At 49.2% G+C, this 121,896-nt stretch overlaps 1 protein-coding gene and 1 long non-coding RNA gene across 3 annotated transcripts; one reads left to right on the top strand and one right to left on the bottom strand.

Annotated features, from left to right (window-relative positions):
- Positions 1–7,680: 7,680 nt before the first annotated feature.
- Positions 7,681–59,996, bottom strand: KY (kyphoscoliosis peptidase). 2 transcript variants are annotated; one of them, XR_008198966.1, is made up of 12 exons: positions 59,861–59,996; positions 56,538–56,600; positions 52,777–52,839; positions 41,439–41,513; positions 39,413–39,475; positions 35,889–35,971; positions 32,029–32,137; positions 27,138–27,255; positions 17,665–17,853; positions 15,902–16,092; positions 10,953–12,030; positions 7,681–8,581 (listed from the first exon to the last, which is right to left on the bottom strand). XR_008198966.1 is itself a non-coding variant. In XM_052636018.1 (11 exons), exons 1-11 carry the CDS (start codon positions 59,994–59,996, stop codon positions 11,135–11,137), a joined length of 1,986 nt encoding a protein of 661 aa, XP_052491978.1. In that variant the 3' UTR covers positions 8,907–11,134. The 2 variants fall into 2 exon arrangements, 1 of the variants encoding a protein (XP_052491978.1); XM_052636018.1 differs by lacking the exon at positions 7,681–8,581 and having other exon boundaries at positions 8,907–12,030.
- Positions 59,997–91,116: 31,120 nt separating this feature from the next.
- Positions 91,117–93,156, top strand: LOC128048284 (uncharacterized). Its single transcript, XR_008199386.1, has 3 exons — positions 91,117–91,253; positions 92,466–92,611; positions 93,077–93,156. It is a non-coding gene; the product is annotated as an uncharacterized LOC128048284 (long non-coding RNA).
- The last annotated feature ends 28,740 nt before the right edge of the window (positions 93,157–121,896 follow it).

The following is a 121,896-nucleotide window of genomic DNA, read 5'->3' as shown; positions in this document are numbered from 1 at the left end:
CCCAAGCCAGCAGCAAGATGACTGCTCCAACAAGAAACAGAAGTTCCCGAAATTAGTGTTTCTCATAAATTAACAGTTGCTCTAAAACGTTTGATTGGATTCAAAATCTCTCCATAATATTACTAGAAACTTCAACAATAAATCTGTCAGTTAAAGAAGAGGAATTGCAATTAGTTTTTAAATACATTTTGTGGTGTTGTAATCTTCAAATTAATGTTGTAAAGAAAATTATCACTACTTTATAGTGAAAATAATAAGTTTCTCGTAAGTTTCCCATCAAAGTAGACTAGAAAGAATTTAAAGACACTGTTAGCTAAAAACATCTTAGGAATTGTTTTTAACAAATTCCAGCATAAATCCTGATATAAAAAGTTAAGGTCATTAATCAACAAAAGTTTTTGCACAGCAAAGGAAACCATCAACCGACTGAAAAGTCGACTTACAAAAAGGGAGAAAATACTTTTAAATGATGTGACCAACAAGGAGTTAACTTCCAAAATATACAAATAGCTCATACAATTCAAAAAAAACAAACAACTCAATCAAAAAGTGGGCAAAGACCAAAAGAAACATTTCTCTTAAGACATACAGATGGCCAGCAGGCATGTGAAAAGATGCTCAACATTGCCAATCATTAGAGAAATGAAAATCAAAACCACAACATCCCATTTTGGTCAGATGGCTATGATCGAAAAGAATACAAATAATAAATACTGAAGAGGGCGTGGAGAAAAGGGATTCCCTCATATACTGCTGGTGGGAATGTAAGCTGAGTTGACCACTGTGGAGAATGTCTGAAGGTTCCTTAAAAACTAAAATTAGAAGTACCGTATGTTCCAGCAGTCCTACTCTTGGGCACATATCTGGAAGAAACAAAAACTCTAGCTCCGAAAGACCAATGCACCCCAATGCTCATCGCAGCACTATTTACAATTGCCAGGACATGGAGGCAACCTAAGTGTCCATCGACAGAGGAATGGGTAAAGAAGAGGTGGTACATACACACAGTGGAATGCTACTCAGCCATTAAAAATGAAACATTGCCATTTGTAGTAACATGGATGGACCTGAGATTATCATACAAAGTGAAGCAAGTCAGACAAAGGGAGGCAAATATCATACAATATCACTTATATGTGGGATCTAAACAATGAATTTATCTACAAAACAGAAACAGACTCAAAGAGATAGAAAGCAAACTTATAGGAGGAATAAATTAAGAGTATAGAATTAACAGATACAAACTATTACATGTAAAATAGATAAGAAACAAGAACTTACTGTGTAATACAGGGACCAGTATGCAATATTTTATATTAACATAATGAAACATAATCTGTAAAATTTATAACTGAATTACTTTGCTTACACCTGAAACTAATACAATATTGTAAATCAACTATATTTCAATAAAAATGTTAAGATCATGAAAGAGAGCTCAGGGCTTTCATCAAAATTTTTGAAATGATCGTATTGAAAGTTTTATATAAGTTCAATATCTTTCCTAATACTTGCATTTAATTTTTATCATCTTAATTACATATTGGAGAGAAAATCTAATGAGTTTTGTCTCAAACAGACACCCTTAAATCCTTTCCAGTTTACCCCAGAGGGTTGTGCACATATTATTGTCTATGCTTTTCCTGGAAAGTCCTCCCTTAAATGAGCAGAAAGGACCTCGGTGGTGAGGGAGGGTCTGGAGCTGGTATACAACCCTCTCTTCCCTTCCTTTATGCCTGAGCTAAAATATTTCTGCAGCTAAAATGTGTTTTGATTAATGGTTAAATGTATGTGGGCTACTCAGATGACAGTTCATCCATTTATTAATTCATTCATCAAATATTTAATCAAGCAAACTTCTCATCTTTGCAGCGTGAGCTCCTGCAATTCCCTGAGGATGCTGGTGACACAGACCCCAGCTCCCTTCTTGCTCCCAGAACCTCTGACAAGTGTGCTCAGAGGGTCTAGTAACACACCTGCGCCCTTAGCAATTTGCATCATCAATGCGTAAAGACGGCCCCAGTGCCCAGGGCAATGGGCTGAGTGAAATGAGTCTGGGCACGAGGGAAGCCTCAAAGCCAGCTCTCCACTTAGCAGCTGTACACCCTTGGGCAGTTTCTTCATATGCAGAATGTAGGCTCTGATACTCACTCAGCAAGGCTGTCGTGAGGCCAGGTGAGATGCTGAATAGGGAAGAGAATCAAAAAGCTGTAGATGGGACCTCACAGGTAATACCCACCACTGTAGAGGGCAGCTGTAGGAAAGCATCCCTTCAGGGGTGGGTAGCCTTAGGGTCTGGGAGACAGTCAGAGGGAGAGGCGTGGGGGCACCTGGGCAGCTGCCCTGTCCAAAAGGGGACACAGCAGCTCTCTTCCTTGTGGAGGTTTTCACAGGCTTCTCGGGAAAGGTTGTCAATCAGATTTTGATAGAATTTTCACTTTTATTTATTTATTTAAAATACTATCTTATTTATAAATATTTATTTATTTGGCTGTGCTGAATCTTAGCAGTGGGAGTCAGGATCTTTGCTGTGGCATGCAGGGTCTCTAGTTGCAGCATGTGGGATCTAGTTCCCTGACCAGGAATCAAACCTGGGTCCCTGCATTGGGAGCTCTGGACCACCAGAGAAGTCCTTTAAATGCTATTTTATTTTTTAAAAATTTAAAAGATTTTTTTGCTGTGGACCATTTTGAAGTCTTTACTGAATTTTGTAACAATATTGCTTCTGTTTTATGTTTTGATTTTTTGGTCATGAGGCATGTGGGATCCTAGCTCCTTGACCAGGGATGGGTCTGGCACCCCCCGGAACTGGAAAGTGAAGTCTTAACCACTGGACCCCCCCCCCCCCCCCAGAGAAGTCCATTAATTTTTAAATGTTCACATCAACTAACACTGTACAGGCTGATCAGTAAGATTTGCAAACTCTGCCCACACCAGTATGGGGGTGATAAGGCTGACCTGGGGCCAGGGTCCGTCACCACAGCCAAGGCCCCCAGGACAGGGGGTGGATACGACCACAGGAGGACTAGCCATCTTCCTTTGTCTGCAGGGCTCCGAGGGACACTGACGCTGCGGCAGCTGGCTGGCTGCCACATGCTCCTTCCATCCCCCTGAGAGAACAGAGATCATAGAACAGAGTGACTTCCATTAAGAGATAAAACCTCTAGAAGAAAACAGGAGAAAATCTTCATGATCTCAGTTTGGCAATGATTCTTTTTCTTAGATGGTGATATGGATGGTTCATTTCCCCCTGTATTTAACAAATGCCAGCATTTCATCATATACGCTTTAAAACTTACTTAACATAACAGATTGCTGAAAACTTCTGTGGCCCTTCTAATTTCATGATGGTGTTAACATTTCACAACCGTATCTGTATTTGTACGCATCCACAAAGAACACACTGCATGATTTCAGGTGTTTCTATGCACTAGGGAAAAAAAGCAGAAAATGAACTTAAAAATTGATACCATTTACTGCATCATGAAAAATACATCCATGCATATCTAGAAATACAGTTGATAAAAGATACTCAAGGGTCTACAAAAGTTTACTAAATGTTACTGAGAGAAAGTAAGAATTCCCACCCTTTTGTCTGAAGCAGGAGGTGGGGAAGGGCTAGTGGGGCTGGGTGCCTCAGATGGGTCTTGCGCTGGGGGCTCAGAGCTGCTGCCACACGGTGGCCCTGGAATGTAACAGATATGTTCCCCAGCCAGTGTGCAGACTGGCTGACTCTTCTCAATTAAGGCTCCTTTCCAAGAGGTGCCAAAAATGTAACAGTTGCCTAGCTGAACTCCTGGTCTCTGGAAGATTCTAGGAGAGGCAGGGTGGCCAACAGTTGGAGACAGGATTTCTTCTAATTAGGTCAGGGGCTGGTATGATTTTATGAGGGGCCTACGACCTTCAGATTATTCAGGGAACAACAGGCAACACTTCAATATCTTCGCACGGGCTGGGAAAGACTGACGCGGTGGTGACTGCTGAGCCTCACTCAGCGCCCCCTAGTGCTGGGACTTTGGTTTACTGCGCCCTTGTTCACTCATTCAAACCCCGTAAGAAGCTTCCATGGTGGGTGCCATGATTACCCTCGTTTTACTGCTGAGGACACTGAGATGGGAGGCTCGCTAACTTGCCAACAGCAGCGGTAGGGGGCCGAGCAGGGATGGAAGCCCGGTGGCTGACTGCAGAGTTGGTGCCTTTAACTCTTGTACCATCCAGATGTCATCCAGGGGTTTGGGCTGCAGGCCTCCCCCAGCCTTGGGAGCTCTGCTGGAAGAGGTGTCTGGGGAGCCCCCAGTCAAGCCAGGGTTGACAGAGAGAAACAAAGGCTTCAATCCTACATTTGTGGCTCTTGACCCCACATGACAGCTTTCAGTCATCAGCAACCGGCGGCTAAGAGGTCACCTTTCCAGGAAGAAGCCCATTGGCTTCTTTTGAAAATGGACTTTGAACACTATTGCTGAGCTCGATTGAGCGACTTCCCTTTCACTTTTCACTTTCATGCATTGGAGAAGGAAATGGCAACACACTCCAGTGTTCTTGCCTGGAGAATCCCAGGGACGGGGGAGCCTGGTGGGCTGCCGTCTATGGGGTCACACAGAGTCGGACATGACTGAAGTGACTTAGCAGCAGCAGCTGAGGTCTAAAAACGTCAAGTGAAGCTTTAACAGAGGCGATTTCCTCATGGGATCAGGTTCTCTCTGTTGTTTCTCCTGGGAGGTGGGGAAGGGGTCTGGTGCGGATGCAACGGACATGAAAAGTTCATGGTATCCACATTCACCCCAGTCCTGAGGGCGGGATGACCACACAGGATGGAGTCGGGCCTCCAAACACCTGTGGTATCTTGGCTACATTTAATTTTTTGTAATATGATGAAATGATCAATGTTAACTTTCAGATTCTGCTTGGTGTTCACATACACACTAATACATATATTAATACATGTTGGCAGAGTGTTCACTGGACAATTTGTCATCCTGCAGTCATTTCTTCCATATACAGTTTCCTCCTCCATCACCACTCTGTCCATATGGGAGCTGCCAGGGGCCCCTCACTGCTGACATCTGTTCTCCATTAATCACGTGCACCAGTTCTTCTTGGCCATTCACGGTGTGGCTGCCCCTCTGCCCTCATGGCACAAACCTCCCCACCATCCTCCCCACCAGTCTGGAATGGGATGTCCCTAACTGGTCCCTGCACAGCCAGGGTGAAATGATGGCTGATTCCTTGTGTCGTGGAGGCAGTCAGCCATCCCGCTGATGGAAACAAAGCAATCCCAGTGCAAGCTGAGGGCGGCAGGCCCCCAGGAAGCAGGGCACTCCTCAGATCAATCGGTTCCCTGATTGCTTCCTGGAGGTGAACACCAGGAGTTCGCACAGCCAGGTGGCAATCTCTGTCTTCCTGTAAACCCACATTTCCCACAGAGGCGAAGGCGCTCATTGCACATGCTTTTTAGTTAGTTGGGAAAAAAATCTCTTGGGTCAACAATGCTGTAAATAAAGCCAATGGTCTAGAATTTTGTTTTTGAAAGAACAACTGATGTTCACTTTGAATACATAGTGATTGTTTAGTCTAAATGTAAGGTACCATTTCATCATGAGATGAAAAAGTGCACAAGTTCAGGGTGCCTCATTCTTCCTGGAGTGCTATGCATTTGGGTGTTCCATGCGGTGGATTGGGTGGGCTCCTCTTGGAGCCCAGAGGCTGTCAGGATACCTCCAGAGCATCCTTGCGCCTATCGTGGGAGTTGACTGGTTGTCTGTCAGTGGGTGAGTTTGCTGGGAAGCCAGCACTCACCCACTGGTCTGAATAATCTCCTGTGTCATTTGATCTTAGCTGGGGTTTGCCTTCCTTTTAGTCAGACTCAGCAAATCCATGGCACACCTCACTCTTCAATCCAGTGTCTAAGGATCACCTGCTAATCACAGTCCTCTTTCCTACTGAGCCCACTGTGACCTCAGAATCCTTAACCCGGTGCGCAGGTAGCAATGACCAAGCATCGGGAGAGCTGTTTTAAGCCCAGGTTTCCTTCTCATCCATTCTCAAAACCTCATGTCTCAGTTTTGCCACTGGATACACAAGGACCTTGAGGGCATTTTGTCTCTTTTATGTCTCATCCTGCAAGCACTTCTCTTGAGAGGATTAGCCTTGGGGACAATGATGCTTAAAGAACCAGGAGCTCTGATGTTCACTGGACCATTGTTTTCTGAGACATTAACCCTCCTGAAGGCAGCCCTGAAAATATTGAGACTTTGCCAGTAAAAGTGTTTATGCTTTTTGACATTATAGGAAGCAATCACATGTACCCCTGGGAGGTGAGGAGGGCCTGAACGATGGCAAAGGCTTTGGAGTGGAGTGGACACGGAGTTGAAGGAGCAGGTCAAATATGGAACACGGTGGCATGGAGCAGATTTCTCACTGAAAGGGATCAGGAGTCAGCAGTGGCCCCCATGAGTCTGACTTTGGGCATGGGGATACATTTACTGTGTTGGCAGTCCAGGAGGAGGCAGAGGTAATCTGGGGGAGAGAAGTGACCTGGGTTCAGAGTCTTTTGACTCAGGGAGGCTGGCAGGACATCCAAGAGGGGGCATCCCAGTTGCTGCCTGACTTTTGGTTTTCTTTAGTTCTGTTCGCAAAATCAGAGAGAAGCAACATCCTGTCAGAGGCTGCGGCTTCCCCTTTGGTCCCTCTGCTGGGTTTTCTCCAGCCCCTTGCCCTCGGGCAAGAAAAGAGCCAGCAGCGCAGTCTGGTGGGGGCTGCAAGGCAGGCTCTTAACACAGCAGGGCCCTTCAGATGCTCCGCCACTGACAATCTCAGGCCTACCGCCTGCCAGCATCTGTTCACGGAGACGCAGCATCACAAACTCTCCGGACTGGAAGGGACTTTAGAGGTCATCCACGGCAGCCTCAGGGCTGGCACTTTCAAACTGTTCTAACAATTTGAGAGCTCTTCCTTCTATTATTCAAAGACTGTTTCTTCAGACGTTCCTTTAACATGCTGTTAAAGATATGGGTCACTCGTGGAAGCCTTGGTAAGGAGAAGCATGCGCGGGCTCGTGTTTGTGGGTCTAGCAGTGAGGAGCGCAACAAGGCCAAATTTGGGAACACGAATTCTTTTTGTCCTTCACATGACAGCTACAAGAATGGTTTCCATGGTTACAGCAGCTTCTCAGAGGTGTCTAGATTTTCACTTGCTGTATTTCCCTAAATGTCTAATTTATGAATAATCTGTTTAGGTAACCTGCTGGAAAGTTTCTACAAGTATATGAATATCAAGGAATATATATTTATATATATTCACAACAACAAAAAGTAGGCTGATGGGCATTTTGGGAACATTTTTTTTTCTCCCATTAAAAACAGAAATTAGGATCAACTTAAAAAATTTCAAGTTAAACAAGATTCACTGCCTTCATGTTCTTCAAAGGCATGTGAGCTGGAGAAGGGCTGGAGCTAACCTAATTATGTTTCCTTTAATGTGAAATAGCTATTTGCCTGACATTCTATTTGCATCTCACCATCACATCCAAATAGCTGGGACATTGATTTTTTTCCTAACGTTCCCTTTGAACATGAAAGTGTTTTTTTTTTCTCCTGCTTGTGAGAACAGTGATAAGAACGGATCGATAATTACATTGTTGGGTAAAAATGAATATAAATTTTATTGAAAAACAACACCAGCAACAATGAGGGGAAAGCATACCTAACAGCCAGTGGGCCCACACAACTCAATGCACACGTTATGAAAAGTAATCACCTCTTCAAAGCTCCAACTATGCTTCCAAATGAAAAGAAATGATCGACCTCAGATAAACTGACGGGGGACGCAGATGCTCACCACCTCTCACCTCTGAAAGCTTTGCCAACAGCAAAGGACGCTACCACGCTATTCGGTCCCCCGTTTGCTGTGGGTAATCCAGTGAATTTCAAGAATTAAACTGGTTTGGAAAGAACTGGTTAGCATGGCAGCAAAGACCCAAGACCACTGAGAAATTTTTTCTACTTTTCCAGTCCTTTGAGAAGAGGATTTCACAAACTTTCTTGGCAACTTGTCCCTCCTGCTTAACAACAGGAAATACTTCTTTATGTCTAGCCCCAATCCTTCATGCTTCAGTTAATCTATTTATTTCCTCTTAATCTCAGCAGGCTGTCAGGGGTTTGTCCTAGTGGGACAATGTAACATATGGGGAACACACAATGATCACAATCAGATTGGAGGCAGAGTCCAGCTGCGCTGGTGGCGCTTCCAAAACAGGTTGAACAGAAGTTAATTGCAGTTGTGGTTTTCGCCCGTTTGCCTCGTCCCACTCTCCCACCCTACCCGACCCTCTGTGCCCTTCTGTAGCTTCAGGGCTGCCATCCTAGGCCTTGCAGCAAAAGCTTTCTGAGTTCGGTCAGTTCCAGTTTTTCACTGACTTACTAATGAATGTGGTCAAACTGTCCCATCCACTTCTACCCGATTTCCGGGTAAAATATTCCCAAACCGTTATCACGTTCTCGTCTTCGCACCATGCCAGGAAGTTCCTTGCCTCGCCTCACAGCTTGTGTGGGAACGACGTGCTCCACGTATACGTGAGAAAACTCTGAGAAGCCACGAGAAGGCACTCGGTGAATTTAATATAAACATCCCGGCCGCATTTTTTTCAAATGCTGCGTAAAAACCCCAGCCTCACGGGAGTTTGCAGCACCTGCAGCTCTGCATATCGGACTGCAGGGGACGCCCGTGCCATTCCACTGGCCGCTAGAACGCCTCGATCGGGAAACAAAGATGGGGATTTGAATAAAAGACTTCAACATACAACCCCGAATTCTACCCTGAGCAGCATGCGTGTAAAAATTCATGAAGATTGGATTTCATTTCATGTATTTTTACTTCAGTGGAAAGAAATGCAGGTGTTGTCTGTGCCTACAGCTGTCTTTACAAGGGGCCGGGGCTGGGGGGGGGGGGGGGAGGGGGGCGCCTGCAGGGAGGGGTTGCTGATGCTCCCAGGCTCTTGGAGAGGCTGGGCCACCGTCTCCTGCTTGGGACAGCTCCTATTTTGCTGGGTGGCATCCTTTGTGTGCTCCAGAATGTATAGACTAATTATATTGTTTTGTAGAGGATGCAAGTTGTTCCCAGCAGGACTAGCAAGCCAGCTCTGGGTCCAGTGAGTGACATGAGTCACAGAAGGCACTTATTATTTTGATGAAACACAGCACATTTCTTTCAGCCCATAAAATCAAAGGGGTGAGAAAAGGCTGTTTCCAGGGTGTAAAAACCCCTCTTGTTTCCCTGTTGTGGTGCACAGCAGTTCCGCCTCTGCAGCCTTTGTGCATTTTCCAGGCGTGAGTGACACAGTGCTGAATGCCTGGGTGGCAGAGCCTGCCAGAGGACGCTGGACACAGGCCAGGGCAGCTCAGCCCACCGTGGTGTACTGCCCTCGTGTTCCAGGACCCCCGGCCTGGTGGAGGATGGGCCCCCTGAGACATTCCTCTGGACCGGGTTCATGCTGGGGGTGGTGGGGATCTTTGTGAGGTGGGACCTTAGGGAGAAGATGGACTGGAGAGTTGGGAGCCTGGAACTTGAAACAGGCTTGGGCAAGGGCAGCAGCTGCCACCCTTGCTCTGGGATGGCTGGGGCAGGGCTGCAGCCCCAGAACGAAGGATCAGCTGATACAGTACCTGGTTAAGTGCTCCACAAACATTTGTGGAATACACAAATGTGAGGATGAAGGCAAGGACGCCGTGAGGATCCCCAGCAGCTTTGTCTGTAGCCAGCCCAGGGCATCGGAGCGGCAGTGCAGGGAGGGGAGTACTGGGCAGCGCTGGCCCTTCCAGGCCCAGGCCCTGGTGGGCAGGGCTGCAGAGCCGAAGCAGTCAGGAGGGCAGGTGAGGCCACCTCCAACCTCTGCACGTGCGGGGATGGCGCTGCAGCGGCCATGCAGGGCCTCTCAGGGCCTCTCCATCCTTCCCTCCTGCTGCCCTCACTGGAGCCAGTCTTTCTGCTGTTGCCATGGCAACACTGGCCTGAGGTGCTGCTAAGGGCCGGCTGGGCAGGCGAGACTTCTCCGGCCTGAGCAAACAAGGAGCTCTGGACGGTCCCTACCAAAGGTCGACCCTGGGGGTCTCTCTTGAGAGGAAGGAAGGGACATGGGATAGAAACTGCTCCCAGGGCAGGTCGAGGTCCCCCAGGTGTGACCTTGGTAGTAGAGATTTTGGGGCTGGTGGGACCCTGCTATTGTGGGGGCCCCCAGCACTGCAGTGTTCTTACTGCTTTACCTGAAGTCTTTATTGAGGGTTATTGCCAGGGGTCTCTAAGGGCCCAGAAGCCTCCTGGGGTTCCCAGTGTGGGTTTCAGGTTGGGGCCTGAGGCACAGGCTCTGAGAGGGCTTGCAGGAGCTGAGTGAACTGCTAATAGACCAAGTAGACGGAATTAATCTCTCTGAGAGCAGAGTCGGGGTCTTACATCCTGAGACTAGGGTGGCTGGACTGCCATACGTCCCTGTCTCTCTGGCCCCCACCCAGAAAAAGAGCAGGCACTGGCTGCTCTCGGCCCTGAAGTCTCCCATGATCTTTCTGGTGCCACATTTCAGGCACATACAGGGATTGTGGAGGCCCTCAGGCCCCGGGCTAGTTGGGGGGCAGTTAGCTTCCTCTCTGCACCTTCCTTCTCAGGACCTGGAAGAATAAGAAGCAGCATCGGGAATGCAGGAGATGGTCAGGTCTGGAAAGAAGATGACAGTCTGACCTCCCCTGGGGTCCGAGAGTTGGTGAGAAGCTCTGTGCAGCTCCTGGGAAGGGGCTTGAGAATTACAGGATGACTCAGCCTCATGGATCACGCCCGCTTCTCTCTCCCCATCACGGGAAATGTGTTTGGCCCCGGGCAGCAGTCCTGCTTCCCCACACCAGCCTGAGAACAAGGACAGCGTTAGCATGAGAAGGCGGGTGTCTGGGCAGTGAATACAGTTACAATACCTTGGATTTACATAGCACCTTTGTCGTCTAAAGGGCCTTTGCCTCTGTCCCCTTGGCCACTGACATCGCAGCCTCCGGCAGAGCAGGAACACGAGGCAGAGGTCCAGAAGGGATTCCATGCAGACTCAGTGGTGTCCGGGCTCTGGGCGTGGCCCGGCAGGGGTGGGGGTGGCAGGTGGCCCTCACTGGGCGTTGACCTGGTACTTGAGGATGTAGGAGTAGAAGCTGTGGTTAGCATTCTCCAGCACCATGACATACACCTCCTGGCAGCCTGCGGTGCTGCAGCTGCCCTCCCAGTAGCCCTCAGGGCTCAGGGTCAGCGGCCACGTGTCCTGCCCCTTCACCAGGGCTTTGGCGATGCCGTGCAGCTTCAGTTTGAACGGGACATTGCGGTTGGCGGGCAGCACGCCCGACAGTGGCTCCAGCAGCTCATTGTCCACCCCCCAGTTGCCAAAGCTCTCGGGGAACACGGGCCAGTTCACCTTGGTGTTGGTACAGCAGATGAGGTAATTGAAGACGAAGAGGTAGTTGCCTGGTTCCTGCCTCTTCTTGACGAAGATCTTGAGTGCAAACTTGCCGGCGTGGGGCAGCTGCACCTTCAGCTCCGTCCGCTTCTCCCGGTGCAGCTGGAAGATGTAGCGTCGCTGGGTCTCCTCGGTGACGGGGCCATCGTCTCCGTGCAGCGAAGCCAGGACGCTGATGCCCTCCTCCACACCGAAGCTGACGGAGCAGCGCCCGTCGCTGGTGTAAATGACGGGCTCGGGGTGGGACGGCTTGGTGATGCCCATCTGCTCCGAGAACCAGCTGGGGCCCACGGGCTGGTGCAGCTCAGCTGGCAGCCGGACGTCCACGTCTGCACAGTGGCACTTGAGCGTGTACTCCAGCACGGAGCTGTAGATCTCCGAGTTGCCCTTGGCAAAGATCTGCAGCTTGTGGGTGCCCGTGGTCGGGGGGTACACATCCAGCTTCATCCCGTTCTTCCGGAGGCTCAGCAGCCCGTGCTCCTGCTTGCCATTGAGCATGAACATGAACAGCGTCGGAGCACAGCTCTCGATGGTGACCGTGGCCTTTCCATTCACTGTGGGGAGAGCCAGGATCAGGTGAGAGGAGCCTGACCTGTGCTGACATGCTGGTAACCGTGTAACAACAGGATCTCTGGGTGGGGAGCCCTGACTTACAGCGTCTGCCCATTTCCCTGGTGGGAATACCTTCACCCAATAATTTTAAGCCACCAGCATGACCTCACTGAACATCATATAAGCCGGTGGCAGCACGCCTCTGGAGGGGTTCTCACCCCTCTGGGCAGTTCTCTTCGAGAACTGCAGGCTGGGGGTGGTGGGTCTCAAGAAAAATCTGCCCCCAGTCGTATGTGTTGCCTTGCCCATTTGATTCACATCAGGTGAATGTTGCCAGGGGGCTTAACCTGATTCCAGGGCAGGGGAGAGGGCTGAGGGGCACGGAGGGCCAAGACCGTGGTTGGAGAGCCATCTCTGACTCTGCCTCCAGTCTCAAGGCCTGCTTCATCCTGCTCCCTTCACAGCTGGCATGTCAACAATCACCTTAACTCGTTGGATGCTTCCCTCCTGGAGACTGTGCTCCAGGGACAGAACCGCTTCCTTGCTGGTCCTCCCTGCACCCCCACCTCCACCCTTCACTCCAGGCCATGCTTCCTGAATGGAGTGGAGTGCACAAGAGGATCGTGTGCATCCCACACGCGCCTCGCCCCTTGCCCTCCAGTGCTGTCTTCCTCTGTCCTGGTCATTGCTGTGGGGTACGGTGGGGGTTAGTTCTCTGTCTTTACAGCCCACGGGCACTCCCCTCCCTGGTCCCTGCTGCTTTGCAGGACCACAGGGAGGGGCAGGGCTTCTCTGAGAGCCTTGCCTTCCCCTCCCTCAGAAGCTGATCACCTGCCCCTCCTCCCAGCCACCTCCGACTAGTCTCATTCACACTCGCTAGTAGCCTCTCCCCCATCGGTGTCCAGAATTCCTGCTCTGGAGGCAGAAAGCAATACTCAAGGATGCTGTAGGGTGAGTATCTGTGAGACTTCCCATCTAATCAGCCACGAGGTCCAGCTCCAGGCTGCTCAGTTGCTGCATTCAATGCTACCTCCTACCTTGGGAGTGAGAATCCCCACACGGGGAAGGGGGCTCCTCTGGCCTCCCCCACCTCCCCACCACCTTCTTTGTGGCTCCTCCAACCAGAAGACGTTCCCTGCTTTCTCAGGCGCTGCCAGCGCCTCACCTGCCTCTCCTCCCACGCCCCTCCCTCCTGCAGCTCCCTCCCACTCACTCAGCTCTCTGAAATCTGGCTTCGGCCCCATCCTCCAGGTCTTCAGTGCCTTCCTTGGAGGATCTGGGCCGCCGATCGTACATCCACCTTGCTGCTCATCTTGCACCTGCCCCCCTCCCCAGCCCAGCCTCCCCACCGCCTCTGACTCCTTTCCTTTCTGTTACATGAACGGTGGTATTCTTTGTGCTTTTGTGCTGTTTTCTTTGTGTATGCTCCTTCTCCATGGCTGTCAGCCACCATGAGACACGGTGACCTCCAGAGGAAAGCGACCAAGAACAGCAGATTACTGTCAGCTTCTCCCAGTTGAATCCCTCTTCAGGGGCAGAAGCTGCCTCAACACTCATGGACCCTGTCCTGCTCCATGTCGTGCCCCAGCTAGTGGTGAGGTCCCTGTGCAATTCAGCTTTGATGGATGGAGGGCTCCTGGCATTTCCATGTGGCAGCTCGAGGGCTCCTGAAAATATTTACCCAGTCACCCTGGGGCTCCCTTCCGTGTGTCACCATCAAACTGGAGGCCAGTGGAGAGGTCTGTCCCCTCCTGCCTTGCCCGAGTCAGGCCCATCCTCAGGCCCACATGGTATCCCTGTACCTCCTCCACGGGGACACCCCTTCATGTTCCAGGGCCCTCACATATGCTCAGTGTCCCCCAAACCTGGCTAAGACCTCAAGGCAGTGTTCTGACCACAGAGAAGGCTTTTCTGATGCCCTGAGGTAGGGCAGGCGGCTGAGTGACCTGGAAGCTGCTCCCCGGCCCTCCCTCTCCTCCAGGGAACTTAGCAGCATAGTAATGTATCAGTGATGGGTAATGCAGATCCTCCCTGCTGGGTGTGGGCACCACAGGGAAGGGCCCACCTATCTCCTTTCTTGCCATGTCCTGGGCCTGGCTGGGGTGCCCACCTCAGGGGGTTCCTGGTGATGGTGAGTTGAATGGCTGGGAAGGCTGGAAATAAAGGATCGGAGACCGCTGGGACTCTGTTAGAGCCTGTGACCTCCTCCTCCCCTCACCCCTCCGTCACCCTCTCACTATCCCCTCCTTGCATTTAGCCTACGTGTTTCCCTCTCTGCTTTCTTTTCATCTCCACTCTTAACAAAACTAGCTCCGGCAAAGAACTATTCTTTAAATATGCTTCATGAATATGCAATCAAATTTTAGGTTTACTGTATATTCAGAAACCCAGTGTTTACATTTCTCTGTCTCTTAAAGAGGCGAGCTCCTTGGTGGCACTGTTTTGGCATCTGTGTGGCCTGGCGCACTCTTCCCTGTGGCCCCTGCTGGCTGGAGCAGCCCCTGTCTGACAAGCGTGCCGGGGGCACGGGCACGCTCTCTGAGACAGAAGCCTCATGCTGTTATTTTAGCAGCAGGAGGCATTCATCGTTCTAAAAATTATCCCAGAGCTCGGCAGCCTGGTTATGGAGACCGTCGTGAGGTTGAAGGGAAGAATTGGCTGGGACTAACATGGGGGCCCCGTCACCTGAGTGTGGGCATGCGTTGGCCAAGCTGGGCCGGGTTCTGCATGCCAGCGGCCTAAGGAGCTAGTGGGGGAGCAGTGGGGGTCTCCCAGGGGAGAGTGCTGGGGGCTTTATAAGGAAGGTGGCTGCTGAGCAGCAGTGTTGGGAACTGGAGGAGAGCAGGCATCACGGGAGACAGGGACGGACATGTTTCAGAAAGGACCCAGCAGGCCTCCCACATCTGAGCTCAGGTGCCCCAGATGAAGGCTGGGCTCCAGGGACACAGCTCGGCCTCTGAGGGCTCCCCTCACCACCTGGATGACTGTTCATCTGCCTCCTTCCTGCCTGCAGGCAGAGCCAGCCTTTTCCAGGCAACGTCCCCTGGGCTGGGTGTACAGGACCCCTAGCTGTCCCCAAGGCTGGCCTGGACTGGCATTTGCTCCCCATCTCTCCACAGGGGCCACAGGCAGCTGGATGTGGACTGGGAGGCATTTGGGAGCTGGGTCCCAAGGCGGGGCAGCACCACAGTTAGGGCTCAGCCGAGTGGGGTTAGTGCACCCCCACACTCCCACCAAGGGCTGCCTGTGTGCTCCAGGAGAGAAGGCCAGAGCTCACCTGGGTCTGTTGGGAGGCCTTTGGAGCCTGTTGGGAGGAGTTTGGGGCCTCCCAAATGGCATTAGTAGTAAAGGACCCGCCTGCAATGGAGGAGACACGGGTTCCATCCCTGGGTCAGGAAGATACCCTGGAGGAGGGCACAGTAACCACAGCAATATTCTTGCCTGGAGAGCCCCATGGACAGAGAAGCCTGGAGGGCTACAGTCCACGGGGTCTCAGAGTCAGAAATGACTGAAACAACTTGGCATGCACACACCAGGAGTTGAGGAGCTTCTGTCGCGCACCTGAGCTGGCAGGTGGCAGAAGCCAGGCTGAAGCAGTCCTTTCCCTGCTGTGTGAGCTGAGAGAGGGTCTCCACTAGCCCTGGCTCCCCAGCATGCCTGGCCCAAAGCTCAGCCCTCCAGAGCTGCACGCCCTGTCTTGGTTTATGCTGGTGGGAGGGGCTTCTGTCCTTGCAAATGTGACCTGCGGCTGCGTCTTGCCCTGATGGCCCAATGGCCTAGGAGGCCTCAGTCGCCCCTGCACAGCCCCCACATACCGCTTCCACTGAGCTGGGCACTGGCAGGGCAGCCCATGAACCCACCGGCGCCGGTTACCTGTTTTGATGATGGAAGTCTGCGGCTGGGCGCTCAGCATCCCCTTGTTGTAGAACTCACTCTTGTGATACATGTTGTTCTCAAACTGCCTCAGGGATTGAGGGGGTTTGAGCAGTTGCCAGTTCTTGTTGTCTGGGAAATGGTCCTCGATGAACAGTGCAGGGTGGGTGAGGAAGTAGAATTCGTTGTAGCTGGAGAGGGGACGGCTGGTCAGAAGCCATGCTGGAGGCACAGGCGCCAGCCGTGCAGAGGGGCAGGCGGGGTCCACAGAGGGTCTTTGGGGCCTTCTTGAAGGTAACACATGGGGGGTCCTACCCACAACCCAAAGGGAAGAGGCACCATCTCCAACCCTGACATGGGCATGGCAGATGCCCCCTCAGTAAGTGCTTCCAGAAATAGAAGACAAAGCAGGATCTGAGGCCCCCTTTTAAGAGAAGGCCACCACCCTGGCAGTGTGTGTCCAGGCAGAGAATGGGTTCCCCCTGCTCTCAAACACAAAGGGATCTGAAGGGAGCAAAGCCAGAACCCAGGGACCAGGTGCCAGTGGCGTGGAGGGAGGGCAGGCAGGGAGACTGGGGAGCCAGCTCCATGCACTCTGTGACCTGTTGTGGGCAGCTGTGCAGCGGGGAGGCCCTGATGTGGTCCCCGGGGCTGGCTAGACGCAGCTCTCTAGAGGTCAGTGATGGGGCTCAGGAGAAGAAGGGGGGACCCCTCCGAGATGGGAGAGCCTTCACTCAGCCCAAGGCGGGCAGCACTCAGAGCCGACGGAGCAAAGGCGGGTGTGACTGACACCTGCCCCCAGTACGGGCGTGTGTACCCACCGCGTCTGCCCCACACGCAGAGCTGTCAGGATTTAAGCTGCACAAGCGGGGCGGCACTCTCATTTTTCTGGACGAAAAGGCATTTGAGCTGCTGATGGACATCAAGCTTTGCGTGAATGTCATGGCCTAGGCTGAGGCCAGCGCCTTGGAGGACAGATGTGCTCCAGACCTGCCTCCCAGCCACCCTGCCCCGCAGTACCCACAGGGATACTGAGCACCCTGACACCCCTTCCCACAAGCCAGACCCCCTCCCTCAGAGGTGGGATATGGCTGCATTTACACCGGAGAGGAGGAGGAGAAGCCCTGGGATCTGGGGAGAAGCAGTAGGAGAGAATTCTAGCATCTCAAATAATAACATAGTCAATGGCCAAAGGCCCGACTATGAGACTCTGCTGGCTCAGAAGGTAAAGAATCTGCCTGCAATGTAGGAGATCCTGGTTTGATCCCTGGGTCGGGAAGATCCCCTAGAGAAGGAAATGGCAACCTACTCCAGTATTCTTGCCTGGAGAATTCTACGGACAGAGGAGCCTGGCGGGCTACAGTCTGTGGGGTGGCAAAAAGTCGGACACGACTGAGCGACTAGGCCTTTCTAAAAGCCTGATGGGAACCTCCAGACACTTAAAGGAGCTTCTCAGCCCTGCCTTTCTTGGCACTTGGCCTGTGGGCAGACACTGTGCTTTTAGCCCTTGTGTGGAAGAGGAGTGCTGGGGAGCCAGAGGGGGGACTGAGACAGTGAAGGGTGAGGTGACAGAAAGGTCTGGGCTCTTGTCACCAGCCTGGAGCTAGCTCACCCCTGAAGCCAGAGGAAGGGGGTGAGGGCCCACAGCACACAGAGGCCCCCAGCTCTCCTTCCCCTTCCACTTGTCTTCTCCACTGCCGCCTCCTTCAGGCTCCTGCCTCCCGTCTCCACTGACCAGACCCCCGTAGAGCTGAAGTACTCACAGGAAGGTGAATTTGGACGTGGAGGAATCCACCAGGCCACTGCCCCAGGTGCTGTCCACCAGGTGCCATCTCCCCTCCAGGAACACGGCATTCCAGGCGTGGTCAAACTCCCCAGAGAAGCTCTGCCCCAGCTGGTAGCCAAAGCCCTTGGAGTAGCCAGGCACGGTCACGCACTGCACTCCAGCGATCCTGGGGCGGGACACGGCTCTGAGAGGCGGCTCCTGCCTGGGTCCCTCCGCCCCGCATGGCTGTCTGTCTGTGGCCCTGCCTCAGGCCTGTCTGCTGTCAGCCCCTCCATACCTCTCCTATTCCCTGCCTTTCACACAGTCACACACACACAGCCTGAGGGCTTTTATCTGCAGAGGTGGGGGCAGGAGGCGACACGGGCTGGCTGGTCCCCGCCACCTCCGGCACAGACAGACTGGCTGCAGGCTCCTCCAGCCTGCACACAGCCCTTGGGGCTGTCCCCTGAGTTGACCTGGGGGCTCTGCTGGCAGCTGCAGGACGCTGGTGCAACAGAGAGTTCTGCCTGGTGAACATGGAAACCAGGGGCAGGACAATGTGCTGGAAAAACCAGAGTGACTCTAGACACAGGGCTGGGGAGCTGGGCCTAGGTGACACCTAGGTGTCAGGGAGGGGTGCTGGATATGAGGGTGCAGGAGGAAGCTGAGGCCACCTCCCCTCCACGTCCAGCCCACAGACAGCTGTGGGAGGACCCCTGGGGCAGGCTAGCTGGGGTCCCTGCCTGGACCTGGAGAGGACTGGCTCACTGCCAGGACCACCATGGTGCATTAAGGCTATTTTCTGACTAAATGGCCTGGCCATGATTTCAGAGTTCCTGATGGCTGTCATTCCTGGAGCGGAAGTGATGACCGGTCAGCCAAGCTTTTATCAAGACCCCTTTGACAATGCATTCCCCCAGTGCTCGCAACAAGCTGGCCTGGACAGTGGCGGGTGGGCGCTGGTCACCTCTGGAGACAACATGGGCAAATTATACCCCTCATGGCAGTCGAGGGGTGGGCTGCTCTTCTGACCCAGGGGACCCTCTGTGCTAACCTTTCTGGGGCATTTGTATGAGTTAGAACAAGGGACTCCTTTTTCAAGACCCCTTTCCTTTCACTGTGGAACCTTGGTGTAATCAACACCCAAACGGGTGATACCCAGGATGCTTGCACCAGCCCATCAGATGGGGCTCAGCACGAGCTGTCTACCGACTCCGCCCTCCCTTCACATGAACTGGGGCTGCGCTCCTAGTGTGGCTGGGCCTCTATCCGGGAAGTGCTTGGTGGGGGTCCCTCCAGGAGCAGGTCTACAGCCTCAGTTGCTCTAAACAAGAGGTCACGGAGCCTCAGGGTAATTGGGTGAAATGGCCATAGGATAGGCATGGGGACAGAAATTGGACATTATCCATATAAAAATGAATGTTTAACGAACAGTTAGCAGAATATTGGATTAAATATGCCTTATTTGCATTTACATATCACTTGTTGAGAGAGCGAGTGGGGCAAGATGTGGAGCCTGCAAATTACCAGATTCCACCCTGCCAAGGGCGCCACTCACGTCTCCACATGGCCTGAGCTCCCGTCTTCTGCCCAGCGGCAGGCCTGCCCTGCCGAGGCTCCTTATGGGCTGAGAAGTTTCACAGCCACCCCATGCCCCCCACCTCCCCGTCCCTTCTGCCTGCCGCTTCACAAAAGGAGGTTCAGGCTCCCCAGACTGTCAAAGAAATTCCATGAGAACAGACCAGCTGGGCCCGTGGGAAGGATTTCGGAAGCACTTGGGAGTGCGAGCAGAGAGCAAGAGAAAGTAGATCCCATGTCAGGATTCTGCTGGCGCAAGCCAACACTGACTCCAGGAGCAGAAGGGCCCCCCAGAGGCAGGAGGCCCAGCAGGGGTAGGTCCAGAAGGCCGGAGCGGGGGCAGGGGGAAGAAGCAGGCATACCGGGACAGCCCCCTCCTCATAGCTACAATGGGACGCGAGGCCCAGGGGGTTTGTTCTCAGGAGGTGTGATCTGAATGAGTTTGCAGTCTTAGAGAAAAAAGGCCTCTAATACTTAGAGGTCTTTTAGACCCTCCCCTTAGAGAGGGGAGAAAGCGAAAGAAAGTGAAAATGCAGTGAAAGTGCAGTTGCTCAGCCATGTCCGACTCTTTGCGATGCTATGGACCGTAGACTCCTCCGTCCATGGGATTTTCTAGGCAAGGATACTGGAGTGGGTTGCCATTTCTTTCTCCAGGGGATCTTCCAGACCCAGGGATTGAACTCCAGCCTCCAGCACTGCAGAGCCACCAGGGAATCCCTGAGAAGGGAGAGGTGCATGCAAGGCCAGAGGGGTGCGATGAAGATACTGGGATAGGCGGGGCCTTCCATTGGAGGTAGGGCTCCACATACTCAGAGAGTGGATAAGGAGAAGGAATGTGGTGAAAAATATTTAGCGAGATAAGAGATGCTCCTGACACATTTACTGTTAATTGACAACCTTCTACAAAACCCCATCATCAGCACAATCCCTGAGTGTGTGTGTGTGTGTGCGCGCACGTGCGTGTGCATGCGTGCGTGTGTGTGCATGGAGAACCAGAAACTGCGGGGGAGGGCAGAGTGCGAGAGACAGCACCAAAGTCATCCGGTCTCTTAGTGATGGGATTTGGGATGATTTTAATTTTCTTCTTTGAACTTCTCTCTATTTTTAAAATGTTCAATGATGATTATGTGTTGCTTTTCGAATTGGAAGAAAAAATCATAAGTGCTACTTGAAAATGACACTTTTAGTGAGTTATTTTCCTTTCTTGGCCAGAATGTTGGTGCCCATGAATTTCTAGGACTGGAGGAGGGAGAAATGAGTGGCCGGCACGTGGAGGATGGGAAGGGGTCGCTTCGCAGGGAAGGCAAGGGAGCTATGGTCCTCAGGAGCACGCTTGTCCTCCGCTCAGAGCCACCCAACATCAGGGGAGGCAGGAGAGGCACTGAGTTCCCACGTGGCCTCTGGGTGCTATGATAAAGATGGGCTGGTGCTGATGCGGGTAGAGGGCTGGCTTGAGCTAAGTGTCCTCCTGGGAGAAGCCGTGGCCCTGGGCAGAGGTATCCTCCCACCCAGGGCCAAACTGGAGGTCAGATTTGAGCACCAAGTCGGGGAGTAAGCGTGAACACCCCACCCTGTGCCTGGGAAGGGCTGCAAGAGGGAGAAGGGAGTGTCTGGATGTCCTCCCTGAGGGCTTGGGGCTGGAGGGGGTGAGACTGGCCTGGGTTGAGCCTGGAGAACCCGTTCACTCCATTGTGACCTTGCCAGGCTCATCACGGGCAAAACGAAAGGTTGGTGTTAAATGATCTCTAGGGGTTGATTCTCCACTGACAGGCTGAGGAGAAGCTGGGAGGGCTGTGGGGAATGCCTGGAGCAGAATAAAGATGAAAAAATCCCCTCAGCGGTAAGCTTCTGCCATGCTTGACTGTGATATGAGGATATTTTATTACCAGGCAGCAGTGTGCAAGATGAGTTGGACAAAGCAGTCATAATGTAGAGTATTATTGTTAATAATCCAAAACTCTCACGCAAAAATGTGGAACTAGTCATTCCAGCTGCTAGTTGCTGGTCAGGTGACCCACAACCACCTCAGGCCTCCAAAGATTGCTGACTGTACACACTCTGCAAAGCACTGTACAGGGGATCATATCCCCTGTATGATATAATATCCCATATCATATCATTTAGAAATATAATAAATACTCTAACATAATAAATGATGATGCTCTAAAAATAAAGCTCACTGGCCACCCTGGATGTTCTCATAGTAGGAAGAAAATGTGAACCATGACAAAAATGCTAGTGATAAGCATAGCTCTTGGGCTTCCCTGGTGGCTCAGACGGTAAAGAACCTGCCTGCAATGCGGGAGACCTGGGTTTGATCCCTGGGTTGGCAAGATCCCTTGGAGTAGGGCATGGCAACCCACTCCAGTATTCTTGCCTGGAGAATCCCCATGTACAGAGGAACCTGGCGGGCTACATCCATGGGGTCGCAAAGAGCTGGACACAACTGAGCAACTAAGCATAGCTCTTTCAGGAAACCCAAAGGGGGAGGAATTTGCTGGAAAGATCTGAGAGAGCACTGAAGAACAGGCAGAGGATGAGAAACACTTCCATCTCTTAAAGAACCCTGACCAGCCATCCCAAAATAGAGCCCAAAATATCAGCCAAGGAGATGTGTCTAATAACCTCAGGCTGCAGAGTCTTGGTTTTTACTTTTGACAGTTTGGAAAACTTCAGCGCCGGGGGTAATACTGAGGAGACAATGGATCCAGACTGTGACTGTCACTTTAAACAGCAGGGGGCTCAGGGCTGGTGCACTGGGATGACCCTGAGGGATGGGATGGGGAGGTGGGGTGGGGGGGTTCAGGATGGGGAACACATGTACACCCATGGCTGATTCATGTGAATGTATGGCAAAAACCACTACAATATTGTAAAGTAATTAGCCTCCGATTAGAAAAAAAAACAAAAACCAGCGATGATCCAGGCCCCAGCAGCAGGATGGCTGAGTGGCCTGGGGTGGACGGTGCACCCCGCACACATCAGCCTCTGACCACAGTGGGCTTCCTTAGCTCTGATCACTTTTCCCTGGATGTCGGGGCCACATGGGAAAGAGGGAGGGTGGAAAGGAGCTGTAGGAGAGGTAGCGAAGCATGCTGTTTTCCTGTCTTGAGGAAAACACTGCGATTTCTAATAGTAAAATTAGGAAACACGGTTTCAATACCTTTAAGCCCAATGGCCAGTTTAACCGGGAAAACACATGAATTAGAATTTTTAGGGCCTGCAGTTCCCAAAATGGTCCTCAAGAAGGTCACAGAAAACAAATTTATGGTTCCCAAAGGGGAGGCGGGGTAGGAGATCAAGTAGGAGTTTGGGATTAAACATACACACTACTATATGTAAAGCAGATAACCAACGAGGTCCTACCATATAGCACAGGGAATTATATTCAATATCTTAAAAGAATCTATAATGGAAGAGAATGTAAAAATGAATATATATATATGTATAACTGAATCATTTTGCTGTACACCTGAAACTAACACCACATTGCAAACCAACTATATTTCAATAAAAACTAAGTATGTATATAATTCCAAAACGAAAGTGAAAACAAAAGTTGCTCAGTCGTGTCCGACTCTTTGCAACCCCATGGACTGTAGAGTCCACGGAATTCTCCAGGCCAGAATACTGGAGTGGGTAGCCTTTCCTTCTCCAGGGGATCATCCCAACCCAGGGACTGAATCTGGGTCTCCCGCATTGCAGGCGGCTTCTTTACCAGCTGAGCCACCAGGGAGCCCAGTTTGTGGTTTCTACACTGCAGCATGACATGCATAACCATGACTTATGTTTCACAGTTTATGTAGCTGATTTGTTATAAAGTTGGCAGTGTTTATATTTCTGTATATGGTCCTCTTCTCCTTTCCTTATGCCACTCCCCCGCTTACAGTGAGGTCAGTAACTGTAATCATGGTAATAATTCTCACTCCACAGGCCTGTTAGAGCCTTTGGAGGTTGACTTCAGGGTCTCCTCTGTGATGAGTGAAGAGTCAGCAGTTCAGAGAGGGAAGCTGACTTGCCTGGGGACACATAGAAGGCTTGGGGGCAAGGCAGTGCCAGGACTCGTGGGTCCCGATGCCCAGTTCAGGAGGATCTGCATTGCACCAGACTTTTTGTACAGCAAGATTTGTTTCAATCCAAGGAAATGGCAACCCACTCCAGCGTTCTTGCCTGGAGAATCCCAGGGACGGGGGAGCCTGATGGGCTGCCATCTATGGGGTCACACAAAGTCAGACATGACTGAAGTGACTTAGCAGCAGCAGCAGCAGCAGCGGCATAAAGTTCCAGGTGGTATACAAAGTAAAAGTAAAGATTGGTTTACTATAGTGATGCAATTCATCTTCATGAGCACTGTCCTTCGCTGTATCTAAAAGGGTGGTGGGGTTCAGATGTTCCTTTCAGAGGCCATATAGGATGGAGATAATTTAAGGTTATCCTGTATATTCAGCCTTCGGGGCCTCTGGAACCAAGTGATGTTCTGGGATCGTCTGGGACATGATGCGGAGCAGCAGCACACTGCTGTGACAGCTGGAAGATGCATGGGAAACAGACTGACATCTGATTGGTGACAGCCAGTCTCCTCCACATCAAAGCCTGAAACTGGTAATAAGCTCTTGGCTTTCTCAAAAGTCCCTGGAAAATCTGCTAGCTGGTGGTGTTAGCGCCGTGGTAACAGGGGAAGAAATTGCACTGGAGGCTGACTTGCTGGCAGAATTCCGGGGAATCAAGCATGACCCTTGCAAAGCAATGAAGCGGAATTCGTGAAGGCTGTTGGGGAACTGAGGCAAAAGGAGAGACGTGAATGCTGGACGAGAGAAAGTCAGAAAGAAACTGGACCAGCAGTTACAAGCAGCAGCGCTAACAAAAAAGGCACACTGGTTACTTGAGAAAGACGATGAGGAAATGAATGATGTTGCAAAAATATCTGAATTCCCCACCAAATTACTTTATTAAATCAGTCTTTAATGAGGCCATTGCAAGGAGGCAGACTGGACTGGTAGAAGTAATGCCAGCTATGTGGACACAACTCTTGCTAAGAGGCCACTCTGACAACTAAGCAAGGATAAATCAGCAAGTGTGGATTACACGTCCTTGGTTATTAAGGGATCTGCTAATGAATTTACCAAACCTTCAGCAGTTATTTTAAAGAGAAGAGGATGTAGGAAAGACGCATGGCTGAGGTTACTGATCTTTAAAGCCAAAGTTAAAGGAATTCAGAGAACTGTGAGCTATTGTTAAATATCTCAGGCTATGTGGAGAGTATTTCACAGGGTAACTGCCAGGTGGGAACATAACTTTAAATGATGCAAAACGTTGGTCTTTTAATGATCAGCTTCAAGCCAGAAAATGGCCATTGTTAAGCCTCTGTACCAGGCCAAAGAGTTGTAGTTCCACTCAAGGCCAATGTCAATTTTCTGAGCCTATGTGAGTCTATGTGGTCTGTAGGAAAGTTCTACACAGCAAAGACACTCCAATACTGACAGGACAGGGAGGGTTAAAAATAACAGCCCCCAAGTTCTCCTTTAGTCCTGCCAGTAGGCAATGGAGCCCCCAGTGTACAGATGAGAAAACCGAGGCTCCCAGAAGCTTCAGTTCAGTTCAGTTCAGTTCAGTCACTCAGTCGTGTCCGACTGAGACCCCATGAATCGCAGCACGCCAGGCCTCCCTGTCCATCACCAGCTCCCGGAGTTCACTCAGACTCACGTCCATTGAGTCGGTGATGCCATCCAGCCATCTCCTCCTCTATTGTCCCCTTCTCCTCCTGCCCCCAATCCCTCCCAGCACCCAGAAGCTTAGTGCCTTCCAAAGGGAGCAAAGCTAATGAGTGGGACGTTAAGGACTGGGAATCAAGGACTGGTAAACTAACTGAGGCCTGGAAGAGTCTTTCTGGCTGTGAACCTGGGACTCCTTCCATACCATGCTAGGAAGACTTCTATTGGATAAAAAAATATACTCTGTGACTTAAAACCCCAAGTGTTTTCAAATTTGCAAATTAAGATGAAAATAATTACACTCTGAAAGATGCTAGGTTCAAATAGAGCTGAGCATAGATGGAGGGCTATTCCCTTATTTTAAAAAAGAAGGTCCAACTCATACAAGTCTGCGAGGAATATCTTGTCATTTCCTGTCACTGAGGGCCTACCTGTGTATAGGATTCTGAGATGGATGTTCAAAGGGAAGGTGGGGGGAGACATGAAGACATGTAAAACCTATAAGAAGAAATGAGCACAGGCAAAGGCTATATGAGAGAACAAAGTCCAGAAAGCAATAGGACACAATGTTAAGTGTTCTCTAACTGGTAGGATTTAGGGTAGCTTAATTTTCTTCTGTTTTCTTCTATGCACTTCATAAATCACATATAGTTAAGTTTTATTTTTAATTTAGAAAAGTGATTAAATAAAAGCCTAAGCAAGACCTGAGCTGGTGTATAGGTATGTTGATGGCATCTGGAGAGGGAGGGGAGGGGCCTGAAGAGCACTGAGAGGCAAAGCGAGCAGATGGAGCAGGATTAGCCAAAGTGTGAAGTGCGGGCAGTGGCAGAGGGGGCAGGGCTGGAAGGGAGGCGAGGCTGCAGATTGGAGGACGTCATGGGGACAGTGTGAGCTTTTAGTCTTGTTCGGAACCTAGGGCCCGGGAGCCAGGGCAGGGGGCTGCTGAGGACCTGGGTTCCTGGAAGCCCTGAATGTATGGGGGGTGCCTGGGTCTGGGGTAGCGTGGGAATGTGTCGGGGGGTGGGTGGGTTGCAGAGGGCTTGGCATCCTCTGCCCGCTGACCCTCGGGTCCCCTCTGGGGCTGTGGTCTCAGGGGTGGGCTTGGAGGTAGGGGATGGAAGAGCAGAGAGAGAACAGAAGGGGTGGAGCAGCATGTCTGTGCTGGGTGGTGGTGATGCGGATGGGAGCCTGGAGGGCTGGGGGTCAGGCCCGGAGTGGGTGGTGTGTCCCCCTGGGAGCAGGACATCGTATGGCCGTGGTACAACAGTGTCACTCTATTACCTCCTGTGGACACTTAGTTATCATCGTCTCTGCTCTTGGTTTGATAAATTGCCCCCTGCAGTTCTGGTCGGCTGACGTTTGGGAGCCTGAGAAGACTCGTTCCCAGAGGTCCACGCAGGCAGTGGGTGCAGTCTGTCTACCCCCCTGGGGAGGGGCTTTGCAGTGGCCCCCAGGGCTGGCTGATTGTTACTGGGGGAACACAGCAGAATTTAGACAGTGGGCAGAGGAAACTGTGGGGTCAGCAGGGTTCCCCCAGCCTGGAGTCCGTCTCCAGGTCACACAGAACCAGCAGCGAGGTCTCCAAACAGCAACGCCTTCCCTACCAGCCTCGCGCCTGCTCTCACCACCTCTGCGTTGCCCCTCCTCCTCCCCCCACCCAGCCTCAGGCATCCTGGCCAGGTGCTGGCTCCCAGAGCAATGGAAACAGACCCCAAAGGCTCCAAGAGAGGAGCTGCTGCCTAGTGATTCAGCTTTTCCAACGGACAAATTTTTTTCAGGTGGGGGGGCTTTTGTTCCCCCAAGAGGCCCCTGCGCCAGCCCCGAGGACAGCCTTTCATAGTCCGCCTGGCGCCTGCAGCCATGGTCCTGGCATTCCCACATCTGCCATTCTTCTAACCTTCAGCTGCACAGAGATGGGAGAAGGTGGAAAAAGGGCCTTTTATAACCAAATTATCTCTGTGCATTCATCTGCCATTATGTTAATGTATCGCGAAGCCCGGCAGATGGTACAAACTCAATTATGCTGGTGTTAAAAAGGGAGAAATTGACCTTTTCCAGACTCACTTGGATTCAGAGTAGAGTTTGCAAACTCCCATTTCGGCCCAGTGCATGGGTGAAGGCACAGGGCAGGTGGCAAGGGGAAGCGCTGGGTCAGGGTGGTCAGCCTGGGAGCCCTTTGTACCTGCACATTCTCTCAAAGAGCCCAGCATAGCCATCACAGTTGGTCTTCTGGGTCTGCAGGATGGCGGTGGGTTTGAAGGCCTGGCGGTCCTTCTCCTGGGCAGCCTCGATGTCGTATTCTGGAGAGCAGAGGAGGAGGCTGTGAGGAACCAGGTCCTTGGAGATGAGCAGGCTGGGACAGAGGAGAGAGGGGTCCACCCCACTGCCCCCGCCCTCTGCTCTGCTTCCAGCATCACTTGGGGTGGCCTCCCTTGGGCCCAGGAGAGGCTGCTGTGGACTGAAGGGAACAGGGCCCCAGGCTGGGTGATATCTGGGAAATGTACCCTTGGGTGGTGGGAGGAAGAGCACGGCATTGGCAGAAGGGACCACCTGGCTCTTTAGGTCTCTGAGGAGGGGCTGGGAGGGGAGGGACCAACACATCACCTGGGCAGTTGGGAGCTCTGCCCACATGTCCCCATGAGCACGCAGCTCTGTAAGCAGAGCCAGTGAGGCTGCCCCCCTGCTGCAGCCCCAAGGCCAAGGCCTCACACTACCCACATGGAGCATGCTGAGTTACTGTTAACACTCGTCCCCGAAAGTGAAGACAGGCCACTTTACTTAGCTAATGAGAGAGCCTAAGACCTGTGTGAGGCCTTGAGGCAGGTATTGTGGCCTTTGAGGGCACAAAGGGTGTGTGTGTGCCCACGTGTGCCCATGGGGTGTGTGTGTGTGGGGGCTGTGTGTGTGTGAAGGTGTGTGTGAGGGTGCGTGTGTGTGTGTGAGGGTGTGAGGGTGTGTATGTGTGAGGGTGTGTGTGTGTGAGAGAGAGGGTGTGTGTGTGAGAGGGTGTGTGTGAGGGTGTGTGGAGGGTGTGTGTGAGGGTGTGTGTGTGAGGGTGTGTGTGAGGGTGTGTGTGTGAGGGTGTGTGTGAGGGTGTGTGTGTGTGAGGGTGTGTCTCTGTGTGAGGGTGTGTATGAGGGTGTGTGTGTGTGTGTTTGGGTGTGAGGGTGTGTGTGAGGGTGCAAGGGTGTGTGTGTGAGGATGTGTGTGAGGGTGTGTGCGAGGGTGTGTGTGTGTGTGTGTGAGGGTGTGTGTGTGTTTGGGTGTGAGGGTGTGTGTGAGGGTGCAAGGGTGTGTGTGTGAGGATGTGTGTGAGGGTGTGTGCGAGGGTGTGTGTGTGTGTGAGGGTGTGTGTGTGTTTGGGTGTGAGGGTGTGTGTGAGGGTGCAAGGGTGTGTGTGTGAGTGAGGATGTGTGTGAGGGTGTGTGTGTGTTTGGGTGTGAGGGTGTGTGTGAGGGTGCAAGGGTGTGTATGAGGGTATGTGTGTGTGTGAGACAGGGTGTGTGTGTGTAAGGGTGTGTAGAGGGTATGTGTGAGGGTGTATGTGTGTGTGTGAGGGTGTATGTGTGCGTGTGAGGGTGTGTGTGTGTGAGGGTGTTTGTGTGTGTGTGTGAGGATGTGAATGTGTTTGTGTGTGTGAGGGTGAGCGTTTGTGTTTGTGAGAGTGAGTGTGTGTGTCAGGGTGTGTGCCAGGGTGTGCATGTGTGAGGGTGTGTATGATGGTGTGTGTGTGTGTGAGGGTGTGTGTATGGGAGGGTGTGTGTGAGGGTGTGAGGGTTTTTCTGTGTGTGTTTGGGTGTGTGTGTGTGAGGGTGTGTGGAGGGTATGTGTGAGGGTGTATGTGTGTGTGTGAGGGTGTGTGTGTGTGTAAGGGTGTGTGTGAGGGCATGTGTGTGTGTGTTTGGGTGTGTGTGTGTGTGTAAGGGTGTGTGTGTGTGTGAGGATATGTGTGTGTGTGTGAGGGTGTGTGTGTGAGGGCATGTGTGTGTGTGTTTGGATGTGTGTGTGTGTTTGGGTGTGTGTGTGTGTGAGGGTGTGTGTGTGTGTAAGGGTGTGTGTGAGGGCATGTGTGTGTGTGTGTTTGGGTGTGTGTGTGTGAGGGTGTGTGTGTGAGGGTGTGTGTGTGTGTGAGGGTGTGTGTGAGGGCATGTGTGTGTGTGTGGGGGTGTGTGTGTGAGGGTGTGTGTGTAAGGGTGTGTGTGTGTGTAAGGGTGTGTGTGAGGGCATGTGTGTGTGTGTGTTTGGGTGTGTGTGTGTGAGGGTGTGTGTGTAAGGGTGTGTGTGTGTGAGGGTGTGTGTGTGTAAGGGTGTGTGTGAGGGCATGTGTGTGTGTGTGAGGGTGTGCGTGAGGGCATGTGTGTGTGTGTTTGGGTGTGTGTGTGTGTGTAAGGGTGTGTGTGTGTGTGAGGATATGTGTGTGTGTGAGGGTGTGTGTGTGAGGGCATGTGTGTGTGTGTTTGGATGTGTGTGTGTGTTTGGGTGTGTGTGTGTGTGAGGGTGTGTGTGTGTGTGAGGGTGTGTGTGTGTGTAAGGGTGTGTGTGAGGGCATGTGTGTGTGTGAGGGTTTTTTGGTGTGTGTTTGGGTGTGTGTGTGTGAGGGTGTGTGTGTAAGGGTGTGTGTGTGTGTGAGGATATGTGTGTGTGAGGGTGTGTGTAAGGGTGTGTGCGAGGGCATGTGTGTGTGTGTTTGTGTGTGTGTGAGGGTGTGTGTGTAAGGGTGTGTGTTTGTGAGAGGATGTGTGTGTGTGTGAGGGTGTGTGTTTGGGTGTGTGTGTGTGTAAGGGTGTGTGTGTGTGAGAGGATGTGTGTGTGTGAGGGTGTGTGTTTGGGTGTGTGTGTGTGTGAGGGTGTGTGTGTGTGAGGGTGTGTGTGTGTGTGAGGATGAGTGTTTGTGTGTGTGAGGATGAGTGTGTTTTGTGTGTGTGAGGGTGAGCGTGTGTGTTTGTGAGAGTGAGTGGGTGTGTCAGGGTGTGTGTCAGGGTGTGCATGTGTGAGGGTGTGTATGACGGAGTGTGTGTGCGTGTGAGGGTGTGTGCGTGTGAGGGTGTGTGTGAGGGTGTGTGTGTAAGGGTGTGTGTGTGTGTGAGGATGTGTGTGTGTGAGGGTGTGTGTGTGTGTAAGGGTGTGTGTGAGGGCATGTGTGTGTGTGTTTGGGTATGTGTGTGTGAGGGTGTGTGTGTGTGTGTGAGGGTAAGGGTGTGTGTGTGTGTGAGGATGTGTGTGTGTGGGAGGGTGTGTGTGTGTGAGGGTGTGTGTTTGGGTGTGTGTGTGTGAGGGTGTGTGTGTGTGAGGATGTGAGTGTGTTTGTGTGTGTGAGGGTGAGCGTGTGTGTTTGTGAGAGTGAGTGTGGGTGTGTGTGTGTCAGGGTGTGTGTCAGGGTGTGCATGTGTGAGGGTGTGTATGACGGTGTGTGAGGGTGTGTGTGAGGGTGTGTGTGAGGGCATGTGTGCGTGTGTGTTTGGGTGTGTGTGTGTGTTTGGGTGTGTGTGTAAGGGTGTGTGTGTGTGAGGGCGTGTGTGAGGGCGTGTGTGTGTTTGGGTGTGTGTGTAAGGGTGTGTGTGTGTGAGGGTGTGTGTGAGGGCGTGTGTGTGTGTTTGGGTGTGTGTGTGTGAGAGTGTGTGTGTAAGGGTGTGTGTGTAAGGGTGTGTGTGAGGGCATGTGTGTGTGTGTTTGGGTATGTGTGTGTGTTTGGGTGTGTGTGTAAGGGTGTGTGTGTGTGTGAGGATGTGTGTGTGTGTGAGGATATGTGTGTGTGAGGGTGTGTGTGTAAGGGTGTGTGTGAGGGCATGTGTGTGTGTGTTTGGGTGTGTGTGTGTGTTTGGGTGTGTGTGTAAGGGTGTGTGTGTGTGAGGATGTGTGTGTGTGAGGATGTGTGTGTGTGTGAGGATATGTGTGTGTGAGGGTGTGTGTGTAAGGGTGTGTGTGAGGGCATGTGTGTGTGTGTGTGAGGGTGTGTGTAAGGGTGTGTGTGAGGGCATGTGTGTGTGTGTTTGGGTGTGTGTGTGTGTGAGGGTGTGTGTGTGAGGGTGTGTGTGAGGGCATGTGTGTGTGTGTTTGGGTGTGTGTGTGTATGAGGGTGTGTGTAAGGGTGTGTGTGAGGGCATGTGTGTGTGTGTTTGGGTGTGTGCGTGTGTGAGGGTGTGTGTGTATGTGTGTGTGAGGGTGGGGGCCACACACAATGTCATATCAGATGTTCCGATTCCCATCCTGCCCCCTTATTAGGCCCAGGCTGAACAGCTGAGGTTGACGTGGCAGAAGCTGGCCCTTCAGGTCCTGTGGCCAGATGGCCTACCTGAGTCAGGTGAGTTCATCCTCTAAGCTGCATCCCTAACTGCCGCTCTGGGAGGACAAAAGGAAAGCCCAGTGACAGCAGGTAGGGGATCTCTGCTGGTCACTATGTCGCAGGGAAGTCACTAGAAGTCCATCCTGCCACTTGGCTTCTCCATGGACTGTAGGAGGCAGCAGCCAGCTTCCCCTTAGCAACCTCCTGGGGCTTGGCCTGAGCTGGTCAGACAGCTGAGGGGGTCCTGTGCAGAGCTGGGGGCAGCTGCGTGGCCCCTGGCTCTCAGAACTTGGAGACCAGGCTGAGTGGCAGCGAGGTCACTGGTGTGGGAGTAAGGAACAAGCAGAGGGGTGCCCACCCTTCCTGGCATGGATGCTTTGAGAAACCTCTGGTGCTGCAGTAACTTTTCAAACAACTTTGACTCGTCCCCAGCCACCTGCTTCCTTGAAACAACCTTCTGCTCTGGGTTCTCATCTCTGTGGAGCAGGTCGACCAGGAAGGCAGGACTGAGGGAAGGTTGTGGCTGGGTGAGGGGCCTCAGCTCTGGCTGTGGGCAAAGGGCCAGGTGGGATCCCTACCCCTGGCGCTTCACAGAGTGCACAGACTTGGGGGAGTAAACATGGGCAGCTGGTGCATATGAGTTAACCTTCCTTGGTCTGGTTATTGAACCCTGGGAGTCCTTCTCCTTCACCTTCCATCTTACTGCACAGACACTGGTGATGGAATTAAGCCCAGAGATGCTCCTCTGGGAACAGTGTCCCAGAGCCAGTGGCTCCACATGCGGGCCTACCTATGTGGTGGCAGATCCAGATCCAGATGGCACGGACAATCTCCAGGTCACTGTGGGCCTCCTGGAGCAGGTCGCTCACCAGCTCCTCGAGGCCACTCTTGACTGTCACCTGGGGAGTGGGAGGGGTGCGCTACATCAGGGCCTGAACAACTGGATATTCATGTGCAAAAGAATGAAGCTGGACCCCTTACGTCATATCATATAAAAAATTAACTCAAAAATAATCAGTGACCTAAATATAAGAACTTAAACCATAAAACTCCTAGAAGAAAACACAGGGGTAAATCACCATGACCTTGGGTTTGGCAATGGATTCTTAGATATGATGCTAAAATCATGGGATACAAAAGAAAAAATGGATTAATTGAGCTACATAAGAATAAAAACCTCTGTGCATCAAAGGACAATATTAAGACAGTGAAAAGATAACTTACAGATGGAAGAAAAAATTTGCAAATGATGTATCTGATAAAGGTTTAATATCCAGAATATACAAAGAACTCCTGTAATTCAACAACAAAAGCAAACCCAATTTTAAAATGGGCCAAGGATGTGAACGCACAGTTCTCCAAAAATTTAGATGGCCAATAAAAATATAAAAAGATGTTTATCATTAGACGCTTTAACCTCTGAGCCACTGGGGCAGTCTATCATTAGTCACTAGAGAAGTGCAAATCAAAACTACAGCGAGATACTACCTCACACCCACTAGGATAACTGTAGTTTAAAAAAAGGTAGGCAATCACACACATACACACAAAGGCAAAAATGTGAAGAAATTAGAATCCCTGTAAATGTAAAGTGATGCAGCTGCTGTGGGAAAGTTTGGTAGTTCCTCAAAAATTTCAAGATGGAATTACCATGTGACTCAGCAATTCTACTCCTAGGTATATACACCCCCAAAACAAAGACAGACCTTCAGATACTTGTTCACCAATCCTCCTAGGGGCAATATTCACAATAGCCAGAAGGTAGAAACAATGTAAGTGGCCATCAGAGATGAATGGATAACCACGTATGGTATATCCATGCAATGAAATATTACTCATCCATGGGAGTTGGTGATGGACAGGGAGGCCTGGCGTGCTGTGGTTCATGGGGTCGCAAAGAGTCGGACACGACTGAGCAACTGAACTGAACTGAACTGATGAAAAGGAATGAGGTTCTCCTACATGTTGCAACTTGGATGAACCTTGAAAACATGATGCTAAGTGAAACAAGTCAGACACAAAAAGACACAGTGTATGATTCCACTTACATGAAATACTAGATAAATTCATGGAGATAGTAGATAGGTTATCCATTCATTTCTGATGGCCACTTACATTGTTTCTAACCTTTTGGCTATTGTGAATATTGCCCCTACGAGGACTGGTGAACAAGTATCTGAGGATCAGTCTTTGTTTTTTGGGCCTATATACCTAGGAACGGAATTAGAGGTTGCCAGGGGCTGGGAGGAGAGAGAATGGGGAGTCATTGGTTAATGGGTACAAAGTTCCTCTTTAGGCTGATTTTGGAAGAAGGCGACAGTGACAATCGTACAACACTGGGAGTGTAACTAATGCACTGGATTGCACACTTCAAAACGACTCAAATGGCAGATTTTATGTCACATATATTTTACTATAATTTAGAAAAGAAGAACAAGTTAGGTTTTCCAGCAGGGGCCCTCAGGGTTGGCATTGCTGAAAGGCAGGCCTGATCACTCTTTCTAGAGAAGCAGGGGCACCTGGGGGCTTACTTCTGCAGTGATTGTCCACACCTCGGTCAGCCCCCGCTGAGATCCTCCTGACCTGTTCTCTCCTGGCATGTTTCCGAGGCTCTCCAGGATCCACCCTCTGACCACAGGGAGACCTCCAGGCCCCTCCCGTGTGCCCCCTTGGTCAGCTGCTCCAACCGCATGGTCCTTGTTTTTGTCCCCTTCCTGGGTCTAGAACCACACCCGACACATCGTAGGCCCACATGATAGTCTGGCTGACTCTTGACTTAACCCCTGGCTTCAGTTCTGTGGATTCTGGCCCTTTGGTCCCCATTCATGCACTGCTCTCCGGGCCTGTCCAGCAGTCTGTCTATCCCTTCTGGAGGCTGTGACAACTTAGCCCACCCTGCTCAGACTCTGGATGTCCTCCCTTTCCTTCCCTAATTCGCAGAAGACCTGGCCTCAGACTCCGCAAGGCCCAGGCACGGCTTCCTCACCAGTAAGACCTCCCTCCTGCTCAACCAGCCTCTCCGGAGGCCTCTGGTCTGGGTCTCTGCCTCAGCAGAGCCAGCTCTTCCTTCCTCAAGCGGTGCCCTTGCTTGGCTGTGTTCTGACTTCTTCCTTCCTATCCTGGGCGTCCCATCCTCTCCTATCTGCCGTGTCTCTTCAAAACACCTCCCAGTCTCTCTCACTGGACTGCCCACGTCTAGCCTTCCTTCCTTGCCAGGCTCCTGTGGGGTCTTCTCTCCACTCCCTCCTCCTTCACCCCCTCAGCCTGCTGGAGCCTAGCTGAGACTTCCAGCCTTCCTCTGAGCTGCCCCCTACCAAGAAGTAAGAAGGACTTCAATGTAGAAGAATGGAAAGGACCCTGTGCTAGCCTTGCCTGGCCAGAGTGAACAGCCCATGCTGTTGACCATGCCTGTGCTTTCCAGAACACTGATCCTTCCAGATCTTGCCTGGCCTCAGGCAGATCCAGGCCCTTTGGGTCCCCGGCCTGTCTTCCCCAAGATGATGCCCTCTCTAGGACTTCAGCTCTTAAATGAATCTGACGGCTCCCAAGGCAGGGTTTCTGGCCCAAGGGTTTCTCTCCAGCCAGGATACGGGTCCAGGCTTGGCTATGCAGCTGCCCAGTGGTCATTTCCGCAGGCACCAGAGCTCACTGCATCCCAACAAACTCATCATCCCCTGACACATGCTCCTGCTTCCTCGCTCCCTGTGCCGAGCGCCTGCCCTCCAGTCCTCCGCTACCCGGCCCAGAGATGGGCAAGCCCCTCTCCCCATCTTCCCTTCACTGCACACACACTGGGCAGGGGCCCCCTCTCTGCCTCCAGCTCCTCTCTGTTCTCAATGTCCCCGCCTCATCCAGGGATGCCTCATCCTGCCTGGACAGCTGGATGTCCTCCTCTGACGTCCCTGCCTCGAATCGGACTCTCTTGATCCAAGCGCCCATCATCACTCATCAGTTCAACAAGCAAGGTTCCTGAGTACCCACCGTGTGCTCACCCCAGGGTGGTTTTTCTAGGGCAACGATGAGTTCCTGGCTTACTAGCCCAGGCGGCTCACTGTGACCTTAGCAATGGGTCCAGCTCCTTGGCTGCTCCAATCAGACTATCTGTGGTGAGGCTCCTGCCTGACTCCCAGAACCCCGGTGTGTCCTTAGTGCTTCAGCGCTTGTAGCTGCCCCACCCCCACCCCAGATGCGCCCAGGCCCAGAGGTGTGGAAGCTCAGCTGCCCACGTGCTCCAGGGGTGAGGACGGCTGGAGTCACGTGGGTGCTGGCATTTGTGGTCCTCTCCCATCCTTTCGCTCCCTCCGTGCATGGGCTGGGGCTGACAGGGCTGGGCAACAGCAATGCCCAAATGGGTAGGTGAGGACAGACAGGGCTAATCAGAGGAGTCTATCAAGGGGATGGGACAAGGTGTATGGCCCAGGATGAGAGCATCAGGACTGTAAGTGGGGTGGGGGAAATGAGGTGGCCTGTGTCCTGGCCTTCTGTCCCCCATCCTTTTCCACGCTGTGGAAAGGCACTCAGGACCACCCACCCGAGGGACTCAGGATATACTTACGAGGGTCAGGCAGAGGCTTTGCCACCCTGGGTTAGGACAGTCCAAGCTGTCTTGAGGGTTGGGGGGCACACAGGCAGAGGGGCTGGCTCTCCTACCTGTGAGGCATAGGTGTCCAGCTTCTCAAACTGCCGCAGGTCCAGGGGCATGGACTTCAGGCTGGAGCGATCCCAGGGGTAGGCTGGAAACACAGGGGCGCTGGTCAGTGGCTGAGACTGGCCAGCAGGACCGCCTGGATCAGGCCGCCCTGTCTTTGTGAGGAGCCATGACTGCCTGGCCTTCAGGCAGCATGACTGCCTGACTCCTAGACTGAAACACTGCTCTCAAGAGCTAGATCTCCTAGAACGGTTCCTGTTTGGGAACTGTCGCAACTCCTCTAGTCCTCTGGGAGATTCACAGGGACCCTAAGGAGACCCGGGAAGTCAGCAGTATAGAGACTGCACCTCAGTGAACTCAGCAGCCCCAGGCAGACTGCGATAGAATCCCTTCTCCCACCAGGTAGGTTTCTGCAGATTCTCTGCTAGCTTTTCCAGAAACAGTGCTCTGTGGGAAGGATCCAGGCAACGCTGCTGGCCCCTGATGCCCTGGCTATGGTGCCCCGGGTGGATGTGCTGCAGGGCACTCTGGGTGTTGGAGGAGGGCATGGTGGTTCTTGGCCACTTGGGCCTCCATGGGGTGAGGTGCATCTGGCACCCAGTCAGGCTTCTTCCCTTGCCCGTGATCAGCTGGAGACTGTATGCACCATGAGAAAGTTAAGAGTTCCGGCAACAGGTGCCTAAGGTAAGGTGGGGGGCCCCCAAGGGAGGCTGGGTCTCAGAATCCCTCACCTATGTCCAGCCTTTCTCAGAGGGAGCCCAGACACAGGACAGACTCAGGTAGCTACTGCAGAACCAACTGATCAATGGTCAGAGCAACCCAGGGATGGACAGGCAGCAAACCCCTGCCCCAGCCCAGAGAAGAGCCTGGGCTTTGGCTGGGTCTTTCTTATCCAAGGCCCAGGCTGACCAAAGTCAGGCAACCTGGGTGGGAGGTCAGGAAGGGAGTGAGAGGAGGATGGAGCCAAAGGGGCACTGATCCCCCAACTCCACGGGGTCAACTCTCATTCTGCCATGTCATGATGGAGGAGGGGTGAGTGAGGGGTGCTTTGGGGGCCACAGGACATGACAGCAAGTCTGGGAGGAGCAGAGGGATGGGGAAAGTGCCTGGTGGGACTACACACAGCCTGGAATGGCTGGCTGATGTCCCCCTCACTGGGAGTTGCTGAATCCAGTAGCCTGGCCTCAAGCATGTATCTGTGGGGTATCTTGGGGAGTGAATGAGATAGTGGATCAAGCGGTAAGGTTAGAGGTGCTCTGCTCCCTGGAAGGGTGCAAAGAGGGGGTCCTTTGCAGGCAAGCACAGAACAGGGATATAAAACCTCTGTGCCCAGTGCGGAGCTGTTCCTGTGTGTAACCCACACATCCTCTGAGGACAGCCCCCTCTATTTTTAGTTTAAGCAGAAGAATAACTTATTAAATGTTTTTAAGGAAGTACACAAGCTACAGGAGGAGCAGAGCAGCAAGCACGGAGGCTGCGCAGTCAGAACCAGGGCTGCAAGTCAGAGTGTAAAAGAGCTGGGGACAGTATTTTGGAGGCAGAGCTGCTGTTCCCACCGAGATGGATGCAGTGGCTTCCTTGATGGGGACAAGGTGTCACCACCAGCTCTGGCTTAAGCTGCTCTGCAACCCTCCCAGGGCTGGCACTGCATGTGAGGCACTGCCAGCTGGTTAGGGAGCTGGCCATTGTCCAGCCACAGAGGAGATCCCAGGCTCCAGTCAAGTTCAGCATCAGGAGCAGGCCACATGGACCCTTCTGCATGTCCCCACTAATGCAGGCCCCTTCCTGATAGGACCAAAGCCTTTTACTTCCTTCTCAAGCTCAGACTGGCTTTGGCCACCTCTGTCTGCTCCTTCAGTCCCTGCTGACCTGCTGCAGTAGTCCTCACATGGGGCAAGGTGGGGAGCCTCTGACACGCCAGGATCCGAGGCTATTCCTGTCCTAAGAGAAGGCAGGGTGTGCGGTGGGTGGGCAGGCAGCGCACACTCTACTTGAGGCTGCAGCCTAGCTCAGCAACCCAGCGTCTTCTTCCTTCCTTTTCTACAAGGACCAAGGCCTTCCCTGGCTCCCCTCCTCCGATTGCCTCCAGCCTTCTGTCCTGCACAGTCTTACCCAGAGGCTCCCAGTGCCATCACGGCTCACCTGTCTCATGCCAGAGCTGGGATTTCTCCCCTCTGATCAGTCAGATCACCTCAGAGCCATCCTGGGTGGTCCACCATGGGGCCCTCCCCCAGCTGGGCTCTCAGAAGGGATGGGAATAAGCGGCAGGCCCTGCTGAGCTCCCCCCTTCTCAGTGTCCTCTCCCCCCATGGACTCTGGCTCCTGCACCTCTGACGAGGGCCATCACGGTGACCTGAGTGGATATGAAATGACTTACATGTTTAACAAGCTTCAGCTCTGCAAATGAGGTCTCCCCTGCCCCCATTTTGAAGAAGGATGGCATTTCTAAAATGGGACTGAAAACCCTATTATTAGTTTTACCCTTTCTTGGTTTCATTTTACAATATCTGAACATTAAAAATACCCATAATGATTTATGCCTCATTAAATTTACTTTTTGAGCAGATTATGTAAGATTTGAATATGATTTTGCATAAATACATTTAAAATACCAGTGGCATTAACTAAATTATTCTAATTTTAAAGCAAAACAATAGGAAGAAGTAACAAACTGTACTAAGCCTTAGATACCATCTGGTCTACTGAGGGGGAAACTGAGGCCCAGGGAAGGTGTTGCTGCTATTGCTCTTGTGTCTGACTCTTTGTGACCCCATGGACTGAAGCGCACAAGGCTCCTCTGCCCTCCACCATCTCCCAGAGCTTGCTCAAATTCAAATGTCCACTGAGTCGTTAATGCCATCCAACTATCTCATCCTTGTTCACTTCCTTCTCCTCCTGCCCTCAATCTTTCCTTGCATCAGAGTCTTTTCCAGTATTGGAGCTTCAGCTTTAGTATCAGTCCTTCCAATAAATATTCAGGGTTGATTTCCTTTAGGAATGACTGGTTTGATCTCTTCGTTGTCCAAGGGACTCTCAAGAATCTTCTCCAACACCACAATTTGAAAGCATCAGTTCTTTGGTGCTCAGCCTTCTTTATGGGAAGGTGAGTAAGGAACAAAATTAAGATTCGAACACAGGCTGTCCATCACCCCTTCAGGATTTCTTCCCCTGTCTCACTTTGCTGATTCACATGCCTCCTACCTTACAGACACTTGCTTTAAAACTTAATTCAATTCTGAATTCTGTTCTAATGTTTCCCATAATGGGCTGCCTTGTTATTGGTGGGGTTTGTGCTTTAGCTTTGGGATCACATCTGGTGTGTGAGCTTTTCACTTCTCCACCTGTGTCCATAGCAGACATTGTCAGTCAATCATGATACTCTTGTCTCCTGAGCCCTGAGATGGCCCCAGATACCCAGCTCTAAGGAGCTGGACTGCTCCAGGGAGCCATTTCCAACTGACTGCAGATTGGCTCATGAGGCTAACCCAATCTCAGAAAACAACCCCAAGAAGGCTTTGCAACTTACCATGGGTATCTTTCCCTCCAGGCTGCCGGGGTCTTGTGTTTCCATTTTTATCAACTTGTAAACCTACAATATCCCAAAGGTCAGGAGTAGAGACACTTCAGAAGAAATAGAAAGGCAAGCACGGATGATTCTCTGTGTGGTGGTTCTGACCCCTCATCTTCACTCTCCATCTCACAGTATTCTTGCTCTCATCCCCACCCACCACCAAACTACTGCTAGGAATGCCGTGGGCTTTCTGGTGAGATATGGAGGACTGAGAGCCAATGGGGGATGACAAGAAAGAGTTCAGTCTGTGAGCAGAGAAAGAATTTTCTAGAACATCAAGGCTTGGGATTACTCAGCAGGCTGGCCTGGAGTCCCTGTTCCTGCCTCCACACTGGATGTTCCTGCCATCTTGGACCACAGCTGGAGATCCTGAGGGTGTCAGTCAATTCACACTGCCAGATGATCTCAGGAGAAGAACTGACCACGAGCAGACATGAAAGGGGAAAGAGGGGAAATATTCCTCAGGAAGGTTCAAGGGCAATCAAATCTATAAATGCAGGACGATTAAGGCAGTGTGTGTGTGTGTGTGTGTGTGTGTGTGTGTGTGTGTGTTAGTCGCTTAGTCATGTCCGACTCTTTGCGACCCCACAGACTGTAGCCCACCAGGCTCCTCTGTCCATGGAATTCTCCAGGCAAGAATACTGGAGTAGGTAGTGATACATTCCCTCCTCCAGGGGATCTTCATGACCCAGGGATTGAACCCGGGTCCCCTGCATTACAGGCAGATTCTTTACCATCTGAGCCACCAGGGAAGCCCAGTAAGGCAGAATGGTCACTAATTGTCATTAGACTCCATAAACAACAGGAGATAATTTCTTGCTGATTTGAAACCACGTCAGGAAGATGGGGGTCCCTGATGGAACCAGGAGGAGCTGGGGATAGCGGTGCCAAGGGAAGTTATTCTTTGCCCTTGAAGGTCATTGTTGGCTGTAAATAAATAGAAGGTTGCAAATGTATATAGGTCATTCTGAGAAACAGTGGGCCTTGTCTTTCTTACGTTCATATTTTGTTTCCATCTACATTCTTCGGTAGAGTGACAGGGGTTCAAAATAGTAGCCAGATTTTTTGTGTACTTACTATTGCCTGGCTTGTGCTTTATTGACTGTCTCACGTAACCTCACAGCAATCCTTTGAGGGACTTTGAATCATTTTCCTTCTTTGGTACATGAGGAAATTGAGTACAAAAGAGAGGTTAAGCTACTTGCCTGAGGTCTCACAGCTGAGATCTGAACCCAGCTAGCCAACTCCCAGGGCCTGCCCTCCCTATCTCCTGGCTGCTGAGGCCTGTAGGACCAGGCAGCTGTAGGGGACCTGCCCTGCAGCTCCCCACCCCCTAAGTGGACGTGCAGTGCACCTCAGCCTGGGCTGTTCTGCAGCCTCTGTTCCTTGGCTGGAGTTTCCCCAGGCCCCTGTGTAGCCCCAAGATGGACAGATACAGGGTAAGGACCATGAAGGGAGCAGAGGAGACGTCGCAGGCCTGGGTCTGGGTCTGTGCGCAGAGCACGGAAGGCAGCCAAGCATGGTGGCTAAGGGCATGGGCTTCATTTGGACCAGGGTTCTGACCTGCTTCCTAACTGGGAGACAGGCAGTTATCTCACATTTCTGAGCCTTTGCTGATCTAAAAAGTAGGGCTAATACTGGTGTATAACAAAGAGTTAAAAACCAATTGAGTGTACAGTGCTTATGGACAGCGCATGCCACTTTTTAGGCAGTCAATACACAGCATCTAAGAACAACAAAATTCTTGTGATGAAATTCGTGTTTAGCTAAATGCCTTGTGTGACCCAAGAACAGGGGTTATTGAGTGTGGAGAAGAGAGTGTCCCAGGGTGAAGCTGCCATGGCTCTGCTGGTTCCCTGTGTGTAGGCCCAGGTCACTCTTCCTTCTCCCAGAAGTTTCCCTGGGTTGGGCTCTGGCCCTTCCAGCTGCCCCAGCCCTCCGTGCCGCTCCTCCAAACACGACCAGCCCTGTATGCACGTACGTTTAGCTAAGGAGAACTTCTTGAACAGCTGGGGCATGGCATCCCGAGGGTGGACCTCCACAGTCAGCTGTGTTCCTGCAGAGGAATAGAAAGTGATATTCTCAGCCAGACGCTGCCAGAGAAGGGTGCAATGTCTCATGACAGATGTTTGAACAACAGCACACAATTGGTTGTAGACCTTTCTTTTGAATATGCAGATAATTTTGTTTACAAAACCCCAAAGCAAGAAATAAGCAGACAGTTTTCAAGTCTGGGCAAGATGGAGTAAACAACTTCCACCGTGTCTCTCCCACTCAATGCACTGGAAAGAATGAATAGACTGACTATTTGAGGACACTTCAAAGCAAATGATAGAAGGCAAACTGGGGAAGAAGATTAGAATTTAAAGCATCATCAAATTGGCAGAGTTGACCATTCCCTTCCCCTGTGGCATTACCTAGACTGGACTCAAAGGCAGACCCAAATGCACAAGGGCACAGTGGATGCAGAGAAAAAGTGCTCCAAGAGAAGCTCGCTCTTTTGGCTTGTGGAGTGAGAAAGGAGGACTCTGAGAGTCATAGTGGAGGAAACCCTCTTGTTTTTCCCCTTTTGTCTTTCATCTCCTGACTCAGCCCCAGGGAAATTCTGCTGGTATCAGTGCAGCCGTGAGTTTGGTGGCCCAACAGACACCTAAGTCTTTGTAAGGGAGGTGGTTACCAGTGAAGCTATGATTCCCAAGAGTGTAGGGGAAAATACTCATTGATTTCTTTCCCTCTCTCTCTTCTCCACTGGTTGTTTCCAGATGCAGACACAGAGATGCACCCAGAAGAGTAGGAAAGCTAAAGTCCCAAGATTTAGGGCTGGAGGACTGGCAAGTGGGTTGTAAAGAGGAGGGAATCAAGAGAGCAATTCCATAAAGTTATGGATGAACTCCTGAGGTCATCTCTACATGAATGGATCTCATTCATACTGTGCATGCGCTCATCCTAAACATTATACCACAGTCTTTGCGAGCTAAACTACGGTATAAAACAATGCCTTGATGGGCCACTGTGTGGTGCATGTGCGGGGCAGATCTGGCAAAGGCTAAAATCCTGTTACTCAGTATAGAGGGACCCTGGAAAATATCAACTTAAAAAGGAAAAGAAAATAAACAGATGCTAACCCGACGGTGACACAGATTTTGGAATTATCAGCCAGAGATTTTAAAACAGCCATGATAACCATGTTCTAAAAAGTGAGGTAAATAGTCTTGAAATAAATGAAAAGATACAAAGTACCAGCAAAACTTGGAAGATAAAAAGAAGAAACAAAAATTTTAGAACTGAAAAATACAATTATTTAAAAAATACCTGCATATACTCAGTAGCAAAATAGAGATGACCAAAAAAAAAAAAAAGAGTCAGTGAACTTGAAGAGAGAGCAATAGAATTACTCAACAAGAACAACAGAGAGAAACAGTGAACAGAACCTGTGGGATGGTACCTGAAGATTTAACACTCATGTTACTGAGACCCCAGAAATAGAGAAGAAATAGTGTGATGCAGAAAAATATTTGAAGAAATAATGACAGAATAATCAACACAACCAAGAGCTGGTTCACTGAAAAAATCAGTAAAATTGATAGACCTCTAACTAGAGTGGCCAAATAAAAAGAGACAAGACATAAATCAGGAATCAACACACCAATACAGCTGAGATGAGGGTTATCACTATAGATCCCACGCATACTAAAAGAATAATAAGGAATAGTATAAATAACTCTATACAGGTAATTTCTGCAACTGAAATGGACCATTTCCTTGAAAGCTATAAACTACCAAAACTCACTGAAGGACTAATAACCTGAAATTTCCCATATGTATTTTTAAAACTAAGCTTGTAGTTCAAAAATTTTCAAAAACAAACAAACAAAAACCAAACCAAAACCAGGTCCAGAAGGTTTCACTGGCAAATTCTAACAAAACTGTCAGTAGTTTTAAAATTCAATTCTGCACAAGATCCTTCAGAAAATAGAAAAGCAGCAAATACTTCACGTGTATTTTATGAGGCCATCATCAATCTGATTCCCAAACCAGACAAAAACAGTATAAGAAAAGAATACTATAGAGCATATCCCTTGTAAACATAAACATAAAAATTCTCAAAAAATATTAGAAAATTAAATCCAGCAGTATAGTGAAAGAATAATGTACCACTTTGGGAATGCAAGGTTAGCTCAATATTTGAAAAATCAGTGATTGTAATTCATCATATTAGCAGGCTAAGGAAGACCCACATGATCATATCAATTGATACAGAAAAAGCATTTGACAAAATTTAACATCCACTCAACAAACCTCTCAAGAAACTAGGAGTAGAAGGAAGCTTCTTAATCTGGAAAAGGGCACCTTCCAAAAACCTAGAGCTAACCGCTATTTAATGGTGAAAAGTGGAAATCTTCCCCCCCAGGGATTTGGAACAAGGCATGGGTGGCCACTCTCACTGTTCCTAATGAACACTGTACTGAAGTTCTGCCCGGTGAAATAATAGAAATAAAAGAGAAAGAAAGAAAAGTCATATAGATTACAAAGAAAGAAGTGAAACTCCTATTCACAGACATGTCTGTCTACATGGAAAAATCCCAAGTAATCTATACAAGAATTTCCTAGAACTAAGAAGTAAGTTTAAGAATGGTCACAGGATACAAGGTCAGCACCTCAAAATCAATTATATATATGTTACAATAAATGATTAGAAATTGAATTTTAAAATTACTATCTCCCAAGGCTCCAAAAATGAAATAGTTAAGTGTAAATCTTAATTAAAAAAGCAGGAATTTTATGCTGAAAACTAAAAATTATGATCAAACCAATTAAAGCAGACTTAAATTCATTGGAAAAGACCTTGGTGCTGGGAAAGATTGAAGGTAGGAGGAGAAGGGGATGTCAGAGGATGAGATGGTTGGATGGCATCATCGATCTGATGGACATGAGTTTGAGCAAGCTCCAGGAGTCGGTGATGGACAGGGAAGCCTGGCATGCTGCAGTCCATGGGGTCGCAAGGAGTCAGACCTTACTGAGGGACTGAACTGACTGACTAAATACACAGGAAAATATGTTATGTTCATGAACTGGAAGACTCAGTATTGTCAAGTCGGCTGCTGCTGCTACTGCTAAGTCACTTCAGTCGTGTCCGACTCTGTGTGACCCCATAGATGGCAGCCCACCAGGCTCCGCCGTCCCTGGGATTCTCCAGGCAAGAACACTGGAGTGAGTTGCCATTTCCTTCAACTTGGCAAATCTCCCTAAATTCATCTATAGATTTCATGTAATTTCAATTAAACTCCTTGGAGGAATTTTGTAGATTGTAAATAGAGGCCAGATGATTCTCAAATTTAGGTAGAAAGATATTGCAACTAGAAAAATCAAGTTAATTTTGAGAAAAAGGAGAACACCAATGGATTTTAAGATGTTCTATAAAGCTACAGTAATCACACAGTGTGATATTGACAAAGTGATAGATATATAGCTCAATGGAACATAATAGAATTAAGAAATAGACCCACACAAATACGGCAAATTGATTTTTTACAAAAGTGCGAAGACAATCCAATTAGAAAATGGGTAAAATAATGGATATCTCACCAAATAAGAAATTAAGGATGTTCAACATGATTAACCATTAGGAAAATGCAAACTGAAGGCAGAATGAGATACTACATCTATTAGAAGAGCAATAATAAAAAATAATGATAATGCTATATGCTGATGAGGTTGCAGAGAAACTAGATCCCTCCCAGATGCTGGTGAGATTGTAAAATCATGCAGCCATTCTGGAAAATTGTTTAGCAGTTTCTTAAAAAACAAAGCAGGTACTTAACATATGACTCAACAAGTATACTTTTGTGCTTTTATCCCAGAGAAATGAAACTCTTTACATTCACACAAAAACATGTACACAAATGCTTATAGAAGCTCTATTCATAATTATCCCAAACTGGAAACATCTAAATGTCCTTCAGCGGGTGAATGGATAAACACCTTTCGGTACAGCCATATCAAGCGATACTTCTCAACAACACTCTTAGGAGTGATGGGAGGATGTGACTCTATACAGAGTCTGTACCAGGGAATTTTGGGGGTGACAGAACTGCTTTGTATTCTGATTGCGGTGGTGATGTCATGAATCTGAGCGTAAGTTAAAACACATAGAACTGCACATCAGGAAATCCAATACTTTATGCTAATTTAAATTAAAATAAAAATTTAAAAACACCAATCAAATGCAAAAGTAAAAGTAGAATTAAAACAGAACTTATGTGATACAGAACGATGTAAAATAGGTGACAATGCAAAGCAGGATAATAATAAACATGTTTTTGTATCCTGTTTCTTCACTTGTCTTTACATTACATGTTACTGAATATAGTCACAAGTCATTTGAAATGGCTGCATAGTACTCTATTCTACAGATGGTTTATAATCATAAGAAGAAATTTCTTTTTGTTGGATATTTAAGATTTCCCAAATGTTCTGCTATTTAAACAATGATGTGATGAACATTCTGATGTTGTCTAGTTGCTAAGTTGTGTCTGATTCTTCTGTGACTCCACGGACTGTAGCCCACCAGGCTCCTCTGTCCAGGGGATTATCTCAGCAAGAATACTGGAGTGGGTTGCCATTTCCTCCTCCAGGGGATCTTCCTGACCCAGGAAATGAACCTGCATCTCCTGTGTTGGCCGGCAGATTCTTTACCACGGAGCCACCAGGGAAACCCAAACATTCTGACACACTGCTTTACACACTCTCCAAATCGGTTTCTTCAAATAAACTCTTCAACATGTATTGAAGGGAATGGAGATTTTTAAGGCTTTTGTTAGATATTGGCAAAATCTCCTGAATGGTTTTATGATTCTCTCAACAGTGTAAGAGAGTGTCTGCTTTGCTCATCCTTTCTGTGTTTGGCGGCAAAATTGGTTATAATCCTTTGTATTTCCTTCCAAAAGGAGGTCATTTATTTCTTCTCACATTTGGGCTGGCCTGATGATGTGGTCTGGCCAGTTAGCATGAAATGATGCTATGCAGGCTTGGAACCTATGCCAAGTGACTCTGCTGCTTCCACTTCCATTCTTGGGATTCCAGCCACAGCTGCCGTGTAACTGCGCCTAACCTAGCCTGCGGAGGGCAAGAGACCACAGGGAGCAGAGCAGAGCCATCTCAGGTGAGGCCACCTCGGACCAGCTGATCTTCAGCCAGCCCTCCCACTGACCACACACAGTGGTGAGGCTAGCCAAGACCTGCAAGCAGCCATGTGTGGCTTGGACAAGAACACCCAGACAACCCGTAAACTTGAGAGCTGTTCAATGTTTTAAGGAACTGAATTTTGGGGTGGTTTGTATTGCAAAAATTTGACACTTGATTGTCATTAATCCTTTAAGATTTTTTAAAAAATGAATAGTGACATCTCACTGTTTTTGTGTATTTATTAAATTTTCAGTATAGTATTTTTCATATATTTGCCATTTTAAACTTACTTTGTGAATCGCTTATTTTCCTACTGATGTGGTATTTTTTTCCTTATTGATTTCATAAGAGCTCCATTTAGAATCCTTTGCCTGCTAAAATGTGTTTTCACAGAATAACAATACTGACTTTCTTGTGTAGCTCATAACCTTGCTCTGCATGTTAAGGATAGTAATTCTTAAACAAGTTTAAAAAATACAAAGTGGCCTCCAAGGGATTACTTTGAAGGGGTTAACATTCATTTTGACTGTAGTTTCTAGCACATTCACTGGCAGAGAAAATCAACCTGTGACTTGACAATTAGGATGTTAAGTGTTTCAGAGTTCAAAGCGTCATTCAGCTGTGGTCAGAGGATATGCTACCATCGCCATGGCAGCAAATGACAGCTGTGTGTCTTCCCACAATGCCCCGGGGCATGGATCTACTCACCACTGCCTTTCCACTTTCTCCCCCTGAACACTCAGAGTTGGTCTTCAAAGTGGGTGCCAAGCTATACTTGCCCACTAGATGTTTTGTAACAAAAAGGATTTGAGAAAAATGTCCACTTCCTCCCCTTTTGTAGGTCGCATCACACAACGATCTGAGAAGTTCTGCAGAAGTCTACTTGACCCAGCATTATTTCATCAAACAAAATTTGGAAAATGCTGGGCTGCAACAGTCTCTAGAAGTACAGAGAAGCTGCAAAGCTGACCTGACTATTGGTTTGAAAGTGAAAACACTCAGTTGTGTTTGACTCTTTGCGACCCCATGGACTATACAGTCCATGGAATTCTCCAGGCCAGAATTCTGGAGTGAGTAGCTGTTCCCTTCTCCAGGGGAATCTTCCAAACCCAGGGATCGAACTCAAGTCTCCCACATTGCAGAAGGATTCTTTACCAGCTGAGCCACCAGAGAAGCCCAAGAATACTGGAATGGGTAGCCTATCCTTTCTCCAGGAGATCTTCCTGACCCAGGAATATGAACTGGGTTCTGCATTGTAGGTGGATTCTTTACCAGCTGAACTACCAGGGCTCAACAACAAACCTCTTTCCCAAACTTCTCCTAATGTCCAGGTACTTCCAACCACTCCTATCCAGCCACGTCACTCTGTCAGAGAATGAGTGAGCTGAAAATCGAAACTCTATAAGCCCTTTCCGAGGTGGGTGCTGAGGTGGTCTCCCACTGGGCACTCGCCTGGCTGGAAGCTCACCAGTCAGTCACCCCTTCACTCATCAGTCACCCTTTCTCACCTCTCCCTTCCTGCACTGCCTCACCTCTCCCTGGCCCCCTCTCCCGGGATCTGACATTTTCCTGAGGCCCCCTCCTGGCTCTGCCCCAAGTGGTGTTGTTAATCATCACTCCCTTGAAGAGAATAGCAAAGCTCCCGGCCTCCCTGATGGGTGTTATTCTCGCTCTCATTCATAGGTGTGCAAGGGCACTTCTGGGAGGCTTCTCTGCTCCAAATGGTCCTGGACCTGGGCACACTATCCCCAGTGAGCAGGGTCGCAGTACCACCCCGTGCTTCCTAAAGGTGTGAAGTGCTAAGAGTTTGCCAACTACAACATTCCTTACCAAATAAAACTCTTAATTTAAAGAAACATTAATTTGCCAATGATAAAAAGTGAAATATCATTTGGACAAACTTTAAAGTGAGATCCAGGCCCTAGGTACAGTCAGATACCATGACGCTAATCTTAGTCACAAGTATACCCAAAGGAGGCCTTCCTGGGATTTCGGATCAGCTGCCCCAGACTTTCTCATGTTACCGCTTCCCAGTTCCACCAGCTATCACCCAAACAGCATTTTGTGAAGCTGAAACTTTGGCTGTCTTAGTAAAAGCATATTAGTGGTTATTTTCTGCTACACCTGAGAAGTGGTTGCCAGACCCTGTTCCCACCCCCAGAGAAGTGGCGACGCAGCAGGCAGGCCTAAGCATGTCCACGACCTGCGGCCCTGGGCCTGCCTTCTACCCCATCAGGAGAGTCCTCCCACCTGACAGCTTCTCTCCAGGTCTCTGTGGGTTTGAATCAGGCTTTGTCTGAAAACCTAATTTGCTCTGAACACCTAATACAGAGATGGCAAACAGATTTTGTGTTGTTCATTAACTCTGACTGATTGGAAGTGGCTGCCTGGAGCGCTTATCAATTAGCAAAGACTGTCAGGTGCGTGTGTGTGTATATGAATGTGAGTGTGTGTATGCATACATGCGTGGGTGTATTCTTGTGTGTGTGCTAGAGGGGGGTGGTATGGCATTCATATCAGATATTTGTCATCATTGACTTAAGATGCTCCTAACTCTCTTCATAACCGGCTGTCACCTTTACAACCTGGATTTTGTGCCTTCAAATTTTTTCTGCAGTAGATGAGTCAGAAAATCTCAGCTAAAGTATTTCTAAAAAAGCCCAACTCTTAAACAGCCCTGGGCTGGGTGTTGAGAGGTTTCTGCCCAGAGTGTGGTAGTCAGCATTAGTGCAGGAAGTGTAAGCTCTGACACCCTGGGAACAGCAAGCTGGCTGATGACGGGGACAGTCCAGCTCTGCAGATCCCGCACCAGGTACAGTGTGACACAGGGTGGAAGCCCTGAGCAGCAGCTCTAGTTGTGGGGTGACTGCGAGTGTGCCAGAGCTCAGGGCCAAGGCCAGCGGGTACCAGCCAGAAGGTGTGATCAAGGCTGTCTCCTGCAGCCTGACTGACCCTGGCTTCCATGGGGCTCTTGAAAACCCAGGGCCACTCATGATTCTTTCTGCAGAATGGCACTCAACAGGGATGTCCCAGGTCTGGTAACACAGCAGTTGGAGCCTAGTGCAGGTCTGATCAAAGAAGGCACAGACAGTCTGCCTGGAGATGAGAATAGGTGACCTGGAAGGAGGCCTCAACAGAAATCTGATTTGTCAAGAATAACTTTTGGGGCCTGAGGTCACTGGGGCTCCTATAATCACTCCCCTCTCATTCAACGCACAGGCCTGTCACAGATGAATCTTGCAAAGACCTCTTCCGCGTGAAGATCCAAGATTCCCATGATCATTCTGTCACCTGTTGCATAAAGTTACCACCCCCTGTGCTGGGAGCTCTTCCCCAGGGGCCATGTGACCTGCTCCTTCATCACCTCCCTTACTCAAATGTCACCTCAGGGATGCCTTTCTCAACCACTCTATTTTAAATTGTTCCCTGTGGTAGCTGCATGATGGCCCTTAAAGATATCCATGTCCTAATTCGGGAACCTGTGAATGTTACCTTCTACGGCAAAGGGGACTCTGCAGATGCGGTTCAGTTAAGGATCTCGTGATAGAAAGGTGATCCTGATCATCTGGGTGGGCCCAATGCCATCATCAGGATTATTATAAAACAGAGCGGGATAGAACTACTTTACAGAGAGAATGCGATGTGATGATGGAAGCAGAGACTGGCGTGGTGCAGGCACAAGTCCTCAAGTGCCAGCAGCTTCTAGAAGCCAGCAGAGTCAAGGAAAAGATTATCACCCAGAACCTCCGAAAGGAACCTGATGCTGACCAAGAGACTGATTGGCCCAGTGAGACTGGTATGGGATTTGTAGTCTCAGAACTGTTGAAGAGAATGTTGTAGTTGCTAAGTCATGCCCGACTCTTTGTGACTCCCATGCACTGTAGCCTGCCAGGCTCCTCTGTCCGTGGGATTTCCCAGGCAAGAATACTGGAATGGATTGCCATTTCCTTCTCCAGGGGATCTTCCAGAACCAGGAATTGAACCCAGGTCTCCTGCATTACATGTGGATTCTTTACCACTGAGCCACCTGAGAAGCCCACTGAAGACAATAAGTACATTTGTGTTAAACCACTGAGTTTGAGATTATGTGTCACAGCAGCCACCAGAAATGAATACTCAGCTGTGTGACTTCCCCTCCATGCCCCTTCCTGCTTTATTTTCTCCTCCAGCCTTATCTGACACCTTGCATTTTTCTAGTCAGGTTCATCAGTTTCCTTCACCAGGTGTCAGCTTAACAGGGAGGGAACCTTGTCTGTTGTGTTCTCTGATGGATCCCAAGTGCTATCATCCAGAGCTGCTTTTTGTGAAATGAATGAATCAGCATGAGTGGGCACTCTGCCTCAGCCCCAGAGCAGGGCAGCCTCTCCCTCGCTGTGGTCCAGGCTTCCATAAGACCTGGAGGGTTCATTCCATCCCGATCTTCAGTGGACCTTGTCCAAGGCCACCTCTGGAAGCCTTAGGTCCAGGGAGGAGGCATGTGAGTGGCCCACAAGAGCCAGGGTATGATGTACAGGTAAGGTCCTGGTAACTGGAAGGCCCCATTTCACTAGTCCTATCCTACAGGTCTGGCAGGAGCACCCTGGCTGGGGACCACAGCATCCTCAGCCTCAGCTTCCTCCTCTGTAGACAGGGATAATATCACGACCCAACCAGGGCGTATGGTCAGAACCAAGCAAGATAAATAGTTGCTAATTCACACTCAGTGCTGCAGTCCATCAGGTGGCAAAGAGTCGGACACGACTGAACTGAATCCGCACTCACTTTAGTGAGGTGTCACTCACTCTTGTTTGGGGTGAGCTGCTTGCTGCCAGTCCATTTCAGAGAAGTGGGGGGCCCAGGCTTGTCTTTGTAGTGCTCAGAGGGGTAACAGGTTGAGGTGGGCCCACTGAGTGACCTTGGGTTTGTTCTGGAGCCATCGTCCCAGGAATCCTGCCCTAGATGGATGCTGACCTGGACTGTAAGAAGAACTAGCCACTTCCTGCTGGGAACTCGAGCTGACAGGCCTTTCTTCACTATCTGCCAGCATCTTTCCTTGGGGATGCTGAGTTAGCTGGTGTTACAGAGCAATTCCCCGAGAACCTCTGAGTCCTCCAGGGCTTCCTCCTCACTGCCTTCTGGACATACATAACCTTACAAGTTAGGACATGAGCGCTGAGGGCACCAGCGGTGACATCTTAGGCCCAAGTCTATGAGAGCTCTCAGGCACCAGGCCCTTCAATCCAGAGCAGAAAGCCACAGCTGCAGGGAGAGGAGGTGAGTGAGTGGGGCAGTGGACGTTGGGTGGGGCTCTAACCTGGCCTCTCCTCCAGCTGTAGCTGTGAGCCACCCTGCCTCCACCCTGAGGTGCTCTCAGATCTAGTCCCTTGCAGAGTTAGCAGCGGACGCCCTCGCCTGCCCTCCCTTCTGGGAGGATCTGTCCAGCAAAGTGAGCATTCCTAAGGAAGGGCCCTCTCAATCCCCACTGCTGAGTTAAACTTGTCCCAGGGTGGAGGGCCCTGTTCGGGCAGGCTCTGTCTCTGGGGGAGAGGCCAGGGAACTGCCGTGACTCCGAAGGAGGGAGGGCCAGGTGGGGGGAGCCGGGTCCCAGGGTGGCTGTAGAAGCTGTGCTCTGAGAGGAGAGACAGCTGAGGTCTTGACGGTGGTTGGGGTGGTGGGGGGCGGGGATGGTGCTGGGAACAGACTACTCCAGCTCTGACTCTTACTGGCCATGCAATCTTGGACAGAAGACCACCTTTCTAAGCCTTGGTTTACTCATCTGTAAAATGAGGACGATAAGAGTACTGATCAAGTATGACTGTTGTGAGGCATAACTCACGTGAGAATGACCGTGTACGTGGTCTGGCAGGGTGCCTGGCGTGAGGTCAGCACTCAGAGAAAGTGATGACAACCAGGGTGATGATGATGACAGCAGCGGCTTCTGTGGCCCAAGGACTTTATTGCTCTATCCCAGGCACAGCCAGCCTCTCACTGTTTCCCATGGGATGTGGGGGAGGGAAGGGTGCTCCAGCATCTCCAGGGCAGAGAGGGCCCTGCTCTCCACAGTCTGAGCTCTGGCCCCACTCTCTCTGGCCAGGACAGCAGATCTGGGCACACAGGAGCTGGGGGAGAGGGGACAGGTAGTGGCAGAACCTTACCTTGGTTGTCGTAGGAAGTGATGACCTGGGTCTGCTGGGCATGCTGCTTCTCCACCACGTTTCCTGTTGAAGGAAGACAAGAGGGGCCTGCAGTGACCATGGGGCCCAGGGTAGGATGGAATTTTCCCTGGGCAGAGCAGAGAGTTGCCAGGCTGGGTATCAACACGTGTGAATCAGTAGAATCTTACATCTGAACACAGAGGCAAGTGCCTAGGAGCCCGCGTACACACAGCCTCTCACTCTCAGTGGGGGCTAGCAGAGGTTAGTTTCTCTTCCAAAAGCTGGGCCTGCCTCCCATGGGCTAAGTGACCACCGCTGCTGACTTTGGTGCAGCCAGGCCAGTTTCCATAGCACAGCGTGAGGCCTCCTTGATCTCCACACCTTTCTACAGAGCAGCCTGGAAGGCTCTTATCTCAATCATGGGCCCATGGCTTTGACTGGTTAACTTTTTGCCAAAGACCCCATGGCCAGGTGAGACCCCGGGCTTGAACCAAAGTCTCCTAAGTCTGAACTCAGCCTCCTACCTCTCTCTGAGAGGAACGGAGAGTACCCTGCTCCTACTCTAGCCTCAGAGTTGGGGTGCTTGCAGTTTCGTTCAGGTTCACCAACATTTGCAGGGCACCTGCCATGCACTGGCGATATTCGTGTCCCTGGGACACAGAGCCATGCTCAGAGCCTAGTGGAGTCAGGCTGCTATGGAGACATGCCCAGCTCCTGCCATAGACCATGGCAGGGTGCCCCCTGCCCCTCCCGTGGGAAGCACCGCCTCCCCTCCATCTCTGCTGCACATGTATGGCTGCTGTGGTGGTCTGGTCTTGCCCTTGAACCTCTGCTTCAGAGGGGCAGGGATGAGACTAGGGAAGGGCCACTACCACCCCGACCTGCCATCTTCTCCCCTGGCCTCCTGCTGAGCTGCAAACAGGCTGTTGGGCCTGTCCCTGGAAGTGACCACTGGCACAGGTGCAAGCATGCCTCTGGAGCACTGGCCCGATTTGGCTCTGTTCATATGTCATCGCTTGTATACCTAACCAGAGCTGCCACTCAGCATTTCCATGCTGTGGGCCAGGCAGAAGCCGGTCATGGTGGGTGGGTGACTCACTGAGCTGGACTTGATTGCTATTCTCCTTGCGGGGGTGGGGTCTTGCCTGGGGAAGCCCACCCACTCTAGGCTTCTCTGTAGCAGGCCCAACCAACCAGGTCAGTTAGCTCCATGAAGGCTGAGGTCGGTCAGTTGGGCAAGGGTCAGGACCACTGTGTGTGCCAACTCAGGGTGAAGCAGTATGTGCTAGGCTGGAGCTCCAGGCCAGACCCAGGCGAAGACAAAGAGGCCACCTCCTGTGGGCACAGCTGGCTGTAATCTCCGCTCGGCTGGAGGGTGGAGGAAACAGGATCTGGGAAGGGAATCCTCAAGAAGGATGATTGGCTGGCATTAGCTGCTGTAAGGGTATTTATAGTCATGGCTGCACAACTGGTTTCCCTGTGGCTGTGGGGCATTAGTCCCTGTGCTGCTAGGCAGACTTCAGCCAGGACCAAGGAAAGCAGCCAATCACAGCAGGGGAAGCCCGTTGCTGGGCAAGCTGAAGGCTCAGCCCAAACACCTGCTGCTCGGAAAAGTTTGGAGCACTTGGGCTCCCCCCACCCTGCCAGCACTTCAGCCAGAGGAGTGCATGGGTAGCAAGAGGGGGGACCAACAGCATGTTCATCCACACTTGTGCACCCTCTACCAAGTACAAGCCAGCAGCTGCTTCCTTCTCAGGTGAAAGCTGTCCAGTTTCCAAGGCTGGGCACCATGCTGGTCACCAGGGCTGGGTGACCTGGGCACCAGCAAGGCAAGTATGTACCCAGGATCTCACCATTAGAAAACGCAGAAAGAAGCTGTAGTTTTAACTTCTACTTGCATTCAAGCATGTCACTTGAAAAAATAAATAAAATTTTACTTGAAGTTAATTTTAAATTACATATGTTGGTGGAGTGGTGGAATCCTCTTTCCCAAGTTCAAGGCCTCTATGCAGTCTCTCTCCAGCCCTGCATTTACCTAAAACTCTTAGGTGATTTTGCAAGAACTACTTAAAGCATTCTCTTTCTTAGCTAGCACCTAGTACCCACTTCACATCTTTAAGAAGAGTCTTGTAATAGTTACCATATCTTCTTGTGTTTTGTTATGTTTTTCCACTAATCTTCCCCCAAACCAGGAACCCTGAAAGATGGTAAAAAGGGGATGAATTCAGTATACTTCAATCCTCTCCTAATGTAATAACATGCCCAAGAAGCCATAAGATGAATTTCCAACAACTCAGGTGAAGCAGGAGCTGTAACAAAGACGTGGTGTCCTTTTCCTCCTACACGACCCACTTGCCTCCACGCACCCGCACACTGGCGGGGCACGCCTGCTTGCATGGGCTGCTATGTGCTTCTGAGGCTGTCAGGTCTCTCGGAGGTCTGATTCTTTTTGTAATTCTCATGAACCCACAGCACAGTTTTGCTAACTTAGCTGTCCGTTTAGGTAGAGCCAGAACTGGTGTGTCTCCCATCTGATGGTCCCACCCCAAGGATAAGGAAGACATCCCATGCATGCATGCCCGTCAGCCAGGACTCTGAGGATGGTCCCTGGTTGGGGGAGGGTGTGTTGAGGATGAGTTATCTGCATGCATAGCACAGGGGACACAGGCAAGCTCTTCACCTCTAGGGTGCTGAGACTTGGCTGGGGTGAATGGCATTATGATGCAATCATTCTAACATGGCCCCAGGAGGGCAGGCGTTCCTGACTATTCCATTCACAGGTTCATCTCCAACAACTGGAACACTTCCCAGAACCAAGCAATCACTGTATACCTTTACTGAGGGAATGAATGAATGAATTCACTTTTAGAAGTTCGTCCTCTCCTTCTGTTACTGTCAGAAGGATGGCAGAACGTAGGTGCTCAGTCTTGTTCATTTGGGGTCTTGTTTCTCCATTTGTAGAGGGTCATGGGGGATGGGTCCTTCCCACTGGCATTTGATGAGTCAGTCATCTGATCCTGGGGCTCAGATAGCCGGGGTCTGACTAAGTCCCCTACTGGGGCTCTGGGAGTGGAGGTCTTATTCTTGCTAGAATTCTCACATGCCCCCAGTGCAGTTCCATAGTATTTGTCCATGGAGGCTGGGCTTACGAATCCAGAAGGGCCAGAATAAGGCCCAGTGGAATGGTCCATGCATGGCACTGCCAGAGAAATCCTGGGCTTGCAGGGTGACTGACGCCTGGCACCATACAGAAGTGGCTTTGGAAGCTAGTATTTTTCTCAGATCTTATTGTATTCTGGGTTCCAGGCCAGGAGCCAAAGAACCCTGGACTGGCATCTTTCCAGGCCTTGAGTACCACCACCCAAGGCAGGCCACTGTCTTCCCTGTTTAGAAATATTTTTAAAAGATGGATGCCCTGCATAACTTGGGAAGCCCCTCCCCTGGGGACACATCCAAATCCACTATCCCAAACGATGCCAAGGTTTTCTTTATAGCTCAGCCAGTGAACAAGTGGGTGCTGAAGTTGATAGCATTGCCCCCTCAACAGCCTCCAGGAAACTGGGGGACCTGATGCCAATGGGAATCTTCCAGGGTCATGGTGGCCCCAGAGGCCTGGCTGAGTCATACAAGCAGCCACTGTCTGAGTGGTTAGACATCTAGGCCAGTCATCAAACAAGTGAAACCCAGCATCCATAGACATTTTTCAATGTGTTGAATTCAAGAGATTGGAAAGAAAATAAAATGAAGATGAGAGAATTTACCACATAGATCATTTCCTTCTAGTTTCTGCCATCTCCGGATTCCATTCCCGATGCCTTGAAGTCCTGTGAAGTGACAAAGACCAGCATGAGGCCCTCTGTGGAAGGAGACTCAGACCAAGTGCACCAGTTGGGAATGGATCTGAGCTAAAGGTGGAATGTGGCTCTTTAGGGATCTGAGAGAGGCTGCCCGCAAATGAGAAGAGCTCAGAGGAATGAATGCAACCCTCTACATTTAAAACATTAAAGAAAACATTACCATGGTAGTTTTCAGGGGTGGTGGTTGGTTATCAGGATCATTCAGGGAGAATTTTCACAATGGAGATATGCCTCTTTGTCACGCCAATGTTTCCACTGCATAAGTATGGAAGCATTATTGTGAAGACACCTGCTAGAGTCTTCATCTGCTAGAAGACATTCATTTTGCCTGCCTATTTCTGTGCGTGGTGAACCTTCTTCCACTTTGAGAGTCCTAAGGTAGGGTGGGGAGTGGGCAAAGATGCAAAGTGATAGATCTTTATGGGAACTGAGAGTGACAGTTGCCTGCTCTCCCAGCCACTTGCAGCTAGAGCAAGGACCCTGAGTGGCCGAGGCATCCGCTGAGATGTACCTGTGTCTCACTCTATCTCGAGACCTGGTGAGGCAACAGGGAAGGGAATGGAAGTGGTTCTCTCTCTCTCTTTCTGGCGGCAGCTGGAAGTGGTGGCCACAAGGTCAAGTTCCTGGCACAGAACTGTCATCTATTCTGGCAGTGCAAGCAGCTGCAATAAAATCAAGTTGCTGGCGTGGAAGGAGCATCGAGGGCTCCTTGGTGGCAGCGGAGGCCTCCTCACTAGGCCAGTCCTGCTCTGCAGCCTATGGCCACGTTCCTGGAAGCTCAGCCTCCAATATGAATCTCCAGCCCTTTCCACCACTCTGAGCGTCCCCAATCCTTTCTTGACACCCTTCTCTTCTGCAGAGCCCTCCATAGTCAGCATCTGGGACCTACCACTCAGAACCCTCACTGACACCCAGGGAGTGGAAAGCACATGTCCCATTGACTCTGGGGAGAAATCCTGAGGTATTGAAGCTTTTTCAGACCTGGTGCAGGCAGCTTTAGGCTACCTCCTCTATGGAGAATATGCAACAGGAGTTGAGGGCTTTCAGGAGTGTTTCGGAGAAGCATGGCTCTAAGGAAATGGCTCGGAAAATGCTAGGGCCCTGCAGAAAAGGAAAAGGCATCTCTGCTACCTTGCAGCCCAATATCTGGTGCACACACTCCGTGCCTCCTTGTCCCTCTTAATCTTTTCTGCCACAAGGACACAGCAGAAAGCCACCTGCTCACACCCTCAGTCAGTCCTCTGCCCATGAAAGTAACCAAGCTTCGCTCTCCTGACAGAGAGCACAGACCCTCCTTTGTAGAGCCGGGAGGATTCCCTGCCTGGCAGGCCCTGGAGTGGAGCAGACCAGAGGACATGACACACTTGGAAGAGGGGGAGGGGTGTGTTTTGGATTTTTGTGCACCAGCAGGAGGCCTTGGAACAAGCTGGTCTTGTTCAGCATTTCTCCTCCTTGGCTTGTCCCGAGGAGCGGGCCCATGTGCTGGCTTAGCTAGGGGTCTCCTGACATCACTACTGTCCAGCGGGCCTTGGAGACCATGTGCTCTCCCTCTGCTCCAGCTCATAACTGTCTGATTGTCAATAAATGACACGGTCTCTCTGCTTCTATAATGTTTGGAAGAAACTTCCATCAGGAAAATATTTGGAGCAACATATCAGCAGAGAGGGCTCAGGAAACAGGGGTCTTCTTTCTCTGAGTCGTGATCATGAGTGTGAAGTGCATTGGTTTGGCGTCACGTAGGGTTTGTACCCGGTGTTGGACGCTTCACTGAGCAGTCCGCATCGCTGGTATCTCAGGGCCTTCTCTATGTTCTCCACCCTTTTTCTAGTGTCAGAACCTTTTGGAGAAATGTGATCAGAGCAGGAGAGGGAGGTGGGGACTCATGGGCTGACCTGGAGCTGTGCCTTGTGGGGGGCCTCTGGCCCTCTGGACCACAGTCCATGCAGTAGTGGGCAGCCACATTTCTGTCAAGGAAGGCCCGGCGGCCTCTGTCAATTTCCTCAGTACAAATACCCTAGGCAGGCCGTGTCCCCTTCTCCCAGGGGCAGCTCTGAGAACACCAGAACCAACGAACCCAAACAACTGCTAGGCCTCAAATCCCTCTGGAGACTGGGTGCCTGTCGACATTCTCGGCTCTCCACCGTCTCTTTTCTCTCCCCTGCCTGCCTCCCCTGGACATCACCAGGAGCTAAGGGGCAGCTGCAGCCTGCGTGGCCTGGGGTGGGGGTGGGGGGCAGAGCCATCCATGGCCCCGCTGCTACCGCAGGGTGGGTGGAAGGCACGTATTCAATGTGCACAGGGGCTGTGGGGACAGAAGAGTTGGGGACAGACTTCGAGGAGCACTGGAGCTGGAAGGGAGACAGGAGGCAGAAGTTTTACCTGGAGGGCTGTGAAACTTCACTTCCAAAGAGCCAGGGCACAGTCCGTCTAGGGCACCGCACTCCAGGCTCCTCAAGAGCTCCTGAGGGCTTCCTCAGAGACAGGGACTGGGGGCTCCCAGATGTCTGAGGGGCCGATTTAACCTCTAATAATATCCCTTTCCACCTTCTCACATTGTTTCCTGTTCTCTGGAGAGTACAGGGGCCAGGGTCCTGCTTTCCACAACCACTCTGGGAACAGTCGCTTTATTTTACCAGTATCTCCTTCCCCGGAAAGTCTACAGGACAATTAGAATCATAGCTAAGCCAAAGTGGGGAGAGCAGCCACCCCAGCTTGTGTGCCTTTCACACCTTGCACGCCTTCTACTGTTGGAAGCTGGGAGAGGGCTCAAGAAGTGAGGCCATGATTTGTGCAAGGACACCAAGGGAGGGCCCCATCTCAAAGTTTCTGACTCAGTACACGAATTCCCCGGGGTCCCCTGTGCCCTGCAATGTGGCCCGTGGGGAGCAGGCCTCGGGCACGCAGGATTCAGGCCTGAGGCTCTGGTCCTCTTCCTCCAGGGCATCTTCCAACCTGATCTGCACCCTTCAAAGAGTGACCAAGAGGAAACTGGCTCCCGGGGTGACGGAAGCACCGCAGGCATGCACGGGGAGTCAACCCGGGGCAATCACGGGGCTACGCGTTGCCACAGGACGCCAGAGCCGCAGCGCGGAGGCGCAGCCAGCTTTGGGGAGCAGTTCGGCCTCGCTGACCTCGTCCCGGGGGCGCCTGGGGCGCCCCCCGGCGGGCAGGCCCTGGGGCGAGGAGGTCGAGGGACCGGGGGCCGGGCCGGCCCGAGCGCGGTTTACCTCCTCTGCGCGGCGGCTGCGCGCCCGGGTCCGCCGGCCGGTCAGAGTGCGCGCCCTGCGCGGCGCGCCGCTTCTCCGAGTGCACGATCAGCAGCATGTCGATGGACACAGCGTTGCTGTCCTTCTTCAGCTCCATGGTGCCCCCCGCTCCGGCCGGTGCGCGGCGGCCGCTCGCGAGCCTGCCTGCGCTGCAAATGGCCCGTGCGCGCCGCTGCCCTGCGCGGGAGACCGCGAGGGCGCGGGAGAGGGCGCTCCCCGCCGCCCGGCCGCGGCGCTGCGTTTCGCTGACTCTGCCAAACTCGCCATTAGGGCCCGCCCGGGAGGGCGCTACCCTTATGAAGCGGCTCTAAGTCACCTTTGAAAGGAAATCCCTGGCCGTCCGCGCTCCGGAGCCTCCCTCCCCGCGCCCCTTGCCTCCCGGCCACTGCCTCATCCCGCAATCCCCGGGGCCTCCCCGAGATAGTCCGCAGAAGACCTCAGAAAGCCGCAGCAGACACAGAAACCGCACAGTGCTGTCAACGGGGAGAATCGGTGCAGTAAAAGAGAAACGGCAAGGGGGCTTCAGATTCCATTGCAAGATGCGGCGAAATTGGCCGAGTTTTGCCCTTGGCGCCACTCTTTCCCCGAGTGGGCTTGGAGGTCGACAGCTCTCTCCGTTAGAGGGAGATGTGTAGGATGTTGAGGTCAGGACCCCTGCCCCATTATGGCCCCACAAGAACTTGGAACGTGCCCACTGGACATCAGCCTAACCGTCCTCTCTGGCCTGAAGTGAAAGTCTTAACATCTCTGTACCTTCTAGAAGCCTGGCTCTAGCCCTGTTGGCAGAGGGGAGGGGGAAAGGAGGAGGCTGGGTACAGGGAGCAGCCTGCTTGGGCCGCAGTCAGGGAGCTGGACCTGAAGGCCCGTCTATTTTTAGCGAGGCCGGGCCTGCCCAGCCAGTAGCACCGCCGGGCTTTGGCTCTGGGACTCAGGAGTGTTTACAGCGCATCTACTTGGTAGCCTTTGGCACTGTGGGCCTACCCGCCTGGGGCCAGACCCTAACTTGACTTTCCACCATTAAGAAATACCATGCAGCTGGAGGCCTTTGCTCTGGGACCCTCTTTGCTGTGGAGCTGAGTGACCCCACCTTGCACCATGGCCCCTGGAAGCTCCCCCACCTCTTGGAGGCAGACTCGACAGCACAGGCCTGGGTTCTACACTTGCTGCCCCTGTTCCCTTGGAAAAGCCACTGCCCCTGCATTTGGTCACCTGTGCCATGGGCATAATTCAGACCCTCACCAGGCTGCTGTGACAGTGACATGCAGGTGAAGTGCCTGATGCATCGTAAGTGGTCTTCAAGTGGTAGCTGTCATTCTTCCCTCATTCTAAGGATGAGGAAAGGGACAGGTGAAGTGGCAAGTCAGTAATAGAGCTGGGGTCACACAGCTGAACCTCAGACTCAGAAACTCTTTCCCTGTTGACTGTGGCTCACAATGCCAGCACCTCGTTGCATCACTGCCGCCCCCTTGCCCACTGGGCACCCAATGAAAGGAGCAGTCACTGGCTTCCAGCAGTACTGATTGGAGGCTTGAGAGGGCTCAGCATGGAACCAGTAAAGGTGGCGATTCCCAAGGCAGTTTCCTTATACAGGGAACCCTGTCCTTCCCTGTCCTGTCTGTGTGTGTTCACGTTCACAGACACACACACACATACACACACAGACACGGCTGGGAGGCTGGCTGAGTCAGATGACCAGGGAAGTAAGAACTATGGTTTATTCAGCGTCACTCCATCCTTGGGGCTAAGTTCTTTGAGGGTGCAGATCCCAGCAGAAGCTCCTGGACAGCACCTGAATGGGGCTGGCTGGGGAGGGCAGGGAGCTGAAGCCCCCTCACCAGACATTGCATTCTCATTCCCACACTCACTTGCCTGCTGGGAGTGTCACCTTTAGGAACTCACTCACAGTGACTTGCCTTCCACCATAACTTGCCTTATAGAAGGGGGTGATGACCTGGAGGTGGGTGGGGGGAGTGGCCAGTCTGAGCTCCAGGAAGACGGTGTGGGGCCCCCTGCTTCTCTACGTTACCTGAGGACAGATTCTTTGGGATAGGGCTTCTCCCCCATGGTTTGATGCACATCTGGGGCAAGAGAACTCTTTGCTGTAGGGGGATGTCCTGTGCATTGTAGGGTATTTGGCAGCATCCCTGAGATTTACCTACTAGATGCCAGGAGCACCCACATCCCACTTGAGACACCCAGAACATTTCTAGACATTGACGTATGTTTCTTGGGAAACAAAAATGCAGTGAAAACACTGGCACAAACCCGTGAAAATAGAGGCCACGTTGCCTTGACTGCTTTGGGAGATGCTGCTGCTCCTGGACCTTGATGCTGCCCAAAGCCTGGACCCACTCTGCAGAGGCTCCCACCCACAGCCCCCAGTCCAGCAGCTGGCTTTCTGAGGCCCACAGAACTACTTCCTTCCAGGAGCTGGAGCAGAAAGAAGAGGTGAGATGGGGTGCCTTCCTCACCCCACCCTTCCCCTATCCCTGGTCTCTGGTGACCCATACCTCTATCTAGAGCCTCATTAGTTTTGGGCCAAGAGGGAGACATCAAAGGGAAGATGGTGTGGGTGAGGGCATTTGGATGTATCTTGAAAGGGGAAGGGAAAGCAGGAGTGAAGACTGAGGCCATGAGTTATCAGTCAGAGGGTCTATCTCTATGCTTAAAATCCCCCTCCAGTTGGTCCCACAACCAGAGGAACAAAGAACAGACACAGCCTGTGATTGATACCCTGGTCCAACCTCCTTCTGCAGACCCGTGCCTTCCTCTTCTCCTGCCAACCCATACATGCTGCAGCCACAACCATGTCACTGCCCCCCAAGCACATCTGGCTCGTCTGCTTCCTGGCTTTGCTCCACATTCTAGCCCTTCCATCCTGCCACCATCTTGAACAACATGGGATTCAAGGACCTCTGTATTTTGACCCAACTAATTAGTCCACACCCTTGTCTTAGGATCTGACAAGCCAGGGGATATCTCCATTCTAGGTCAGAACTTTAATTATTTGAATCACAATGAGTTGGAAATTTCAGGATTCCGAAAGTCAAAGAGCAGTCAAATGACTGCATTTCGCCTTTATCCTTGTCATGTTTAATACCCAGACATGTCCAGCTGTCACCTACACTGCTCTCACCCCTTTCTTGAAGGGGGACTTCATTAGCTGAATGGTTCTGAGCCTTAAGCTGATTTTGCAAGATGGTGGGGGATGGTGGATGGGAGGAGGCTTGCTCTTGCCAGAAGAGAATGTGCTCCAACTCATAATATTGTTTTTCCTCAGAAATAATAGTTCCCTAGGGACCACCCAACTCTTACCTCTCTAGGTATTCCAAGAGGCAAGTTTTCCCCTTTTCTATAGAGACCTAATAGGCAAGCCAACCCTTGAAAGGCTCTTAGCAGGCAATCTGTAGACACAACATGCTTTTCTCCATTGGTACAGTGGAGAAGGGGCACACAGAGTGGGATGACTCAGTGAAGAGCGGAGACCAGGTCCCCACCTCTTAACACTCTCTCTTCCCTGGAGATGGGCAAACCATTACATGGGGGATAAGACATCTTTCCCAGAAACTTTTTCTACAGCAGATGTGAGTTTCTCCAGGAGTCTTGACCAGCCTGGCGTGGTTTGTTTCCATTTCTAAGTGTTTATTTTTGCTTTCACTTCTTCCTGAAAGACCTCTTTGGACCTCCCTGTCAAGTACAGTCTCGCCATCCTTCAAGGCCTGACACCAGCCTTCACCTCCACCAGGAAGCCTTCCTGGTCACTCTAGCTCCTGGAGCTCCTAAAGAATGTCAGCTCTCTGATGCTTCTCTTTGTGTCCATTCCAATGGTTAACAGAACTTGGAAGATTTCCCCAGCTCTGGTCTCATGCTCATCAAATTTAGAAAAGCTGTCAATTCCCACTGGAGCAGTTATGTCAGGAAAATGTATGTTTCCATACTACCTCCTAGCAAGGTGACCTTGGGCAACATACTTAACCCCTCTGATCTTCAGTTTTCCTCATCTGTCAAATGGGTGAGGGTGTTGCTGGGATTAAGTGAAATAAAATGCTTAGCAATAGCTTAATTAAACCTACAGCAGCTGCCTGCATTCTGGTCAGACTCCAGTCTGGTTCCTGGTCTGAGGAGGTTCTTGTGGATGTGTTTCCACAGTTGGGAAGGGGAGGAACAGAAGAAATTGGAGGCATCTTTGACCCTCTCAAGGAGCAGAAAGTTGCCTTCCCTCCTGTGTCACTGTTCTCAGTTGCTATTCTGCCATTGCAGAGACACTCAGTGAGCCACAGAATCCATTTTTTGCAGAACCGACATCAGATCTGTGCAGCAGAGTGTTGTTCGACACAACTCTCCTTCCTTCCTACCCCCTGTACTCTGTGAACGCTCTGTGAATCCAGTGGGAAGTGCCTCTGTATCATATCCATTTTATGGATGAGAAAACTGAGGCTTAGAGACCAAAGGAGCCCTATACAGTGTCCCACAATGTCTCATACATAGCAATGATGCCCTAACCCTTGACACCCTACCCTGTATGACTCCAAAGCTCATGTGCTGAAACAACCCCCACCCCTGTGACCATCACATGTCTATGAGTTAAGACTGCCTACCATCCTAGAGAGGGGAAGCGCAGGGTCATCAGCCTGCAGGGGAGATGCTTTCAACTGTCTTGACGAAAACACCTTGAGCCAGGGGCCCAAGACATCTGTTGAGGCTCTTGGAAAAATTCTCTGAGCTCAAGCCCCGAGTTGGGCCTTTGGGGACGGATTTCTTAGGCTCTGTGGCATCTTAGGGGAGAACTGGTGGCACTGGCAGTAGATAAAAGTTGGTGGTTGGGAGCATTCTGCAGCCTCCAGGAGCAGTGAAGGATGGAGAGGGAGGCAGAGGCAGGCCATCTGCAGAGTTGTTGAGGTATGCTGTGGCGAGGATAGTTAAACTGTAAAGAAGACTTTGCATTTCTGCTGGGTTTGCCATGGGGATGCTGCCCAGTGCAGGCAGCATCTTGTTCTTGAGACCTACTATGTGAAATGCCATTATGATTAAGTGAAACAGTAAGCATATAAGGAGGGAGTACCAGTCCTCCTAGAGAAGAGGGTCCAGGAACGCTATGAAGTGAAGCTGACCTCAGAACATGGTTCTTGGGAGTGAATGAGTAGGCAGAGCCCCAGAAGAAGGACGAGGACTTTCCAGGCTGAGGAGCAGCCTGGGGGGGATGGGTAGAGGATGAGGGAAGGGCTGGAGGTGAAAGAAATGACACCTTTCTGGAAGTGAAACCAGGACGGTCTGGTTGATGCTGTGGTACAGGGAAGAGGGGTCAGAGGGGAGCCCAAGAGCAGAAGGGATCAGAAAGGGGAGACCTGTGCTAGGTGAGGCTCCTGCTGCCCAGCTGAGCCATGAGGACCAATGTCAGCAGGGACAAGAGAACAAGGAGGGGGTGGGCCTGATGGGTAGTGGGTGTCTGGAGAGGGTGCTAGGTAAGGGGATGACACTATGAGATCACTGAGTCCCGCCCTTGGGCTGTGGGAGGAAAGCAGTATCTGGGAGTGTGGTGCTGAGTGCCCAGGTAAGGTGCGCCTGGGCGCAGAGTGGGCGCACTAGCAGGGGCCAGACGCTGGTGGAGGAACGAGGGGCCTCCACTCCAGCTCACTCCCCACACACATGTGACCACTGCAGGTGAGCGGGGCCTCCTCTCCTGCAGAGCCCCATGGGGGTGTCAGTGAAACAAGCCATCCTTCTAAACTCTTCAGTTCAGTTCAGTTCAGTTTCTCAGTCGTGTCTGACTCTGTGACCCCATGGACTGCAGCACGCCAGGCCTCCCTGTCCATCACCAGCTCCCGGAGTTTACCTAAACTCATATCCATTGAGTCGATGATGCCAACCAACCATCTAATCCTCTGTTGTCCCTTTCTCCTCCTGCCTTCAATCTTTCCCAGCATCAAAGTCTTTTCAAATGAGTCAGTTCTTTTGCATTAGGTGGCCAAAGTATTGGAGTTTCAGCTTCAGCATCAGTCCTTCCAATGAATATTCAGGACTGATTTCCTTTAGGATGGACTGGTTGGATCTCCTTGCAGTCCAAGGGGCTCTCTAAACTCTTGCTCATTATTAAAAATTTAGGAAATGCCAGCACTATATAAAGAAGAAAATAAAACCACCCAATTCTATCATCTAGGGATAATCACTTTTAAACATTTTGTTATTTAGCATTTCTTTAGACTACAACATTTAATTATTATAACATATACAACAAATGCATGTGTATACCCATATATACACATACACATATAATGTGTGTGTGTGCATGTGTGTGTTGCTAAGTTGCTTCAGTCATGCCCGACTCTTTGCAACCCCACGGACTGTAGCCCGCCAGGCTCCTCTGTTCATGAGATTCTCCAGGCAAGAATACTGGAGTGGATTGCCATGCCCTCCTCCAGAATGTGTGTGTATACTTATTTAAAAAATAAAACTGGGATCACATCACATAAAGTCTGGTCTCATGATTTTTTTGGTCTCAACACCAAAAAATACATATTATTCACACGTAATGAATAATTTACTAAAAAGTATTCAAAAACCCAATTTAAAAGGCTGCTTCATTACCCACTATACCTATGTGCCATAATCTACTTTTCTATTTTCTTGTTGTTGAACTTCTAGTTTGCTTTGCATCTTCGACTTTTATAAATAATATGTTGATAAATATCTTTGTGCTTATACCTTACACCTTTGACCACATTTCTGATTATTTCTTTAGAGTAGATTCTAGGTAGTGAAATTACTGAGTCAAAGGTTATGACTATTTTAAGGCTTGAGATAGATATATTGTCCAATCACTTTCCAGAGCAATCGTGCCTGTTTACAATGTCACTGGCTGTGTGTGTTCAGCTTGCTGTAGACTGCGACAAGAGGTGAATACTGTCATTGAGTGAAACTTGGCCATGATATAATCTATGCGTGGTAACTAATTTTCATCTTTAACTTACCACTGGGATAGAACAATATTTTTTATATAAATGTATGTGTGTATGGGTGTTAAATCATTAAACCTCATGTGGTTTGTATTCTTAGTTTCTTTTTTCCTACTGAAATGGCACAAGCATTTAACTATTAGTTTGAAAAAAAAGAATACTCTTCCAAACTACCAAAGTCTGGTGAAGTCATGGCCTCTGAGGGCCGGGTCATAGTCTTCCTCATTCCTGAGTCCCTCCTATGTGTCTTGCACACAGAAGGTGCTCAATAAATGTTTGTATCAGATGGGGCAGAGTGAGTGCTCCCAGCCGGCAAGCCTTCTCCCTTTAGCCTGGAGGGTACCAGCCGTCCAGAGATGGTAGTTTGATCTTCTGTGCTTTCCTCAGACCTTCAGGGGATGGAGGAGGAGGTTAAACGGGGACAAGCAACGCTAACCGCCCCTCCCGCGCTGCTGACCGAACCATCTGGAGCGCGGATCTGGGGAGAGTTGGGTTCCCACAGCGCTGCGCAGTCCCACGCAGCCGCCCCCACCCCACCCCACTCGGGAGCCAGAACTGTGACATTTCTGTTTCCATCCTCAAGCCTTCCCGTCTGTCTCTCCCCAGTGGCCCGTCAGCCATTCCCTGGGTCAGTATTTCTGTCCAAGGCACCCTCATTGCCTGTCCCTATTTTTCTGTGTGTGGCTCATTCCAACCCCCTCTTCTTGCGTATAATGATGTGCGCCTGTGGGAAGAACCACATCCAAGTTCCAGGTAGTTTAAATTTTGTAGTCTTCATACTCGCTGGCGTTCTTGGCCTTTTCCTGTGGATGGATATGATGAAAATCAATTTGTCTCTCACCACCACTTCCAAAATATCTCAGGCCATGCCAAGAGAGGTATCCAGTGGCACATGAAAGCCCATGGAGAGATTACCTCTTCAGCTTCACCAAGTGTTTATTGCCGAGCTATTGAAATGCCCCCTGCGTGTTCCTCGAGCCGCTTCTCTCTCTGAAGGAAGGGAGGCGACCTCACACCTACTTCCAGCTTCAAAGTTCGTCCACCCGCGTCGCCTTCTTCCGTGCAGAATTCTGCATTTTACTTCTATGAACTCATGTCATCCTCGCTCTAACCCAAGGCTGGGCTGACTCCTTTTTGCCGTTTTACTGACAAAGAATCAGAGGAGAAAGAAATCTGTTCATATGATTTCCCCAGTGCACCACTGCTGGCTTCTAGACGAGCCAGCGCTCACACCAAGCCTCCCACACTTCTCATTCTGTGCCTTTTAGCAGAAAAGGCACAGGTGTCTTTCCCAGCAGCAGGTTGGAACTTGGGCCCCCCCTCCATTGGGGCCCAGACTCTGTTCCCAGTGATACATGTCCCTGGGGAAGAGCCGGCACAGCTGGTGGTGGGAGGCTGTCTGATGGGGTGGCAGGGAGGCACCCAGAAAACGGCTTTGGAGTATCTGAACAAAAAGACATGTAAAGTCAGAACAGCCCTTTGATTATTACTGGAGACCCCTGGGCACTGTTGGGAGGAGGCTGTTGGCCATCTGCCCCAAGCAGGACAGGCCCAGTGGCCTGGATCCCAGGGGGCACAAGGGAGCCAGTTTTCAGTCTCAGCGTGGACTCCAGCCTTGCCTTTCCCTGGGGGCAGAGCCTCTAATAGGAGCCGTGGGTATTTTTAGTCTCACATGTGTGGGCCCAGAACAAGGGGAGCTGGAGGAGAAGAGCTAATAAGCCATGGTCCTTATTAAGTTGGGAAGGATGAAGTAAGGGGAGGGCCGGGAGCCTGGTGGAACTTTTGCACATGCCTCATTTTCAGAGTGCTCTCTTTCCATAATTCATGGAGAAAGATTGAGGTCAGGTTGATTATGCACACCTCTGGTTACAGAGGCCTGAAAGTGGGGCAGGCTCACCTCCTGCAGCCTGTTGGTCCGCTCCCCACTGGCCTGCTCTGCCCTCTGGGGAGCAGGTGGGATGGATGTTCAACTTTGGGTCTTGGCTATTGAGGCTGTCATGGTGAGGGGTTTTCTAAAGGACCAGCTTAGAAGCTGATTCCCGGTATGATCGTCGCAACCTCAGGAAATAGTTGAATGGTATCAGCTATTATTCTGATTTCCCAGGATTTGGAAATGAGGTTCAGAGAAGTACAGGCCCTTGGGCAAGGCCACACGGTTGGGAAGTGGCAGAGCTGGGATTCAAACTCAGTGTCCTGGATCAAGGTTTATTGTGATTTTCTGATACATTCCACTTTTCCCCAAAGGACAGTCAGTCATGTGTAAGACTCGTGATCCATCTGATTTAACCACAAGCCTTTTTTTTTTTTTTTTCCTATGCCAACTCTGTGTCAGGAATTCACCTGCTCTTGAGAACTGTGGACTTGGTGAGGACAACATAACATGACTCTCATCTGGGTCTCAGGGAACCAGTATGCAAGCCTGATCTGGAGAGGGGCAGCCTGGGAATTGAGGTCAGCAGGTTTCCAGACTCTGGTGTCCAGCACGAGGACAGTCAAAGCTCTGCTGATACAGTCAGTCCTTTCTCTAAAGCATCTTCTGAGGGTGAGACTGGGGACAACAGCTAGGGAGAGGAAAGTGTCTCCAGTCTTGGGTTGCTTGGAGTCTAGGACTTACAAAGTAAGCGCTTGGCATAACTGGAATGAAGGCCTACCTGTCCCCTACTCCTCTCAGCCAGGTCCTTCCTCCCATTCCCCACATCTGTATGGTTTAAGAGCAGAAGGAGATGGTGAAAACATGGATTTGGGATGAGAGCTTTGCAAACACCTCCCTGCCTCAATCCAAAGGCAGCCGTGGCACAGGCCACTGTCCATCTGTTTACCCAGCCACCAGTCTTTCCTTTTACATACTTTTCTGTATCTAGTCATCACTCCATCTACCCACCCATTTGCTCGCACGCTCACCCACCCGTCTCACTTAGCCATTTGTTCCCCCATCTTTCCGTCTCTACCCAGACATCACTTCTCAATCCATCTCCCAACCCCATCCCTCCATCCATACTATGTAATGTGTACCACCCACCTCCTCATTCACCTACCCTTCCATCCCCATCCCATCACCGATTCCTTCATTCCGTTTGGAACCAGACACTGTATTCCAGGCCGTGAGTCTGGTGTGGTGGGGACACAGAGATCAACGAGTCTCTCTCTGATAGTCGACGACCTAGTGTGCAGAACCACTTATGAAAGAAACAGTGGAATTTAAGAGGATTCTGAGAAAAGCAACCAAAAGAATACAGCTGCAGAATAAGAAGAGAAAGGTCTGGAGGAGGATCAACTAAGGTTTTTAGATTCTGCGCTAGGGGGAAGAAAAAAAGAAAAATGAAAGAAGGAAGAAAGAGGAGGGAATGTGTATTGACTATCCACTGCATTTGAGACCCTGTGTTAAGTGTTCCGTCAGTCTTAATTATCCCAACAACCTATGGAGTAGTTATGTGTGCTTTGGAGATGACAACTGGGGCTCAGACGGGGCATCTGTTCAACACGAATAAAACTCGAACAGCAGGACTGGCTTGAATATGCTTGCTAACGCAGAGCATGAGAGTGAGAGCTCAGTCCAGGACAATTTGACAGCTCGCTTTGGGACTGTCTTGCCTCAAGTTGTGCACATGGACAAGAACCACAGTCAGTTGGCTCCTGTGGTGCTCAGAAGGAGGTCACGGGGGCATGCACAGCTATTGGAGTTTGATTCCAGGTGGTACCACTCTGTTTGACGTGGAGTTGGAGTCTTCCTTGGTGGCTGCACCAGATTTAGGGTCCTCCTGGGAGATTCTTGGCTCTGGACTCTCTCTGCCAGGATATAGGTTCTGGCCAGACCTGCAGGCCTTTGTGCACCTCGGCTGGTTCAGTGTTCAGCTTTGCCTTACTTTTCTGGTCTAAGACTTTCTCCTGGGGGTGAAGACCCAGTAGAGGCCCAGGGAGGAGCCTTCCCACATATTAGGGTTTCAGCCAGCTCCAGCCCCAGGCCCCTCTGTCACTCAGCATGTGCAGTTTTCTGCTGACACATCTCTACTGGCACTTTCTGGATCCACAGCCAGTCCTCACTGTTTGATGTCACCCATGATTTCCTGACTGTTGTGATGAATCTCTAAGGACCACTGGTGGGCAATCTCTGTCCCCAGGCTGGAGTGTTCCCAAATAGTTCATTCGGTAGGTGGTCCTAGCAACCAAGGGCTCTAGTGGCAAGTCAGGGTTGAGGGGGCCCCGAGGTATCCCAGGCAGATGCCTTCCAACAGCTGCAGAGCTGGAGGGTGGGGAACATCTCAGAGGCTGGGTGAGGATGGCAGTGCTAATTAGAGATTCTAAAATTACAGAGGTGTCATTTGGCTGAGCCCTGCTGCTTCCTCAAACCAGTAGGTCTTCTCCCTGGAGTCTATCTGTCTGTTGAGAAACTACTTGTTGGGCCTTTACCTACTTGCCCTGGAGAGCAGGTCTGTGTACAGGATGCAAGTGCCTGGGTATCAGTCCCGGGCCCAGTGGCTCGGGCCCAGCACGCAGGGCTGGGAAGGGGCGTGTGTAGGCAGAGTGGCTACTCAGAGCCCTTCCCCCACTAGCTCTCCCTTCTGCACCTGCCAGCTCAGCTGTCCTTGCTCACCACGAATCCCAGCCAGGAAGAGGGGGAAACATGAGCCGGGCCTGCTCCTACTGCATCCTGCCATCCTGTCCTCCCCCTACCCCCAGCCAAAAGGGACAGGAGGGTGCTGGGGGCAGGAAGGGCAGGGTGCAGGCTCAGCTGCTTCTGGGCTGCAGCAGTGGGGGCTCCTGAATGCAGAAGAACCGCAAAACCAAGGGCTTCCCTCTGGAGCCGCCCACGGCAGGGCCTGCACTGGTCTCTGGTTCCTGGACATCTGTGGGGCCCATTCAGTGTAGAAGAGTCTCTCCTGCCTCCCCTTCACCTCCCTGGGTCTGGGGTGGGGGCCCCTGCCAGGTGCTTTCATGTTCATCCTAAAAAGGCCACTTGGGAGCTCAAGTCCTAGCATGGCCAGGCAAGTGGGAGCCTCTGTCTCCCCATCTGTACCTGGGCAGTGGTCACGTCTGCTGCCCCAGATGGAAGACAAGGTGACATGGTGCCGGCTGGGGCCCATCACATGCTGCCACGAGGGGTGTCTGTGCACAAGCCCTGCAGCCTGGCCCTGAACCTGGCCGTGACTGCTTCCTGTGACCACTTCAGGGGCATCTCTGCAACCGGCACAGGGGAGCGCCTGCTGCGGGGGCCTCGGGATAGCAGGGTGGAGGCAGGTGCACTGCATTCGTGGAGGGCTCTGCTGTGGGGACGGGCCTTTGGTTCGTGTTTTCCAAGAGCAGCTGCTTCCTGCACAGAGCAGGGACGCCTTTTAGGCAGTTCTGAGCGTGTGCACGTGTGTAACGAGGCCGTTTGGGTCCCCGCGGGTGCTGTGGGACCTTGGAGGGGTCCTGCCCCTTCTCTGGGCTTGTGTTTCCTCATGTGGACAATGAGGGTGCGGATTTCTGCCTGACTGTGCAGGAGTCGTGGCACCCCACCTCCCCTGCCACCATGGCACACTGGGTGAGGGGGGTGTGACACCTCCGCCCCCCCCATCCAGTGCACAGGTCTTCCTCAGTTGTCTTGGGGTCTGCTCCAGAGAAGAAGACGGGACAGGAGAGGAGACACTGGATGGGCAATGGGGGTGTGGGGGGCCCTGGCCTCTCACCAGACTCTGACGCTCCCTGGGGTCAGCAGCACAGGGTTGCTTCCGGCCCCCTTGCAGGTCTGGGAGATATAGGGTAGGGGGCTTTAGGGTGCACCACCCAGTCTGGCTTCTCCTTGTCTCCTGCTAAGGGAGGAGCCGGGGTGGAGGCCTTGACCACGCCTCTCAGTGAGAGATCAGCTGGCTGGCATCCATGGAGGACCCCAATCTCCCCGTGCTGCCCCTGGGAAGAGCTGGGAAAAGCCTCCTGGGTGCAAGCCCCTGCCCCTGCCCCCCTCCTTGAGGCTGGGCCTCTGGCCCCAGAGTGGCTGTTGCGCAAGCAGAGGCGGGAACTTGGCCTCGTGCAGGGTTAACCAAGGCAGGCTGAGCCTGGGCTGGGCCAGGCCTTGGATCTCAGTGGTGACAGAGACCTGTTTGTGGCAGGACACTTTGCACTCCCCAGGTGGTTGCTGAAAAGCTGCCATGGAGGGAGGAGCCTGCGTGATGACACGGGCCTCAGGCCAACGCCTGACAGCCATCTGCTCCACCACCAGGCTGCAGGCCTCCAGGGAGGGACAGGGCAGGGGACAGGGAGGGACAGAGACCAGACATGGAGAGACAAAGAGGCAGACAGAGACACAGAGTCAGGGGAGATAAGAGACTCTTAGAGAAGGAGGGACAGAGAGAGGAAGAAAGAGCCACAGGACAGAGAGATACTTAGAGGAAAGGTATTCAGAGCGAGAGAGACTCAGAGAGTCAGAGAAACAGAAGGACAGAGACAGAGATGAGGGGAGAGAACTAGGACAGACAGAGGGACGGACAGACACAGAAAGGGAACAAAACGGAGGAGCCGAGAGGGCAATCGAGAGAGAGAGGAGGGAGAGAAGACAGAGGCGGAGACACGGAGGAACTAGAGAGGCACAGGGAATCAGAGAGAGGAAGGAAGACGAGCACGAAGAGAGACAAAGAGAAAGGCCTGGACGTGGATCAGGAGAGGGAGCGGGCTGGGGCAGCAGGGCCGGAGTCGGGGGACAGACAGATGCCTCTGGTCAGGCTCTGGTAGAAGGAGCGCCTTCAGGGAGAAGAAGTCACACTTGGCCAGGGGTCCCCAGGTCCAGGGGCCTGACGATGGTTCTCAGATGTCAGTAGGCTGCAGGATCACTGGGAGTGCATTCAAGTTCAGGTGCTGGGCCCATCCCCTGTCTGATTCACTGGTCATGGGGGACCTGGATTCTCCCTCTTCAGCAGGCTCTCCAGGAGAGTCTGTTGTGGGGTCACACCAAGCAGTCAGGAGAAGCCAGGGGTGGGCACCTCTCCCCCTCCTCCCTCCCCCGTCCTCCCTTGTCTCCCCACACCGAAGGGGTGGCCTGGGTGGGCTGAGCCAGGGCTGGGAGGACTCTGAGGGAACTGTCTGCTCAGAGCTGGGGGCTTCCTACATCTTTTGTTTCATCAACCAGTGATCCCAGGAAGGGCTAGGAGCCTGTCTAGTCTTGGACGGCAGACTGGGAGGCACCTTAGAGGTCATGAATCAGCCCCGGCCAGTCTGCTGTTGAGGAAGTTTCATGGCTAGGCCAAGGCAGTGGAGATAAGAGGGACTGTTAATTTATCAAGCTCCTGCCCAGGTTGTATGCTGAACATTATTTTATTTCATCTTCTTAAACAGAGTAGGATTCATCACTGACTTCACCTTAGAGGTAAAGAAATGAGGCCCAGAGATGACAAGCAACATGCCCAAGGTCACACAGCTAGTAAACAGCAGAGCTGGATGAGAACCCTGTCTGTCTTACCCTAAAGCACATGCTCACTCCCGACTGTTCTCCTGTTTCCATTAATGGCTCTATTGCCTCTCAGGCTGAGATCCCAAACTCAGCTACCTTGGTTCTTTCCACCTTGTTCCCACCCATCCAGTGTCCAAGGCCTGCTGATGCCAGCCCCAAAATAGTCCTCTCATCATCACTGTCTTTTCCCACTAGAATGTCTCTTCCACATTCAGCCTTCGTTTCTCTTGCGTATCTACCTGGGCAGTATGCTTCCAACTCAATTTCCCCCCTGAACTTGTTACCTATACCCCTGGAAGGGAGGGAGACGTTTTTAGGCAGCTGTCTTTCTAGGTACCCTGGGAAACAGAGCTGGAGGCAGATTCCTCTGCTGACACTTCCTGAGAGGAGAAGGGTTGCGCTCCCAGGCAGCGCTGGTGAGGGGGACGGGCCCGAGGCAATGAGCAGTGCAGGGTGATCAGGAGGGCGTGTGAGCGAGCAGCTTGCGGCCTCGGGAAGGAGAGCGTGTTTCCTCAGGCAAAGGGGTTCTTTCCAGAGAAGATTCATGGAACATTTTCCCTTCAAAGAGAGTGTGTGTGTGTGTGTGTGTGTGTGTGTGTGTGTGTGTGTGGTTGAAAGGGCAGAGAATTCACCTATCTGCTCCTTCTTGCCTTTTACTCCTCACTGGTGAGAGCTCACCTCAGAAGGCACTAATTAACTTCCCTGAACTTCCAGGCTGTTACCTGGCTCCTCCCGGGCAACTTGGGACACCCTGACTGAGCTTTGGAACCGGGTGTTGCAGCCCTCATGACGGAGATGGGACAGACTGTGCCTAGCTCGGCTCTCCCCTTGCCCCCTGCCCCCAGGAAGGTGCCAGTGTTAGGAGACAGCATGAAGGCACCAGGGCCTGGGCTCTCCCCTGAACAGCTGTGGAGTAAGTTAAACAACAAAACATGCACGGGTATGGTTAAGGTCATGTTGTATTTAGAAATAGGTAGATGATGGGGAGGGAGGTGGGAGCGGGGTTCAGGATGGCGAACAGATGCACCTGCATGGCTGAGTCATGTCAATGTATGGCAAAAACCGCTATAATATTGTAAAGTAATGATCCTCCAAGTAAAATAAATAAATTAAAAAAAAGAAATAGGTAGACGTGTGTCTAGAAGCAGCTCACTGCGTCTTACTCCTCTCACACTGCGCCCCATTCACAACACTCAAACCAACACCACACGTGTGGGTTTTTTCACACCGAGCGGTTCTGACACTAACGGCCCGGAGCTAGTGTGGATAACGTGGATTAAGGGCTCAGGCCCACGAAACTCCCCCCTCTCCCACAAGACTACCTCCCACTCCAGACACCAATCAAAAGTCCAGGTCCCCAGGTTATCCACACTTCTGTCTGACTTGGCTGCAAATTGGAGGTTCCCATGATCCCTCCGCAGGTTTAATACTTTGCTAGAGGGGCTCACAGAACCCAGGAAAGCAGTTTACTTGCTACTGTAAATTTATTACAGAGGGTAATATGTACAGACAAACAGCCAGATCAAGAGAACCACAGGACAAGGTCTGGAAGTGTCCCCAGCACAGGAGCATGTATCCCCGTGGAGCTGGCGTGCATCACCCTCCTGGCTTTCTGAATCCCATGCTTTTGGGATCTTTATGGAGGACTCATCACATAACCATGATAAATTGTTAACTCATTTTCCAGCCCTTCTCCTCTCTCTGGAGAATAAAAGGTGGGCCTGAAAGTTCCAAGCTTCTAATCATGGCTTGGTCTTCCTGGTGGCCAGCCTCCATCCTGGAGCCCACCCAGAGTCACCTCACTGGCACCCCTATCTTCCTGTCACCCAGAATGTCACAATGGTTTAAGGAGTTTGTGTCAGGAACCAGCCTCAGAGATGAAATATTAGCGGGCACTGGGGGCAGAGACTAATATATACATAAATTATTTCACAACTTGACCATATGATAAACCCAGCGGAACACCCATCATCTGCTTCACAGATATATCTGCCTTGTGACACTTCCTGGAAAGGGACTCCCTGGCTCAAATGTAGAGGTCGGCAAACTTCATGCTCCAGCCACTGGGCAGGGGCTTATAGAGGGCCACCAACTGCACACCCCACTCCTGCCAGACCACAGCCTCTGTCTGACCCTCCTGATGGAAGGGCCAGGGACTGGAAGTGAGCTCCAGAGGTCCTGGGGCTGTACCATGAGGCTGCCCTGCAAGGAGGAGAATGGTGCCTGTTAAAACATGTACATCCAAGTTTGCACTTTGTGAAACGGGTGATCTGACCCGTTGCTTCTCATGCGCCAGTCACAGGAGCGAGAAAGCCATGAAGCCCATGATCGTGGCCTCCCTGTCTGCCCAGCAATCCACCTCAGTATCAGGAGGAAGCTGAGGACTGAGGAAGGCAGTCTAGGTATGAGCCAGCCAGGACGGGAGGTGTCAGGCAACACGTGGCCCCTGGAAGCTGGGCTGGCCCAAAGCTGGGAGCAGAAGTAAGAGGTGGCATTATGAGCTCACCATCCTTGACCTTCAAAGGCAAGCCAAGAACAAGTCCCGGAGCTGCCACTTTTAGCACACGGTCATTCAGGGTCTTCTGAATGGCTGTCTGATCTGAGTGGTGTCAGTTAACGCTCATGAGAAAATCACTTCTGTTTCTTCTCTTACCTGGAATCAATAGTTTTTCAGGTAGATGGTCAGTTACATCATGTAGATCTCCTCACAAGTGGATGCACTGTCTGCTTTTCCTTTGGACTGGTTGCTCCTAAACAGTCAAGTGGAATGTTAGTTGCTCAGTCATGTCTGACTCTTTGTGACCTCATGGACTGTAGCTTACCTGGCTCCTCTGTCCATGGAATTCTCCAGACAAAAATACTGGAGTAGGTTGCCGTTCACTTGTCCAGGGGTATCTTCCTGACCCAGGGATTGAACCCAGGTCTCCTGCATTGCAGGCAGATTCTTTATCATCTACTTCTAAATAAGGCACAACTTATTGCCACATTTCTATCAAAAGTCCACTGCCTGCACCTCCATTTTCTCCTCCACTTCCATCATCATCTCCACCTATACCACCCTCCACTATCTCCACCACCTCCATCACCTTCACTCTCACCTTCACCACCAAGACCGTTTGTCCTACACCTCAGAGACCCTCAATTTTTAAATTATCAGACTTCCATCAGAGGTGCATACACCATAGAATCAGAACACCTGTCCTTTGTGAACTTTTCTTGGGGTCCCAGTTAGACATTGCTCTGGGGTAATGTCCTGGCTTCCCCCTCCACCCACTCATCTATCCCTGATGCTTGTGGCTCACATAATGCATGTGTCTGGCAGTGCCATAATGACTGAAACTCTGTGGCCCTGCTTGCTCTTTAGCTGGTTTTCACCGTCTGGCTGTACCAGGCTGTTGACAGCTGCTATCTAATAGACTGATCATATCCTATGTAGTGTGAATCATTAAGTGTTTTTGCATAACACCAGTGCTGCCCAGGCTAACAGTGACTCAGTTCTTGTTACTTATTGATGAGGCTGAAGGTTATTTCAGTCATGATAAAGATCTTAAGTTTTTATTCCATAGTTTCTGAGGGACTAAAAGGCCTAATTGGATCAAAGATCTTAGGTAGTAATAGGGTCTGCAAATGTTAAAAAGATGGAATCTGTGGGGCTGGCAAATAATTTCTGAGCACAAGTAAGGCTTTTCAACTGTCTCCAATCAGATAATCCAAGTAAATATGAATTTTGAGGCTCTCTGAGCTATGTTAGATAGCAGTTATGCAAGTGTTTTGCCTCCAATGTGAACATACTCTTTCCAATCCACACACAGCCCCTCTGAACCTAAAATTTAAATTTGAGTAAAAAATCAGTTCTAATGTGGGGATATCTGATTTGATAGAAGCACTTGGGAAATGCTCTGAAGGATCTTAGATGGCCATAATGTAAGTTGAAGGTAACAGTGAGGACCAATGGGGAAAGCGGGGCAGTGGTTCATCACTGTAAAATAGTTCCTTAAACAGGCATCCATGGAAAAGAGATGGTGTTGCTGAGAACAGCGGTTAATTCCCTCTTTCACATTAGAGAACAGTGTGGTCGGCAACACCATGGTTTGTTCTAGGTAAATTCACTGCTCATAGCTGGTGGGAATATAAACTGTTATAACACATTTAAGAGCAATTTGGTAATACCTAATAATGTTGAAATACATATGCACCATGACTCAGCTCAGATCATGTGGAAGTTGTTTATTATAGTAGTGTTTGTAAAACTTATGAACGGGAAAGTATCCGTGGTAAGGATGGTTGTATAAACCATGATATCCTCCTGCCTTGGAAGTCTATATGACAATTACCATGGATGAATTAGATCTTCATGGAACTGTATGTGTAAATATCTATAATACAAAATTGAGTGAATGAACTAAAGTTGGAATATTATAGTGTAATATAGCTTAGATATAGTTTTAAAACAGTCAAAACAATATGTATTGTCCACAGATATATACTTCTGTGGTAAAGTTTAAAAAATGAGTAGAATGTGCTGTTTTTTTGTGGATAATGATTCCTCTGTGGAGAGAGAGAATTGGAGAGGATGTCATATATACCATTACTATAATAGTTTATCTTCTTAAAAAAAAGTCTGAAGCAAATATAGAAAAATGTTAACCTTTATTCACTCCTAGTGGTGAGCACATGGGTAGCTGTTATGATATGGGTATCAACAGTGCTTTTCTGTTTTCAAAATATTTTATAATGAAAATAATAGAAAAATGAAAAGGAAAACCAGGAGTCCAGTGTTTGTGGAAGCATTTAAACAGAGGTTGTACAAGTGTTTGCTGTGTACGGTAAACAAATGCTTCCTGCAGGAGGGTGCTGGGGGCTGCAGGAATGCTTTAACATCAGAAAAGGGTTTGAACATGACTTGTGGGATGTCACAAGTGGTGGGGTCACCCATATCTCTGAGTCAGGTTCTTCATCTAAGAAATGGGTGCTGTGAGCTGTGGGAGACTGTGGTGGATGCAGGTGGGGAGCATGGAGTCACGCACAGTGTTATGACTTAGGCTGGCCAGAGGTCTCCCTTGGGAACCTTCAGTGACAGCTTAAACAATGTATAGCACGGAACTTTTAAACATATTTTGAAAGTGGTATTCCTGTCTCTTCAAGAACCACAGAACCCGTGCTGTATTGAAAAGGGGCGCACAAACTCCGTTACTGAAAATCCAGAAATAAATCCATACACCTATGATCAATTGATTTTTGACATGGATCTTGGGACAGTTTGATGGGGAAAGAATAATACTCAACAAATCATCCTGGGACAAGTGGATGTCTATATGCAAAAGAATGAAGTTGGATACCTGCCTCACATCATAAATGAAAGTTACCTTAAGAGGTATCATAGATTTAAATGTAGGAGCTAAAACTATAAAATTCTTAGAAGAAAGCAGGTGTATATCTTTATGACTTTGGGTTTAATTTCTTAGATATGACACCAAAGCCCTGACCAATCAAAGAAAAAAACAGAGATGAATTGAACTTCCTGAAAATCAAGAATGCTTGTGTTGTCAAAGACACTATCAAGAAAGCTTTTTACAACCCACAAAATAGGAGAAAATATTTTCAAATCATATGTCTCATAAGGGATGTATATCTTGAATATATAAAGAATTCTTATAACTCACCCTGGTAATAACAAGGACAACCCAATTAAATAACAGGAAAATAATTTGAATATATACTTTTCCAAAAAAGATATATGATGATCCGTAAGCATCTGAAAAGATGCTCAACATTATTAGTCATTAGGGAAATGGAAACTAAAATTACAATGAGATATGACTTGTTAGGATGGCAATTAACAAAGATAGATAGTAAGTATTGGTGAGTATGTGGAGAAGTTGGAATACGTTGCCAGTAGAATTTAAAATGGTGCAGCTGAAAGCAATTAGTTCCCTAAAAAGTTAAACACAGAGTTATTATGAAAGTGAAAGTCACTCAGTTGTGTCTGACTCTTTGCGACCCATGGACTGTATAATCCATGGAATTCTCTAGGCCAGGATACTGGAGTGGGTAGCCTTTCCTTTCTCCAGGGTATCTTCCCAACCCAGGGATCACACCCAGGTCTTCTGCATTGCAGGTGGATTTTTTATCAGCTGAGCCATGAGGGAAGCCCAAGAATACTGGAGTAGGTAGCCTATCCCCTCTGCAAGGGATCTTCCCGACCCAGGAATTGAACCAGGTTCTCCTGCATTGCAGGGGGATTCTTTACCGACTGTTTGCTACCCCATGGACTATACAGTCCTTGGAATTCTATAGGCCAGAATAAGTGGGTAGCCTTTCCCTTCTCCAGGGGATCTTCCCAACCCAGGGAGAGTTATCATATCATGCAGAAATTTTACTTATAGGTACACAACACAAGAGATTCAAAACTATTGTTCATAAGTTTCAGGAAGGGAGATTAGCCAATATAGTGGAATAGAAAGATCCTTAGAAAGTTCACCTCTTCTCATGGGCACACCAAATTTGCAATTATTGGCAGGTTAACCATTGGTGAAAAATACATAAAGAAGAAACCACAATGAGATGGGCAAGAGGAATCGAGATATAGTCAAGTCCCACATCCCCAGATAGGCGACCCACAAACAGGAGAATACTTAGAATTGCAGAGGTTCTCCCAAAGAAGTGAGAGGTCTGAGGTCCACATCAGTATTCTTGTTCAGTCCAACGGTCCCTGTACCAGGAAGGTGAGCTTCCTCTGAAGCATTGAAGGCTAGATGATCAAAGAACTTAGGAGAAGAATAGACATACAGAGGTAGAAGTTAAAAGATTTAAACAAAGAGTTAGAAAATGTAAAGAACAACCAAACAGAGACGCTGGTAAGGCTCACTTTTGGAAATCCCACAGGGATAAGGGAAACAGAGACTCTGCCCTAAAAAGGCATGCACAAAATCTCACATGCTTTATGACCCAAGGCAGAAACAGTAATTGGAAAGGGTCAGACCTACCTGCTGACCTTGGACAACCTCCCAGAGAGGCAGAAACTTCAGCTCATCATGGGGACATAGACACTGGTGACTGCCATTAGCGGAGCTCATTCTGTCATATGGACACTGATGCTGGAAAGCACTGTTTTGGAATCCTCCCTTCAGCTTATTGGCCCCAGGACCCAGCCCTTCTCTGGCCAACAGTCTATAGCCACCAGCTCTGGGATGCCTCAGGCCGAGCAATTAATTGGGCATAGACATGGTCCCAACTCACCAGCAGTCAGGCTGCCTGAAGATCCTGTGAGCCTATAGTTGCCCCTGGACATAGCCCTGCTCATCAGAGGGCCCAGGACCCAGCCCCATACACTAATATCAAAGCACTACACCCAGGACCCCCAGGGCCCTGCAGCCTGAGACCCTGGGACCCTGTTCCCCCCATTAGTGGGAAGGTGAGTGTGTGTTAAGTCTCTCTAGATGTGCCTGACCCTTTGAGACCCTTTGAGACCCTGTGAACTATAGTCCACCAGGCTCTTCTGTCCATGGGGTTCTCCAGGCAATAATACTGGAGTGGGTTGCCATGCCCTCCTCTAGGGGATCTTGCAAACCCAGGGATTGAAACTGCATCTCTTATTTGTCCTTCATTGGCAAGTGGGTTCTTGACCACTAATGTCACCTAGAAAGCTCAAGTGGGAAAGTGTCAGCCCCCCAAACCTCTGGGCCCCAGTCCCACTCTATCCTTAGGATCAGCTTCACCCACCAGTGGATGGACACCAGCCTCAAGACAACAGCAGCGCTGTATCCTGCAAACCTGGTCCACCCATCAATAGGCCAGATCCTGTCCTGAGGCTGGCTGTGCCCTGGACCTGCCCACCAACACGCCAAAACAAGATTTAGGACACCCTGGACCCTGCAGCCAACTGTGTCAGGAACGGCTATCTGACACCAACTCTGAGACCCCTGGGCCCTGCAATCAGACCCCAGGACCTGGCTCTGCCTGCCTGTAGGCTGTCACTAGCCTCAGGATCTGGTTTTACCCACAAGTGGATGGGCAACAGCCCTGGGGTCTCTTAGACCCTGAATCTACCCACCACTGAACCAGCGCTAGCCCTGGGGCCCACTGGTGTTTTGCAGGCAGCCACTTCATGATCTGGACCCACCAACCAATGGTAGGCAGGCTCCACACAAGGCAGGACTTGTTAACCAACTGGACTGGGGACCAATAAAGCCTACCAGACAGCCCACAGTAATTACCTCATCATAACAGAAGTACTCACACAGCCCAACACAGGTCACCCCTAGAGCATATATCTCTGCTGACAAGAGGAGAGTGTGCTGCTGGGATACATTGGGTGTCTCCTACAAAAGGTCACCTTCTCCAAGGCTGGGAAATGTAACAAACCTACCAGACACATAAAAATAAAAGCAGCACCTTAGGTAAAATGAGGTGACAGAGGAATGTGTTTCAAATGAAGGAACAACCTAAAACCTCCCATAGAATAACTAAGTGAGATGGAGATAGGCAAATTTATCCGAGAAATAGTCCAAAGTATTGTTGTAAAGATGATCAAAGAGCTTAGAAGAATAGATGTACAGAGCTAGAAGTCAGAAGTTTTTAACAAAGAGTTAGACAATATAAAGGACAACTAAACAGAGAGGAGGGATACAATAACTGAGATGAGAGAGCATGCTAGAAAGACTCTAAATAACAGACTAAATGATTTAGGGCAATGCATGAGTGAGTTGGGAGACAGAGTAGTGAAAATCACTGATGCTGAGCAGAAAAAAGGAAAAAGGAATGAGGACAGTTTAGGAGAACGCTGAGATAACATCAAGCATATTAATACCTGAAGAAGGAAAAAGGAACAAAAAAGACTTATAAAAACAACCCCCAAACAATGCACAAAATGATAAGAACATACATATTAATAATTACTTTAAATGTAAACGGGCTAAATGCTAAAACAATACTTGTATATATGCCCTTATAAGAGACTCACTTCAGATCTAAAGACACACACAGACTGAAATTGAGGTGACGGAAAAAAGTATTCCATGCAAATGGAAATCAAAAGAAAGCCAGGGTAACCATACCTATATCAGACAAGATAGAGTTTTAAACAAAGACTGTTTCAAGAGATGAAAAAGGACATTACATAATGATCAAGAGATCAATCCGAGGAGATACAACAATTATAAACATATATGCACCCAACATAGGAACACCTAAGTACATAAAGCAAATATTAATAGACATAAAGGGAGAAGTTGACAGTAACACAATAATAGTAGGGGCCTTAATACTCTGCTTACATCAATGGACAGATCATCCAGACAGAAAATCAGAGGAACACTGGCCTTAAAATAATACATTATACCAATGTACATTATACTAATCTATTAGTATACTAATATACTAATAGATATATATATATAGAACATTCTATCCCAAAGCAGCAAAATACATTCTTTCAAGTGCACATGGAACATTCTCCAGGACAGATTACATATTAGGCCACAAAATACTTGGTGGAAATGTAAATGGTGCAGCCACTGTGGAAAACTGTATGGAGATTTTCCCCCAAACTAAAAACAAACTAGCATACTATCCGACAATTCCACTCCTGGGTTTATATCTGAAAAAAATACAAAGACTAATTCAAAAAAGTATTAGTTCAGTTCAGTTCAGTCACTCAGTCATGTCTGACTCTTTGCGACCCCATGAATCTCAGCATGCCAGGCCTCCCTGTTGATCACCAACTCCTGGAGTTCACTCAGATTCATGTCTATCGAGTCGGTGATGCCATCCAGCTATCTCATCCTCTGTCGTCCCCTTTTCCTCCTGCCCCCAATCCCTCCCAGCATCAGAGTTTTTTCCAATGAGTCAACTCTTTGCATGAGGTGGCCAAAATATTGGAGTTTCAGCTTTAGCATCAGTCCTTCCAATGAACACCCAGGATTGATCTCCTTTAGGGTGGACTGGTTGGATCTCCTTGCAGTCCAAGGAGCTCTCAAGAGTCTTCTCCAACATCACAGTTCAAAAGCATCAATTCTTCGGTGCTCAGTTTTCTTCACAGTCCAACTTTCACATCCATACATGACTACTGGAAAAACCATAGCCTTGACTAGATGGACCTTTGTTGGCAAAGTAATGTCTCTGCTTTTGAATATGGTATCTAGGTTAGTCATAACTTTTCTTCCAAGGAGTAAACGTCTTTTAATTTCATGGCAGCAGTCACCATCTGCAGTGATTTTGGAGCCCAAAAAAATAAAGTCTGACACTGTTTCCACTGTTTCCCCATCTATTTCCCATGAAGTGATGGGACCAGATGCCATGATCTTCGTTTTCTGAATGTTGAGCTTTAAGCCAACTTTTTCACTCTCCTCTTTCACTTTCATTAAGAGGCTTTTTAGTTCCTCTTCACTTTCTGCCTTAAGAGTGGTGTCATCTGCATATCTGAGGTTATTGATAATTCTCCCAGCAATCTTGATTCCAGCTTGTGTTTCTTCCAGCCCAGAGTTTCTCATGATGTACTCTGCATAGAAGTTCAATAAGCAGGGTGATAATATACAACCTTGACATACTCCTTTTCCTATTTGGAACCAGTTTGTTGTTCCATGTCCAGTTCTAACTGTTGCTTCCTGACCTGCATACAGATATCTCAAGAGGCAGGTTAGGTGGTCTGGTATTCTCATGTCTTTCAGAATTTCCCACAGTTTATTGTGATCCACACAGTCAAAGGCTTTGGCATAGTCAATAAGGAAGAAATAGATGCTTTTTGGAACTCTCTTGCTTTTTCCATGATCCAGCAGATGTTGGCAATTTGATCTCTGGTTCCTCTGCCTTTTCTAAAACCAGCCTGAACATCTGGAAGTTCATGGTTCATGTATTGCTGAAGCCTGGCTTGGAGAATTTTGAGCATTACTTTACTAGCGTGTGAGATGAGTGCAATTGTGCAGTAGTTTGAGCCTTTTTTGGCATTGCCTTTCTTTGGGATTGGAATGAAAACTGACCTTTTCCAGTCCTGTGGCCACTGCTGAGTTTTCCAAACTTGCTGGCATATGGAGTGCAGCACTTTCACAGGATCGTCTTTTAGGATTTGAAACAGCTCAACTGGAATTCCGTCACCTCCACTAGCTTTGTTCGTAGTGATGCTTTCTAAGGCCCACTTGACTGTATAGGGACCCAATCCTCATAGCAGCATTGTTTACAGTAGCCAAGATATTGAAGCAACGTAGGTGTCCATGAACAGATGAACGGATAAAGGTGTTATATGTATACGCATAAAAAATAATAGAATTTTTCCATTTATGACTAAATAGGTGGGTTTGAAGGGTATTATGCTTAGTGAAATAAGTCAGAGAAGGACGAATACTGTACAATGTCACTTCTATGTGGAATCTAAAAAATAAAGCAAGCTATTAAATATTACAAAAAGGAAATAGACTCACAGAAATAGAGAACAAACGAGTGGTTACTAGTTAGGGGAAGGAAGGAGAAGGGGCAAGATAGAGGTAGAGAATTGAGAGGTTCAAACTACGATGTATAAAACAGATAAAGTACAAGGGTGTTCTGCACAGCACAGGGAATATAACTGGAGCCTAATTTATAAAAATATTGAAACACTATCTGAAACCTACATAATATTGTACATCAAATTTACCTCAATTAAGAAATTTCAAAACAAAGACAAAGTTCATGTGAAAACGTATACTTGGATGGTCATAGTAGTTTTACCCATGGCAGTCAAAAAGTGGGAACAACTCAAATATTCACTAACTGATGAACGGATAAACAAGCTGGGGTATATCCACCACAGTGGAATATTATTTAGGCATCAAAAGAAATAGAGTATTGAGACATACAACATGGGTGAAAAAATTATGATAAGTGAAAGAAGGCAGAGATATAAGTCCACATATTTTATAATTTCATTTATATGCAATGATCACAATGGGCAAATATATGGAGAAAGAGAGTAGACTAGTGCTTGCCAGAGGCTGAGGGTAGGGAGAAATGGGAAGAGAATGCTAGTTGGGACAGGTTTTTGGTGAGGGGTGAGGAAAACAAGAGTCCTGGAATTAGACAGTGGTGAGCGTTGCACAACCTTGTGAATGTTGTTAAAATAGTTTTACAGTGTAATTGTACACTTTCAAAGGGTGAATTATATAGGTGAATCACATCCCCTATAGCATAGAATATACAGAATAGAGTTATATGGGGACTTGTATCCCCTATAGAATTATATCCCCTATAGAATAGAATATTATATTCTATTCATTAAAAAATAGAATAAGAAAGTGAGCCTGTTTGAGGATGGGGTGGACTGTGAGAAATCAGGGACGGGAGCTGGAGGGGGAGAAACCAGATCCTGTGATACTGCTTGAATCCCCATATCCGGTTGTGCCAGAAGGCAGACTACCATGGAATGTTTCAGTTACATGAGCCGACAAATTCTCTGCTTCTTAGGTCAGGGTAGCTCAGGGTTTCTGTCACTTACCCCCAGGGTGCCCAGGCTGGCACACATGCCCTCTGACCTTCTGGGAGCTGGACCCCTCCAGCAGCACTCTTTTTTTGGTTTCTTCTCTGTTAACTCGGGCATCATGCTTCTTTCACTTCACAGCTTTCTCTCTCCCCCATTTCCCTCAAGTTCCCCTAAGAGTGACCCGCATCTGCTATTCTCTCTCCTTGAAGCCCTTTCCCCTCAGCCTGGGGCCCCTGCCCCACATTCCCCAGCTGCTCTACTGCCCCCCTGTGGCCATTCTCCTGCACATCCTGCCCTCCATCGTCCTGGTCCTCCCCCCTTCCATCCGAGAGGGCTCTGGGCTCTCCGGGTGGCCCTCTGACCTTTGCTCCTGGCTTCCTGGTGGCCCCCAGCTGGTCTACTCACCCCTGGACACCTGCGCCGCCCCTGACTCCGGGCAAGGCCTCCACTCTGCTCCTTCTTCCTGGGCAACTGCCTCCACGCTGCAGCCTCACAGCTTGATTCCTCACAACTGGACCCCCTGTCACCTGGCCACCTCTCCCTGCTTCCTGCAGTTGCCAGCCATGCGGTGCTAGTCCCCCCCGAGCGTTCCCGGTGTCCCTGCTCTCTCTGAACCGCCATCACTACGGCTCCCAGGTCGGCTGGCTCCCAGGGGTCTTTGCCTCTAGTGTGCTCTCCTCCAATTTCACCTTTTACTGCAATCACATTTAAAACGCACATCTGGGTATGTCACTCCCTGCTCAAATCCACATGAGGTCAAGTCCTAGCCTTTGGCCTGGCACTGGGCCCTGGGCACTGGCCCCCATCTGCTTCTCAGACCTGTTTCCTGTCATCCCTGTTTATACTTAAGCTCCTCCTGCCCAGAACTGCCCTGGATTGCAGTGGGGACCACACTACCCCATGTCACTCTACACTCTATGTCCTCCACCCCCTCATCCCCTTCCCGAAACATTCTTGCTCTTTATGATTGGACCAGATGACATGTTTTTAGAGTTTTTTTTTTTTTTTTGGACACCGCATCTCTCCACCCTTACTCAGGCCAGGTCACAGGCTCTTCCTAGTTTCCATAACTTATTGGGATTTATCTCTGTGAGGCTATTTGCAATCTTGTTCAAATGGTTTTTACATTTATGCATCTGTGTGCTACTGGAAGGCAAGGCCAGAGCCTCGCATAGGCTTTGCATCTACCAGATGCTCAGTCAGGGTTTAATGAAAGAACAGATTGAACTAGAATGGCTATTGCTCTGTATTAGCCACTACATGCCAGGCACCCCTCTAAGGACTCTTAATGTATGAATTCATCTAAACTCCACAACAACCTTATGTAGTGGGCATCACAACTGCCCCCATTTTACAGATGAGGACACTGAGGCACAAATAAGGCTACATAACTTGCCCAAAGTTGGCACAGCTGGATTCAAGCCTAACTTTAGGGACTGGCCTGTACTCACCACAGTGTGCTGTTTCTTCAGCCCAGCTGTCATCCATCCCTGACTTCCACCCCACATCCCCTATGCTGGGAATGCCAGTGCCCCATCACCTGTTCCACCTTACTCGGGACCCAGCTAAGACCCTAGCTTTGCACATGCTCAGCCCACCCTGAGCTCCCTGGCCTGACAATGAAATTGCCTTTTACACATGCTGTTCATTGGAACAAAGCTTTGCATCCCCAGAGCTCATTCGGGGCCCAGAACAAGTTGCCTTGCAACCCCTCAAAGTGAATTGGTGACCTACAGCTCCACCCGACAGAGGCCGTTAAGAAATTCCACCATCAACAGTCATGCCTTTGGAAATGCAATCTTTTTTTTGTGGGGAATCTGTTCGCTTACTCGAAAGGAAAAAGAGACCTACATTTTAATGACTTTCATTTATTTGGTATGATTATAGTTCTTATTGTGCTGCTACTTCTTAGCTGTATCTTATTTGATCTCCCTGCTTCCCTGGACAGAGTTAAGGACAGGTTGGCCCCAATTCCCTGAAGAGACAACTGAACATCAGCTGCACTGGGTAATGCTGAGGCCCTCCCCAGCTCACTGGGACCTGTTTGCTGGCTCTAAGTTTCCACTCATTCCCAGTGATTCTAATACTCTCTGGCCACAAACCAACCTCAGCTGAGAAAGCCCTGCTTGTAGGTATCAGTGCAGCCCAGGGGCCTGTCCCTGGGGTTAGGACTTGAATATATGAGTTTGCAGGGCACAATTTGGTTCATAACTGTATGTATGCTTTTTTAAAGTATTTATTTATTTATTTTTGGCTCCACCAGGTCTTCGTCGCAGGACGCAGGATATTGGTTGCTGCACTCAGGATCTCTCATTGTGCTGTCCAGGCTTTTCTTGTGGCACGAAGGCTTCTCTGTAGTTGGAGAGTTCACGCTTACTTGCCCGAGGCATGTGGGATTTTAGCTCCCTGACCAGGGATTGAACCCTTGTCCTCTGCATTGGAAGGCAGATTCTTAACCACTGGAACACCAGGGATGTTTTTAAAAGAGAAAACTGCCTTGGTAATTACGAGCACAGTGGGAAGCCTCAGGGAAAGTGCTACTCAGATGTGACTGGATGTAGAGATGGAGTCTTAAAGAGGTGCTGAGATAGAGTGAGGCGATTCTGATGAGTCCTAATGTGACTGAGTGTAGAGATGAAGTCTTAAAGAGTGTTGGGATAGGATGAGGCTGTTCTGGTGGGTCCTGATGTGACTGGATGTAGAGATGGAGTCTTTAAAGAGGTAGCTGAGATCGAATGAGGCCATTCTGGTGGGTCCTCATCCGATAGGACCAATGCCCTCACAAGAGAGGAAGCAATACCAGTGATGTACTTACATGGTGGAAAGGCCATATGAGGACCCAGCAGGGAGGTGGCCACCTGCAACCCACAGAGATTGGCCTCAGGAGCAATAGACCTTGCCAACACTCTGATGGTGGACTTTAGCCTCCAGAACTGTGAGAAAATAAGTTTTTGTGGTTTACACCCCCCACCCCTGCCCCCAGTTTCTGGCATTTTTTTCTGGCAGCCCTAGGAAACCAATTATATTTATTGTTTAGTTGCTCAGTTGTGTCCAGCTCTTTGCAACCGCCTGGACTGTAGCCCGCCAGGCTTCCCTGTCCATGGAATTTCCCAGGCAAGAATACTGGAGTGGGTTGCCACTTCCTTCTCCAGGGGATCCTTCTACCCCAGGAATCAGAACCAGGTCTCCTGCATTGGCAGGCGGATTCTTTATCACTGAGCCACCAGGGAAGCCCAGCTGTTTTGTTACAGTTGTCTGAATGTGCTTCTCTTTTTGGGATGAGGTGACCGGGTGGCAGAGAGGTCAGAGACCAGCAACCTAGTGGTGGGAAGGACCCCAGCCTATGAATTAGTCTCACTGATTATCACTTGACTAGCTGTGTAACCAGAAGCCAGTTACTTAATCTGTCTGAACCTCAGTTTCCTCCTTTATAAATAATATGCACATTATTTTAAAGCTCTGCCGAATCCTGTGACCATATATTTACATTCAGTTTTTCAATAGTCCTAGTTTTGTCAACACTGTTAAGCTTGCCCAAACGCTGGCCATTGAGAAACAGGCTCCATAACTCATGCTGAAGTCACCCTTTGAGGGGCTGTGCACTGTCCCACATACTGACGAGGCAAGAGCTCTGGGCAATGTCCAGTCTGGGGTAACAAGCAGACGTGACTGAGCCTCAGTTTCCTCATCTGCGCGATGAGTCTGTGAAGACATAGGACTGTTTCCTTCCCGCCCCCTAAATGCCATCAATTCCTGATGGGAGAGGGTAGATTTCTGGCTCAGTGATGCTATGAGATATTCATGTTTCAGACCAAGAGGGTCTGCAGCCCCCCACCCATCTCCTTCTGTTGAAAAGCTTAAATACAAACGCCTGTTTGGTTCCTTTGCAGGACCAGGGCTGGTGGCTCGACAAGGAGATTGCTCAAAGAGATCCAAAAGAGGCTGGAACTGCCAGCTCACAGGAGAGGTGGCAGGAGTTTTACAAGGACTTGAGCGAGTGCCTTTGAAACTTTCTGCTATTCAAGTCTGTTTAAAGCTCGCTTCTGAAGCCTGATAGCTTTCAACTCGGGTGTCTTCATTCTTCTCTCCTGCCCCGGGGGCTGAGCCCAGAAGAGCTTTGCAGGACAGCGGCACTTGTGAGTGAAGCCCCAGGACAGGTGGCGCTTGGGACAGGAGCCTGGGAACACGCGGGGGCGGGCCTCAGAGAAGGAGGAGGTTCAAGGATGGGGAGAGCTGGTAGGGGGAAGGGCAGGGAGATAGACCCTCTGGGGCCCAAGTCCTGTACGAGGCCCTCTGGTTTTGAAGGCAGAACAGGAAAGGACATCTTTTGAGGCGGATACCATGAAAAGGGGGCTGAAGAGGGGGTGGAATTAGCCTCCTGTGGCTGTACAAATAACATGTCCTGCGCCCTGTGGCACCTTGTAAACTGTGAAGTGAGGGATAATTACCCTGCCCCTTTGGAGATGACTCGCAAACACGTGGCCAACAGGAACGCTGGCCAAGCACAGACGGGAAGGCCAGAGGCTGCTGCAGGTCAGTTAAGGAGGAGACTTTCATTTCAGGGTACATGTGGCCCTGGGAGGCCTGTTGGGGGGGGCTTCCTGGAGTCTGAGTCACATGCAAAAGCATGGTCATTTTGACAGGGATAAGGACCACAGCTTTCATTAGATCCTCAAATAAATCTGACCCTCAGAAGGTTCAGAAGCTCTAATTTGGGGTGAAATACAGTGAATGTTAAGCTAAAACCTGCTCGAATGCTTTTCAGTGGGAGGGCAGTCATGATGTTAAGGCAGGAGAAGGTGGGCTCTGGGAAACTGGAATTTATCCATCACTCCTGGGGGAGAGTGCTCCACAGACCAGGGGCTGATGCTGGCTCTGGGCCAGAAATGCCCCCAAGAGAAGGCAGGACACACACAACAGTAGTCTTGGACCACCTGTTGGTGAGACAGGCATTTGATACGTATGGTCTCGGTCAGTTCCTTACCCTGGGCTGAGTGCCACAGCCTTACTTTAAAACCGAAGAAACTGAGGCTCAGAGAAGTTAGAGATTTGCCCAAAGTCACCCAGCTCGCAAACAAATCTTGCTAGAGTACCCACCCAACCCTACTGGGCCCCTCAGCCCTCTCTCAAGCCTCTTGTAGGGGTGGCAATCAGCCGACCCAGCCAGCCAGTAGCCATTTGGGGGCCCAGGGTGACATCTTTTGGGAGGGAACTCTCTGAGTCATGCCTGATCCTGGGGCTCTGATCTAATCTAACTCCTATTATGCTGAATAAATGGCCTTTCTGAGTCATCAGTTGGTTTCATTTAAGAACAGTTTAGGAGAATTGGTTCCCAAATCCTTTTATTTCTGAGTGCCCATGGAGGATTGAGTTCTGGGGTCAACGGGTCACTCTGGGTATCTCTTTGCTAAAACAGATGTAATTGGGGAGTGTGTCTGCACTTGTATTGGAAATAATTCATATTAGACACTCAGAGGAGCAAATTTGCACTAAGAGCTGAAAAATCATCATTAACTAGACATTCTGGTTCTGGAAGTCAACAGCAAAAGCTCTGAAGAGAAGGGTTTTGTGGGGGGCTTAAGAGTGGGTGGGAACAGCAGAGAGGGGAGCAAGCTGTGTGATTTGTCCCTTCTGAATTGCTACTTTTATATCTCTAGAATACCATCATTACTATGTATTTACGAGTAACTGACACAATATGAAATATTTTTGATCCTTCACACTTAAACCCATTTGTTCATCCAGCCATCCATCTGGCACCAAGGAGTCCATCCAGAAGAATGACGATGAAGATGAGAGTGAACGTTTATACTGTGCTAACTATATGTGGCTTCCCAGGTGGTACAGGGTAAAGAGTCTGCTTGTCAATCCAGGAGACGCAAGAAACTCAGGTTTGATCCCTGGGTCGGGAAGATCCTCTGGAGTAGGAAACGGCAGCCCACTCCAATATTCTTGCCTGGAAAATTCTATGGACAGAGGAGCCTGGAGGGCAGTCCATGGCATCTCAAAGAGCTGGAGACGACTGAGGACTCGCGCATGCACTGCATAGCGGGGCCCTGTTTACTCACTCAGTCTTTATGACAGCACTTGGAAAGAGGTGCTACTATTAATCCCCATTTTACAGAAGGGGAAACTGAGGGCGGAGAGATTAAGTGATACATCTAGGATGCTCAAGTAGGCAGGAGTGGGAGGAAGGATGGGAACTGGTGGGCAGGTGTCTGACTTGACATTTGGGGTGGCAGAGAGTCACCTAAGGGCTTTGCATGGGGTACCTCGAGTTTACAGATAAAGTGACTACAGTTCTGTTTTTAAACCTCTGAAGATTGTTAAACTGTTACATCTCTCCCACCTGACAGGTTTCATGGATTAAAAGGCTAAGTGGTACTCGGTAGAAGCGGGGAAGGGAGTAGAAGTTTTCTGGCACCGGAAACTAGCGGATGACACGTCTCCACCATGATTGTGGTTCCATATTTTGCTAAAGCAAAGAGACCATGTGTGGTTTCCCTCATCTGAAATTTGATTAAACTTTTGAAAGTGTTATTTTAACGTTTCGATCCATACTTTTGAAGAAAATAGTTTTGTATCTGAGTATGAAGGTAGAATTGTATACTAGTAAAAGTATACAATTTCAGGGTGGGAAAGGACCTGGGTGATGGGGTCCCATGCCCTGTTTTCATGAGGACACATGGATAGGACTTGTTCAAAGTCAGACAGCAAGACTTTGATGTACATCAATGGCACCCCACTCCAGTACTCTTGCCTGGAGAATCCCAGGGATGCGGGAGCCTGATAGGCTGCTGTCTATGGGGTTGCACAGAGTCAGACACGACTGAAGCGACTTAGCAGCAGCAGCAGCAGAAATAACCTAGGTTTTTTATGTAAGGAAAAGTGTTAAATAAAAGAGAAGGGAAATCATTCTTTTTTAAAATTGGGGTATATTATCAGCCCAAACTCCATCAGTTACAAGTGATACAAAAACCAACTCAAGTGAGCAAACAAAAATAGAGAATATATCCTTTGCTTATGTAAATAAGAAGTCCTGGACTCTGGTTTTAGACATGGGGGTCAAATGATATCAACAGGACTCAATCTGGCCCTCATCTTGCTTTCCTCTTTCTATGTTTACTTCATTTTCAGGCAGGTTCTTCTCACAAGTCACTAAAATGGTCCCAGCACCTCCATGATGGCTTATAGCTTTATAGGCTTAGCGTATAAGGAACCCGCTTCCCACTTCTCACCATCAACTCCTCCATCACATTCACTTAGATTGGCTGGGTTGGGGTCACCTACTCTCGCTTGACTTACCACCAGCAGGGAGTGCAGTGCTCTCTTTGGCTGGCATGCTCGCACTGACATTCGGGATGGACTCAGACCCACTGCAAACCACACTGCCTCAGGGCCACGGGGTTAGCAGGCCCAGAAAAAATGAGTGCAAGGCAGGCGAAACAGCAGATGCGCGCTACAAGTTTTCATGAGAGCCAGCTACTCTAAGACAGCTTTCATTCTCACTTGGCTTTTGCCATGGAAGGAAATGTAGTGTTAACTGAGGCCATGAGAAGAGTTAAGAACATCTTTTGGACTGAGAGAAAAGTAAAAAGTACACTCTCGTGGAGATCAGGGGCTGGAAGCTAGCCCCAGGCAGATGATGAGGCTGCTGGGAAGAGCTTTAGGTGCAAAGTTGCTTAGAGCCCCTAACAGTGTGCCCATGTCCCAGGAACATGAACTCAGTGCTGACTTGTGACTGTGGGCAGCTGATTGCATGTCCCCTCAGGGCCACTCCTATGTGGCTCTCCTTGCCCCCACTCTTCTTCCCTGAATAACTGGGGACCATGCTGTTCTTGGCTGCTCGGACATTCCAACTACAGGGAAATCTCTCCATTTTAGCCATTCTTCTCCCTCGGGGGTTGGGGCCCAAGTCTTCCTTTTCATCTCTTCTTATGACTCTTTTGTCAAATAATCTATGCGGGAAGTATCTTTACTGCTTAAGCACAGATTCCTTCATTAAGCCCTCATTTTCTTCCACTATCTCTTTCCACTTTTGCCTCATTATCTCAAGAGAGTCCCTCCCTTTTCATTTATCTCTAGCTATACCTCCTGCTTGCACAAAGATGCTTTACCACTTCGAAGAATAGAAAAGTCCCTCTAATTCAATGAAATTCCTGCAAAACAGGAAGTCCAGAGGCAGGGCTGTGGTGGCAGCCTGAAGTCCAGGCCTGGTGTCCCTGGGTTCTCTGGCCCTGGGCTCCTCTGTTGCTTCTCTCTGCTTCTCTACAGTCTCGCGTGCGCTGGCACGGTGGCTGCCAACAGCAACCGGGACACACGCTGTGTGTTCATGTTCAGCAAGAGAGCTGGGACGCTTCATCCACAGGAAGGAAGAATGTTCCTTCGGTTCACCTGAGCCAGCTTAGGTCTCCCCTCCTTCCCTGGGCCCATGACAGTCACCAGAGGGGTCCCAAGTGCTGACTGGATGCCTGCACACAAGAGACACGACTATCATGCTGGCTCCACTAATCAGGACCCTCTCTGGAGCTAGAGCTGATTCAGGGGCTGGATCACTTCAGATTCTGGCCAAATGGACTTCGCTGTCCTTATACTTAACGAAGGGACACTGTTTCAATAATACGTCTGGCTGCTGTACACTGAGGGCTTACTCTATGCGAGGCTCTGGGTTCCCAAGTTTCCCTACTTCACCTCATCTAATTCCGATTGTAGCAGGCAGGTATTATCATCCATATTTTACTGATGAGAAAACTGAGGCTGCTGGAAGGTTAACTGCCTTGCTCGAGGTCAAGATACTGGGGCTCAAGCCTGGTCTGTCTGCAGCACCTTTGTTCCTATAACTCACTCCTGCACAGGCTATAGACATGCACAAACAGGAAAGAGCACAGAAAGACGGGGGTCCAGGGTCTGCGTCCATCCCTGGGGTGTTCGCAGATGGGGCCGGTGCTACCGCCGCTGTTGTTGTTATGAAAAACCAAGGTCCTGGACAACCCCCAACCTGACAGCCAGCCCTACAGAAGCCTGAGCTGGGCATGGTCTCCTTGAAAACTTGTTTATTGCCCATGTGGTTGTCTGAAGAAAGAGTTGTCTGTCCTCTCTCAATCTTTCAGGCCCTCAGAAGGTAGGCTCAAATTACTGAGCACATCCACCTGTTGTCCCGGGCCGGGAGGGGCTGGAAAGCTCAGGTGACCCAGCACACGCCTGACCTGGGCTGGGGTCAGCAGTGTCCTTGGCAGGCTGAGGGGCTGGCCAGCAGGGAGCCTTACAGTCAGGGGCGCCAGTGGGCTCCCATGGCCAGAGTCCTGACGGGGGGCAGTGGGGGTGGCTCTGGGCCCTTGTGTCCTCCTGGCCCCCACCACCCACCCAAGACAGAGCACAGGCTCCTCCCTGAAACGGCTCGACCCCAGCAGTGGCGAGGGCAGCTCCCAGCACTGGGAAAGGTCAGACCAATGCACGGAACAGCAGCTACAAAAGCTGCCAACGCTGGTGAGGACTTCTTAGGTACCAGGATCCCTACTCAGGGCTCCCTCTTCACTGTCTCTGGTGACTTTCCAACACACTGAGTGAGTGAAGCACTGTCATGCACATCATTTTAGGGTTGGAAAAAACCGAAGTGACTCGACAATCTGCACACAGCTGGCACAGCATGTCTTGCTTGCTACATCTAGCAGGAAGTTCATTTTCTCAGTCATGACACTGAAGTGCCTCCCCCAAAGTAAAGGATTGGGGCAAGTCTGTTTTATTTCACTTCCCTTCAGTAAACAATGGCACAACACCAATGTTGGGAAAAGTGTCAGCCATGTGCAACCTACTGGATACTATTCTGGTGTTCTCCTCATGACCAAATCTTACAACAGTCCTGCAGACCACAGCTCAGAGAGATCAGGTGACTCACCCCAGGTCACACAGCTCTCTCTGCTTTCACAGAACCAACTTTGGTCACCCAGGAGAAGTTCTCAAGGAGCATGAAGACTCATTTTCTGACACCCTCCGTCTTTGTCAAATTTCTCAAAAATTTGGCCTTTCTCAAAAGCTACTAACCCTTCTCACCACTTACTGTGATTCTCTGAAGATGCTCTGACTTTGGCTCAGCTGAGCCTGTGGCAGGTTCAGTAAAATGAGCCTGAAGGAATGGGCTTTGTCGCCTAGGTGCCCGGAGAGCTGGGAGGTGGCACTATCACTGAAGGAATTCCCAGGGTTCCTTACACCAAAAACACATCCTGACTTCCTTGTGCTTGTTGGGCTTATTCCAATAGGAAATGTGGCTCCAACCGGGGTCAGGGATGGTGCACCATGGGAAGTATGCAATTCAGATAGGTGTTGTTGCAAGTGACAGAACCCCATGAACTCTAATTAGTTTTTTTTTTTTTTAACATTTTATTGAAAAGACTTGAAGGTAATATACAGATCCACAAAGAGAGCAGAATAATCATGCCTCAAGAATGACAGGAATCCAGGATGTCTGGAATCTGCTGCAGGATGAGGTGAAGCTTTCCCGGTGTGCTGCCCAGGATGGGTCAGCCATAGCTGTAGCCTGCCCTCATTTCTTGTGGCTCAAGTTTCAAATCCCAAACCCACAAATGCCTATAATCAAAAAGGCAGAAAACAGCAAGTGTTGGCAAGAATGTGGAGCAACTGGAACTCTCCTACATTGTTAGTGGGAATGTAAAGTGAAACAGTTACTTCAGAAAACAATTTGATACTTTCTTAAAAAGTTAAGCATAAATTTACCATATGACCCAGAAATTCCAGATGTACAAGTTGGATTTAGAAAAGGCAGAAGAACCAGAGATCAAATTGCCAACATCTGTTGGATCATAGAAAAAGTACAGGAATTAAAAAAAAAATCTACTTCTGCTTCATTGACTACACTAAAGCCTTGGACTGTGTGGATCATAACAGATTATGGATAATTCCTAAAGAGATAGGAATACCAGACCACTTTACCTGTCTCTTGAGAAACCTGTATGCAGGGCAAGAAGCAACAGTTAGAACTGGACATGATACAATGGACTGGTTCAAAATTGGGAAAGAAGTAGATCAAGTCTATACGTTGTCATGCTGCTTATTTAAATTATTTGCAGAGAATATCACGTGAACTACCAGGCTGGAAGAAACACAAGCTGGAATCAAGATTGTTGGGAGAAATATCAACAACCTCAGATATGCAGATGGGCACTCCAATAGCAGAAGTGAAGATGAACTAAAGAACCTCTTGATGAGGGTAAAAAAGAAGAGTGAAAAAGCTGGCTTAAAACTCAACTTTCAGAAAACTAAGATCATGGCATCTGGTCCCATCACTTCATGGCAAATAGATGGGGGGAAAAAGTGGAAACAGAGACAGATTTTATTTTCTTGGGCTCCAAAATCACTGCAGATGGTGATTGCAGCCATGAAATTAAAAGAGGCTTGCTCCTGGAAAGAAAATCTATGACAAACCTAGACAGCATATTAAAAAGCAGAGACATTACTTTGCCAACAAAGGTCCATCTAGTCAAAGCTATGGTTTTTCCAGTAATCAGGTATGGATGTGAGAGTTGGACCATAAAGAAAGCTGAGTTCCGAAGAACTGATGCTTTCGAATTGTATTGCTGGAGAAGACTCTTGAGAGTGATTTGGAAAGCAAGAAGATCAAAGTCAATGCTAAAGGAAATTAACCCTAAATATTCACTGGAAGGACTGATGCTGGAAGCTGAAGCTCCAGCTCCAGTACTTGGGCCACCTGATGTGAAGAACTGACTCATTCAAAAAGAACATGATGCTGTCAAAGACTGAGGGCAGGAGGAGAAGGGGGCAACAAAGGATGAGATGGTTGGATGGCATCACAGACTCAATGGACATGAGTTTGAGCACACTCTGAGAGATGGTGAAGGACAGGGAAGCCTGCTGTGCTGCAGTTCATGGGATTGCAGAGTCGGACATGACTTAGTGACTAAACAACAATGTATTCACTATTGAATTCACCATAGAATGAAATGAAAGTCACCATAGAAATGAAAACATAAATCCATCCAAAGACTTGTACACAAGAGTTCCTAGTGACGCTAATAGCCAAGAGGTAGAAACCACCAAATGGCCGTTAACTGGTGGACGGATAAACAGAATGTGTCATATGCACACAATGGGATACAATTTAGCTATAAAGGAATAAAGTACTGTTACGTGCTGTGAAGGATGAAACTCAAAAACATTATATGCATTGTACGTTTCCATGTATATGAAATGTCCAGAAACAGCAAAACTATAGACAGAAAGTAGAGCAGTGGTTGTGTCGAGCATAGGAAGTGCCTGCAAATGGGCACAGGGTTACTTCTTGGGCTCAAGGAAAGGTTTCAGAATTGGATTGTGTTGATGGTAGCACAACTCCATACATTTTCTGAAAGTTACTGAATTGTATACTTAAAATAATTGAATTTTGTGGTATGTAAACGATGCTTCAATGAAACTGTTATAAGAAAAAGATTTGGATTTCCAGCAAAGAGTGTACCTCACTCATGTGCTGCCCCTTGCGTACCGCACTCAACAGGCCCACCAAGAAGATGACAAGGAACTGGAGACACTCAGGCTGCTGCTCCACAGGCAGCTAAAGTGGGAAGAAGGCTACTTATAGGAACCTCAGACACACTGTTCTGCCTTCAGGGTGGCAGGTGGCTAGGACCATCATTTTGGCTTCCTCAAGTGTCAGAGTCATTGGGCACTGAACTCCACTCCTCTGCAGCTGAGGTCGGGCTTATGACACTTTCTGCCAGCATCCGGATCCTCTTGACAAAGCCTTTCTTCTGCCAGGGACTTAGCAACGGAGGCTGGGATTGGGTGCTGGCATGGAGAGGGGATGGCTTCCCTGGACAAGCAGTAAGCCAGGAGCTCACGGAGGTGTGGTTTTGCTCACAAAACCAAAATAGGGGTGGCTTTGATCAGGAATAGTGACTGGTGGGCAAAGCAAAAGCAAAGCACTTGCTCAGTCATGTCCGACTCTTTGCGACCCCGTGGACTGTATGTAGCCTACCAGGCTCCTCCGTCTGTGGGATTCTCCAGGCAAGAGTACTGGAGTGGGTTGCCATTTCCTTCTCCAGGCGATCTTCCCAACCCAGGGATGGAACCCGGGTCTCCCACATTGCAGGCAGACACTTCAACTGGTGGGCAGGACACAGTTATTTTCAGCCATACATACACAAAAGTAAACATGGGCTGATCCCCCTGGCCCATCTCTTCAACCTCCTGTTGGTCTCACTCACTCTCTCTCTCTCTCTGTCTCCCTCAGCCCCCTTTATACCTCACAAACAAGATAATGAGGAAGCCTAAACTGGAAAGAATGGCTATAAGCCAGAAAAAGTAGACAGAGGAGAGGGCACAGCGGGCAGGACGAGAATGGTGACTGAGTCACATCCGCGGTGGAGTCCAGGAGCAAAGCTCAGAAAACCCTGTGGTTTGTGAATAATGTGAAGAACCGTATTACTTTCTTATGAACACTAATTAATAATTCTATGTAACTCACTAATGAGGATACCAGTGAGATGCTACAACAAGTTCAAATGGGAATCCAAAGAACAGACATAATTACATTTTAGGAATATAACAACGAATGTGTAGCCTAAATTGTCAGCCACAGTCAGGGAGGAAGCCAGTGGCATAAGAGGAGTTTTTTGTATCTATAGGCAGCAATTATTTCATGTTGCTATTAGTTATTTACAGCTTATAAAATTGTAAAATTGCTCAGTGAATGTCTAGAATCAGGCAGGACAAGTGTGCTTTCAACAATGTACAGTTTGCCCTTGAAGTACAAAATTTACTATGGAACACTTTGTCCCCCTCTTTGCTTGGGTAAGCAATATTAATCCTTTAAGATTCATCTCAGGTATGAAAGGGCCATATTTTGAAAATTTCCAATGCATTATGGAAAATTTTATGAAGTATGGTAAAAATAAATTGCTAGGAAAAGAAAATGAAAGTGAGAAGACATGAAAAATACAAGCCCAGCTTTTCTTATTATTAGTTTCAACAGACATAAAGTTACTCTGTTAAGTTGCTATGGAAGTTTCTAGAAGCTTCTCTTGATTTCTGTACTGAGTTCAACAGTGACTAGTAGGGAATATTTCTCAGTCTGGCCTTATTCCTGGAGCACATTCTGAGCAGCTCTGCTCTGGGACATTTATTCACACCCATAGCTGCCTTCTGATGCCAGGCCACGAGGTCCAGCCTCCATCCTGTTCCCATGGTTTAATTCCTAGAAGACTCTCCACACTTATTGGTCTAGTCTAGGACAGCAATGGCAACCCACTCCAGTACTCTTGCCTGGAAAATCCCATGGGCAGAGAAGCTTGGTAGGCTGCAGTCCACGGGGTTGCGAAGAATCGGACACAACTGAGCGACTTCACTTTCACTTTTCACTTTCACGCATTGGAGAAGGCAATGGCAACCCACTCCAGTGTTCTTGCCTGGAGAATCCCAGGGATGGGGGAGCCTTGTAGCCTGCCGTCTCTGGGGTCGCACAGAGTCAGACACGATTGAAGCGACTTAGCAGCAGCAGCAGCAGCAGGACAGCGCATCTCCAACTCTTCCTAGACTAGAACAGTAAGTGTGGAGAGTCTCCTGGGAATTAAATCATGGGAACAGGATGGAGGCTGTATCTCGTGGCCTGGCGTCAGAAGGCAGCTGTGGGTGTGAATAAATGTCCCAGAGCAGAGCCACTCAGAATTTCCTTTCTCTAACAGAATAGAAGACAGCTGGATCCTCATATCTGCTTTTGTACCCAATCGGATGCAGTGTCACACGTTGTATAACCTCTGGAAAACTTTTGTATACCTGTCAGAGAAAAGAGTGAAACAGGCAAACAACACTTTAGTCTACTGGAAAAATAGCCTCAACTCACAGTTCCCCTAGAAGGTCTTGGGGGGCTCCGGGTGTCCTTGGACAACACCTTAAGGAGCACTGGCCTGGGATCCCTAGTTGAACAACACCTGGCTCACACACAAACGCTTGTGCACATTTACATTGACCAACTGCCCCTGTTTGCCTGGGACTGTCCTGATTTTAACACTGAAAGTCTCACAAATTGCGGCTATTCCCACTCTAACACACACGGATACACACTTGGACACTGGCTCTGGGCTCTGGTTGTGGGCTCCGCTCCTCTCCCTCTCTCTTCCTCCTCTTTCTAATCCAGTTCCCAGACTCTTCAGTGAACTGGCTGAGACAACGACAGATACAGAGCTGTGTGGCAGAAACTACCAGATGCCCACTCCATGGCCTTTCTCCCCATCCCTCCTTATTATCAGAAATCCCATTTTGTTGGTATAGCAATATGCCCAGGAAAGAAATCCAAGCCTGCCTTGCAGATGGACTGGTTACATGATACAGTTCTGGCCTATGAGATATTCAAGAAAATTGTCAGGTGGAGCTTCTAGGAAAAAGTCGTTTAAAACAGAGTAGCTTCATAGCACATATGTCTTGCCCTTGCCCTTTTTCATCTCCTTGCCTGGAACTCAGCTGGTATGGCTTGAGCTCTAGACTCAGCTTGCAGATACGAGGACCAGGACGTTGTAAGGCTGAAGGCCAGGAGACTGGGTCCCTAACTGTCTTCGTGGAACTGCTGTAAAAGGCTGGGATTCGTTATTCCCAGAGTCCTGTTGTAAGCAAGACTAATTAACTAATAACTAAAACCCCAATTGTGTTTAAGTCACTGTTTCCCAGATTTCTGTTGCCAAATACAATTGTTAGAGTGCAAGGGGTTGTTTTCTTTACTGGTTAGACAGATTCTTTACATAAAATCGCAGGAAGCAGGAAAAATGGGCTAATTTACTGCTGGTTTACAGCTGCGCTTGGGACTCAGACATTCCCAGCAGGCGAGAGTCTCCGCGGGAAAAAAAGTCCTTCATCTCTGAGCTAGATTCATTGGCTGTGGATCTCTGCCCTCCGTCACCGGACTCCCGGAAGCTTCACCACTGAAGACCTGAGGGACACTGAGCCGGTGGGGGGGGTTGCGGGGAGAGGGCTCCCGTCCCGAGGCTCTCTGCAGGTGCCGTCACCTCACCTGCACAGATGCCGGCCTGGTTCCCAGGGGCTGATGCTGAGTTCAGAGTCCTTGTGCTCCCGGAAGTGGGTCAGAAACACCGCCCCCCCTGCCCCACTGATGGCCACTGGCTGCCGCGCCCTGGAGGCAGAAGCTCAGGCTCAGGGCCCTGGGAGGAAGGCAAGGGCATCCTGCAGGAATGTTGGCAGCCGCCCCGCGGACACGTGGGGAGCGCTCGTCTCCCAGGCCCGGATGCTAACCTTCTCCATCTGTCCACTGGCTTCTGGCCCCCACCCTGAGGCCAATCCTCCATTCCTGAGCATGGCCGTCATGTGCTAGGGAGGGCAGGGGATTCTCGATGTTTCCCCCGTGCGGCTGGGGTCGGGGTGGGCTCCACGCAGATGGCAGGGCGGTGCAGTCACCGTGCACCCTGTTGGAACCGCCCAATCGCCCTCCTGGTGCATTGGCAGGCCCGTGAGAGCTGCCGTGGTTGGTGCCCACCCCTCCAGGCCTCAGACCAGCTTTCTCCTCGGTCGGGAGACCACCCTGCTCCTTTGTTTCCATCCTGCTCAGCTGACACAGTTGCTCTGCAGACCCTGCCCCAAGTTAAGGAAAGCAGCTTTCAGCCCCTGAGCAGAAGCTGTCTCCCTGCTCCCCTTCTTTCTTCTTTCCTTCCATCATCAACAAACATTTCCTGGGTGCCTCTTTATGTCTGGACATGTGCTCAGTGTGAGGGATGCCGAGATGTGTGGCTGCCCTCAGGGCTCCCAGATATCTGAGGACAGACCCACAAGCCCAGTGTGACGCGCCTGCTGCCACCACGGCACTATTTCTCACAGAGTCTTCCTCAAGAACTCCTTGAGCGTGGTCTCAATTTGCTCTTCTTTTGTGTTTCCAAGCCCTGTCTATTTCTTTCACTGGAGGTCCCCTGGGTTTTGGTACCCTGCGGTCTAGACAACGAACAATTTTTTTTCCTGATTGCCGTGTATGACAATTCATACTGCTCAGAGATGGTTTATTTTAGACAGAGAAGGAAGGATGTGCTGTGTGTGTGCACACGTGTGTGTGTGTGCATGTGTGCATGTGTCCCATCACACTGTGGTGTGAAAGAAGGCCGGCCCAGAGCTTAGGCTTGTGGGACAATGGTGTGAGGCAGGACAGTGGCACAGGTTCTTGCAGAGCCAGTTAGCAGGGAGCTCCTGCCCAGACAGCACAGGCCTCTGTGGTCCCAGGACGCTCCAGGGATAGCGGGCCAGGCATTGCCTGAGCTGTGGGGGTGGGAGAGGCTGGGCATTCTGTGCTCCAGGTGTCCCTGCAAAGTCAAGAGCCACTAATGGAAATAACCACCCAGGCATGATTTTTCAAGCCCTGATTCCAATCACAGACCTGTCATCCAAGAAGAATATTGGAGGGGAAATTCCATTTCTTTGTAAACCAAACGTTCCCCACAGAAGCCAAAGGCTTGTGGAAACAGTTCTGATTGGAAAGAGTTGAGCATACATTGTTCTGGCTTCTCGAGCTAGAGGAGGCAACGCTCATTGTTTACTGAGTGATGAGTTTACAGCACAGAGAGATCCTGTCCACACAGGGCAATGACCTTTCTTGCTTCCATGGACAAGACGCTCAGCTCACAGGAGGAGGCTGGGATCCATCTGGTTTGTGCGAACAGACAGATGTGAGCCCTGGCAGGTGGCGAAGCGGGGCATGACTTACTACAGGGGAGAGGAGTCCCAGAGGGCAAGAAGGGGCTCCAGACCCCTCCCAGAGAACAGCGCAGAGGCCGATGATCCACACGCCCTTCTGCTGCTGCAGCCAGTCCACACGCTGGAAAAACATTAAAGGATGGAGAAAATGAGAGGGTGGCAGACCCGCTGGGCTGAGCACTCAGCACAGGGTCAGGCAGCCCAGGTCTTGACCTCCCTGGTCGGCTACGTGTGACTGTGACAACTGGCTCCTGGTAGTTTCTCTTCTAAACACTTCTAAGTGATAAACTCAGTGAATCTTCACGACCATGAGCGGACAGAGTCCTAGTACTATATCTGTTTTATATTGGTAGAAGCTGAGGCTCAGAGCAGTTAGGTAACTCGCCCAAGGTCACACAGCTAGCAAGTGCCACTGGGATTTTTGCCATCTCACTGCACTCCTCCCTGGCCCTCCTGCCGTTGCTCTCTGCCTTGTTCATATAGTAAGATGGTGACCAGCCAACTCTTCCGTGGCCTACCCTAGCATACCTTTCTCCAAAGTGGATGATTCTATGCTCTAATGAGGCTGCACCTCATAGGAGAAGGAAGGTTCAGGACCCTCACCACCTATGGAGGCTCAGCAGACTTGCTTGGAGGTCTGGCCAGTGGGCTTGGGGCCAGAATTCAGACTTGGGTGGGTGGGCTGTTTTATCTGAAGGGACCCTGAGCAAGAAATAGCATGGGGGTGTGAGTCCCACTAGGTAAAAACACTTGTCCTGATCACTGCTTTTTTCACCGTGCCTAGCACCATTCCCGGTCTTAGGAGCTTCAGAAACAATTGTTAAGAGAATGACCTGAGAACAGCTATCTGGCAAAGCTTGGAAAGCAGGCTACTGCATCCTAGAATATCAGGTTCTCGGGGCTCTGGGGGGAGACCAGCTGCATGTGCTACTGTGTTGAAGCTGGGGCTTGGACCCAGCCAGGTGCCACAGCATGAGTTCTAATTCTGAATAACTATTTTTTTAAACAGTTTTGTGTCATTTTGAAGTTGTGTGTCTACCACATAACTTTAGAGCTTCCTTGTGCTTCCTTTTAAGATGGAAGGATTTAATGAAAAATTGTTGATTTTGAAAATAGGAAGTAGACAATAGAGAGGAAGCACATGGATGTGGCAATGGTGAGGATGGCATGTCAATGACAGACACTGGGAATTCATGGATGAGGAAGAAAGGGGCAGAGTTTTGAATCTGAAGACCTTGACTAGGGTCCCAGAACCTGGCTCTGTGCCAACTGTAAACACAGAACCAGGCAGGTACCCCAGCTCTGGGAACCTGTTTCCCCATCTATAAAGGGCATATATCGAGACCCCAGGCTGGTTAGAGGATGGTTCTGAGACCAGATGAGAAAATGCATGCATTATAAAGCACTAAGTAAATTGTGAAGTGCTAGCAAATCTAAATGAAAGGACCTACTGGGGCTTCCCTGGTGGCTCAGATGGTGAAAAATCTGCCTGCAATGCAGGGGGCCCGAATTCGATCCCTAGGTTGGGAAGATCCCCCGGAGAAGGGAATGGCAACCCACTCCAGTGTTCTTGCTTGGAGAATTCCATGGACAGAGAAACCTGGTGGGCTATAATCCATGGGGTCACAAAGAGTGGGCACGACTGAGTGACCAACACACACATAGCAAATCTAAGGGGTGATTCCAAGGAATAGTGCAGGGACCCAGCAAGGATGGGAATCCCACTCTGACCCCTGCTACCACCATCCCAACCTTAGACTTGCAACAGAACTTAGACTTTGTTGTGATATCAGATGGTGAAAAAAGAATGGCCCAAGCTCAGTCCTTAGAAGGCAGCTAGGGCCATGACCAGCGTCACTGCCCAGCTTGTGAGGCCCTGGGGAAAGGGAAGCTGCAGGCCGCAGAGGCGGCTGGGGAGTGGGAGGGAGCGGAGTGGGCAGTGAGGCGGCGGCGCAGGCGGGGAGGAGTGTGTGCATCTGAAGTCCCAGGAAGTCCAGCAAGGGGCCGGCCTGAGGCAGGTTAGAGGACAGAGCATGCTCTTTTCTACCCTGCCTGCACCAGTCTCTCCAGCCACGTGCCTGCAAATTACATTCGCTTCCCTTCATGTTTTCCTTGCCTATATTCAATCCTTCGGGAAGTCCTGTGGACTCTGTCTCTCTCTGCAACTTTGTTTCATGTCATGCCAACATATCCCGCTCTCCCCTCTTCTGTTCCTGCCACACTGGCCCCGGGCGTCATCATCTCTCCCCTGGACCACTTGTTGGGTTTCCCTGCTTCCATGCTTTTTGTCCTCCAATCTATTCTTCACGCAGCAGCCAGAAATTCAATTTTTAGTTTTTATAAAAGTAACCCAGAGACATAGTTTAAAAAAGACAAATCCTCCTAGAAAGCTTATAATGAGAAACAGCGGGCTCCTGTCCCTCCTCAGTCACAATTCGCACTTCCCGGAGGTGACCACTTTCAACTCTTTTGGCAGTTTCCACCATCCTTAGGCTGCTGGCTTTTGAGTTTTAGCTTTTACTTATTTTCTGCTGAATTCCAAACACGGACCAAGGCTTCTCTCTCTCATCCCCTGCCCCACTCCCACCACACAAACACTTCCTGATAACATCTTTCCAATTTTGTTCTAGCACAAATTGGATTAAATCAGCAGCGCGTGTGCAGTTGCAGTTCACGTAGAGGGAAGGGGTGCGGGAGTCTCACTGTCTCTTACACTGACCTTCTACCCACTCTTCTGTAACCAACCCACCTGCCCTCAAGCCTTCAGAGAAGCCTCCCTTCTTGCAGTTCTGAACAGTGCAGCAGCAACCAGCTTGCCTCCTGGCTCTCTCCCTTAGGACCAGCACCCTTTACCCTCAGCTGGCCTGTCAACGTGGTTGCCCTTGTCCATCGGCTTTCCACATTATGTTCTGCTGGTGTGTCTTGTCTGGAGTCATGTCCCTCTTGTTCCTTTTATCTTTATTGGTTAATTCTGCTTTTACATCTTTTTTATTATTTTGTTGGGGTTTGAGGAGGATACATGTGTTCAATCGGCCACGTCAAATTGAAGCCAAAGTAGCACATTTGTGCTCAACTTTCAGTGCTCAATTTTGTTCTTTTAATAAAACTTCCAGGTGGCTCAGTGGATAGAGAATCTGCCTACATGCAGGAGATACAAGAGGCTCAGGTTTGATCCCTGGATTGAGAAGATCCTCTGGAGGAGGGCATGGCAACCCTCTCCAGTATTCTTGCCTGGAGAATCCTGTGAGCAGAGGAGTCTGGCAGGCTCTAGTCCATAGGGCTGCAAAGAGTTGGACACCACTGAAGTGACAGACAGCACATTTCTTTCTTGGATGATTGAGTGAAATAATATGGAAATAAAAATTGTCGTGATCTGTACTAATTGAGGGAGAAGGCAATGGCACCCCACTCCAGTACTCTTGCCTGGAAAATCCCATGGACGGAGGAGCCTGGTAGGCTACAGTCCATGGGGTAGCGAAGAGTCGGGCACGACTGAGCAACTTCACTTTCACTTTTCACTTTCATGCATTCGAGAAGGAAATGGCAACCCACTCCAGTGTTCTTGCCTGGAGAATCCCAGGGATGGGGGAGCCTGTGGGCTGCCGTCTATGGGATCACGCAGAGTCGGACAAGACTGAAGCGACTTAGCAGCAGCAGTAGCTGTACTAATTGAGGGCCAAGTATAAAATTTTAAAAATGATCAACATATCCAACAATATTTAATCAAAATGTTGAGCACTGACTACTAGACACTGCTTTAGGAGTTCGGCATAAAGAGAAAAACAGACATGATGCTTGCCATCAGGAAATTCATCCATGTCGGGGAGAGTTCAGATGGTAAACAGCTACCATAATAAATGCGTAAATTATAGAATGTTTTAGAAAGTGATGAGACCAACAAAAATGCAAAGTAAAGCTGGGAAAAGAGGATCCAGTGGGCCAGGGGAGGGGGCAGGTTTTTTTTACTCAATGGTGTAGGCAGGCAGGGCTTCCCAAGGAGGTGGGATTTGGAGCAGGGACCCCCTGGAAGAGAGGGAGTAAGTGTGCTGGTGGTCAAGATGCCACTGTCCCAAGGAGGAAGGGGCAGTGGGAGGTGGTGAGAGCAGAAATGTGCTGAGGGGCAGATGCTGTGGAGAACTTACAAGCACTTGCAAGAACTTTGGATTTTACCCTGAGGAAGATGGAGCCTCAGAGCAGAGAGGTGATCTAATGTGATTGGATGTTTAATAGGCTCACTCTGTGTAACAAATAGATTGCAGGGCAAGAGAAGAAATTGACAGTTTCAACCACCAAGCTGTCAGATGACAAGACTTAGATGAGGGTGGAGGCAGAGAGGTGCTAAAGGGTGCTGGACATACAGCAAAGCTAAAACTTTTAGAATTTTCTTCAGGTTTCAAGTAGAGTGTGAGTGAAACAGAAGCATCAAGAATGACTCCAGGAGTTTTGGCCTGAGCCTTTTCCAAAGGCTGAGGAGTAGAGAAATTTAGGTGATAAAACTCATGAGTGGCCAGTGAAATCAAGCCCAAGCATAGCAGGAAACACACAGAGCGCTCTTGTTTGCAGTTTAAACCCCAGTGACTTTTCATTGCACATAAAATAGAGCTCTGCGTCAGAATGATTAAGGACTTACATAACTGGCTTCCTCCCGCCTTCACCGCCCTACTGTTCATCCTGCTCCCTGGCACCCGCTGCCCTCTAGCTGTACAGGCCTTTGGGATATTTGCCTGAGCTATCCCCTCCGGCTGATATACTCTCAACTCCGCTTTCCACAGGGTTGGCTCCTTCTTATGATTCATATCTTAGTTTAAATGTCACCAACTCAGAGAAGCCTTCCTTGACCACTCAAATTACCACTCCATATTACATCATCCTGTTTTAATTTCCTGCTTTTAATTTCCACTCATTAAACTGCCTTTGATGTATTAGAAGTTTCTAGTTCTGTGAGCAGTATCCTTGCCTGTCTTGTTTACACTGTGTTCCCAGGCCTAGACCTGTGCCTGGCACACAGTAGAGGTTTCTTGTTACTGAATGGATGAGCATCACATAGAGCTTTCCCCCTGAAGGGGAATTTCCCTGCTCACTCCCCAACTTTTACCCTAAGCTCACTTTTTGGTTTTCATGTAAAGTGGTTTTCTGCCAAGGTCTGGATTGGTTGCATGTCATAATTTCTGATCAGCTAGAAACTTCTAGTTTCCCAGGAGGGTTGTTGATGGTTGCAGAATCTCTGATCATCTTCTGGGAACCAGTCAGAGAGGAGAAAGTTGGCAGGCTGGATTGGAGCCGGAAGTTTTTCCCTCCTTTGTCCAAGGAAGAGTCAGGAATCTGGGAACTCTTAAGGTTTTCTTCCTTCTCTTTTCCTCCAGTCTCAGTCAAAATAGAAATACCATTACTAAAGGGAAATGAAGAGACGTGGTTTGACCCTATGATGTTGAATTCCTCTGATTTTACTTAAATTCAGGTACAATTCATAGAAGGGGAGAGAAATGTGAAAAAGATCCCTTTTTCCTTAAGGGATGGAGAAGGATGCTTTGGGTGCTGTGTGTGCCTCACCCTGACGGCTTTTAGATGACTTCAAAGAGGAAATCTCTACTCTTCTCCTCAAGGTATTTTGCTTTTAATTTTTGTTTGCAGCATCCTGTACTCTGCAGTCCCAGTGATCTTTTTCTCAGATAAATCTTTCTGTGCTTTACTTTGGATATTTTCTAGTGACTTGTCTTTGGGTTCACTAATCCTTTCTTCAGCTGTGTCCACTTTTCTTGAACATATTGACTATTTAAAAAAAAAAGTTAATTGGAAAATTGCTTTACAATGTTGTGTTGGTTTCTGCTGTGCAACAACTTCAGTCAGCTGTAATTACCCATATATCCGCTCTCTCTTGAACCTCCTTCCCCTCCCCCATCTCACCCCTTAGGTCATAACAGAGCACCAAGCTGGGCTCGCTGTGTTATATAGCAACTTTGCACTATCTATTTTACACACAATAGTGTGTATATGTTGATGCTACTTCCTCCACTCATCCCACTCTCTTTTTCCCTCACTGTGCCCACAAGCTCAATCTCTATATTTGCGTCTCCATTCCTTCTCTGCAAACAGGTTCATCAAGATCACTTTTCTAGATTCCATACATATGCATTAATATACCATATTTGTTTTTCTCTTTCTGACTTAACAGCCTCTAGGTTGATCCGCCTCAATAGAACTGATGCAAATTTGTTCTTTCTTATGGTCGAGTAATAGTCCATTAGAAAAGGCAGAGGAACCAGAGATCAAATTGCCAACATCTGTTGGATCATTGAAAAAGCAAGAGAGTTCCAGAAAAACATCCATTTCTGACTGTGTGGATCACCACAAACTGTGGAAAATTCTTCAAGAGATGGGAATACCAGAGCACCTTACCTGCCTCCTGAGAAATCTCTTTGCAGATCAAGAAGCAACAGTTAGAACTGGACATGGAAAACAGACTAGTTCCAAATCAGGAAAGGACTGTGTCAAGGCTGTATATTGTCACCCTGCTTATTTAACTTATATGTAGAGTACATCATGCGAAATGCCAGGCTGGATGAAGAACAAGCTGGAATCAAGATTGCCAGGAGAAATATCAATAACCTCAGATATGCACACGACACCACCCTTATGGCAGAACGTGAAGAAGAATTAAAAAGCCTCTTGATGAAAGTGAAAGAGGAGAGTTAAAAACTTGGCTTAGGACTCAGCATTCAGAAAACTAAGATCATGGCATCTGGTCCCATCACTTCATGGCAAACAGATGGGGAAACAGTGGAAACAGTGTCAGACTTTATTTGGGGGGGCTCCAAAATCACTGCAGATGGTGATTGCAGCCATGAAATTAAAAGATGCTTACTCCTTGGAAGGAAAATGATGACCAACCTAGATAGCATGTTCAAAAGCAGAGACGTTACTTTGCCAACAAAGATCCATCTAGTCAAGGCTATGGATTTTCCAGTAGTCATGTATGGATGTGACAGTTGGACTGTGAATAAAGCTGAGTGCCAAAGATGATGTTTTTGAACTGTGGTGTTGGAGAAGACTCTTGAGAGTCCCTTGGACTGCAAGGAGATCCAACCAGTCCATTCTAAAGGAAATCAGTTCTGGGTGTTCATTGGAAGGACTAATGCTAAAGCTGAAACTCCAATACTTTGGCCATCTCATGCGAAGTGTTGACTCATTGGAAAAGACCCTGATGCTGGGAGGGATTGGGGGCAGGAGGAGAAGGGGGCAACAGAGGATGAGATGGCTGAATGGCATCACCGACTTGATGGACATGAGTCTGAGTGAACTCTGGGAGTTGATGATGGACAGGGAGGCCTGGCATGCTGAGAGTCATGGGGTTGCAAAGAGTCAGACACGACTGAGCAACTGAACTGAACTGAACATCTCTATTATTCATTTTTCATGTCAATCATGTTTTCTTGTCTTTTTGCATATCTAGTAATTTTTCATTACATGTTGGTCATTGTGTAACAGAATTCAGAGGCTTTGGGTGATATCTTCAGCTATCAAGGATTCCTTCTTTCCTGTTAGGTAAACTCTCATTGCAATCCAGCCAAAGACTGAGCTGGGTTAGAAATTGGTTGCCGTTTTAATAAGACTCAAAACTGTTTCATTCCTTGAGTGAAATCTCTCTGAAGCTTTGATTAAGAGGTGGAGTATGTTGATGTATGGCAAAACCAATGCAATATTGTAAAGTTAAAAAAAAAAAAAGAGCTGGAGTATGTATTGGAGTTTGTATCACAGGACTAGCAAACCACAGATCCAAGGCCAAGTCTTGCCTATTATTTGTTTTTGTATGATTCACAAGTTAAGAATGGTTTTTGTAAATGAAATTTTGAAATCTATTTGAAGATGAATTGCTGTTAAGTGAAGTGTTATCTTGTCCAAATTCCAGGAGATAGTGGAGGACAGAGGAGCCTGGTATGCTGCAGTTCCTGGGTTGCAGAGAGTTGGACATGACATAGCAACTGAACAACAATAACACAGCAACAATATCTTGTCCAAAAGAATTGTTTTTCCTGAAAGTAGGCTTGTATTACCAAAAAACTCATATTTATTATTATTACACTTTGAATGTGGTAAAAAAAATTTTTTTAAACCTATTTTCTCTTTTGTTATTCAAGTACCTTTATAATATCCTCAGTTTGACTCGTGGCTTTCAAGACAAGTATGTAAATATTTAATAAAAGACTAAAATATGTAGTTGTTTATAATAAATAGTAAATAAAGTTCAGTTCAGTCCCGTAGTCATGTCTGACTCTTTGCAACCCCATGGACTGCAGCACACCAGGCCTCCCTGTCCATCACCAACTCCTGGAGTTTACTCAAACTCATGTCCATTGAGTAGGTGATGTCATCCAACCATCTCAACCTCTGTCATCCCCTTCTCCTCCCATCTGCAATCTTTCCCAGCATTAGGCTCTTTTCAAATGAGTCACTTCTTTGCATCATGTGGTCAAAGTATTGGAACTTCAGCTTCAGCATCAGTCCTTCCAATGAATATTCAGGGCTGGTTTCCTTTAGGATTGACTGGTTGGATCTCCTTGCAGTCCAAGGGACTCTCAAGAATCTTCTCCAGCATCACAGTTCAAAAGCATCGATTCTTTGGCACTTAGATTTCTTTATAGTCCAGCTCTCACATCCATACGTGACCACTGGAAAAACCACAGCTTTGACTAGATGGACTTTTGTTGGCAAAGTAATGTCTCTGCTTTTTACTGTGCTGTCTAGGTTGGTCATAGCTTTTCATCCAAGGAGCAAGCATCTTTTAATTTCACGGCTGCAGTCACCACCTGCAGCGGTTTTGGAGCCCAGAAAAATAAAGTCTGTCACTGTTTCCACCATTTCCCCATCTATTTCCCATGAAGTGATGGGACCAGATGCCATGATCTTAGTTTTCTGAATGTTGAGTTTTAAACCAACTTTTTCACTCTCCTCTTTCACTTTCATCAAGAGGCTGTTTAATTCTTCACTTTCTGCCATAAGGGTGGTGTCATCTGCGTATCTGAGGTTACTGATATTTCTCCCAGCAATCTTGATTTCAGCTTGTGCTTCATCCAGCCCAGCATTTCACATAATGTACTCTGCATATAAGTTAAATAAGCAGGGTGACAAGATACAGCCTTGATGTACTCCTTTCCCTATTTGGAATCAGTCTGTTGTTCCATGTCCAGTTCTAACTGTTTCTTCCTGACCTGCATACAGATTTCTCAAGAGGCAGGTCAGGTGGTCTTGTATTCCTATCTTTTGAAGAATTTTCCACAGTTTGTTGTCATCCACACAGTCAAAGGCTTTGGCATAGTCAGTAAAGCACAAGTGTTTTTCTGGAACTCTCTTGCTTTTTTGATGATGCAACACATGTTGGCCATTTGATCTCTTATTCCTCTGCCTTTTCTAAATCCAGTTTGAACATCTCGAAGTTTACATACTGTTAAAGCCTGGCTTGGAGAATTTTGAGCATTACTTTACTAGCATGTGAGATGAGAGTAATTGTGTGGTTGTTTGAGCATTCTTTGGCATTGCCTTTCTTTGGGATTGGAATGAAAACAAACCTTTTCCAGTCCTGTGGCCACTGCTGAGTTTTCAAAATTTGCTGACATATAGAGTGCAGCACTTTCACAGGATCGTCTTTTAGGATTTGAAGTAGCTCAACTGGAATTCCATCACCTCCACCAGTTTTGTTCATAGTGATGCTTCCTAAGGCCCATCTTTGGCTGCAAAGAATGTAATCAGTCTGATTTTGGTATTGACTATCTGGTGATGTCCACGTGTAGACATGGACATCTTATGTTGTTGGAAAAGAGTGTTTGCGATGACCAGTGCATTCTCTTGGCAAAACTCTTATTAGCTTTTGCCCTGCTTCATTCTGTACTCCAAGGTCAAATTTGCCTGTTACTCCAGGTGTTTCTTGACTTCCTACTTTTGCATTCCAGTCCTCTATAATGAAAAGTTTACATTAAAAGTTTGCTGACCTCTGATGCATCAGTTAGAGTTTGATCAGAACAGTCTGAATGACCTGGAATAATTATTATGTGGATTAGACCTTATGCAGTTGTGGGAGCAGGTGGGGAAGACCATGGAAGGGTGTTGCATCTTATCCAGTGCTGCTATTCACTGACTTGGGTAATGCCTTTCTCCCTGCACTTTCCCAAACACCTCATATTCTTTCAGGCCTGGCTGCTTTTATCTCTTGGAGTGTTCTTACCTGACTACCAACTTAATAAATATCAAATAAACAGGCAAATTCCAACTTTGATGCTAAATTCTATGCAAGTTTGAGTGCTCTTTCTCCTGTGCTTCCATGCTGCCTTGTATTTCTGTGTGGATAGCTTTACAATCTTCCTTTCTAGCCTATGAATTTTTGGAAGAGGGATTGGGCTTTGTTCATGTCAGCGTCCCTAGCGCCCAGGGCCATATCTGATATTCAGTAGACTTCTACACTTGTAGAATGAGAGGAGAATGAAAATGGAAAGAGAAAAAGAAGACAGACAGAAAGAATGACTTTAAAAAGAAAAACAAAGAGAGAGAGAGAGAGAATGATGAAAGCCCAACTAAGAAGTGTGACCACATTGAATCCATAGATCTTTGTGATTACAAGTTCTTCCAGTCCAAGCTCTGCTCATAAGAAGACATTTCTACCAGAAATGTCTCTCCTCTGGAGCCAGGACTAGCTCAGGTCTGCTATTTTCAGGAGTCTGTTCCTAGTACAACTCTGATGAGCCAATCTGCCATCATAGCCCCTTTGTGCTTTATTTGGACTAAGCTGGACAAGCTGGGACTTGTTTGTGAGCTGGAAACCTCTGTAAATAGAGTACGAATCCCAGAATGGCAGGACCGTGGCTTGCTGGAGATGTGAGGCCTGGCTGGAGTTTCTGAACTCTTTGGAGGGAGACAGCCCAGGGTCTGCCAGACAGAAGAAACAGAAAAGAATCAGCTTGGTTCTCCTCTAACATCCTAGGTCACATATCCATTCTCTAAGAATCACAGCTGCCACACAGCTACTCCAGGGTCTGCCTAACTTTTCAGGCCCCTTTATATTTCACACGTTAGCCAGTGCTTGTGAAGCCCTAGAAAAACAAACAAAATGGAACAAAAATAACCTCTCTGAGGCTGGAATTCCCCCATTCCTTTTGGGTCTACTGTGAGGCCTAAATGAGCAGGTTCTTAACGTGCCCAGGGTTTGTTTACAAAATTGCTCCACTTTCTCTTCACCTTGGAAGGGCCTGACTGGACTCTCACCCACTTCCTAGGGACCTGAGTCACTAGAGCAGGTGGCTACTCATCTGTACCTGGGTCTGACCACCAATGAGCAGCTCGAGATAGTCACACAAGGTGGTTGAAACTGCCCTGGAGAGTACAGGTTCATGATGCTCAGAGAGATTAACTGGAATCGATGGTTGTTCAGCCCTGTCTGACTCTGGGCTGAAGCAGTGCCGAGAGTCCTCAGAGATGCTGCTGGCAAGGTCAGGTACTCCTGGCACATGAAAAGGGCTGCCACAAGAGGGCTGTTAGGGGTCATCCTATTCCATAGACCTCCTCATAGGCTCAAGTATCTGGAGTAAGCCTTCCTTTCCCCAAGGAGCATGCTAGAATGAATATATGTACCCATAGAGGGAGGGATAGTTTCACTGAGGGCAGTTGCTAATCCTTGGATGGCAGACAAGCAGCCCCTATAATGCCCTTGTCCTCAGAGGGCTCAAGGCAGACATCCTGAAATGATGCCTGCACTCTTGCTTGCTGAGCTAAACTGTGGCCATGGTTCCTCTCAAATGAGCCTTCTAGGTAGTACTATCATCAGTCACAGTTGGCAGCAGAAATGGAATCCATTTGCCATCCTTGCATTAATCTTTTATCAGAGATTAACTTGTCTGATTGGCCAGGGATTTCCAATAGCAACAAAATTTGGCCTGCAGAGGCTAGGGTCTCAAGGAACTAGGCCACAGAAGGGGAGGTTTTCATTATGTTGATGGATCACTGAGGGAATGATCAAGCAGTCTGGGGACTCCGAGGCTCTGTGTGAATGTGGTTTAGGAGAGCTGTGTGAGTGAGGCCCCTCCAGGCTTAGGACAGCCCTCCTCTTGTCCCTGTTCTGCAGTGTCTGGATGGTGGACAACTTTGTGCCTTTTGCCCCATGGTAGCACAAAGTTCCGGCAAATATCTCTCATTTGTACATCTTATTTCCAGATGACCAGGTTCTATTCTCTACTACATAGCTATCAATTGCTGAACATATGTATCCTTTGAGATTTCAGGACATTGCCCTGAAATGTGGGAGGACACATTCCCTCCTGCTGTCTCTGTCCCCAAATGACAAAGTTTAAGAGTGTTAGACCTTGATTACAAAAGGGCACCCAGGCAGATGATTCGAGGTGGACTTGGGGACAGCTACACATGTGTGTGTGCACGTGTGTGCTGGGGAGAGGGCCGATCACAGACCCTCAGCCATGTCAGCGTGTGTCTGGAAGAGCAACTGAGGTGGGGGTAGACTATATTTGTGAAGAACTGAGGCTTCCTGGGAAGAGGGAGTCAGGCAGCAGTTAGCCTCAGGAACAAACCCTCTGCCTGTAGAGGAATTTTCACTCGGGTCTGTCCCCAGCTCAGTGTCTCCAGGACACATGTAAGACCCAGGGTACAGAGGAAAGATTTTTCAGTGGTGACTTTGAAAGAACTTTGGGTGCAGGAGCAAGCTTGCTTTGGCACGGGGTGGTGGAGCTTCCCAAGGGAAGGGAGCGAAAGGAAGGGGAGCATCCTCTCGCTTCCAGCCATAGCCTTCTTGCTCCTGCAGCCAGGGCCCCAGTTTGGCAGCTCAGGGCTCCAGAGCCTTCTTGCTATGGTGGTGAAGGTGGTACACGGTGAGGGTGGCTGTGTCGTGGGACTGGGGTGCTTGGTGACCGCCAAAGCCTCAGCAGAAAAAAAGCCCTGGGAAAAAAAAGGGCTGGAGTGGACAATGACTGCTACTAAATGGTCAGTCAGGCTTGTGACAGGTATCTGAGACAGGTATCCCAGAAGTGAGTGGGGGAGGGGTGGGAGGCTCTCACCATAGAGCTGTGGCTGTTTATTCTGGTATCTTCCTCCCACACTGGACTGCGTGCGTCCTCTGTGAGGTCAGAGACTGCGCCTAGCATCGCACCTGGCATACACAATTCTCGAGTTAATGAGTAAATACTTGTGTAGCGCTAGACTTGTTTGTAAGGATTAATACTCTCCCAGTGTGACTTCACATCCCTCCTGAAAGTAAAATGTAAACTGCCTCACTTATAGAGACAGTCTGGAAAAATGGAAAGAATTCAGGCTTTGGAGCCCACAGAGCTGGACTGTCAGTTAGTTACTACCTGTGTGGCCCTGATCAAGTCCTTTAGCCTCCCTGATTAGGAAACTTTAAGTGGGGACTTCCCTGGTGATCCAGTGGGTTGGGAGTTCACCTTCTAATGCATGGGGGTACGGGTTCAATCCCTGGTTGGGGAGCTAAGATCCGACATGCCTCCCAGCAAAAAATTCACATAAAACAGAAGCCATATTGCAATAAATTCAATAAAGACTTTAAAAATACAGATGCACACAAAAATCTTTAAACAAAGAAAGTTTAGGTATTTAGCATGCTGTACTCAATGATTAAGAATCTGCCTGCAGTGCAAGAGACATAGGAGACACGAGTTTGATCCCTGGGTCAGGAAGATCCCCTGGAGGAGAGCATGGCAACCCACTCCAGTATTCTTGCCTGGAGAATCCCATGGACAGAGGAGCCTGGAGATTACAGTCCCTAGGGTTTCAAAGAGTTGGACATGACTAAAGCGGCTGAGCACAAACACACCCAGCATTATTGAACTATGATTGGTGACCAATTGATGGCAGAGAAATAGATACAAGATACAACTAGCTGGCTTTGGGTATGAATTTGAACATGGGATCTTTTCTGTCTAAATTCATTTTTATTCCACTTTGTTACCCTGGCTGCACGATGATTCAGAATGAAAAGGATGGTTGGGATAAGCAGGTATGATGCTGAAATTCGTTTGTGGTGGGTAGGGTGAAGGGACCTGGGGCTGGTATGATGGTGGCAATCGTGCCATCCAGTGTCAGTTGGAAGGCTCCTGGGCTGTTTGAAGTCCCAGGATTGACCTCACAACACTGAAACCCAGGCCAGTGGGCCCAGGGACACAGAAAATTCCTGCTGGAGGTTTGAGGGCAACCTCAAAATTGGCTGGTTGGTTTCTCCCTGGAAACTTTTCAAAGCTTCAGTCATGTTCTTTGTTAAAAATGAAGAGCTCTGCAGCAACTGAGCTGAGGCCGCACTGTTTGCAATGAGGACACGTCCAATCTTGGCCTGGAATTCTTCAGAGTCACCAGCAGTCACCACAAGAAGGCTAGGCTATGCGGGTTCTCTTGGAGCAACTGACAATCATTTACATCTTCAAAAGACATGTTAACAGAAATAGCATGAGCAGAATTCTCCAGGCCAGAATACTGGAGTGGACAGCCTTTCCCTTCTCCAGTGGATCTTCCCAACCCAGGGTTCAAACCCAGGTCTTCTGCATTGCAGGCAGATTCTTTACCAGCTGAGCCACAAGGGAAGCCCAAGAATACTGGAGTGGGTAGCCTATCCCTTCTCCAGTGGCTCTTCCCGACCCAGGAATTGAACCGGGGTCTCCTACATTGCAGGAGGATTCTTTACCAACTGAGCTATGAGGGAAGCCCCTATGAGGTGATGGAATTCCAGTTGGGCTATTTCAAATTCTAAAAAATGATGCTGTGAAAGTGCTACACTCAATATGCCAGCAAATTTGGAAAACACAGCAGTGGCCACAGGACTAGAAAAAGTCAGTTTTCATTCAATCCCAAAGAAAGGCAATGTCAAAGAATGTTCAACTACCACACAATTGCACTCATCTCACATGCTAGCAAAGTAATGCTCAAAATTCTCCAAGCCAGGCTTCAGCAGTACATGCACCATGAATTTCGAGATGTTCAAGTTGGATTTAGAAAAGGCAGAAGAACCAGAGATCAAATTGCCAAGATTGGCTCAGAGGTTAAAGCGTCTGCCTCCAATGTGGGAGACCTGGGTTCGATCCCTGGGTAGGGAAGATTCCCCTGGAGAAGGAAATGGTAACCCACTCCAGTATTCTTGCCTGGAGAATCCCATGGACGGAGAAGCCTGGTAGGCTACAGTCCACGGGGTCGCAAAGAGTCTGACACGACTGAGCGACTTCAGTTCACTTTCAGCTCAGTACAGGTGCTCAGTCATGTCTGACTCTTTGTTATGCCATAGAATGCAACACAACAGGCCTCCCTGTCCATCAACTCCCAGAGCTTACTCAAACTCATGTCCATTGAGTCGGTGATGCCATCCAACCATCTCATCCTCTGTTGTCCTTTTCTTCTCCTGCCTTCAATCGTTCCCAGCATTAGGGTCTTTTCAAATGAGTCAGTTCTTTGCATCAGGTGGCCAAAGTATTGGAGTTTCAGCTTCAGCATCTGTCTTTCCAATAAATGTTCAGGACTGATCTCCTTTAGGATGGACTGGTTTGCTCTCCTTGGAGTCCAAGGGACTCTCAAGTGTCTTCTTCAACATCACTGTTCAAAAGCATCAGTCCTTCAGTGCTCAGCTTTCTTTATAGTCCAACTCTCACATCCATACATGACTACTGGAAAAACCACAGCTTTGACTAGACAGACCTTTGTTGGCAAAGTAATGTCTCTGCTCTTTAATATGCTATCTAGGTTGGTCATAACTTTTCTTCCAAGGAGCTTACCTCCTGAGAAATCTGTATGCAGATCAAGAAGCAACAGTTAGAACTGGACATGGAAAACAGACTGGTTCCAAATCAGGAAAGGAGTACATCAAGGCTGTATATTGTCACCCTGCTTATTTAACTTATATGCAGAGTACATTATGTGAAATGCTGGGCTGGATGAAGCACAAGCTGGAATCAAGGAGAAATATCAACAACCTCAGATATGCAGATGACACCATCCTTATGGCAGAATGTGAAGAAGAACTAAAGAGCCTCTTGATGAAAGTGAAAGAGAAGAGTGAAAAAGTTGGCTTAAAACTCAACATTCAGAAAACTAAGATCATGGCATCTGGTCCCATCTCTTCATGGCAAATAGATGGGGAAACAATGGAAACAGTGACAGACTTTATTTCTGGGGGCTCCAAAATCATTGCAGATGGTGACTGCAGCTGTGAAATTAAAAAGGCTTGCTCTTGGAAGAAAAGCTATGACTAACCTAGACAGCACAGTAAAAAGCAGAGACATTACTTTGCCAACAAAGGTCTGTCTAGTCAAAGCTGTGGTTTTTCCAGTAGTCATGTACGGATGTGAGAGTTGTACTATAGAGAAACTGAGCACTGAAGAATCGAGGCTTTTGAACTGTTGTGTTGGAGAAGACACTTGAGAGTCCTTGGACTCCAAGGAGAGCAAACCAGTCAATCCTAAAGGAAATTAGTCCTGAACATTTATTGGAAAGACAGATGCTGAAGCTGAAACTCCAATACTTTGGCCACCTGATGCAAAGAACTGACTCATTTGAAAAGACCCTAATGCTGGGAAAGATTGAAGGCAGGAGGAGAAGGGGACGACTGAGGATGAGATGGTTGGATGTCCGACTCAATGGACATGAATTTGAGTAAGCTCTGGGAGTTGGTGATGTACAGGGAAGTCTGGCATTCTGCAATCCATGGAGTCACAAAGAGTTGGACACGACTGATTAACTGAACTGAGTGTTTAATGTTCATTCAAACCATCCAGTTAGGCTGGCTTAGACAAGAGTCAGAGGTTCCTGCCTTGTTCCTGCCTTCCCCGGGTACTATTCTTGAGAGGCCCTTTAGCTTGTTTCTTCTGTTTATCTCTATTTCCCAGTGATACACAATTGTACTTCAGTTTCTTAATTTTCCAGCTTTAATATTATCTCTTGACATATTCTTTCAAGACTAGGATTTAATCCTTTTACACACACACACACACACACACACACACACACACACACACACAGAGTCTTTTACTTCTCCCTTCTCCCAATCTGCTTATGTGACAAAATTTGAGTAAATAAATAAAATGTTCAGTGTTTGCCAGAGTATTACTATAAAAATAGTTGATAAGCAACCTACTTTTCTCTGATTACATTTTCTTTCTTTAACAACTTATTGTTTATTTTTTCCCAGAATGTTTGGGAAGTAGGAAAATTGCCTCATTTTTTATTTGCTTTAACTTCATGTCTCTATCAATTTCCCAGTGCTCTTTCCCAAACCAGCTGCTATCTATCAGCTTCATGTTTGCTTGAGGACATCAAACCTGGCTTCTTCATCCTTCCTGGTTCCTCTCCAGGCCTCCTGCATACCTGTGACCGTCACCCTAGGCTTTCCCTTTTCTGTTGTTCCAGCAGCTTCCATGTTCTGGGTCCCATTTCTTTCTCTTTCTGAGTTTATTTCCTAGTTTGCTGAATCATGATCCCC

This window comes from Budorcas taxicolor, chromosome 1, assembly GCF_023091745.1.
Source record: "Budorcas taxicolor isolate Tak-1 chromosome 1, Takin1.1, whole genome shotgun sequence".
Classification (NCBI taxonomy): Eukaryota; Metazoa; Chordata; class Mammalia; order Artiodactyla; family Bovidae; genus Budorcas; species Budorcas taxicolor.
The sequence above is the reverse complement of the archived record's forward strand: the minus strand, read 5'-3'. Positions and strand labels throughout refer to the sequence as shown.

Excerpts from the sequence above, each read along its gene's own strand:
- KY (XM_052636018.1), bottom strand. The coding sequence starts at position 59,996 with ATGGAGCTGAAGAAGGACAGCAACGCTGTGTCCATCGACATGCTGCTG. Across the intron at positions 56,601-59,860 it reads GCAGCCGCCGCGCAGAGGAG|GACTTCAAGGCATCGGGAAT; the intron begins GTAAACCGCGCT and ends GTCACTTCACAG. Across the intron at positions 27,256-32,028 it reads CTGGATCTGCCACCACATAG|AATACGACATCGAGGCTGCC; the intron begins GTAGGCCCGCAT and ends TCTGCTCTCCAG.